Source organism: Thalassophryne amazonica, chromosome 18 (assembly GCF_902500255.1).
Source record: "Thalassophryne amazonica chromosome 18, fThaAma1.1, whole genome shotgun sequence".
NCBI lineage: Eukaryota > Metazoa > Chordata > Actinopteri > Batrachoidiformes > Batrachoididae > Thalassophryne > Thalassophryne amazonica.
Genome location: NC_047120.1, coordinates 70,885,072 through 71,029,250, shown reverse-complemented (window position 1 = coordinate 71,029,250; position 144,179 = coordinate 70,885,072). Strand labels below are relative to the sequence as shown.

Genomic DNA, 144,179 nt, shown 5'->3' with positions numbered 1-144,179 from the left:
GTTGGGAAAGTGTAGGAACACGGACCCACAACAGGGGGCGCAAATGAACGGACAATGGAGGAAGTCAAATAACAACACTTTACTGTTGTGAATAAGCACAACAAACACAACAGATTACAACAATAGACAAAGAAGTCAATTCACAAAATGTGTCACGTGGTACTGGTACTGCTGGCGAGGAACAAAAACAGTTAAATGTGGGTGCACCCAGCAACCCGTATGGCGGAGACGATGTCTGTTGGAATCCCATGCAGCCGGACGACGTGGTGGACTGGAGGTCCGCTGTCTCCTGGGCAGTCGGGAGGTTCGGGAGGGCCACGAAGTGGGCCGCCTTGGAGAATCGGTCCACTATCGTGAGGATGGTGGTGTTGCCCTGGGACGGCGGGAGGCCCGTGACAAAATCCAGGCCGATGTGGGACCAGGGGCGATGAGGCACAGGCAGCGGCTGGAGCAGTCCCGATGCCCTGCGGTGGTCAGCCTTGCCCCTGGCGCAGGTGGTGCAGGCCTGGATATAATCCCGGACGTCGGCCTCCAGGGACGCCCACCAGAAGCGCTGCCGGACAACTGCCACGGTCCTACGCACCCCTGGATGACAGGAGAACTTGGAGCCGTGACAGAAGTCCAGGACTGCAACCCTGGCCTCTGGTGGGACGTAAAGTTTGTTCTTCGGCCCAGTTCCGGGATCCGGGCTCCGTGCCAGGGCCTCCCGGACGGTTTTCTCTACGTCCCAGGTGAAGGTGGCCACGATAGCGGACTCCAGGATGATAGGTTCCGGTGGATCCGACAACTCCGTTTTGACTTCGTCTTCATGCACCCGGGACAAGGCATCCGATCTCTGGTTTTTGGTCCCGGGGCGGTAGGTGATCCAGAAGTCAAAACGGCAGAAGAACAGTGACCAGCGGGCTTGCCTGGGGTTCAGCCGCTTGGCGGTCCTGATATACTCCAGGTTCCGGTGGTCAGTGAAAACCGTGAATGGCACGGACGTTCCCTCCAACAGATGTCTCCACTCTTCAAGAGCCTCTTTCACCGCAAGGAGTTCTCGATTGCCGACGTCATAGTTCCGTTCAGAGAAAAGATGAGTATATCGTCCAGATATACGAAGACGAATCGGTGCAGGAAGTCCCGCAAGACGTCGTTAACCAAGCCTTGGAACGTCACGGGGGCGTTGGTGAGGCCGAACGGCATGACCAGGTACTCAAAGTGACCTAATGGGGTGTTAAATGCCGTCTTCCATTCGTCTCCCTTCCGGATCCGAACCAGGTGATACGCATTTATAAGATCCAGCTTAGTAAAGATTTTGGCTCCATGCAGGGGGGTGAACACGGAATCTAGCAATGGTAACGGGTATCGGTTGTGAACCGTAATCTCATTCAGCCCCCTGTAATCAATACATGGACGAAGTCCGCCATCTTTCTTGCCCACAAAAAAGAAACCTGCCCCCATCGGGGAGGTGGAGTTCCGGATCAGCCCGGCAGCTAATGAGTCCCGGATGTAGGTCTCCATTGATTCGCGCTCAGGTCGTGAGAGGTTGTACAGCCTGCTGGACGGGAACTCAGCGCCTGGAACCAAATCAATGGCACAATCGTACGGACGGTGCGGGGGAAGGGTGAGTGCCAGATCCTTACTGAAGACGTCAGCAAGATCGTGGTACTCAACCGGCACTGCTGTCAGATTGGGAGGGACTTTGACCTCCTCCTTAGCCTGTGAACCGGGAGGAACCGAGGATCCTAAACACCCCCGATGGCGGGTTTCGCTCCACTGAACCACCACCCCAGACGGCCAATCAATCCGGGGATTGTGCTTCAACATCCATGGGATGCCCAAAATCACGCGGGAGGTAGAAGGAGTTACAAAAAACTCAATCTCCTCCCGGTGGTTTCCAGACACCACCAGAGTTACTGGTTGTCTTGTGTGTGAGTAAAGGGAGGAGGGTGCCATCTAGTGCCCGCACCTGCAACGGCGAAGGAAGCACCACCAGAGGGAGCCCTACCTCCCTTGCCCATCTGCTGTCTAGCAGATTCCCTTCTGACCCCGTGTCCACCAGTGCTCGGGCTTGAAGGGTTAAATCCCCGCTCAGGATTGTGACTGGGAGTCGTGTGGCAATTTGTGTGTGTCTCACTTGAATGTTTTGACCCCCCCTTAGCCCAGTCTCTAAGGGCGAGTGTTGTCGTTTTGGCCGTTTGGGGCAGTTTCTCTGTGTGTGCTCAGTTGAGCTGCAGAGAAAACACTCTCCACGGATCAGCCTCCCCATTTTGGCCCTGTGCGTTTCCCTAACAACGTCAGCAGGGGGAGCTGTTGCCCCACAAAGCGCTGCGGCTGTGGAGCGTGGGGAGGGCGGCCCCTTTTCGAACCCGGAAGGGAGAGGGGCGGCGCGTATCCGGTCACGTCCTTCGCCTCGCTCCCGACGGCGTTCCTCTAACCGATTGTCTAACCGTATAACGAGATCGATAAGCCCATCTAAATCCTGCGGTTCCTCCTTAGCTACCAGCTGCTCCTTCAGGACCAACGACAGTCCGTTTACGAAGGCGGCGCGGAGCGCAACGTTATTCCAGCCGGACCTCGCAGCCGCGATGCGGAAGTCGACTGCATAAGCGGCTGCGCTCTCGCGTCCCTGTCTCATTGACAGCAGCACAGTTGAAGCGGTCTCTCCTCTGTTAGGGTGATCAAACACTGTTCTGAACTCCCCCACAAACCCAGTGTATGCTGATAACAACCGTGAGTTCTGTTCCCAGAGCGCCGTAGCCCAGGCGCGTGCTTTACCCCGAAGCAGAGCAATCACATAAGCTATTTTACTAGCATCTGACGCGTACATGACGGGACGTTGTGCGAAGACGAGCGAACACTGCATAAGAAAATCCGCGCACGTCTCCACACAACCTCCGTACGGCTCAGGAGGGCTTATGTATGCTTCAGGGGATGGTGGGAGGGGTTGTTGAACCACCACTGGAACGTTTATATCCTGCACAGGGTCGGCAGGAGGAGGAGCTGCAGCAGCGCCCTGAGCGCTCACCGCCATCTGTGCGGAGAGAGCCTCCACCCTGCGGTTCAGGAGGATGTTTTGCTCAGTCATTTGATCCAACCGAGCCGTAAAGGCGGTGAGAATGTGCTGCAGCTCACCAATCACGTCTCCTGCAGACGCCTGCGCTCCCTGTTCTCCCATTGGTCGTTCAACAGCCGGGTGACGCCCCTTGGAGTCCATGACGCTGGCCGAGATATCCTGTTGGGAAAGTGTAGGAACACGGACCCACAACAGGGGGCGCAAATGAACAGACAATGGAGGAAGTCAAATAACAACACTTTACTGTTGTGAATAAGCACAACAAACACAACAGATTACAACAATAGACAAAGAAGTCAATTCACAAAATGTGTCACGTGGGCAGGCTCGAACATAAGAGACGTCTGTCCAAAGCAGAACCGGAACCACACGATTTCCTCCGCCACCGAACCCCGGGAATACTGGAGCCGCCAAGTCCCGAACTCCCAGGTGGCCACTGCCTCCGCGTGTCGGATCTGGTACTGCTGGCGAGGAACAAAAACAGTTAAATGTGGGTGCGTTTACACCCAGCAACCCGTATGGCGGGAAAACCACCTCCACCTCTCGTCGGAAGAATGTCTGCTATTTAACGCACAAAAGTAACAAAGTGTTAATGTCAAAAAGACAACACAGTCGGCTGAGCACTTTACCTCCTAGGTAGAGCGATATCTCGGCAAAGAGGTGGAGATGTCGTCTTGCTGATATACCACTGCTGATAAGATGATTGGTGACAGCTGTCGTAGGCGATAAGTGACAGCTGTCACCCCGGCTGCTCCTGTGAGGCGGCAGCGTCCTCTGGTGCCTGGAGCCCGCACTCCAGACAGGGCGCCCTCTGGTGGTGGTGGGCCAGCAGTACCTCCTCTTCAGCGGCCCACACAACACCTTACTCTGGATGGCATTACCCTGACCTCTAGTAATACTGTGAGAAATCTTGGAGTCATTTTTGATCAGGATATGTCATTCAATGCGCATATTAAACAAATATGTAGGACTGCTTTTTTGCATTTACGCAATATCTCTAAAATCAGAAAGGTCTTGTCTCAGAGTGATGCTGAAAAACTAATTCATGCATTTATTTCCTCTAGGCTGGACTATTGTAATTCATTATTATCAGGTTGTCCTAAAGGTTCCCTGAAAAGCCTTCAGTTCATACAAAATGCTGCAGCTAGAGTACTGACGGGGACTAGAAGGAGAGAGCATATCTCACCCATATTGGCCTCTCTTCATTGGCTTCCTGTTAATTCTAGAATAGAATTTAAAATTCTACTTCTTACTTATAAGGTTTTGAATAATCAGGTCCCATCTTATCTTAGGGACCTCATAGTACCATATCACCCCAATAGAGCGCTTCATTCTCAGACTGCAGGCTTACTTGTAGTTCCTAGGGTTTGTAAGAGTAGAATGGGAGGCAGAGCCTTCAGCTTTCAGGCTCCTCTCCTGTGGAACCAGCTCCCAATTCAGATCAGGGAGACAGACACCCTCTCTACTTTTAAGATTAGGCTTAAAACTTTCCTTTTTGCTAAAGCTTATAGTTAGGGCTGGATCAGGTGACCCTGAACCATCCCTTAGTTATGCTGCTATAGACTTAGACTGCTGGGGGGTTCCCATGATGCACTGTTTCTTTCTCTTTTTGCTCTGTATGCACCACTCTGCATTTAATCATTAGTGATTGATCTCTGCTCCCCTCCACAGCATGTCTTTTTCCTGCTTCTCTCCCTCAGCCCCAACCAGTCCCAGCAGAAGACTGCCCCTCCCTGAGCCTGGTTCTGCTGGAGGTTTCTTCCTGTTAAAAGGGAGTTTTTCCTTCCCACTGTAGCCAAGTGCTTGCTCACAGGGGGTCGTTTTGACCGTTGGGGTTTTACATCATTATTGTATGGCTTTTGCCTTACAATATAAAGCACCTTGGGGCAACTGTTTGTTGTGATTTGGCGCTATATAAATAAAATTGATTTGATTTGATTTGCATGGATTTCTTCCCACATCCAAAGACATGCAGGTTAGGTGGACTGGAATTTTTAAATTGTCCATAGGTGTGCGAGTTGGTGTGAATGTGTTTGTTTGTCTGTTTGTGGCCCTGTAACAGACTGGCATCCTGTCCTGGGTGTACCCCACCTCACGCTCTATGACTGCTAGGAAAGGCTCCAGCCCCCCCGCAACCCTTAACTGGACTAAGCGGTTGAAGATGTGTGTGTGTGTGTGTACACATGTATGTATGTGTATATATATATATATATATATATATATACAGCTATGTATGTATGAATACTTGTATGAATATATGTATGATTGAATGTTTGTATGTATGAATCCATGCACGTATGTATGTATCAATACATGTATCAATGCACGTATGTATGTATGAATGCTTGTATGTATACGTGAATGTACATATGAATACATGTATGTATGAATGCATGTTTGTATGTATGTATGAATAAATGTATCTATTAATACATGCATGTATGTACAGTAGTGTTCAGAATAATAGTAGTGCTATGTGACCAAAAAGATTAATCCAGGTTTTGAGTATATTTCTTCTTGTTACATGGGAAACAAGGTACCAGTAGATTCAGTAGATTCTCACAAATCCAACAAGACCAAGCATTCATGATATGCACACTCTTAAGGCTATGAAATTGGGCTCTTAGTAAAAAAAGTAGAAAAGGGGGTGTTCACAATAATAGTAGTGTGGCATTCAGTCAGTGAGTTTGTCAATTTTGTGGAACAAACAGGTGTGAATCAGGTGTCCCCTATTTAAGGATGAAGCCAGCACCTGTTGAACATGCTTTTCTCTTTGAAAGCCTGAGGAAAATGGGACGTTCAAGACATTGTTCAGAAGAACAGCGTAGTTTGATTAAAAAGTTGATTGGAGAGGGGAAAACTTATACACAGGTGCAAAAAATTATAGGCTGTTCATCTACAATGATCTCCAATGCTTTAAAATGGACAAAAAAAAACAGAGACGCGTGGAAGAAAACGGAAAACAACCATCAAAATGGATAGAAGAATAACCAGAATGGCAAAGGCTCACCCACTGATCAGCTCCAGGATGATCAAAGACAGTCTGGAGTTACCTGTAAGTGCTGTGACAGTTAGAAGACGCCTGTGTGAAGCTAATTTATTTGAAAGAATCCCCCGCAAAGTCCCTCTGTTAAATAAAAGACGTGCAGAAGAGGTTACAATTTGCCAAAGAACACGTCAACTGGCCTAAAGAGAAATGGAGGAATAGTTTGTGGACTGATGAGAGTAAAATTGTTGTTTTTTGGTCCAAGGGCCACAGACAGTTTGTGAGACGACCCCAAACTCTGAATTCAAGCCACAGTTCACAGTGAAGACAGTGAAGCATGGTGGTGCAAGCATCATGATATGGGCATGTTTCTCCTACTATGGTGTTGGGCCTATATATCACATACCAGGTATCATGGATCAGTTTGGATATGTCAAAATACTTGAAGAGGTCATGTTGCCTTATGCTGAAGAGGACATGCCCTTGAAATGGGTGTTTCAACAAGACAATGACCCCAAGCACACGAGTAAACCAGCAAAATCTTGGTTCCAAACCAACAAAATTAATGCCTCACAGATGTGAAGAAATCATGAAAAACTGTGGTTATACAACTAAATACTAGTTTAGTGATTCACAGGATTGCTAAAAAAGCAGTTTGAACATAATAGTTTTGAGTTTGTAGCATCAACAGCAGATGCTACTGTTATTGTGAACACCCCCTTTTCTACTTTTTTTTTTTTTTACTAATAGCCCAATTTCAAAGCCTTAAGAGTGTGCATATCATGAATGCTTGGTCTTGTTGGATTTGTGAGAATCGACTGAATCTACTGGTACCTTGTTTCCCATGTAACAATAAGAAATATACTCAAAACCTGGATTAATCTTTTTAGTCACATAGCACTACTATTATTCTGAACACTACTGTATGTATGTAGCACTGCATGTATGTATGGATACATGTATTTATGAACATAAATACATGTAAGAATGCATGTATGTATGTTTGAATACATGTATCTGTGTATGTATGTATGTATATGTGCATGGATGTATGAATACATGTATGAATGTATGTATGCATTTACTTATGTACAGTGGGGAAAATAAGTATTTGATCCCCTGTCAGTTTTCCAGGTTTTCCCACCTACAAAGAATGTAGAGGTCTATAATTTTTATCATAGGTACACTTCAACTGTGAGAGACAGAATCTAAAAACAAAATCAAGATGTATGATTTTTAAATAATTAATTTGCAGTTTATTGTTTGAAATAAGTATTTGACCCCCTAGAAAAACAGACCTTAACATTTGGTACAGCAATATTTGTCTGCCATTACAGAGGTCAAATGTTTCCTGTAGTTTTTCACACACTGCAGCAGGGACTTTGGTCCATTCCTCCATACAGATCTTCTCTAGATCTTTCAGGTTTAGAGTTTCAGCTCCCTCCAAAGATTTTCTATTGAGTTCAGGTCTGGAGACTGGCCAGGCCACTCCAGGACCTTGAAATGCTTCTTACGGAGCCCCTCCTTAGTTGTCCTGGCTGTGTGTTTGGGGTCGTTATCATGCTGGAAGACCCAGCCATGACCCATCTTTAATGCTCTTACTGAGGGAAGGAGGTTGTTTGCCAAAATCTCGCAATACATGACCCCATCCATTAATTTAATTTCTATTCAATTTATTTGCTTTATCCGTCCCCCTCCATCCTTTATTTCATCCATCCTCCCTTCAATACTGTGCAGTCGTCCTGTCCCCTTTGCAGAAGAGCACCCCCAGAGTATGATGTTTCCACCCCCATGCTTCACGGTTGGGATGGTTTTCTTGGGGTTGTTCTCATCCTCTAAACATGGTAAGTGGAGTTGATTCCAAAAAGCTCTATTCTGGTCTCATCTGACCACATGACCTTCTCCCATGCCTCCTCTGGATCATCCAGATGGTCACTGGTGAACTTCAAATGGGCCTGGACATGTGCTGGCTTGAGCAGGGGGACCTTGCTGCCCTGCAGGATTTTAAACCATGACAGCATCATGTGTTACTAATGTAATCTTTGACTGTGGTCCCAGCTCTCTTCAGGTCATTGACCAGGTCCTCCTGTGTAGTTCTGAGCTTTCTCAGAATCATCCTTACCACACAAAGATCTTGCATGGAATCCCAGACCGAGGGAGATTGACAGTCATCTTGTGTTTCTTCCACTTTCTAATAAATAATCATAACAGTTGTTGTCTTCTACCAAGCTGTTTGCCTGTTGTCTTGTAGTCCATCCCAGCTTTGTGCAGGTCTACAGTTTTGTCCCTGGTGTCCTTAGACAGCTCTTTGGTCTTGGCTATGCTGGACAGGTTGGAGTGTGATTGATTGAGCGTGTGAACAGGTGTCTTTTATACAGGTAACAAGTTCAAACAGGTGCAATTAATACAGGTAAAGAGTGCAGAATAAGAGGGCTTCTTAAAGAAAAATTAACAGGTCTGTGTGAGCCAGAATTCTTGCTGATTGGCAGGTTACCAAACACTTATTTCATGCAATAAAATGCAAATTAATTATTTAAAAATCATACAATGTGATGTTCTGGATTTTTTTTTAGATTCTGTCTTTCACAGTTGAAGTGTACCTACGATAAAAAGTTACAGACCTCTACATTCTTTGTAGGTGGGAAAACCTGCAAAACTGACGGGGTCAAATACTTATTTTCCCCACTGTATATATGAATACATGTATGTATGTAAGTATCCATGTATCAATTCATGCATGCATCCATGCAAGTATTCAAACAAAAATATATGTGTACATATACATGAATTCATGTATGTATATATGTGTCTATGTATGAATGTATGTTTGAAAACAGTATGCGTGAATGCATGTATGTATGTATTTATGAATACATGAATGTATGTATGTATGAATATATGTATGTATGAATGTATAAATACATGCATGAATGTACAGGTGCTGGTCATATAATTAGATTATCATGAAAAGTTGATTTATTTCAGTAATTCCATTCAAAAGGTGAAACTCGTATAATGTATTCATTTATTGCACACAGACTGATATATTTCAAATGTTTATTTCTTTTAATTTTGATGATCAGAACTGACAACTAATGAAAATTCCAAATTCAGTATCTCAGAAAATGAGAATATTGTGAAAAGGTTGAATATTGAAGACATCTGGTGTCAGACTCTAATCAGCCTTTAACTGGTCTCTCAGTCTAGTTCTGTGGGCTACACAGTCATGGGGCAGACTGCTGACTTGACGTCTTGTCTGGACTAAAGACAAAAAGGACTCTGGACTGCTGCTGAGTGCTCCAAAGTTATGTTCTTTGATCAAAGTACATTTTGCATTTCCTTTGGAAATCAAGGTCCCAGAGTCTGGAGGAAGAGAGAAGAGGCACAGAATCCACGCTGCTTGAGGTCCAGTGTAAAGTTTCCACACTCAGTGATGGTTTGGGTGCCGTGTCATCTGCTGGTGTTGGTCCACTGTGTTTTCTGAGGTTCAAGGTCAACGCAGCCGTCTACCAGGACGTTGTAGAGCACTTCATGCTTCCTGCTGCTTACTAACTTTATGGAGATGCAGATTTAATTTTCCAACAGGACGTGGCACCTGCACACAGTGCCAAAGCTACCAGTACCTGGTTTAAGGACCATGGTGTACCTGTTCTTAACTGGCCCAAATTTATGCACCTGCCCAATTTTGTTTAAATAATTATTGCACACTTTCTGTAAATACTAGAACCTTCAATTCACTTTTCAAATATCAGTGTTTGTCTGCTATATGATATATTTAACTGAAATTTCTGATCCAGATAATGAGTTATAAAGGAAAATCATGAAAATTATCAGGGGGCCCAAACTTTTGCATACAACTGTAGGTATTCACACAGTTACAGGCCCATCATCTGTTCTCAACATGCTGACATCTGTTTGCAAGCTGTCAAATTCAATTGGACCAATGTAGGAAGTGCGGACCCATTCCAGGGAATAACATGGAGTTGTTTTCATATTTGCAGTAAGCAGCCTTCACATGAGCTGGAACTGCCCAAATATAAATCAGAGGATCCAGATCTCTCAATGCACAAGGGTGCTTGTGGAATCAAAGAGGAGTAACAGTGAGACATTATCCCACTGACTAAGGTGCGATTTGTATTTTCAGTAAAATTACCAGGATTGCGCATTTTAGTTAACTGTACAGATTTTGTCCAATTAAAACAATGTTCCACCAAAGTTCTGTTATTAATAGTACTTATAAGAAACACGGTTAATACATCTACCAAAGGGGCTGGCCAAGGTGTGGCAATCGGGCTTGTAGATGTGGAATGTGGTAATATGGAACATACATAACAATTGTCATTTCCATGTTTTTCTGTAATTCTGTAATCGCTCGAGACCAGAGATGATTATGTTCATCATGATGATCTATTTGCTATCTGCCTTGCCTGCTCACCCTATGAGTGGTCAGGAGTAGCCATAACTAGAAGAGAAGGACAAATAGCAACGGGATTAATAATCTTACAAACACTAAAGCATTCATTTTAGCTTTGCCTTTAAAGGGAAACAGAAACGCCCATGAATTATTTATAGCATGAATAAACAAAAACTGTGTTCTTTTGAAAGTTCAAGAAACACTAAAGACCATAAACATCTACAGTAAACCTTGTTTTAGTTGTGGTCTGAGGGGCTTTGACATCGACTGGCTGCTGCCATTTTTGCAGGTCAGGCGGGTGACGTCACTGGTTGGGGGAAGATGATGAATAACACTTTATTTTTACCAAGGAATGCACAAACACATTCTCAAAAAGCGTTTCTGTTCCCCTTTAAATATCCTGAGTAGCGACTGTAATGTGTGGACAGATCCACAGGTTTCTCCACTGATGTTGACATGAGTCACCCATCAGAGCGCCACCTTTGTCGTCAGGTTTATCACTGCCTTCTCTGTCGTGCTACTCCAGGAATATTTGCTTTTTTCCAATGAGACAAGTGCATCCAACTACTTCATTTTCACAGCTGTAGGTGTTGTCAGCAGCACCTTCCCACCTCGGTGACGACCAGCTTTTCCTCTTGACGCTTTTTATTAGGATCCAGTCACCAACTTTCACTGAATCCTGGTCCTCCTGTTGGGGAAGAGAAGCATCTGGCATTCGGTTAGCATTCATTACTTATTTTGTTTTAAACATTTTAATCATATAATCCACTATATCTAATTGTCTCTCAGCTTCTGGTGACAGGATGTTAAATTGAGGTATCATACATCTCCTGCCATGTAGGAGTTCCAAAGGGGTCAACCCTGTTGTAGTATTAGGAGTTATGTGCACATGCAGACAGATTAAGTCCAGACAGTAAATCCAGTTCTTGCTTGTTTCTTCCATAGCTTTTCACAGTTTATTCTTAACAACCCTGTTATGTCTCTCAGCGGGTCCAGCACTTTGTAGGTGATAGGAACAGCGGTATTTAAGATCTATTTGTAACCTTGACCCTATGCTTTATACAACATCGTTTACAAAATGGGTTCCATTGTCACCATTTATATTTGTTGCAGAATGCCAAATGTGGTTATGATTTCCCAGCAACGGATTTTAGACACTATTAGTGCATCTGGATGAGTAGCAGGGAATAATTTGATCCACCTAAGGGGAGGTGATGGTCTAGTGGTTAAGGTGTTGGGCTTGAGTCCACAAGATCATGGGTTCAAATCCCCACCTGACTGGAAAATCACTAAGGACCCTTGGGCAAGGCCTTTAATCCCCTATTGCTCCCAGTGTGTAGTGAGCGCCTTGTATGGCAGCACCCTGACATTGGGGTGAATGTGAGGCATAATTGTAAAGTGCTTTGAGCGTCTGATGCAGATGGAAAAGCGCTATATAAACGCAGTTCATTTACTTAGTGAATGGGTCTATAATCACTAGGCAATATTTTTCCCTTCACATGGATTTACTTCTATAAAGTCCATATGTATTGCCTCAAACGGGCTGTTGGTTGGGGAAATGCAGCCTCTTTTCGGGTGGATGTTTCCTTGTGTGCTGTGTTTTGCACAGACTCGGCAAGCCAAGCACATTTTTGTGGAATAATTAGTAAATCCATAAGTGGTGAAGATATGTGAGACCATCCCTCCTGCAGAGGCGTTGCATGGCCCATGGCTCAAAATAGCAACATTTTTTGGTTGTACTGGCTTGTTGTCCAGTCAGACGTAAATATGTAGAGGTAATCATCCGATGAATCTTGGAATGTCCACAGGTACAGTCTGAGGAGCCTTCCCTTTGAAGTTGATCATCACCTCCTTTGTCTTGCTGGCGTTGATGCACAGGTGGTTCTGTTCACACCAGACCACAAAGTTGGTGATGACCTTCCTGTACTCCAGATCGTTCCCCTCAGACACACGTCCAATGAATCATCGAAAAACCTCTGGAGATGACAACTGTCCCTGTTATAGCTGAAGTCCGATGTGTACAGTGTGAAGGGGAAGGGAGAGAGTACTGTACCCTGTGGTGCCCCTGTGCTGCAGACTACCACATCAGACACACAATCACAAAGCCTCATATACTGTGGTCTGTTGGTGAGGTAGTTGATGGTCCGTGCTGCCAGGTGACTGTCTACTCCAGCTCCTTCCAACATCCCCCTGAGAAGTGACAGCTGAGTTGTGTTGAAGGCACTGGAGACGTCAAAGAACATGACTCTGGCAATGCTCTCCAGATGCGACAGTGATCTGTGCCGCAGGTATATGACAGCATCTTCCACACCGATGCCAGGTCAGTACGCAAACTGCAGGGGGTCCATCTCACTGTTCAACAGGTGTCTGAGGTGGGTGAGAATAAAGGTCCCCTGACACTTGCATGACTTTGATCCGCACATTTGCACACACTCTGTCGTACACGAGAGTAAACTCATCTCAAACTCGTAAACTGTGTGCAGCTTCGTGCAAGTGTGCAAAGAAAATTTTGAAATGTTCAAAATCTCCGTCATGCACTAATGATGCGAACTTCATGTGAACATTATGCAAACAAGTCAAAAACACTTTGTGTGAGTGTGAGTGAATGATTTTGTCAGCGCACAGCAACACAGCTCATCTGAACAATATCACAAACATACTTTTACAGCTGCACACAAGAAGGAATGAACATTGAACTGTTTTACCAAACTATTACAATATAAACATGACAGATAATTACCTTTTCAGAAGGTTCCAAATGCGTTTTCCACCTCATTAAGCGCGCGTGTGAGAAAAGCAGCAGCTAGAGCGCTCCTCTGTGATTCCGGAAGCGATCAGATCAAAGTCATGCAAGTGTCAAGGCACCTTAATCATCTCCAAGGTCTTCATCATGTGAGAGGTTAAAGACACTGGTCTGAAGTGATTGGCCTCACTAAGGTGCACAGTCTTAGGAAGTGGAACCACACATGATGTTTTCCACAGGAGTGGAACTTTCTCCAGTCTGAGGCCCACGATGTAAATGTGTGTAAGAACTCCACAGAATTGATCTACACTGTCCGCAGTATTCTGCAGTTGATGCAATCAGGGCCAAGTGCATTCCTCGCCTTGAGCCTCCTAAGCCCCTTTCACACCGCGCCTGCTTCAAGTTGCATATGCTGCATATCTAATAATGCAGGAATATCTGCATCAGTTGTGCACAGCAGGGAGAGAGACGCTTGAGGAGGTGAGAGCACCGAGGAGCTGCAGCCAGGCTGTAATGAGCAGGTGTGTGCTCTGATTTCTCTTCTAGTTTCTTCCTGTGACCACAGAGCTGCAGCTGGCGATCTCGCATGTGATCCATCCGTGAGTGGACGTGGAGATGTCCTTGTGAGGACACTGGATGTGGACATGTCCTTTACCTGGCAATCGGTCTGTGAGCAGGAGTTGATCGTCTTTATTTAAGACGATTGTGAGAGAACTCATGAGGAGGTGAGAGCACCAAGGAGCTGCAGCCAGGCTGTGTGAGTTACAGTTCGACAACGATGGAGCACAGCAGGAATCATAAATTGTCATCGGGTAGCATTATATTGTGTGAGTGTGGCATCCAGTCACTTTAAGTACTGTTATGTTGTGTCAACTTGCGTGAAAACTACTTCCTTTTTCCATCCAGTGCTTTAGGCTGAAAATCTGTGAAAATTCAACATGTTTAAAATTAAACGGTTAATTTTTTGCATCCGTTTCTCGTCGCCCTTTGTGTCCCTCACGGTATTGTGGCATTATGCTGCATCAACTTGGCATTGTCATGACGCTGCATGATGCACTCGAAGCAGGCACAGTGTGAAAGGGACTTAAGGGGGGAGTGGTAGCGCAGCTTAGTCAGGTCCGGGGTGTGGTGGATGGAGAAAGGGAGAAGTGGCACTGCCAAATCTGTTCAAAAACAGATTCAGATGGTCTCCTCAGTCCAGTTCCTTACATACCTTTCGGTGGGAGGTTTTTACACAGTGGACAGATCAACCAGGTTATGATCCCAACGACCCAGCAGGGGAGGGGTGATGAGCTGTATGCACGATACATTTGTAGTATATTCATGATCGCATAATGATAAAAGAAAAAGACATATACATTTTCTTACAGTATGCATGCATGTACAGTAGTGTTCAGAATAACAGTAGTGCTATGTGACTAAAGAGATTAATCCAGGTTTTGAGTATATTTCTTATTGTTACATGGGAAACAAGGTACCAGTAGATTCTCACAAATCCAACAAGACAAAGCATTCATGATATGCACACTCTTAAGGCTATGAAACTGGGCTATTAGTAAAAAAAAAGTAGAAAAGGGGGTGTTCACAATAATAGTAGTGTGACATTCAGTCAGTGAGTTTGTCAATTTTGTGGAACAAACAGGTGTGAATCAGGTGTCCCCTATTTAAGGATGAAGCCAGCACCTGTTGAACATGCTTTTCTCTTTGAAAGCCTGAGGAAAATGGGACGTTCAAGACATTGTTCAGAAGAACAGCGTAGTTTGATTAAAAAGTTGGAGAGGGGAAAACTTATATGCAGGTGCAAAAAATTATAGGCTGTTCATCTACAATGATCTCCAATGCTTTAAAATGGACAAAAAAAAAAAAAAAAAAAAAACACGCGTGGAAGAAAATGGAAAACAACCATCAAAATGGACAGAAGAATAACCAGAATGGCAAGGGCTCACCCATTGATCAGCTCCAGGATGATCAAAGACAGTCTGGAGTTACCTGTAAGTGCTGTGACAGTTAGAAGACGCCTGTGTGAAGCTAATTTATTTGCAAGAATCCCCCGCAAAGTCCCTCTGTTAAATAAAAGACGTGCAGAAGAGGTTACAATTTGCCAAAGAACACATCAACTGGCCTAAAGAGAAATGAAGGAATATTTTGTGGACTGATGAGAGTAAAATTGTTCTTTTTGGGTCCAAGGGCCACAGACAGTTTGTGAGACGACCCCAAACTCTGAATTCAAGCCACAGTTCACAGTGAAGACAGTGAAGCATGGTGGTGCAAGCATCATGATATGGGCATGTTTCTCCTACTATGGTGTTGGGCCTATATATCACATACCAGGTATCATGGATCAGTTTGGATATGTCAAAATACTTGAAGAGGTCATGTTGTCTTATGCTGAAGAGGACATGCCCTTGAAATGGGTGTTTCAACAAGACAATGACCCCAAGCACACTAGTAAACCAGCAAAATCTTGGTTCCAAACCAACAAAAGTAATGCCTCGCAGATGTGAAGAAATCATGAAAAACTGTGGTTATACAACTAAATACTAGTTTAGTGATTCACAGGATTGTTAAAAAAGCAGTTTGAACATAACAGTTTTGAGTTTGTAGCGTCAACAGCAGATGCTACTATTATTGTGAACACCCACTTGTCTACTTTTTTTATTAATAGCCCAATTTTATAGCCTTAAGAGTGTGCATATCATGAATGCTTGGTCTTGTTGGATTCGTGAGAATCTACTGAATCTACTGGTACCTTGTTTCCAATGTAACAATAAGAAATATACTAAAAAAAAAGTAAGTCCCTTCGGCTGCTCCCTTGTTTGCACTTGGGGTCGCCACAGCAAATCCAAGGTGGATCTGCTTGTTGAATTGGCACAAGTTTTACGCCAGATGCCCTTCCTGACGCAACTCCACATTACATGGAGAAATGTGGCAGGGGTGGGATTTGAACCCCGAACCTTCTGAACTGAAACCAAGCGCATTAACCACTTGGCCACCACCCCTGCAAGAAATATACTCAAAACCTGGATTAATCTTTTTAGTCACATAGCACTACTATTATTCTGAACACTACTGTATGTATGTAGCACTGCATGTATGTATGGATACATGTATTTATGAACATAAATACATGTAAGAATACATGCATGTATGTTTGAATACATGTATCTGTGTATGGATGTATGTATATGTGTATGGATGTTGTCGTGTGTTACCTGTGCTGCTCCACAGCCTGTTCAGTGGATTTTTATTTTATTTTTTAGCACTGTTGTCGTGCGTTACCTGTGCTGCTCCACAGCCTGTTCAGTGGATTTTTATTTTATTTTTAGCACTGTTGTCGTGTGTTACCTGTGCTGCTCCACAGCCTGTTCAGTGGATTTTTATTTTTTTTTTTTTAGCACTGTTGTCGTGCGTTACCTGTGCTGCTCCACAGCCTGTTCAGTGGATTTTTATTTTATTTTTTAGCACTGTTGTCGTGTGTTACCTGTGCTGCTCCACAGCCTGTTCAGTGGATTTTTATTTTTTTTTAGCACTGTTGTCGTGCGTTACCTGTGCTGCTCCACAGCCTGTTCAGTGGATTTTTATTTTATTTTTAGCACTGTTGTCGTGTGTTACCTGTGCTGCTCCACAGCCTGTTCAGTGGATTTTTATTTTTTTTTTTTAGCACTGTTGTCGTGCGTTACCTGTGCTGCTCCACAGCCTGTTCAGTGGATTTTTATTTTATTTTAGCGCTGTTGTCGTGCGTTGCCTGTGCTGCTCCACAGCCTGTCCAGTGGATTTTTATTTTATTTTTAGCACTGTTGTCGTGCGTTACCTGTGCTGCTCCACAGCCTGTTCAGTGGATTTTTATTTTATTTTTTAGCACTGTTGTCGTGCGTTACCTGTGCTGTTCCACAGCCTGTCCAGTGGATTTTTATTTTATTTTTTACCACTGTTGTCGTGTGTTACCTGTGCTGCTCCACAGCCTGTCCAGTGGATTTTTATTTTATTTTTTACCACTGTTGTCGTGTGTTACCTGCGCTGCTCCACAGCCTGTTCAGTGGATTTTTGTTTTGTTTTTTGGCACTGTTGTTGTGCGTTACCTGTGCTGCTCCACAGCCTGTCCAGTGGATTTTTATTTTATTTTTTGGCACTGTTGTCGTGCGTTACCTGTGCTGCTCCACAGCCTGTCCAGTGGATTTTGATTTTTATTTTATTTTTTTTAGCACTGTTGTCGTGCGTTACCTGTGCTGCTCCACAGCCTGTCCAGTGGATTTTTATTTTATTTTTTACCACTGTTGTCGTGCGTTACCTGTGCTGCTCCACAGCCTGTCCAGTGGATTTTGATTTTTATTTTATTTTTTTTTTTGGCGCTGTTGTCGTGCGTTACCTGTGCTGCTCCACAGCCTGTCCAGTGGATTTTTATTTTGTTTTAGCACTGTTGTCGTGCGTTGCCTGTGCTGCTCCACAGCCTGTCCAGTGGATTTTGATTTTTATTTTATTTTTTTATTTAGCGCTGTTGTCGTGCGTTACCTGTGCTGCTCCACAGCCTGTCTAGTGGATTTTGATTTTTATTTTATTTTTTTTATTTAGCGCTGTTGTCGTGCGTTACCTGTGCTGCTCCACAGCCTGTCTAGTGGATTTTGATTTTTATTTTATTTTATTTTTTAGCACTGTTGTCGTGTGTTACCTGTGCTGCTCCACAGCCTGTTCAGTGGATTTTTATTTTATTTTTAGCACTGTTGTCGTGTGTTACCTGTGCTGCTCCACAGCCTGTTCAGTGGATTTTTATTTTTTTTTTTAGCACTGTTGTCGTGCGTTACCTGTGCTGCTCCACAGCCTGTTCAGTGGATTTTTATTTTATTTTAGCGCTGTTGTCATGCGTTGCCTGTGCTGCTCCACAGCCTGTCCAGTGGATTTTTATTTTATTTTTAGCACTGTTGTCGTGCGTTACCTGTGCTGCTCCACAGCCTGTTCAGTGGATTTTTATTTTATTTTTAGCACTGTTGTCGTGCGTTACCTGTGCTGCTCCACAGCCTGTTCAGTGGATTTTATTTTATTTTTTAGCACTGTTGTCGTGCGTTACCTGTGCTGTTCCACAGCCTGTCCAGTGGATTTTTATTTTATTTTTTACCACTGTTGTCGTGTGTTACCTGTGCTGCTCCACAGCCTGTTCAGTGGATTTTTATTTTATTTTTTAGCACTGTTGTCGTGCGTTACCTGTGCTGCTCCACAGCCTGTTCAGTGGATTTTTATTTTATTTTTTAGCACTGTTGTCGTGTGTTACCTGTGCTGCTCCACAGCCTGTTCAGTGGATTTTTATTTTTTTTTTTTTAGCACTGTTGTCGTGCGTTACCTGTGCTGCTCCACAGCCTGTTCAGTGGATTTTTATTTTATTTTAGCGCTGTTGTCGTGCGTTGCCTGTGCTGCTCCACAGCCTGTCCAGTGGATTTTTATTTTATTTTTAGCACTGTTGTCGTGCGTTACCTGTGCTGCTCCACAGCCTGTTCAGTGGATTTTTATTTTATTTTTTAGCACTGTTGTCGTGCGTTACCTGTGCTGTTCCACAGCCTGTCCAGTGGATTTTTATTTTATTTTTACCACTGTTGTCGTGTGTTACCTGTGCTGCTCCACAGCCTGTCCAGTGGATTTTTATTTTATTTTTTACCACTGTTGTCGTGTGTTACCTGCGCTGCTCCACAGCCTGTTCAGTGGATTTTTGTTTTGTTTTTTGGCACTGTTGTTGTGCGTTACCTGTGCTGCTCCACAGCCTGTCCAGTGGATTTTTATTTTATTTTTTGGCACTGTTGTCGTGCGTTACCTGTGCTGCTCCACAGCCTGTCCAGTGGATTTTGATTTTTATTTTATTTTTTGGCACTGTTGTCGTGTGTTACCTGTGCTGCTCCACAGCCTGTCCAGTGGATTTTTATTTTATTTTTTACCACTGTTGTCGTGCGTTACCTGTGCTGCTCCACAGCCTGTCCAGTGGATTTTGATTTTATTTTATTTTTTTTTTTTGGCGCTGTTGTCGTGCGTTACCTGTGCTGCTCCACAGCCTGTCCAGTGGATTTTTATTTTGTTTTAGCACTGTTGTCGTGCGTTGCCTGTGCTGCTCCACAGCCTGTCCAGTGGATTTTGATTTTTATTTTATTTTTTTTATTTAGCGCTGTTGTCGTGCGTTACCTGTGCTGCTCCACAGCCTGTCTAGTGGATTTTGATTTTTATTTTATTTTTTTTATTTAGCGCTGTTGTCGTGCGTTACCTGTGCTGCTCCACAGCCTGTCTAGTGGATTTTGATTTTGATTTTATTTTTTTTATTTACCACTGTTGTCGTGCGTTACCTGTGCTGCTCCACAGCCTGTCCAGTGGATTTTGATTTTTATTTTATTTTTTTTATTTAGCGCTGTTGTCGTGCGTTACCTGTGCTGCTCCACAGCCTGTCCAGTGGATTTTTATTTTGTTTTAGCACTGTTGTCGTGCGTTGCCTGTGCTGCTCCACAGCCTGTCCAGTGGATTTTGATTTTTATTTTATTTTTTTTATTTAGCGCTGTTGTCGTGCGTTACCTGTGCTGCTCCACAGTCTGTCTAGTGGATTTTGATTTTGATTTTATTTTTTTTATTTAGCGCTGTTGTCGTGCGTTACCTGTGCTGCTCCACAGCCTGTCTAGTGGATTTTGATTTTGATTTTATTTTTTTTATTTACCACTGTTGTCGTGCGTTACCTGTGCTGCTCCACAGCCTGTCCAGTGGATTTTGATTTTGATTTTATTTTTTTTATTTAGCGCTGTTGTCGTGCGTTACCTGTGCTGCTCCACAGCCTGTCTAGTGGATTTTGATTTTGATTTTATTTTTTTTATTTACCACTGTTGTCGTGCGTTACCTGTGCTGCTCCACAGCCTGTCCAGTGGATTTTGATTTTTATTTTATTTTTTTTATTTAGCGCTGTTGTCGTGCGTTGCCTGTGCTGCTCCACAGCCTGTCCAGTGGATTTTTATTTTTATTTTATTTTATTTTTTAGCACTGTTGTTGTGCGTTACCTGTGCTGCTCCACAGCCTGTCTAGTGGATTTTTATTTTGTTTTAGCACTGTTGTCGTGCGTTACCTGTGCTGCTCCACAGCCTGTCCAGTGGATTTTTATTTTTATTTTATTTTTTAGCGCTGTTGTCGTGCGTTACCTGTGCTGCTCCACAGCCTGTCCAGTGGATTTTTATTTTGTTTTAGCACTGTTGTCGTGCGTTGCCTGTGCTGCTCCACAGCCTGTCCAGTGGATTTTTATTTTTATTTTATTTTTTAGCACTGTTGTCGTGCGTTACCTGTGCTGCTCCACAGCCTGTCTAGTGGATTTTTATTTTGTTTTAGCACTGTTGTCGTGCGTTGCCTGTGCTGCTCCACAGCCTGTCTAGTGGATTTTTATTTTGTTTTAGCACTGTTGTCGTGCGTTGCCTGTGCTGCTCCACAGCCTGTCCAGTGGATTTTATTTTTATTTTATTTTATTTTTTAGCACTGTTGTTGTGCGTTGCCTGTGCTGCTCCACAGCCTGTCTAGTGGATTTTTATTTTGTTTTAGCACTGTTGTCGTGCGTTGCCTGTGCTGCTCCACAGCCTGTCTAGTGGATTTTTATTTTATTTTAGCACTGTTGTCGTGCGTTGCCTGTGCTGCTCCACAGCCTGTCTAGTGTCGGATTCCCTGTTTGGGAATCCGCTAGCTTAGCGTAGCTACTAGCTCTTAGCCGTTTTAGCATGGCGGCTTCTCCTGTCTCTCCCGTACTTTTCTGCTCTGGGTGTGAAATGTTTAGTTATTCCTCGGCCTCTTTTAGCAGTAACGGTACTTGTAATAAGTGCAGCTTATTCGTAGCTTTGGAGGCCAGGCTGGGCGAATTGGAGGCTCGGCTCCGCACCGTGGAAAATTCTACAGCTAGCCAGGCCCCTGTAGTCGGTGCGGACCAAGGTAGCTTAGCCGCCGTTAGTTCCCCCCTGGCAGATCCCGGGCAGTCGGGAAGGCAGGCTGACTGGGTGACTGTGAGGAGGAAGCGTAGCCCTAAACAGAAGCCCCGTGTACACCGTCAACCCGTTCACATCTCTAACCGTTTTTCCCCACTCGACGATACACTCGCCGAGGATCAAACTCTGGTTATTGGCGACTCTGTTTTGAGAAATGTGAAGTTAGCGACACCAGCAACCATTGTCAATTGTCTTCCGGGGGCCAGAGCAGGCGACATCGAAGGACATTTGAAATTGCTGGCTAAGGCTAAGCGTAAATTTGGTAAGATTGTAATTCACGTCGGCAGTAATGACACTCGGTTACGCCAATCGGAGGTCACTAAAATTAACATTGAATCGGTGTGTAACTTTGCAAAAACAATGTCGGACTCTGTTGTTTTCTCTGGGCCCCTCCCCAATCAGACCGGGAGTGACATGTTTAGCCGCATGTTCTCCTTGAATTGCTGTCTGTCTGAGTGGTGTCCAAAAAATGAGGTGGGCTTCATTGATAATTGGCAAAGCTTCTGGGGAAAACCTGGTCTTGTTAGGAGAGACGGCATCCATCCCACTTTAGAGGGAGCAGCTCTCATTTCTAGAAATCTGGCCAATTTTTTGGGATCCTCCAAACTGTGACTGTCTAGCGTTGGGACCAGGAGGCAGAGCTGTGGTCTTATACACCTCTCTGCAGCTTCTCTCCCCCTGCCATCCCCCTATTACCCCATCCCCGTAGAGACGGTGCCTGCTCCCAGACCACCAATAACTAGCAAAAATCTATTTAAGCATAAAAATTCAAAAAGAAAAAATAATATAGCACCTTCAATTGCACCACAGACTAAAACAGTTAAATGTGGTCTATTAAACATTAGGTCTCTTTCTTCTAAGTCCCTGTTGGTAAATGATATAATAATTGATCAACGTATTGATTTATTCTGCCTAACAGAAACTTGGTTACAGCAGGATGAATATGTTAGTTTAAATGAGTCAACACCCCCGAGTCACACTAACTGTCAGAATGCTCGTAGCACGGGCCGGGGCGGAGGATTAGCAGCAATCTTCCATTCCAGCTTATTAATTAATCAAAAACCTAGACAGAGCTTTAATTCATTTGAAAGCTTGTCTCTTAGTCTTGTCCATCCAAATTGGAAGTCCCAAAAACCAGTTTTATTTGTTATTATCTATCGTCCACCTGGTCGTTACTGTGAGTTTCTCTGTGAATTTTCAGACCTTTTGTCTGACTTAGTGCTTAGCTCAGATAAGATAATTATAGTGGGCGATTTTAACATCCACACAGATGCTGAGAATGACAGCCTCAACACTGCATTTAATCTATTATTAGACTCTATCGGCTTTGCTCAAAAAGTAAATGAGTCCACCCACCACTTTAATCATATTTTAGATCTTGTTCTGACTTATGGTATGGAAATAGAAGACTTAACAGTATTCCCTGAAAACTCCCTTATGTCTGATCATTTTTAATAACATTTACATTTACCCTGATGGACTACCCTGCAGTGGGGAATAAGTTTCATTACACTAGAAGTCTTTCAGAAAGCGCTGTAACTAGGTTTAAGGATATGATTCCTTCTTTATGTTCTCTAATGTCATATACCAACACAGAGCAGAGTAGCTACCTAAACTCTGTAAGGGAGTTAGAGTATCTTGTCAATAGTTTTACATCCTCATTGAAGACAACTTTGGATGCTGTAGCTCCTCTGAAAAAGAGAGCTTTAAATCAGAAGTGTCTGACTCCGTGGTATAACTCACAAACTCGTAGCTTAAAGCAGATAACCCGTAAGTTGGAGAGGAAATGGCGTCTCACTAATTTAGAAGATCTTCACTTAGCCTGGAAAAAGAGTTTGTTGCTCTATAAGAAAGCCCTTCGTGAAGCTAGGACATCTTTCTACTCATCACTAATTGAAGAAAATAAGAACAACCCCAGGTTTCTTTTCAGCACTGTAGCCAGGCTGACAAAGAGTCAGAGCTCTATTGAGCTGAGTATTCCATTAACTTTAACTAGTAATGACTTCATGACTTTCTTTGCTAACAAAATTTTGACTATTAGAGAAAAAATTACTCATAACCATCCCAAAGATGTATCGTTATCTTTGGCTGCTTTCAGTGATGCCGGTATTTGGTTAGACTCTTTCTCTCCGATTGTTCTGTCTGAGTTATTTTCATTAGTTACTTCATCCAAACCATCAACATGCTTATTAGACCCCATTCCTGCCAGGCTGCTCAAGGAAGTCCTACCATTATTTAATGCTTCAATCTTAAATATGATCAATCTATCTTTGTTAGTTGGTTATGTACCACAGGCCTTTAAGGTGGCAGTAATTAAACCATTACTTAAAAAGCCATCACTTGACCCAGCTATCTTAGCTAATTATAGGCCAATCTCCAACCTTCCTTTTCTCTCAAAGATTCTTGAGAGGGTAGTTGTAAAACAGCTAACTGATCACCTGCAGAGGAATGGTCTATTTGAAGAGTTTCAGTCAGGTTTTAGAATTCATCATAGTACAGAAACAGCATTAGTGAAGGTTACAAATGATCTTCTTATGGCTTCGGACAGTGGACTTATCTCTGTGCTTGTTCTGTTGGACCTCAGTGCTGCTTTTGATACTGTTGACCATAAAATTTTATTACAGAGATTAGAGCATGTCATAGGTATTAAAGGCATTGCGCTGCGGTGGTTTGAATCATATTTGTCTAATAGATTACAGTTTGTTCATGTAAATGGGGAATCTTCTTCACAGACTAAAGTTAATTATGGAGTTCCACAAGGTTCTGTGCTAGGACCAATTTTATTCACTTTATACATGCTTCCCTTGGGCAGTATTATTAGACGGTATTGCTTAAATTTTCATTGTTACGCAGATGATACCCAGCTTTATCTATCCATGAAGCCAGAGGATACGCACCAATTAGCTAAACTGCAGGATTGTCTTACAGACATAAAGACATGGATGACCTCTAATTTCCTGCTTTTAAACTCAGATAAAACTGAAGTTATTGTACTTGGCCCCACAAATCTTAGAAGCATGGTGTCTAACCAGATCGTTACTCTGGATGGCATTTCCCTGATCTCTAGTAATACTGTGAGAAATCTTGGAGTTATTTTTGATCAGGATATGTCATTCAAAGCGCATATTAAACAAATATGTAGGACTGCCTTTTTGCATTTACGCAATATCTCTAAAATCAGAAAGGTCTTGTCTCAGAGTGATGCTGAAAAACTAATTCATGCATTTATTTCCTCTAGGCTGGACTATTGTAATTCATTATTATCAGGTTGTCCTAAAAGTTCCCTAAAAAGCCTTCAGTTGGTTCAGAATGCTGCAGCTAGAGTACTGACGGGGACTAGCAGGAGAGAGCATATCTCACCCGTGTTGGCCTCCCTTCATTGGCTTCCTGTTAATGCTAGAATAGAATTTAAAATTCTTCTTCTTACTTATAAGGTTTTGAATAATCAGGTCCCATCTTATCTTAGGGACCTCGTAGTACCATATTACCCCATTAGAGCGCTTCGCTCTCAGACTGCGGGCTTACTTGTAGTTCCTAGGGTTTGTAAGAGTAGAATGGGAGGCAGAGCCTTCAGCTTTCAGGCTCCTCTCCTGTGGAACCAGCTCCCAATTCAGATCAGGGAGACAGATACCCTCTCTACTTTTAAGATTAGGCTTAAAACTTTCCTTTTCGCTAAGGCTTATAGTTAGGGCTGGATCGGGTGACCCTGGACCATCCCTTGGTTATGTTGCTTTAGACGTAGACTGTGTTTCATAATTATTGTATGGCCTTGCCTTGCAATGTGGAGCGCCTTGGGGCAACTGTTTGTTGTGATTTGGCGCTATACAAGAAAAAAGTTGATTGATTGATTGATGTATGAATACATGTACGAATGTATGTATGCATTTACTTATGTACAGTGGGGAAAATAAGTGTTTGACCCCCTGTCAGTTTTGCAGGTTTTCCCACCGACAAAGAACGGAGAGGTCTGTAATTTTTATCGTAGGTTCATTTCAACTGTGAGAGACAGAATCTATAAACAAAAAACAAAATCAAGTTGTATGATTTTTAAATAATTAATTTGCAGTTTATTGTTTGAAATAAGTATTTGACCCCCTAGAAAAACAGACCTTAACATTTGGTACAGCAATATTTGTCTGCCATTACAGAGGTCAAACGTTTCCTGTAGTTTTTCACCAGGTTTTCACACACTGCAGCAGGGATTTTGGTCCACTCCTCCATACAGATCTTCTCTAGATCTTTCAGGTTTGGAGTTTCAGCTCCCTCCAAAGATTTTCTATTGAGTTCAGGTCTGGAGACTGGCCAGGCCACTCCAGGACCTTGAAATGCTTCTTACGGAGCCCATCCTTAGTTGTCCTGGCTGTGTGTTTGGAGTCATTGTCATGCTGGAAGACCCAGCCATGACCCATCTTCAATGCTCATACTGAGGGAAGGAGGTTGTTTGCCAAAATCTCACAATACATGACCCCATCCATCCTCCCTTCAATACGGTGCAGTCGTCCTGTCCCCTTTGCAGAACAGCACCCCCAGAGTATGATGTTTCCACCCCCATGCTTCATGGTTGGGATGGTTTTCTTGGGGTTGTTCTCATCCTCTAAACATGGTAAGTGGAGCTCTATTCTGGTCTCATCTGACCACATGACCTTCTCCCATGCCTCATCTGGATCATCCAGATGGTCAATGGTGAACTTCAAATGGGCCTGGACATGTGCTATTCTGAACACTACTGTATGTATGTACAATCCCAAATTCAACATATATACATACATACATACATATGTAAATACATGCATACATGTTCCTGTATGCAAACATGTTCCTAAACATAAACATTAAACATGTTTCATTTTTTTGCATCCATTTCACGTCTCCCTTTGTGTCCCTCAGCATATTGTGGCGTTAGGCTGCAAAAATTGGCGGCGTCATAACACCGCATGATGCACGTCTATGTTGGCCTGGTGTGAAAGGAGCTTTAGGTTGAAAGCACACATGCGCGAATGAATACACACACACACACACACACACACACACACACACACACACACACACACACACACACACACACACACACACACACACACACACACACACACACACACACCACACACACACACACACACACACACACACACACACACACACACACACACACACACACACACAGCATTAGGGGTCTCCAGTTGGTTCAAAATGCTGCAGCCAGACTTTTGACATGAAGCAGAAAGTTTGACCACATTACACCCATTTTGGCATCTCTTCACTGGCTTCCTGTCCCAGTGAGATCAGATTTTAAGGTTCTGCTACTAGTCTATAAAATTGTTCATGGACTGGTACCTCCCTACCTAGGTGACCTAATTAAACCTTACGTTCCGGCCCGGGCTTTGCGTTCTCAGGGTGCAGGACTACTTTGTGTCTCTAGGGTGAATAAGAAGTCTGTGGGTCACAGAGTTTTCTCTTATTATTCCCCTGTTCTATGGAATGATCTCCCTGTTATGATTCTGACCCGAAAACCAGGCTTGGATGCCAAAGCAGGGAGACTGAATGAAAAAACAATAGGATTTAATGAACCAGGAAGGTGTCACAGCACAAATGTTGCATAAATAGTTAAGTGGAGGTAGGCATCCACCATCTCCATCAGTACAGGGGCCCCACAGGGCTGTGTGCTCAGCCCAGCACTCTATACTCTTCTCACACATGACTGCTCAGCTTCTTTTCCATCGAACCTCATTGTTAAGTATGCTGATGCCACCACAGTGGTAGGACTTATTAACAATAACAATGAGGCAGCATACAGAGATGAGGTGCAACAACTGACATCATGGTGTGACAATCATAACCTGGTTTTGAACATTAAGAAAACTAAAGAAATAATTGTGGATTTTCGCAAAAAAGGTCAACGCACTCACTCTCCACTCTCCATCGGCGGTGAAACTGTGGAAAGGGTCTCCAAATTCAAATTCCTAGGTGTGACGGTGACAGAGGATCTGTCCTGGGACAGTAACACAGCTGCAGTTGTAGGAAAGGCCCAACAACGCCTCTTCTTTCTGAGGAAACTAAAATGTGCCAAAATTCCTCAGCAGCTAATGACTAACTTCTACAACTGTGCTATCAGCAGTGTGCTAACCTACGGATTCTTAGTGTGGTTCTCCAGCTGCACTAAGGCTGACCAGCAGGCTCTCCAGCGAGTGGTGAGGACAGCGGGGAAGATCATCGGGACTACCCTCCCGGAGATCAGGACACTCTACACCAGCCGCTGCCTTAGACGAGTGTACAACACCCTTCGGGACAGTTACCATCCTGCACATGACCTATTCCACCTGTTACCTTCAGGGAGAAGATACAGGTCCACACGTGCTAGAACCTCTAGAATGGCCCGCAGTCTGTATTCCCAGGCCGTGAGGCTGCTAAACCTGCAGTCTCTCCCTCTCCTTCCTTCTCTGTCATCGCCCGCCATCACTACACGTCACATCCCACCATTACAATAACTGTGAATTGGTCTTTGCATTGCTGCAGCAGCCACTCGACACTCCCCAACATCCCTGTTTACTGGGACCCCCCTGTTACATATACGCACTTTACTCTGTTCTACTGTGCATTAAGATGCTGAACTGTCTCTCTGTGCCTTACTTGATAATGAAGGTTTACAAACATATTCATACCCACGAATAAGTTATTATGTCATGAATAAGCTACTATGCTGTTGTTTGAGGCTCCATCGAAATTTCGTGTCATTTATAACTGTTGTTATTATGGCAATGACAATAAAGTATTGAATTGAGAGTGGAAATCTGGCCTGCGTTGTGGTGGACTCAGGTGGTCGCAGCCCACGTAGCACTGGAGTACAGGTGGCAGTCCAAGATGGGGAGCTGAGTGGTCCGTGGTCCAGGTGGCCCCCTGGGGAGCTGATGGAGGATGAGGTCACTGTGGAGGAAGAGAAGGCAATGAGAGGGCTGCTACATTCACTCAAACCAGAACTACAGATGACTAGAGATGTGTGGAATGCAGAAAACAGCGAATCAAGGAACACTGCAGCAGAACGCAGACAGACAGGCTCAATACAGAAATTGAGAGGCCAGGTACCAGGTTGTGAGCACTGAGTCTCTGGCGCCGATGAGCTGAAGAACCAGGGCTTATATGGAGGCATGTAGATTGCAAGCAGGTGTGCTCATCAGCTCCACAAGGGATGCCACCTGGGAAAAGGGGGGGCAGGAACCAGGACGACACACAACACTCTCTGCATCAATAAAACAGTCAGATTCTGTGGAGACTTTCAAGTCCAGACTTAAGATGCACTTATTTTCCCTTTCGTATGGCTAGCATACTGGTACAGTATGTTACTATGCTTTTTACTCTTTTAATTCATTTTAATAGTAAACGGAGCGTACCGCGGCCTCAACTTTATCTAAATTCTGGGTCTTTTAGTGAAGTTTAGGGCTAGTGGCCGGTGATCACCTTAGTATTTATTCTGTTTTTCTTGTTGTTTAATGCTGACAAATTATACTGTATTTCTTGTCTTTCTGATGCCTGATTTTTTTTTTCTCTCTCTGTTTAAGGTGCAGCTCCATCCACAGATGGTGTGGTATTTGTGCTGGAGACCCTCCTGTCCTGTGCATCAGCAGCATTTCCTGTATATTCGTTTTGTGAATTGTTCTGTAATTTATGTCTGTCCTACAGGAGTTCCCCTTTAAATAACAGTTTGTTTGACACAGTAGTACATAATTACTCCCCCCCCCCCCCCCCCCCCCCAAGCCCCTTCCCGAGGATCTGTTTTCCTCAAACTAAATTCCACTCCAAATTCCAAGTTAAATCCTCCATTAGTTAGTTCACTGTCTCGGCCTCTTCACTTGCTAAAAAAAAAAAAAAGAGTCCAATGGAAGAGCTAAAGTTGCCCCACATAAAGAAAAGTTACACAGTGGTTCAAGAATTTCTTTGAATAGGACACTTTCCTCACGGGTCTGTCCAGCAGTGCGACTCTGACTGTGGAGGTTTGTGTCCTAGTTTCAACCGACATCACTTCCTGTTGGCACCAGACGAGACATAATTGTGGTGGCAGATTCTGCTTTGAAACGATCCAGACTGAAAATCAAATGCAGCTTCAGGATGAGCCGTGGTTACTTTGATGGCCTACAGACAACTATGTAAAACCTGATCATTAGCTATATTCAAGTTTGCTGGACTGTGGTTATGACTGGATAAATAGTGAGCAGATGTTTGGAAGAATGACCACAAAATATGGACAAACGTGCAACGTGTTGGTATATAATGTTGCCTACTCATCCAGATTCTTCTTAAGTATGTTTAAGAGTTCTATCAGACGTCTGTTTATATGCCGGGACTCTAAGTGTCGTTATTGTTCCAGCAAGTGAGCTAAGCCTAACCTACGCTATGACACCCATCCATGTTGGAAACTTGCTTATCCAACTTAAGGGTCACAGGGATCTGGAGTCTACCCCAGCGGTCTTTGGCTGAGAAGCGCGGCGCACCTTAGACAGGCCGCCAACCTATTGCAGGGCCGATGCATACCATGAATGAATGATATGAATGATCAGGTGTACAGAAAGCTTCAGAGACTCAGTCCCCCTGGTGGTTACATTTAGAACTGAAGTACACCCAACATCAACCTTGTCTGAAGTCCTAGTGAGGTGACCTGGTGTACAGCATTTCACATGGACACACAACCTGTGCAACACAAACTCTTTCAGATATCGCCAACACAGTTTCAGAGACTCTGCCCCCCGGTGGCCACAGCTATTACTAACATGAGCTCAACATTGAACTTGTCCAAGGTATTCATTAAGTGACCTTGTACCCAAGGTTTTGCCTGGATACATGAAGTCTTTAAGCTACACACAGATGGTCAGAGCCCTGTGACCAGTGGTGGGCACAGCTAACCAAAAGGTTAGCTTTGATAACTGTTAATCCACTAACTGAAAAGTTATCTTTTGTAAAGCTAAACCAATAATTTGGCGAAAGTTACAGATAAAAGCTGAACCAATAACTTTCAGTATTGACTTCAGTACACTGGCAGGCAGCTACTGACACAACAAGTCAGCACTTCTGTCTCAGATTGGCCTTCTCTTAGCAAAACTGACCTGGTGACCAGAGAGAAAGGAAAGGAAGAGGGAAGGGAAAAAATAATTTATTTTTAACACCATACAGACCTACCAGCGTATTACTGGAGTCATGCACAGGCATACAGTTTTGACTTATGGTCAAAATTTTAAACAAACTAATTCCGGACAAGTTATTGAAACTAACGTCACGTCTGTCGTTTTACAAAGTTTCCTGACATCAGTGGTTGGCTGGTCAGTATAACACACAACAAGTTACTGAAATGTTACTTGTGGTGAGTTTTACAAATAAATGTGTAAATATGTCAAATTTTTTCATTTGTAAAAAAAAAAGGCAATTTCAAAACTGAAAATTCTGTTTGTGATTCAGCACTTTTAGCGAATATGTGGCTGCTCACACTGCCATGACCACTGCCATCTACTGGATCTACACAGACATCCGGTAGATGGCAGTGTAGATCTTCCCATAATGCACTGCAGCATGTGTGTCTAAACGCTAAAACCTTCCAAATTAGTGCATTACTTTAAAACCAAAACATATAGCTGATATTTTCACTTTGTAAAATAACAGATGTGACATTAATTTCAATAACTTGTCCGGAATTAGTTTGTTTAAATTTTTAACCATAAGTCAAAACTGTATGCCTGTGCATGACTCCAGTAATATGACAGCAGATCTGTATGGTGTTAAAAATAATTATTTTGTTTCTCTCTGGTACTCAGCTCTTCTCTGCCTGCAAAGGGTTGGACTCTGCCATTCATGGCTGTCTGTCTGCTACAAATCATGTAACAGGTAAGCAGTAAAATCTTTGATTTTAGACTTGACAAATGTTTTTAATTGTTAAGCTTTATTTACTATGCCCACAAAAATATGTTAGCGGTCTAAAAGTTATTGGAACTAAATTCATCAGAAGCTAATTGGTCTGCTGATGGTTTTCAAAGTTATCAGAAAAGTTAATCTGCTAACACAAATGTTAGCATGGACAGACAGTGGTTAGCAGAACTGTGCCCACCACTGCCTGTGACAGACTGATGTCCTGTCCAGGGTAAAACCCGCCTCACGCCCTATGACTGCTGGGATAGGCTCCACCCCCCGTGGCCCTTAACTGGAGTAAGCGAGTATAAAAAATGGATGGATGGATGGATGGATGGATGGATGGACAGTCCAACGCACACAGAGTCCAGCAGACCCCCCGCCTGCTCTGACTTTGACAACACACACAGACTCTGGGACAAACAGCGTATCCGGTCCTGACTCGGGTCTAAAAGCTGCTGCAATCCAGTTCTGGATAAATTGTGAGTTTATGAGTTCGGCTTCACAAACATTTTGCAGCTCGATGGTGAAGCAAAAAAATTCACAGAAAACACTTTGAACTTTTAATCACATTCTGTGCAAACGCTCGGCCGTGTTGATTCCTGCAGGCGAAGTCTGACATCACAGCCAACGTATTTTTGATACTTTGGAGGGGAAAAAAGAAGAAGAAAGCCATGAAGATCAGTGTGTCTTTCTGACTGCAGCTGCATCCACTTCCATCTGCTGGAGTGTGAGTTAAATATCAGGAAATATTTATCAGGCATAAAACAAATGGTGTTTTTCTTCTCCACAGTAACTTTGTTACTTGGCGGTTTTGTGATTGCAGCACGAAGCCACACGGCGACAGACTCGGACTCAGCGGCTGCAGCTAAAAATAAAGGAGCACAAAAAGCTTCTCCAAACATCTTTGATTAGATCATTAGCGTGATGTGGCGGTAATTGCTCGCTGCACACTGAGAGAAGTCTGTTCATCAGAGGTACCAAAGAAGATAATAAAAGAATCTTCACAAAAACACCAACCTCAGACATTTTGACTACTTTCTAACATGAAACATGAAAGTTTGTGTGGTTGAACATTTTTTAAGGATAACATCAGCTGATATGAGCCTTCACAAACACATCAGTATTTGTGTCACTTTTGTAGATATGAAAACTTTTATTTTACACAATAAACAAAAGAAATACTTTGGCTGTTAAAATAGTGTCATTACATAGTTTGTCCAACAGAGGGCACTCAAATAGACAAGAAGTCTAGTTTATGGAAATGGTGACCACCAATCCAAGAGACGGCAGCGTGACGGCAGACAACATAAATGTAATATGTTTGGCATCTTTTTCTCTATATTTGCTAAAGGTTAGTGAGAAAAATCACTTTTAGGTAGATATGGTGGCCAAGTGGCTAGTGCATTTGTCAGAGTAGATGGTTCTTGTTTCAAATCTGGTTCTGCCTGTTCTCCATGTAATGTGGAATTGTGAGTGAAAAAGGGAGAAGATGCAGGAACTTACTTATGGATCGTAAAAAAAAAAAAAAAAAAAAAAATCCTCAGTGGTATCGTATCAGTCTCCAAAAAATCCAGATCAGTCTGGTTGTTGTCAAGACCTGAGGTCAGGATCAAACATGAGTGATAAGGATCAAAGATAAACAATCAGTACTGAAGGACAGGCCCAAAGACAAATGATCAGGGTCAAAGGTATTCAATTAGAGCAGACATTCAGCATCAAAGATAAGTAGTCTGGAACTAAGGTCAGGATCAAAGATAAGTGATCAAAATCAAAGGTCAGCAATTACGAACAAAGGTCAGGGTCAAAGATAAGTGATCAGCAATCTGGATCAAAGATGAGTAATCATCAGGATGAAAGGTTGGATTAAAATGATTGATGAGGACCAAAGTACGACAATAACAATCTAAGGTCTCAAAGGTGAGTGATCAGAATCAAATATCAGCAATCACAATCTAATGTTAGAAGAGTGATCATCAGGATGAAAAGTCAACAACAACCTAATTTTAGGATCAAAATGAGTCATGAGGATTAAAGCTCAGTAATCAGGATCCAATGTCAGGATCAAAGGTGAGTGATGAAGAACAAAGATCAGCAACCATGATTTAATTCAATCAGAGAAGTGATGTAAAGGATTAACCCTCTCACAATGCAAAGAGAAAGAGAGAACTAGATTTGCAAGAAAATATTAAGTTTCTGGAAAAAACCTTGGGAACATCTTCTGCCTGATCATCAACCACAGACTCCTACACGTCCTGACTGAAAACACGCTGTGAACAAATCCCAAATTACTGTCCAACAGACCAGATTTTCACCCTCAGCACCCTGACTGACAAGCAAATAAATAAAAACAACAGCTGGAGCAAAACAAAGGGTTGGAGCAAAAACATATGACATCATAAAGTCAATGTACACAAAGAACAAGTGGCAACAAACACAGACGTCTTTCCCCAAAGCAGGGGTCATACAGGGATGCAGTTTAAGCCCAACCCTCTCCAACATCTACATCAATGAACTGTCCAAATCATTAGAACAGTCAGCAGCAACGGGTGTTACTGGAGCGATTCCCGGTTATGGTTGTGAGGTCTGGACCTGCTCACCAACCAAGATTTTACAAAATGGGACAAACACCAAACTGGGACTCTGCATGCAGAAATCAGTAAATCCATCCTCATCCATGTTCAACAGAAAACACAGAACAACACACACGGAGCAGAATTAGGATGAAACCCACTAATTATTAAGCTCAAAAGAGAGCTATTAAATTTTATGAGCACCTTAAAAATAGTGACCCCAGTCTGCTGGATAACAAAGTCCTGATCCACAGAGAGACGCCCCCTCAGCCCGCTGGTTCTGGGATTCTCTACACAAACACAAACCCTGTTAGAGTAAACCACATTGTAAGAAAACAAAAAGAAAACTATGTGACACAATGGAGAAAAAAAAAATCAACCAAAAACCAGAGTAAACTGGAATGCTGTTTGTCCCTAAACAGACAGAACTCAGTGGCAGAATACCTGAGCACTCTGACCAACCCAAAGCTCAGGAAGTCCTTGACCACGTACGGACTCGGTGAGCACAGCCTGGCCGTGGAGAAAGGCCGCCACAGACAGACCTGGCTCCCCAGAGAAGACAGACTGACAGACCCACTGCTCACAACAGCAGGTGGAGAGCGAGCTGCACTTCCTGACCACCTGCCCGCTGCACCAAAGAGACACGAACAGAGACACAGATCACAAACACCCAAACAGACTCTGAGAGCAACATCGACAAACTTCACTATCTGCTGTCTGAAGGACAACAAACACAGCAGCAACAAAGGTTTGAGACACGAAAAGAAGGAACAACAGACACAAACCACCGTAAACCCAAAACAGGACATTAAACTGCTGCGTTACTTTATCTACGTAGAATATAACACAGTTTATAGGATAGTAGATTTTTACACTGAAAACACAGCTTTTTACTATTATTTCAATCTCACATTTATTTACTGTCTTTCTCTCTCTCTCTCTCTCTCTCTCTCCCCCCCCCCCCTCTCTCTCTCTCTCTATCTCTCCCCTCTCTCTCTCTCTCTGTGCCTCACCAGCTGCACGCTCCCGTCTCTCTCTCTCTCTCTCTCTCTCTCTTCCTTTCTCTTCTCTTTTTTTTCTTTTCTTCCTCTCCCCCCCCTCTCGCTCTCCCTCTCTCTCTCCCCTCTCTCTCTCTCTCTCTGTGCCTCACCAGCTGCACGCTCCCGTCTCTCTCTCTCTCTCTCCCCTCTCTCTTCTGTCTCTCTTTCTCTGCCTCTCTCTCTCTCTCCTCTTCTCCACTCTCTGTGCTCACCAGCTGCCGCTCCTCGTCTCTCTCTCTCTCTCTCTCCCCCCCCCTCTCTCTCTCCTCCCTCTCTCTCTCCTCTGTCCCCTCTCTCTCTCTCTCTCTCTCTCTCTCTCTCTCTCTCTCTCTCTCCCCTCTCTCTGTCTCCCCTCTCTCTCTCTCTCTCTCTCTCTGTGCCTCACCAGCTGCACGCTCCCGTCTCTCTCTCTCTCTCTCTCTCTCTCTCCCCTCTCTCTCTCTCTCTCTCTCTCTCTCTCTCTCTGTGCCTCACCAGCTGCACGCTCCCGTCTCTCTCTCTCTCTCTCTCTCTCTCTCTCTCTCTCTCTCTCTCTCTCTCTCTCTCTCTCTCTCTCTGTGCCTCACCAGCTGCACGCTCCCGTCTCTCTCTCTCTCTCTCTCTCTCTGTGCCTCACCAGCTGCACGCTCCTGTCTCTCTCACCTCTCACACACACACTTGAGGTGGAACTGCAGCAGCAGCAGGAAGATGTGATTGTGTTTTCTTGTCACCTTTTCATTGCTGATCTTTTGTCCTCCTTCATCCTCCTGTAGACCTGTGGTTGATGTCACGGCTGCCATCTGGCGTTTGGGCTCCACATGGCTGCTCTGAGCACAAAGGGAACTGTGAAGGGAACTTTTTAATCTGCCCGGTATTTAACGGAGAAACACCACCAGTGGCTTTTTTTTTTTTTTGTCTTTTTCTGTGGATGACTCATTTATTCTCTCGGGACTTGCACCTTTTTTGTATCTTGCACTTCACAGACGCTCCACAGAATCTGATAGGAGTGTGAAATATTTGCAGTAAGTGTCAAGTTTGAGAGTGACAGCATGGCTGATGGAACTGCATCTGAGTTTTGAACCAGAGGTAAGACCTCTGCTGGCGCGCACAGAGAGACGTCAGCCTTCTTATCAGCGTGCACAGAGATCTACGAGCTGCCACTAAAATCTTATTAACTGCTGGACGAGCAAAAAGCTCAGAATACTGACACTGGAATTGGAATTAGAGCAGCTAAAGGTTCCATTAATTACTATGTTGCTGTTTTTGGTTTGTTTAATCCGGGGTCCTAAATCAAACATTCATATGACATCAGAGTCATCTGCTTTACCTCCATCAGGATCTGGTCTCACATTTAAAATCTGGATTAAGACATCACGTTTAGTCTTTCTGACCTTTGATGATTCCTCAAAGAATTTTGCACTGCAGAAATGCACAGTCAGATTTAAGGCCAAAACTTTAGAAATATCTTCTAGTAATTGCTTGCATCTGTGCATCTGTTTGTCATGTGGAGGTTTCCAGACTAACTCTCAGTGGTCACTGAGCTGATCTGCTGGAAACTTGGCATGTGGGTTCAGCTGGGGGCTTACCTCATTATTGTCACAATTAGTCCGCAACCTTGAAAGTTACTGGGGACAGAAAAATACACACCTTTTCCTTATGGAACCCATCTCAGGACCCAGAAGGGCTTTCTTTCACCACAACGTTAAATCTAGGTTTGCATCGTTCTAATAAAATCCTCCTCTGTACCACTTCATCAGGAAGCTGGATAACTGCTGATACAAACTGCAAAACTTGCACTGTGCACAACGATGTTTAACTCTGATGGAGTGAATATACGCACGCAACGTTTAACTCTGATGGAGTGAATATACGCACGCTACGTTTAACTCTGATGGAGTGAATATACTCACATGACGTTTAACTCTGATGGAGTGAATATACGCACGCGACGTTTAACTCTGATGGAGTGAATATACGCACGCTACGTTTAACTCTGATGGAGTGAATATACTCACGCGACGTTTAACTCTGATGGAGTGAATATACGCACGCGACGTTTAACTCTGATGGAGTGAATATACTCACGCGACGTTTAACTCTGATGGAGTGAATATACGCACGCTACGTTTAACTCTGATGGAGTGAATATACTCACGCGACGTTTAACTCTGATGGAGTGAATATACGCACGCGACGTTTAACTCTGATGGAGTGAATATACGCACGCTACGTTTAACTCTGATGGAGTGAATATACTCACGCGACGTTTAACTCTGATGGAGTGAATATACTCACGCGACGTTTAACTCTGATGGAGTGAATATACGCACGCGACGTTTAACTCTGATGGAGTGAATATACGCACGCGACGTTTAACTCTGATGGAGTGAATATACTCACGCGACGTTTAACTCTGATGGAGTGAATATACGCACGCGATGTTTAACTCTGATGGAGTGAATATACGCACGCGATGTTTAACTCTGATGGAGTGAATATACGCACGCGACGTTTAACTCTGATGGAGTGAATATACGCACGCGACGTTTAACTCTGATGGAGTGAATATACGCACGCGACGTTTAACTCTGATGGAGTGAATGCAGCAAAATGATTAAACTTTCATGGTACCGTGAAAGGAACTTCAAAATGATTCAAATGATAAAACTTGAATCATTTTGATGCAACCTGACGTTAGTCGAATGTACGACGTAAACCATAAATAGCAGTTAGCAGCTAATTTCTGGAAAATAAAACACACCACTAAATTTTCTTAGATGTTCTTTCACTATTAAATGTTCGAGAACCAAAGCTGGAGATCATTTAATATTTCTCCTCTCATCCTTCCAGAGATGACCACGGTGTCCACGGAGCTGGTAGGAGGAGTCCTGACTGAAAGGCCCAATGCCACCGACCCGCCTGTGATCTCGCCCGATGACACAGCCGCCACATTTACCATCGGCACCATCCTGTCCATCATGTGCCTCATCGGAGTCTCAGGGAACATCTACACTCTGGTGGTCATGTGCCATTCCATGAAAACCGCCGCCTCAATGTACATCTACATCATCAGCCTGGCTCTGGCAGACCTGCTGTATCTCCTCACCATCCCCTTCGTCGTCTGCACACACTTCCTGAAGGGATGGTACTTTGGCGATGCAGGGTGTCGGATTCTCATCAGCATGGACTTCCTGACCATGCATGCTAGCATCTTCACACTGACAGTCATGAGCACGGAGCGATATTTTGCTGTGCTCAAGCCGCTCGACACCGTCAAGCGGTCTAAAAGTTACCGGAAGGCCATCGCCCTGCTGGTGTGGGCCGCTTCTCTCATCCTGACGCTGCCGATGATCGTCAGCATCCAGCTAATGCTCGTGGGCAAAAAGTCCATGTGCCATTCCACATTGTCGCCGCTCTCCTACAAGGTTTACATCAGCTTCCTGTTTTGCACAAGCATCGTGGCTCCAGGCCTGATCATTGGCTATCTCTACATCCAGCTCGCACGCACTTACTGGGTTTCACAGACGAAGACCTTCAAGCAGTCCAACAAACTTCCCAATCAAAAGGTTGGTACAACATTTTAACATGGGCTTCCATAGCAATTCATTCCCTTTTTGGAGCCAGTTTCAAGCAGCTACTCAAGTTACTGCTGGAGTTTTTTTTTTTTTTTTCTTCCATTTCTGGGTAGGCTTCATTTTTGAAGGACAGAGGTCAGGGCTTGGTGTACATGACAAATGTCTACATAATGTCACACCTTGGGACTGATGCCCCGATACACTGCTAGTTATTTATTCATTCATTCATTCATTCATTCATCTTCTACCGCTTAGTCCAATTAAGGGTCGCGGGGGGCTGGAGCCTATCCCAGCAGTCCTAGAGTGCGAGGCGGGGTACACCCAGGACAGGACGCCAGTCTGTCGCAGGGCCACAAACAGACAAACAAACACACCCACACACACCTACTGACAATTTAAAGATTCCACTCCACCTAACCTGCATGTCTTTGGATGTGGGAGGAAACCGGAGCACCCGGAGGAAACCCACACAAACACAGGGAGAACATGCAAACTCCACACAGAAAGGCCATGGGAATTGAACCCACGACCTTCTTGCTGTGAGGCAACAGTGGTAACCACTAATCCACCGTGCTGCCCCTTAGTAATTTATATTTCACAAAATCCAAATCAACTTGGATCCCAAATGGCATCAATAATTTATACATGAAAGCCATTAAAACTGCACAAACAAACTCCTTATTTCTTTTGTCTTTTCAATATATTTTCATTTGAAAGTGTTGCATTTTGCCACATGTAGTTATACAGTATAGCACCACCATCTGAGATTTTAATGTTTTTAGGGAGGGGCAGATTTGTGTTTACATTCTCATAACAATAGATTCATTTGTGTGCTGAACACGTGAAGCAAGAGTCACTTTTACCCTTTGAAACGGGGACAGCAGCCTTGAAGATGACGTTACTGGACGAGGTCTCTTGGCACTGCGGCGTTCACACCTGCACGTAGGGGCCGGCAGGCACCCGCAGCACTGGCAAAGGATTTACTGCATAAAGAATATAACGGTACGGTGCAAAGTGCATCATAGTTTCACTGAAACATTGTGTCAGAGCGATGTGTCAATTCAAGATGCTGAATTTGTTATATGGCTGAAATGCTGCAGATTCCCTTTTCTCTAATCCATCATGTCTGTGTGTTTGTGGAGCGTCTCACAGACCTGCACACGTGGGTACATCTGCCATTGGTACCTGACAATGCACAGCCTGATACTGCTTCATAAATTGACGTTTTGTGGATGAGAGTGGGTTATTTTTGGTGTCCAAAGTACCACAGACTGTTATGTCTAATGATGGCAGCACTGTGTTAAGAGCAGCATCATTAAAAAAATAAATAAATAAAAAATAGAATATAAGTGGTCCAACACATTAAAGAAACAATTGCACACAACAAAAATGTTGAACCTCGGATAATATTTGCTGCAGAACACTGCAACATCATTTGGCAAAGCTGATACTTGGTGAAATTAGACATATTCTTGAAGGGATAAATCTATCACTGTTTCCCCAAACCACTCTTGGACCTAATGTATGGATTTTGTGCTCAGGTTGCAGCTGCTGGTGCAGAGCTGCATGCTGCATTACGCTGTGTGCAGCAAACACATATGAATGTATTGTTATGGGCACACAGCACCTGATGCAGTGGTCACAGACGGTGCACAAACTGAATGTTGTAGAATGTCCTCTGCACTTCAAAGATCCTCTGTCACAGCTGGTTGTGTTTAAACAAGAGTTTGAAAAAGTTGCCGTAATGGTTATGAAAGACTTTAATTCTAACCACATCAACTGTGGCTGACTTTCCAGTATTAGCAAGAAGACAGAGAACAGGTTATTTGTTGTTTCTATGCTTAATAATGGTTTAAAAAAGAGAGAAAGACCCTTAAAGGTTCCAAAGTGTCATGTTAAAGACCTACAATTTTCAATGAACATTTTCTCCTCTGGATTAGCTGCTAACAAGTGCTCAGTGTAGCACATGTGCACACCACAGCATGCTCTGTTACTTGCAGAAGCTCAAGCAAAGCTGCCCAGACCTCCCAATCCACACAAACCTCCCCCAGCTCCTCCCGGGGGAATCCCGAGGTGTTCCCAAGCCAGCCGAGAGACGTAGTCCCTCCAGCGTGTCCTGGGTCTTCCCCGAGACCTCCTCCAGATGGGACGTGCCCGGAACACCTGTCCAGCGAGGCGTCCAGGGGGCATCTGGAAAAGATGCCCGAGTCACCTCAGCTGGCTCCTATTTTTATTTATTTCTTTTGTTTAGTGCGTATTTGTGATAAAACTCAACATAAAGAGTTATAATTATTACTAATAACAAACACGATTTTTTTGGTATTGAAGAGTTTATGCTGCAGGACCTCTCAAACTAGTAAAAAAAAAAAACAGTGACAGAAAATACGATACTCTACAGTCCACCCTTAAATAAGACCATCTTTAATTGGAACAGGGTCAACTCAATTCTTTGACGACTATAACTCATTGAAATGATTGAACTTTGATCTATGTGTTCGTTGAAATAAGGTTTCTTCATTGTTACTAACTAAACGTGTGTGTGTGTGTGTGTGTGTGGTCTACCTGCTCCGAAGGTGCTGTACCTGATCTTCACCATTGTACTTCTTTTCTGGGCTTGCTTCCTGCCCTTCTGGATCTGGCAGCTGCTGGGTCAGTTCCATCCCTTGCTGTTGCTGTCCAACAAAGCCAAGCGCAACATTAACTACCTGACGACGTGCCTGACGTACTCCAACAGCTGCATCAACCCCTTCCTCTACACGCTCCTCACCAAGAACTACAAGGAGTACCTGAGGAAGCACAAGCGGTCCTGGTCAGCTGGAAACTACTTCAAGAGGAGGGGGCGCTCATCCCACAGGTCGCTGTCAGCCAGCAGTCAGCACTGCACGGAGAGTTTCATGCTCACGGCCTCTCTGCGCGCACAGAACAGCAGTTTGTGAGGTAGGACCACATTTACCTTCAGCTTACCGACATGAGCAAATGTTCACAAAAGGGAAAAACCAACACAAGAATTTGAAAGATGTTCCTTTAAGTACTGAAGAGCAATCAATAATCACTATAATAAACACATGTTGTGAAACGCAAGATTCAGTAAAAAAGCTTTTGTAAACATTAGAAATGCATCATTTTTGGGACACAGAGCTTAATCTCCCAGTATTAATCTGTAAAAATTTAAATTTTGAGAGTTTTATGGTTCTTGAGTTGAGATTTTAATTTAATTTTAATTAGCTTATAATGCGCCAAATCACAGCAAATAGCGATATACATAAAACAAGTCAACATAAAATTGAATATACAGAAGTTTGATGTAGTGTAGCAGATAAGTGAATATTTACTGAGGGATCCTTCAAATCGTGATGCAAGCACCAAATTTGGCACACATACTCCTTAGACATTACTCTTTTAAAAATGCCGGGTACCCACGTGAACTTTCAATAGGCGGCCAAGAAGGGGTCAATTGAAGTATTACACAGGGGTCAAAATGTAAAAATGCTCCAATCATATTGAAAGTATTCCATATTATTTGTCTGATCATAAAGATTCCAAAAATGTATAGTTTGGACTATCTGTGAATGAATGGTCTGGAGTTATGAGGTAAAAACAGCAAGAACAGTGACAAAGGTCAGTTTCAATTTGTACAGGGGTCAAAAGTTAAAGTTGCTCCAATTTTGGTAAAAAGTGATGCAAATTATTAGTTTGGTGAATACGGTTTTAAAAAGGAATAGTTTGCATCGTGTATCATGCTTAGTTATCATGTTACAGGGTAGCATATTGTTTAACCTTTACTTTGCAAACCAAGCATGCAACACAGTCAAAACTATTCCATTTATTAATCCTATTAGCTCAACCAGTAAATTGCACCACTTTTTACCAAAATTGGAGCAACTTTAACTTTTGACCCCTGTACAAACTGAAATTGACCTTTCTCAGTGTTCTTGCTGTTTTTACCCCATAACTCCAGGACATTCATTCACAGATAGTCCAAACTATACCTTTTTGGAATCTTTATGATCAGACAAATAATATGGAATGCCTTTCAATATGATTGGAGCATTTTTAAATTTTGACCCCTGTGTAATACTTCAATTCAATTCCCCTCATTACCCCATCCCCGTAGAGACGGTGCCTGCTCCCAGACCACCAACAACCAGTAAAAATCTATTTAAGCATAAAAATTCAAAAAGAAAAAATAATATAGCACCTTCAACTGCACCACAGACTAAAACAGTTAAATGTGGTCTATTAAACATTAGGTCTCTCTCTTCTAAGTCCCTGTTAGTAAATGATATAATAATTGATCAACATATTGATTTATTCTGCCTTACAGAAACCTGGTTACAGCAGGATGAATATGTTAGTTTAAATGAGTCAACACCCCTGAGTCACACTAACTGTCAGAATGCTCGTAGCACGGGCCGAGGCGGAGGATTAGCAGCAATCTTCCATTCCAGCTTATTAATTAATCAAAAACCCAGACAGAGCTTTAATTCATTTGAAAGCTTGACTCTTAGTCTTGTCCATCCAAATTGGAAGTCCCAAAAACCAGTTTTATTTGTTGTTATCTATCGTCCACCTGGTCGTTACTGTGAGTTTCTCTGTGAATTTTCAGACCTTTTGTCTGACTTAGTGCTTAGCTCAGATAAGATAATTATAGTGGGCGATTTTAACATCCACACAGATGCTGAGAATGACAGCCTCAACACTGCATTTAATCTATTATTAGACTCAATTGGCTTTGCTCAAAAAGTAAATGAGTCCACCCACCACTTTAATCATATCTTAGATCTTGTTCTGACGTATGGTATGGAAATAGAAGACTTAACAGTATTCCCTGAAAACCCCCTTCTGTCTGATCATTTCTTAATAACATTTACATTTACTCTGATGGACTACCCAGCAGTGGGGAATAAGTTTCATTACAGTAGAAGTCTTTCAGAAAGCACTGTAACTAGGTTTAAGGATATGATTCCTTCTTTATGTTCTCTAATGCCATATACCAACACAGGGCAGAGTAGCTACCTAAACTCTGTGAGTGAGATAGATTATCTCATCAATAGTTTTATATCCTCATTGAGGACAACTTTGGATGCTGTAGCTCCTCTGAAAAAGAGAGCCTTAAATCAGAAGTGCCTGACTCCGTGGTATAACTCACAAACTCGCAGCTTAAAGCAGATAACCCGTAAGTTGGAGAGGAAATGGCGTCTCACTAATTTAGAAGATCTTCACTTAGCCTGGAAAAAGAGTCTGTTGCTCTATAAAAAAGCCCTCCGTAAAGCTAGGACATCTTACTACTCATCACTAATTGAAGAAAATAAGAACAACCCCAGGTTTCTTTTCAGCACTGTAGCCAGGCTGACAAAGAGTCAGAGCTCTATTGAGCCGAGTATTCCTTTAACTTTAACTAGTAATGACTTCATGACGTTCTTTGCTAATAAAATTTTAACTATTAGAGAAAAAATTACTCATAACCATCCCAAAGACATATTGTTCTCTTTGGCTGCTTTCAGTGATGCCGGTATTTGGTTAGACTCTTTCTCTCCGATTGTTCTGTCTGAGTTATTTTCATTAGTTACTTTCTCCAAACCATCAACATGTCTATTAGACCCCATTCCTACCAGGCTGCCCAAGGAAGCCCTACCATTAATTAATGCTTCGATCTTAAATATGATCAATCTGTCTTTATTAGTTGGCTATGTACCACAGGCTTTTAAGGTGGCAGTAATTAAACCATTACTTAAAAAGCCATCACTTGACCCAGCTATCTTAGCTAATTATAGGCCAATCTCCAACCTTCCTTTTCTCTCAAAAATTCTTGAAAGGGTAGTTGTAAAACAGCTAACTGATCATCTGCAGAGGAATGGTCTATTTGAAGAGTTTCAGTCAGGGTTGAGAATTCATCATAGTACAGAAACAGCATTAGTGAAGGTTACAAATGATCTTCTTATGGCCTCAGACAGTGGACTCATCTCTGTGCTTGTTCTGTTAAACCTCAGTGCTGCTTTTGATACTGTTGACCATAAAATTTTATTACAGAGATTAGAGCATGCCATAGGTATTAAAGGCACTGCACTGCGGTGGTTTGAATCATATTTATCTAATAGATTAGAATTTGTTCATGTAAATGGGGAATCTTCTTCACAGACTAAGGTTAATTATGGAGTTCCACAAGGTTCTGTGCTAGGACCAATTTTATTCACTTTATACATGCTTCCCTTAGGCAGTATTATTAGACAGCATTGCTTAAATTTTCATTGTTACGCAGATGATACCCAGCTTTATCTATCCATGAAGCCAGAGGACACACACTAATTAGCTAAACTGCAGGATTGTCTTACAGACATAAAGACATGGATGACCTCTAATTTCCTGCTTTTAAACTCAGATAAAACTGAAGTTATTGTACTTGGCCCCACAAATCTTAGAAACATGGTGTCTAACCAGATCCTTACTCTGGATGGCATTACCCTGACCTCTAGTAATACTGTGAGAAATCTTGGAGTCATTTTGGATCAGGATATGTCATTCAATGCGCATATTAAACAAATATGTAGGACTACTTTTTTGCATTTACGCAATATCTCTAAAATTAGAAAGGTCTTGTCTCAGAGTGATGCTGAAAAAGTAATTGATGCATTTATTTCCTCTAGGCTGGACTATTGTAATTCATTATTATCAGGTTGTCCTAAAAGTTCACTAAAAAGCCTTCAGTTAATTCAAAATGCTGCAGCTAGAGTACTGACGGGGACTAGAAGGAGAGAGTATATCTCACCCATATTGGCCTCTCTTCATTGGCTTCCTGTTAATTCTAGAATAGAATTTAAAATTCTTCTTCTTACTTATAAGGTTTTGATTAATCAGGTCCCATCTTATCTTAGGGACCTCATAGTACCATATCACCCCAATAGAGCGCTTTGCTCTCAGCCTGCAGGCTTACTTGTAGTTCCTAGGGTTTGTAAGAGTAGAATGGGAGGCAGAGCCTTCAGCTTTCAGGCTCCTCTCCTGTGGAACCAGCTCCCAATTCAGTTCAGGGAGACGGACACCCTCTCTACTTTTAAGATTAGGCTTAAAACATTCCTTTTTGCTAAAGCTTATAGTTAGGGCTGGATCAGGTGACCCTGAACCATCCCTTAGTTATGCTGCTATAGACGTAGACTGCTGGGAGGTTCCCATGATGCACTGTTTCTTTCTCTTTTTGCTCTGTATGCACCACTCTGCATTTAATCATTAGTGATTGATCTCTGCTCCCCTCCACAGCATGTCTTTTTCCTGATTCTCTCACTCAGCCCCAACCAGTCCCAGCAGAAGACTGCCCCTCTCTGAGCCTGGTTCTGCTGGAGGTTTCTTCCTGTTAAAAGGGAGTTTTTCCTTCCCACTGTCGCCAAGTGCTCATGACCATAGGTGAGAGCAGGAATGTAGAATGACCAGTAGACTGAGAGCTTCGTCTTTTGGCTCAGCTCCCCTTTTATCACAACAGTACAGTAGAGCGAATGCAACACTGCTCCTGCTGCACCGATTCTCCAGCCAATCTCATGCTTCATCATCCCCTCACTCATGAACAAGACCCCGAGGTACCTGAACTCCTTCACTTGGGGCAAGACCTCATTCCCTACCCACAGTAGACAATCCATCAGTTTCCTGCTGAGAACCATGGGCTCAGATTTAGAGGTGCTGATCCTCATCCCAACTGCTTCACACTCGGCTGTGAACTGATCCAGTGAGTGTTGGAGGTCACAGGCAGATGAAGCAAACAGGACCACATCATCTGCAAAAAGCAGTGATGAGACCATGAGCCCTGTTGAGGCAGTTATCCAAGGTCCATATTGAGTGAACCTTGATGGAGCTGTTTTATTGATCCTTTATTGCATTCCTTTGGGATTTGGTTGGGTTTGAAAGCGAAACGTGAACGTGGGTCTCGCAAAATGTAACCCTAACCATAAGTGTGAATTTAATCACCATGTGGTGTATGGGCTTGACTGAGGAGCCAACGGTGTGAAGCGACCATCTGTGGGATTATGACTTATCACTTTCATTGCACCACGGGGCTTCATGCTGCGTAAATTGTGTGCGGCTGCGTGTCAGTGCGCAACGAAAATTTTTAAATGTTCAAAACTTCTGGCACGTATTAATTTCGTGAACTAGTTGTTAACATTGCGCAACCTATTTGAAAACACTGTGTGGCATTGTCATTGCGCGCAGCGCATCTGAACTTGAGACTGAGATTATGACCAAGTGATACATCTATAATAAACATAACTTTACAGTTACATTATCTAACTCATGAGAAGGTTTTATTAATCCATATAATCCAAACAATATATTATAAATAATTACCTATGAGACAAGATTCCAAATGTGTTCTCCACCACACAACGCACACAAGACAACCTGTAAATGCAGATAATTTCTCTTTGATTCTGGGAATTGATGAGAGATGGTTTCATCAGCCATGTTCTGAGATCAAATGCATCACCAGGTACAAAATGATTATTTTATATAATGTGGTGTCAAGCAGGACAAAGTGGGAAGGATCAGCACGACGAATTGCGCGGCAGTGCAGGAACCAAATTCGTGCACGTGTCAAGGTGGTGAACAATCCAACGTTTGGTGAATTCTGCTTAATGACGACAGGAACAGTCGACATCGAAGGATCCAAAGTGACGTCATTGTGAACGTTTGGCTGCCACAAGCCGGTTCTCCCTGTGGTAACTTTTCTGACACCTCCTGCTTCAAACCCAAAATTCAGAAGGATGGTCAGGCCCCGCTTTCACGGTCTGTATTCATACTGAAAATCAAGATCAAGCGAGCTGTTGCCCTTCTGCTCCATGGGAGGTTCCTGTCCCCCTCGAGTTTGCCTGAAGGGACACCATTTGACATGTGGACCGCCCCAGACAGACTCCCCACCCGCCACTGTCCCCAGAGCAGGTCACACCCAGTGGGGTCGGCGCTTGACAACAAGAGCGAGAGCCCACTCAGACAGACACTTTCAGTTCAGTTTCAGTTTATTGCCATTTGCAGTAGAAAAACCACATTGGAATTAAAAGAATTGCGAGCAGATGTCAGTGCACATCAAACACACAAACACAAACCATTCATTCAACATGTACAGCATGATTAAAACCCCCAAGCCACATAAAAATCTCAAAAGAAGGTATTCAAAGTCAATAAATAGTAGTTTAAAATATCAAAAACTTAAGTGCCCGTGCAAAGTGCTTTACTGTAGTGCATTGTTTTAAATTTTCACAGCCTGTGGGAAAAAAAACTCCTGCTATGGCGGGATGTTGTGCTTTTAATGGCACAATACCTTCTGCCAGAGGGAAGCAGGTCAAAAAAGTCACTGGTCGGATGATGAGATGGGTCATTAATGATCTATAATGCCAGAGAAAGAAGTCTTTCTTTATAAATGTCCTCCAGATCAGGCAGCTCCACACCTGCAGTCCTGCTGGCCGAGCGGACAACTTTGTGCAGTGCTCGTTTTTCTTTGTTTGTGGCGTTACCAAACCACACTGTGATGGCTCCTGTGAGGACACTCTCAATAGCACAGCGATAAAAGGGTGATTCTTAGACTACGGGCACTTATTATGTCCTTTGATCATATTGTATGAAAAACAGAAAAAAGGGGAAATTTCACACTTTTATAGTTATCTTTACAATGAAAGTGTGTTAAGAAATTTGTTCTAGTAGTCTATGATGACTTTTTCACCTTTTTTCAGCATCATTAGATGCAAATATTGCCGTTTTGTGCTTGTCCCACACCCAGACTTTTGATCTTCAATGATAAAAATGAATGGTAAAGAAACGTTTTTTCTAATGTTTTAAAATATCTCTGAATAAAATATCAGTAAAATAATCAAAACATAATTGGGGTATTCAATGTCATACAACTGTAGTTTCTATGGAGATAAACAGTGACATCAGAGCACATGTATATAGCGCCAAATCACAACAAACAGTTGACCCAAGGCGCTTTATATTGTAAGGCAATGGTGTGGTGGAAATTACATTTACAAGGCCAATAGTGCCCGTAGTTAAAGAATCACCCAAAAGTTTGTCAGAATTTGTTTGTTTGGGGTGAAAGCCTTCAACTTGCGTAAAAAGAACAAACGCTGATGGGATTTTTTAGCAATAGCAATAGTGTTTGAGTTCCAGCTTAAATTATTTGAAAGAGTCACACCCAAAAATTTGCAGTTTTCTACCCTTTGCACCTCAACATTATTGATACGGATAAGCTTATGAGAGCTGTGTCCAAAATCAACAACAAGCTCACACGTTTTTGAGGTATTCAATTTCAAGTTGTTTTGTTCGCTCCACAGAACTATTTTTTACACCTCTGATCTATAGTGCGAGTCATCATTGGCATGAATGAGACCGATTATAGTTGTGTCATCTGCATACTTAATAATCAGATTGTTGGGATTAGAAGCAACACAGTCATAGGTGTACAAGGTATACAGCAATGGGCTTAGTATGCATCCTTGTGGAGAGCCAGTGTTTACAATAAGTTCATCAGAGACAGAGTCATTAACCTTAACCCTTTGAGGCCTGCCAGACAAAAGGTTCAAAATCCATTTGCACATGGCATCACAAAGGCCAAGATTTCTCAGTTTTACAATGAGTCTTGCTGGAACCAAGGAACTGAAGGCTGAGCTATAGTCCAGAAAGAACATTCTTGCATGAGACTGCCTTTTGTCCAAATGCTTATATACAGAGTTCAGGGCAAAGGCAATGGCGTCCTCCACACTGCTGTTTTGTCTATAAGCAAACTGAAGTGGGTCAACGGCCACCGGAATCTGGTCTTTAATATAGTTCAACACCAAGCACTCAAAACACTTCATTAAAACTGAAGTTAGGGCCACTGGTCGGTAGTCATTAAGACAAGACACTGGTGACTTCTTTGGCACTGGGATAATGGTTGACCTTTTGAAGGCAAGGCAAGACAGGGCTCGTTTGTGGAGGTAGGGTCTGTGATCAAGATTTCCTAAAGTAATTAATCCGTAAACTGAAATCTGTAAACTACTTAAATGGAAAGAAAATATATATCATGAACGATATTCACGTTTTGCAACTTCCATTTTGCGAGACGTGCATTCATGTTTTGTGGGATATTTTATTCACGGTTTGCAGCAAAAGTATTAGTGGTCTGCAGATATTCACGGTTTGCAGAAATTTTCATTAATGGTTTGTAGCAGAGTCACGTTTTGGGTTTTGGAGGTCGACACAGCAATGATAGAAATCATGCTGCTAGAGCGCCAAAGACAGAGAAGAGGTGCCCAGAGGATGAAAACAAGAGTCCACAGACAAAAGTGGACATAAAACGTCTGCTAGCACTTTGGGGGGGCTTCAGTGTTGGCAAAGCTGGAAGGAACCTACAAGAATGAAGCAGTTTGTGAGGAAATACGGCATGGAGAGAAGTGGGCTTCATCAGCCGTGTTACAGAAAGGTAAAGAATTTAAAGACTAAATGCAAGGATATTGATGGCTGTCTGTCTGCATGGTTGCCATCCAGGACACAAGGACGCTCCACAGTGTGATGATGAAGCGACGTACTGCACCAGGAGACGCTCCCAGACTGGACGTGACCCGACTAACAAAAAGCCAGACAAAGTGTATCAGCAGCCCACTTTAAGATGTCCACACCATAACCACGGCAACACGGACAGACACGTACCGGGGTGTCTCCACAAACAAATCCAATCTGATAATGTGCAACTAGCAGTGTTGACAAACCGTCTCCAAAGATCTGATCTGAGAAGAAAAACTGCATTTCTCCTGCAGTCGAACACAGATAAAGTAACTCCAAAAGTATCAAAGGACTCTTCAGAGAGACCTCCAGATGTCCTAACGCGCTGATTAACGTCCTGGACTCACTAACAGCAGCATGTCTGCTTGTTCTGTCTAATTCCATGCTAAGACATTCCGTAGGTAACCTGGAATGTCCTGTTATTGAATCAGACATTTTTTTTCTCCTTTTTTTTCTTGTTTGCTTCTGAATTTCAAACAGACAAAATGTGATTTAAGAACTCAAAGTCTGAGCTTTAGAACGAAAAAATCCACTTCATCCTGTTTGACAGATCACACGTCCTTCAGGTCTTTTTTTTCTCCTGGTTCACGTCAGACTCCTGTCTGCCAAAAACAACAAGTAAAACCACTTTATTTTATTTTTAAATGACACATTGACTGACGCTGTAAATGGAAAGTCTCACTCTGATGCATCTAAATATTGAGTTTTTAAAATCTTCCTTAACGAGCATTTCATGTTTCTGATGAGGTTTTTTTCCAAATATGTGCCGTTTTATTTGGCGTTACTGCTGTGACCCCCTGGCCCCCTGGGGACAAATGAAGCCACTGATCCTGAATGCAGCATTACAACTGCCATCAATTTTCCAACTTTCCAGTCACGACACCAGCCTGACAGCAGCTGGACACTCGCTCCACTTTCCCGCTCCGAGTTTCCAGGTCTGGCCTCCTGGAATCACCTCAAACCACCTTCCCGTTTGGTCTGGTGCTGACATTTGCTGCCTCCTGTTTTTCATCTGTGCATCCGGGTTGACTGGTACCAATAAATATTCATGAAACAAGAACATAACTCAACATTTGAAGATTCTTAGTGATCCATCTTCACTCTGTGCAGACACACGCAGAGATTATTTTATCGATGTCTACTTACAGCAAACTTTCTTATTTCATCCTCCTGGTAGAGATTTATGAACATTGGGTTTATAAATTATATAAGAATGAATGAATTATTAACAGTCCACTTCACTCCTCGTATTCAATAAGATTTAGCATTTAGGAGGAAATTGGATTTTCCGACGTGACTTTAACTCACAGTTATGTGAAGTGTTTCATTGTCATATCTACAGGCTCGTGAAAGCTGTGATCAACTTCTTACAATGTCGTTTTCTGTGGCCTGAGCTTTTCATCATTATTCATTTTACATTATGAATTTTTGTCAGTTTCCGCCTCATTGTTTAGCTGTTAGAAAATGTATTTTTAAACGGAATTGAATTTTAAGGACTTAATGGTGTGTACTGCTGGTCGTCTGTCTGCATTTTCTTATTTCTGGACTTGAACATCAGAATCTAAATGGATTCCAGCGAATCTACTCGGGGAAAGAACCCTCAGCTCCTTTCTGTGATTTTTTGTTTTCCATCTTGGGAGGGGGATTGTCGGGAGTTTGTGATCCTCTGCCACCATGACAGCAACACCAAGATCCAAACTCTAGTCAGAACCCCACTGATACATTTATGGCAAAACACCTGAAATCCAACATGATATATAAACAAGTTAACGGAAAGTTTATTCTGTTCACCGCTCACGCTGCTGTGACGTCAGATTGGCAACCTCAATCTTCAAGGATCTGCCCAAGTTTCTGACTTGGAATTGGGACTTGAATGGCTGTTGTATTGCACTTTTTGGAGTTGGAGCTTGCCCCCAACCCCCCCCCCCCCCCAAGTTCTGAGTATAATCCAACCCACCGGTCGAACATTTCCATTTCTTTATTGTTGACTCTTGTGAGACTTGGACTCTAACCAGTGACCTGAGGGCATCTTTGCTACAAAGTCTCTTCAGAGGATCTTTGGGTCCTGCTGGAATGACTTTGTGTCAAATGAGCAGTTACTCAGGGAGACTAGGATGAGGAGGAGGATCACCTGCATTGTGACGGGGTGTAAGCTAAATCATTTTGGTCATGTGGCCTGTTTCTCTGGTCATGATCCAGGACCCAGGTGCCTGAGTGTTGAGGACTCCAGTAACTGGAGAAGGCCAAAGGGATGCCCACAGTTCACCTTGTAGCAGCAGACAGATGCTTATTTTACAGATGTGGGGAAGGACCAGTTATCTGCCTGGGTGGTTGCCATCCAGGACCCAAGGCAGTTCTGTGGTGTTGTGGATGTGTGTAAGCGCAGCACCGGCGTGTGCTTCCAAACTGGACTATGACACCTACACGAGAGGGCTGAGTCCAGAGCAGACACACAGACAGGCGTCCAGTATGTCCAGAGAGTCCTGCACTGGATCCTATTTGCGGACAAAGACACCTGTAGTGAACTCTGAAGTGATGCTGAAGTCTGTGTGATTCCATGCAGTGGTGTGACAGGACAGGTCTGGTCTGACAGCACGTGCCAGTGGTGCGCCTCACCACAACCACCTTGGTTTCTGGGTGGCAAACACCCAGACAGACAAACAGTCCATCCCCACCTCTTGGAAATAATCATCTGTGTGCTGCAGACAGGTGAAACATGGACATGCCCATGGTTGACTCCAGTCACATGGGTCTTCAACACTGAGACTCTGAATGATGTCTCAGTGTTGTGATGTCATGTCGTGTGTCATACATCACACTGACAAAGTGAGGAACCCTGGGATAATTTTTGATCCTGTGTTGTCCTTTGACCTCCACATTAGAAATATTACTAGGACTGCTTTCTTCCACCTGTGAAATATAGTGAAGATTCGTCCCATCCTGTCTATGGCTGATGCTGAGACCCTGATTCATACGTTTGTCTCTTCTAGATTGGACTACTGCAATGTTCTATTTTCTGGTTTACTGCACTCCAGCATTAGGGCTCTCCAATTGGTTCAAAATGCTGCAGCCAGACTTTTGACAAGAAGTAAAACATTTGACCACATTACACCCATTTTAGCGTCTCTTCACTGGCTTCCTGTCCCAGTGAGATCAGATGTTAAGGTTCTGCTACTAGTCTATAAAATTGTTCATGGATTGGCACCTCCATACCTAGCTGACCTAATTAAACCTTACGTACCGGCCCAGGCTTTGCATTCTCAGGGTGTAGGACTACTTTGTGTCCCTAAGGTGAATAAGAAGTCTGCGGGTCAGAGAGCTTTCTCTTATCGTGCCCCTGTTCTGTGGAATGATCTCCCTGCATCAATAAAAGTCAGATTGTGTAGAGATTTTCAAGTCCAGACTTATGACACACTAACCTTTCGTATGGCTAGCATAATGGCATCCTATGTTACTATGCTTTTTACTCTTTTAAATTCATTTTGTTAGTAAACGGAGCATGCCACGGCCTCAACTTTATCTAAATTCTGTTTTTTTTTATTGAAGCTTAGGGCTAGTGGCCAGTGATCACCTTAGTATTTCTTCTGTTTTTTTTTTTTGTTGTTGTTGTTGTTTAATGCTGACAAATTACACTGTATTTGTCTTTCTGATGCCTGATTTTGTTTTTTTTTTCTCCGTTTGAGGTGCGGCTCCATCCAGAGATGGGTGTGGTGTCTGTTTCTGAAACCCTCCTCTCCTGTGCACCGGCAACATTTCCTGTATATTCGTTTTGTTAATTTTGTCTGTATCGTGGCCCGAGTCTGGTCTGCTTGAGGTTTCTTCCTCAAATCATCATTTTTTCTTACCACTGTTACCTGTGTTCTTGCTGTAGGGGTTGGTGAGGTTAGACCTTACTGTGTGAAGCACCTTGAGGCAACTTTGTTGTGATTTGGTCCTATATAAATGAAAATAAATTGAAATTGAATGGGTCAGGCACAGAGAACTGGGCTACATGGTCAAACCGTCGTAGTAATGACCCTAGAGAGTATTGGGATTGGGTCAAAGTCATTCCAGTGGTACCCAAAGATCCCCAAACAGACCTGGCACCACAGACCAGTCGTCACATAGGTCACTTGTTTGACTGCCAGACTTGGATCTTTGTTCTCCTGCAAAGATAAACATCACTTTTATCCAGTGACTCCTGGAGCTCGTTCCTGGTGTCTCTCGATCACAAAGGCCAAGGACTAACAGTCTGGAATGTCACCACTAAAACACATGAAAGTTTCATTTGATCTCATGCAAACATCATAAAATAGCATCATCTCTTCGGCCCTACTGGTTGTGGTAACATGTTGGAAGGTGTGTTTTCTGATACCACCTTTACATCTTCTCTTTAGCACGACTGAGACAGAGAGACAATATTTTTCATGACCTTCACTTTGACAAATCTGCTCCAAAACGTAGTCATCTGGACATCTTCACAGCAAGAATATTCCTGTTCCTGCCAAGTTTGGTAAAAATCTGCTCACCTGGTTTCCAATTATTTTGTACACAAACACATGTGACCTCTGTCACTCGGGTTCGGCTCTGGCCACCAGCAGATTCACAGGCTCCAAATCTAAAAGCCAGATAAGAAGAAGGGCTCCGTTTCACTGCAGACAAAAAAAAACAACAAAGCACACGATAGTCAGTCAGACAGAGTGCTACTGTTGTGGCTACGGCTACACACTACGTATACAGAGAGTAATGAGATGATTGCAGGCAGCTGGGTTTGTGGTTGACAGTGTGATTGACAGGAGCAGGAAATGAGGGAGAGGACTTACAGCGGATGAGTGAAGTGTTTATTTCCACAGTAAAGTCCTGTGGACCTGATGGGGCTCGATACCTGATTAGTGGTGCTGGAGGCTGCAGCCTTTTGAGCTCGAGTGCACAAATTCTTCAGAAGGTGAGATTTTGGATTCATGTTATATTCGCTGAGCTCCTGCTGGCTGAGAAAGTGCACGATGACAAGGTCAGCTTGGTCCAACAGCAACAACCATGTGCACGGTCGTTGCACAGTGTGATGTAGAAACAATGTAACGGCAATTGGGTGTCATCAGCATAGCAGTGACAGGCAATTCCAAAATGCCACAGTATATTCCCAAGGGGTGCTACATAAAGTGGAAAACCAGGATCCCTGCAGAACCCCAAACTACTTCATGTCCCTAAGATCAGAGGAAGTGCCATTGCACAACACAGTAAGAACGACTGGTCAGGTATGACGTCAACCATGCAAGTGCAGTTCCAGTAATCCCAAAATGATTCTCCGGCCTATCGAGTAAAATATGATGATCCACGGTATCAAACGCAGCACTGAGATCCAACAGCACCAAGACTGTAGTGGTGTCCGAATCCACTGCAAGCAGAAGATCATTCACCACTTTAGTGAGAGCCGTCTCTTTGGAATCATATTTTCTAAAAGCAGACTGCAGTGGCTCAAAGAGATTATTTTCAGTAAGATAGTCCACAAGCTGTCACGAAACCACTTTTCCAGGATTTTAGAACAAAATGATAAATTTGATATCAGCCTATAGTATTTCAATGCACTAGAGTCAAGATTAGATTTCTTAAGTAATGATTTAATCACAGCACGACTTGAAACATTTAGGAACAGATCTGGAAGTTAGTGAGAGATTAATAATTTCCAGCACAGTCGGCCCAAGAGTGGGCCACAGGTCCTTAAACAGTTTTGTTGGTATAGGATCAAATAAACAGGTTGTGCTTTTTGTAGACATCACAAGCTTCGTCAGTGCACCTAGCGAGATACCATCAAAATCTGTAAATCTGTGTAACACCTCAGTGGGAGCATCCACCTCCATAGCAGTATGTGGTGGTTGGACCAAGGTTCTTCTCGAAATAGTCCAAGAAGTCCTGTTCTGAAAAGGGAGAGTGAATAACAGGTGGTTGTCCATAAATGAGAAATGCTACAGTTTCAAACAAAAACTTTGAGTTATGCTTATTTTTATTGATCAAATCAGAGTAATAGGTCCACTTTGTAGCCAGTAGTGCATGATTATAGTCTAAAATAGCATCACACCACGCAAGGTGGAACACCTCTAATTTGGAACTACGCCATTTCTGTTCCAAACCTCTAGCCTTGTGCTTAAGGTCACGCAAGTAACCACTGAACCAAGGTGACTGTGCCTTGGGAAGGCGTGGCCTTAAAAGAGGAGGTGCAATCTTATCCAGTGTAGCCTTGAGCACTGAATTCAAGCCATCTGCAAGACTGTCCACTGACTGAAAATTCTCCAAACCTGAAGCCAAAATTTCAGGCAGTCTAGCTTCGAGTTCAGTCATAGTTGAGGGTTTAATCGCCACAGTAGTAGACAAGGCTTTCACTCCACTAAACGCGACAACATAAATGTAAACCGAATAAATGAGTGGTCAGAGACCACTGAGGTAAGAGGCAAGATGTCCATGTTCGTGACATCAAAGCCACGTATGAGAACCAAGTCCAGGGTATTTCCACTAATGTACATTGAATCCTAATGCATCCACATGTTCCATAAATGATTTGCAGAGGGGATCAGAAGGCTTATTTATATGAACGTTAAAGTCACCAATAATCAAAATGTTGTCCGCACTAGCTGACAGGCTAGAGATGAATGCAACAAATTCATCCAAGAACTCAGAATATGGGCTGGGAGGCCTATATAGTGGGGCCAAAAAGTATTTAGTCAGTCCCTGATTGTGCATGTTCTCCTACTTAGAAAGATGAGAGAATCTGTAATTTTCATCATAGGTACACTTCAACTATGAGAGACAAAATGAGAAAAAAAAAAATCCAGGAAATCACATTGTAGGATTTTTAAATAATTGTAAATTATGGTGGAAAATAAGTATTTGGTCAACAACAAAAGTTCATCTCAATGTTTTGTAACATAATCTTTGTTGGCAATGACAGAGGTCAAACATTTCCTGTAAGTCTTCACACACTGTAGCTGGTATTTTGGTCCATTCCTCCATGCAGATCTCCTCTAGAGCAGTGATGTTTTGGGGCTGTCGCTGGGCAACATGGACTTTCAACTCCCTCAACAAATTTTCTATGGGGCTGAGGTCTGGAGACTGGCTCAGCCACTCCAGGGCCTTGAAATGCTTTTTACGGAGCCACTCCTTTGTTGCCCGAGCGGTGTGTTTGGGATCATTGTCATGCTGGAAGACCCAGCCACGTTGCATCTTCAATGCTCTCACTGATGGAAGGAGGTTTTGGCTTAAAATCTCACGATACATGGCCACGTTCATTTTTCCCTTAACACGGATCAGTCGTCCTGTCGCCTTTGCAGAAAAACAGCCCCAAAGCATGATGTCCCCCCCCCCATGCTTCACAGTAGATATGGTGTTCTTGGAATGCAACTCAGCATTCTTCTTCCTCCAAACATGACGAGTTGAGTTTTTACCAAAATGTTCTATTTTGGTTTCATCTGAACACATGATATTCTCTCAGTCCTCTTCTGGATCATCCATATGCTCTCTGGCAAACTTCAGACGTGCCTGGACACGTACTGGCTTAAGCAGGGGGACACGCGTAGTGTGTAGCCTTTGTTACTTTGGTCCCAGCTCTCTGCAGGTCATTAATCAGGTCCCTCCGTGTAGTTCTGGGATTTTTGTTCACCGTTCTCATGATCATTTTGACCTCACGGGATGAGATCTTGTGCGGAGCCCCAGATCGAGGGAGATTATCAATGGTCTTGTATGTCTTCCATTTTCTTACAATTGCTCCCACAGTTGATTTATTCACACCAACCTGCTTGACTGTTGTAGATTCACTCTTCCCAGCCTGGTGCAGGTCTACAATGTTCTTCCTGGTGTCCTTCGACAGCTCTTTGGTCTTGGCCATGGTTGAGTTTGGAGTCTGACTGTTTGAGGCTGTGGACAGGTGTCTTTTATACAGATAAGTTCAAACAGGTGCCATTAATACAGGTAACAGGTGGAGGACAGAAGAGCTTCTTAAAGAAGAAGTTACAGGTCTGTGAGAGCCAGAAATCTTGCTTGTTTGTGGGTGACCAAATACTTATTTTCCACCATAATTTACAAATAAATTCTTTAAAAACCCTACATTGTGATTTCCTGGATTTTTTTTTCCTCATTTTGTCTCTCATAGTTGAAGTGTATATAATCAGGGACTGACTAAATACTTTTTGGCCCTACTGTATACAGTGACAAAATAACATGACTGATTTCCATACTTCTGACCCTGACAATATGTAGCATCATGGGCAGAGCAGAGAATCAGATGCTCAAACGAATTATATTTGTGACGCCCAACAGTCAATAAGCTAAACCTAGATTTATAAATGAAAGCAACACCTCTGCTTTGCTACGCAGCACGAGACATGTGACTAAATGTATAAGCCGGTGGGCAGGCCTCATTCAAAGGAAGAACAGCTGTGGGATTCAGCCAGGTTTCACATAACCCAGTCATGTCCAAGTGATGATCTATAATTAGATCATTAATCAACAGGGATTTCGAGGACAGTGATCTGATGTTCATGAGACCTAAACTGAAGACTTCCGTGGGGTTGACAGACTGACATCTTTGAACAGGCCTGGGTGGGCCCTATCTTTACAATCAAGAGCGCATGATCTAAAGCACACAGCGTAAGTACATTTGAGGTTAACTCTATTTTTCTCCTTACAAGGCCAACTGGGTTGCCTAAGCACTCCTCTGGCAACTTATCAGTTCTGTGCGCAACATGTCAACGCAGGAACGCTTTCATCACTTCCTATGCAAAGTTTAGACGTTAACATTCTCGTACAGATCAAAGGATGACTGATCAAACAATAGGCCTCTTTCACAAACCAAACCAAATAATCTCCGTTCCTACTCTCACCTATGGTCATGACCAAAAGATCGCAGGTACAAGCGGCCAAAATGGGCTTCCTCAGGAGGGTGGCTGGTGTCTCCCTTAGAGATAAAGCGAGAAGCTCGGTCATCTGTGGGGAGCTCGGAGTAGAGCCGCTGCTCCGATCTGGTGTGACATATACCAAAAATAAATAAATAAATCACACATCCTTTATGCATATAATAACAATACTAATTATTTATATATCAGACATTCCCAGGAATCAAAACATCAAAACATCATACAAAATCAACTCTAATAATAAAAGAATAAATGCCAAAAATAAAGAGTACACAATAGCAGCAGGAAAAAAAATCCCAGTTAAAGAGCTGATAATACAGAAAAAAGGTGCAACTTATACTTTGGTGTAACTTATAAGGGACCTTGCCCTTAGTGATTTTCCAGCCAGACAGGAGTTTGAACCAAGGATCCTGTGGTCTCAAACCCAATGCTTAACCACTACTAGACCATCACTTCCCTTAAAGGGGGACTTTCAGAGCCAGCAGAACCAGAACCAAGACCGTCCCTCGTGGCCGGCTTTGCCTCCTTTTGGGAGCAGTCCAGATTAACAGACCTGCAAAGCTGAAAGCACTTAAGGAGGCGCTGGCTGCTGTGAGGATCTGGAATTCCTCCAGCGCAAAAAAAATGAGGAAAAACATATAAGAGAAGGAAGCTGGAGCTGCTGGCAACATTTTGTGGTTGCGAGCTCTCTTCATAAGTTCTGTGTGGATGAGTTAAATGTGAGAAAAAGAACACAACGTATTGATTTTTCTTTTTTAGCAGATTCCAAAGTCATCAGAGGACAAACACCGAGTTTTCATTTCCTGAGTCGTCTTTCATCTGCAGTCAAACATCAATCTCAAAGGACTTTACAGGCAATTTTACTGGTTAGTAAAGTACCAGTACAAGCAGATTAATGCACAGGCTTGACTCGGCTGAAGACTAATTTTAATTAATAAAACCAACCATTGTGAAGAGAACACTGCCCCATTGCATCATGGGATCTGGTGTACTTCAGACAATTATGGTATTTTTATATTGATTAAAGCAAAAAAGAAAAGAAAAAATCATGTCTAACGTTTTAAGTAAATAACGTGGTCTTAATTCATGCATAATTCAAATCAAATCAAATCAAATCAATTTTATTTATATAGCGCCAAATCACAACAAACAGTTGCCCCAAGGTGCTTTATATTGTAAGGCAAGGCCATACAATAATTACAGAAAAACCCCAACGGTCAAAACGACCCCCTGTGAGCAAGCACTTGGCGACAGTGGGAAGGAAAAGCTCCCTTTTAACAGGAAGAAACCTCCAGCAGAACCAGGCTCAGGGAGGGGCAGTCTTCTGCTGGGACTGGTTGGGGCTGAGGGAGAGAACCAGGATAAAGACATGCTGTGGAGGGGAGCAGAGATCGATCACTAATGATTAAATGCAGAGTGGTGCATACAGAGCAAAAAGAGAAAGAAACAGTGCATCATGGGAACCCCCCAGCAGTCTACGTCTATAGCAGGGTCACCTGATCCAGCCCTAACTATAAGCTTTAGCAAAAAGGAAAGTTTTAAGCCTAATCTTAAAAGTAGAGAGGGTATCTGTCTCCCTGATCTGAATTGGGAGCTGGTTCCACAGGAGAGGAGCCTGAAAGCTGAAGGCTCTGCCTCCCATTCTACTCTTACAAACCCTAGGAACTACAAGTAAGCCTGCAGTCTGAGAGCGAAGCACTCTATTGGGGTGATATGGTACTATGAGATCCCTAAGATAAGATGGGACCTGATTATTCAAAACCTTATAAGTAAGAAGAAGAATTTTAAATTCTATTCTAGAATTAACAGGAAGCCAATGAAGAGAAGCCAATATGGGTGAGATATGCTCTCTCCTTCTAGTCCCCGTCAGTACTCTAGCTGCAGCATTTTGAATTAACTGAAGGCTTTTCAGGGAACTTTTAGGACAACCTGATAATAATGAATTACAATAGTCCAGCCTAGAGGAAATAAATGCATGAATTAGTTTTTCAGCATCACTCTGAGACAAGACCTTTCTGATTTTAGAGATATTGCGTAAATGCAAAAAAGCAGTCCTACATATTTGTTTAATATGCGCTTTGAATGACATATCCTGATCAAAAATGACTCCAAGATTTCTCACAGTATTACTAGAGGTCAGGGTAATGCCATCCAGAGTAAGGATCTGGTTAGACACCATGTTTCTAAGATTTGTGGGGCCAAGTACAATAACTTCAGTTTTATCTGAATTTAAAAGCAGGAAATTATAGGTCATCCATGTCTTTATGTCTGTAAGACAATCCTGCAGTTTAGCTAATTGGTGTGTGTCCTCTGGCTTCATGGATAGATAAAGCTGGGTATCATCTGCGTAACAATGAAAATTTAAGCAATGCTTTCTAATAATACTGCCTAAGGGAAGCATGTATAAAGTGAATAAAATTGGTCCTAGCACAGAACCTTGTGGAACCTTAGTCTGTGAAGAAGATTCCCCATTTACATGAACAAATTGTAATCTATTAGATAAATATGATTCAAACCACCGCAGTGCAGTGCCTTTAATACCTATGGCATGCTCTAATCTCTGTAATAAAATTTTATGGTCAACAGTATCAAAGCAGCACTGAGGTCTAATAGAACAAGCACAGAGATGAGTCCACTGTCTGAGGCCATAAGAAGATCATAAGAAGATCATTTGTAACCTTCACTAATGCTGTTTCTGTACTATGATGAATTCTAAAACCTGACTGAAACTCTTCAAATAGACCATTCCTCTGCAGATGATCAGTTAGCTGTTTTACAACTACCCTTTCAAGAATTTTTGAGAGAAAAGGAAGGTTGGATATTGGCCTATAATTAGCTAAGATAGCTGGGTCAAGTGATGGCTTTTTAAGTAATGGTTTAATTACTGCCACCTTAAAAGCCTGTGGTACATAGCCAACTAACAAAGATAGATTGATCATATTTAAGATCGAAGCATTAAATAATGGTAGGGCTTCCTTGAGCAGCCTGGTAGGAATGGGGTCTAATAGACATGTTGATGGTTTGGATGAAGTAACTAATGAAAATAACTCAGACAGAACAATCTGAGAGAAAGAGTCTAACCAAATTCAGTCAGATCACAAGTCACATCATGTCCTGTAATTAGATGATGGCAGCTAGTTCAGACAAATTAAGTCCTACTTTCTCTCCACAGTCTGTAGCGTGAAGTGGATGAGAGTCTAAACGAGAGTCTAAGATCAGTACCCAGTGAGACAACGCAGATTGAGGACCTGATTTATTAAAGGCTTGCATGTGTAAACCTGCACAAAACCCATAACACTCTCAAAAAATAAGAAAAAAGTAATAAAATATCCTGCATGCTGATTAACAACGTGCACTGAGGATTGAGTCTTTCAAATGCACAAAATATTGTCCATTTAGCAAGTTTTCCTTCATGAATTTAGAAATTCATTCATTCATTCAATGGGTAGTTTGGGGTTTGCCCACCCAAGTGCGCAAAATTGTTGGAGGAACCTTTATTAAGGTCAAAAGGAAATTTAAGGGGTGCTGACAGCATCGCTATTTTGCATGTTCGAAATCTTACAATTAATCTATTGTGAATGGCAGACTGCTGTCAAGATGCTGCTGCAATCATACACTGAATAAAAAACAACATTAATTTGTTTGCTCTCTGTGGGCACCGTTGTCCGAGTGCTCTCTGTGCGCACCGTTGTCCGAGTGCTCTCTGTGCGCACAGCTGTCCGAGTGCTCTCTGTGCGCACCGTTGTCCGAGTGCTCTCTGTGCACACAGCTGTCCGAGTGCTCTCTGTGCACACCGTTGTCCGAGTGCTCTCTGTGCGCACAGCTGTCCGAGTGCTCTCTGTGCACACCGTTGTCCGAGTGCTCTCTGTGCACACAGCTGTCCGAGTGCTCTCTGTGCACACCGTTGTCCGAGTGCTCTCTGTGCACACAGCTGTCCGAGTGCTCTCTGTGCGTACCGTTGTCCGAGTGCTCTCTGTGCATACCGTTGTCCGAGTGCTCTCTGTGCATACCGTTGTCCGAGTGCTCTCTGTGCGCACAGCTGTCCGAGTGCTCTCTGTGCGCACCGTTGTCCGAGTGCTCTCTGTGCGCACCGTTGTCCGAGTGCTCTCTGTGAGCACAGTTGTCCGAGTGCTCTCTGTGCGCACCGTTGTCCGAGTGCTCTCTGTGGGCACTGTTGTCCGAGTGCTCTCTGTGAGCACTGTTGTCCGAGTGCTCTCTGTGGGCACTGTTGTCCGAGTGCTCTCTGTGAGCACTGTTGTCCGAGTGCTCTCTGTGGGCACTGTTGTCCGAGTGCTCTCTGTGGGCACTGTTGTCCGAGTGCTCTCTGTGGGCACTGTTGTTCGAGTGCTCTCTGTGGGCACTGTTGTCCGAGTGCTCTCTGTGGGCACTGTTGTTCGAGTGCTCTCTGTGAGCACAGCTGTTCGAGTGCTCTCTGTGGGCACTGTTGTCCGAGTGCTCTCTGTGGGCACTGTTGTTCGAGTGCTCTCTGTGAGCACAGCTGTTTGAGTGCTCTCTGTGGGCACTGTTGTCCGAGTGCTCTCTGTGGGCACTGTTGTTCGAGTGCTCTCTGTGAGCACAGCTGTTTGAGTGCTCTCTGTGGGCACTGTTGTCCGAGTGCTCTCTGTGAGCACAGCTGTTTGAGTGCTCTCTGTGGGCACTGTTGTCCGAGTGCTCTCTGTGGGCACTGTTGTTCGAGTGCTCTCTGTGAGCACAGCTGTTTGAGTGCTCTCTGTGGGCACTGTTGTTCGAGTGCTCTCTGTGAGCACAGCTGTTTGAGTGCTCTCTGTGGGCACTGTTGTCTGAGTGCTCTCTGTGGGCACTGTTGTCTGAGTGCTCTCTGTGGGCACTGTTGTCTGAGTGCTCTCTGTGCGCACTGTTTGTGCATAAGAAGGTGCAAGTGGCTGATTAAATTTCAGTTTGTAGTTACCTGCACAAAATTTTCATTTACATGCATGTGGCTCTCCACATCACGTTACCACCTGCTATCAGCTGTGTAATTAGTTTTAGTAAATTGTAAAACTGTCTTCAGCCCAACATGCAAACATTTGGATTGTCACACAATTCAGCGCTCATGATCTGGGATCTTAGTCAGTCAGTCCCCAAGTATCTTGACAAAGGACACACATGTAGTATGAACGGGAACTGAACTCAGGTCCACATATTAGCAGCCCATCTGCTATGGCGCAGCTCGCTGATATGACGTGCCTACGTGCACGTGTTCCATGCTGTGCCTGATTCAGGATATCTGAGTGCGGGTTTGTTTTCAGGTCCTCTGCACTTTGTGGATCTACAGTCTGAAAACACGATCATATTCACACCTGGCAACGCCAAGAGACATAAAAAGAAATAAAGGTCTGGCACGTGCATTCTGTTCCATGGTTTTATATCGGATGCCAAATTTTGCATCTGGTTGCTGTAAAAGTGGAGGGGTTTTTTTTCCACTAAAAGGTATAAAATGAAATGTGTGTCTTGTTTAGTGAATTTTGGTGCAGAAGGGTTCGTATCAGTGGTAATGTGGAGAATCTTGGTAGACAGTAACACAGTTTGTTGTAGAGAAAGAACACTGCAGTGGTTTTCTTTGTGTACTGACGCCGGTGCTGCTGCACTGGTGTCAAAGTCAAGTGCGGCATTATTACACATTAAGGGATGTGGTGCTGCCGGCGGCTCCAGGCTGTGGCAGCGGGACTGATGATGCTGACCTTGGAGACTGAGCTGTTTTAAGACAGCACAGAGAGGAAAACCAACAAAATCAGAGAGAACATTAATATCAGCCAACAGATGAATAACTGCTGAAATATTTGCATATGGCAACAACAGAACAGGTTCCAGTAAAGGAGTGAAGCAGAAAAGAAAGAATGTGAACACATCAGCAAGCTTGTGGGCTTGTTTATCGGTTAGCGAGTGTGTGTGTGTGTGTGCGCATGTGCGTGCACGTGCACAGCGGGCAGCTATAGCATGTAGAAGAGCAGGAAGATCGCCTGTGTGAAAATCAAAAGTGCAGTTTGTCATTGTCCATGTGCTAATGTTCAGGAGATTCAGGTAATTAAAACACTGGTTAGAATTTTGGTTTGAATATAGTGAGATAAAGTATATTCAGGTCATTTCACAGTAATTGACTAATTTGTGTCCTGCCTGAAAAGATAAGGGTTTTTTTTCTTCAGGTCCGTAATCAGTATAAATGTGACATGATGTAAAAGGCTTCTTAAGAATTAAACCAAATAAAAAACCCTCTTCGAGATGAATCCGTTTAATATAATGAACTGAAATCTAGTTAAATTTTGCCGGCAGTACAGCTGGTGCAAGAAGTGGCACGTACACTAGGTGGCAAGTGTGCTTTGGCTGAAGACAGCTGAAGTTTACCGGGCCGGACCTGGAACTTAAAGTGCTGCACAGTGATCTACACACAAAAACAGACGTGACACAAAAAGACAAACAAAAAAAAACAGAGATCACACAAGAACAGAGGTCACACAGCTCTCACGCTGAGTTAAAAGCCTATGAATAAAAATAAGTTTTAAGACGAGATTTAAAAGTAGGTAGGGTGGGGACAACCTTATTTTTAGTGGTAGCTCGTTCCACAATTCAGGGGCCGCCACAGAAAAGGCTCGATCTCCTCGTGTTTTTAAATACTCTTAGGGATGAGGGGGAGGAGCTGATCAGCTGACCTAAGAGATCGTGAGGGAGTGTAAACATTTAAGAGATCTGAAATAGATTGTGGAGCTGATCCCATTAGTGCTTTAAAAACAAATAGTAAAATTTTAAAATGTATTCTAAAATGGACTGGAAGCCAGTGAAGAGAAGCGAGGATCAGGGTGATGTGTTCATGTTCTCTAATGTGTGGTAAAACGTGAGCAGTGGCGTTTTGGACCAACTGTAAGCGTGCCAGGGAAGCCTGGTTAACACCGAAATAAAGTGCATTGCAGTTGTCCAAACTTGTGCAAATAAAAGCATGAATCACTTGTTCAAAATCACTAAAAGATAGAATAGATTTAATCTTGGATAAAAACCTCAGATGATAAAAAAAAATGGTTTTTACAACAGAGTTAATCTGCTGGTCCATTAGTGCCAAAAAGCACTCGCACTCCATAGTAAAGGGGAAGTTTCATTTCCCAGCCTCAAAATGTTACTGTATTGTTGGTTCTCTTTCTAAGAAAATATACTCAACAAAAATATAAACGCAACACTTTTGGTTTTGCTCCCATTTTGTATGAGATGAACTCAAAGATCTAAAACTTTTTCCACATACACAATATCACCATTTCCCTCAAATATTGTTCACAAACCAGTCGATATCTGTGATAGTGAGCACTTCTCCTTTGCTGAGATAATCCATCCCACCTCACAGGTGTGCCATACCAAGATGCTGATTCGACACCATGATTAGTGCACAGGTGTGCCTTAGACTGCCCACAATAAAAGGCCACTCTGAAAGGTGCAGTTTTGTTTTATTGGGGGGGATACCAGTCAGTATCTGGTGTGACCACCATTTGCCTCATGCAGTGCAACACATCTCCTTCGCATCATCCGTGAAGAGAACACCTCTCCAACGTGCCAAACGCCAGCGAATGTGAGCATTTGCCCACTCAAATCAGTTACGACGACGAACTGGAGTCAGGTCGAGACCCCGATGAGGACGATGAGCATGCAGATGAGCTTCCCTGAGACGGTTTCTGACAGTTTGTGCAGAAATTCTTTGGTTATGCAAACCGATTGTTTCAGCAGCTGTCCGAGTGGCTGGTCTCAGACGATCTTGGAGGTGAACATGCTGGATGTGGAGGTCCTGGGCTGGTGTGGTTACACGTGGTCTGCGGTTGTGAGGCTGGTTGGATGTACTGCCAAATTCTCTGAAACGCCTTTGGAGATGGCTTATGGTAGAGACATGAACATTCAATACACGAGCAACAGCTCTGGCTGACATTCCTGCTGTCAGCATGCCTATTGCACACTCCCTCAAATCTTGCGACATCTGTGGCATTGTGCTGTGTGATAAAACTGCACCTTTCAGAGTGGCCTTTTATTGTGGGCAGTCTAAGGCACACCTGTGCCCTAATCATGGTGTCTAATCAGCATCTTGATATGGCACACCTGTGAGGTGGGATGGATTATCTCAGCAAAGGAGAAGTGCTCACTGTCACAGATTTAGACTGGTTTGTGAACAATATTTGAGGGAAATGGTGATATTGTGTATGTGGAAAAAGTTTTAGATCTTTGAGTTCATCTCATACAAAATGGGAGCAAAACCAAAAGTGTTGCATTTATATTTTTGTTGAGTATAAATAAATAAAGTCCCCTGCCCTTGTCACTTAAAAATCAATACCACCAAACTCACAGTGATGTGAGGCACATGGCTGGAGCAGCACTGCTTCTGATTGGACATATAAGGAGTAACTGTCATGATTCTCCCCTGGCACTCTCTAACCGCGAGCACCTGCTTCCACTCACAATTTGCAGCCACTTGGCTAATCAGGGTTCAGCCTTTTAAGGAAGTTCTTTGGTGAAAGAGGCTGCTGGTGTGTTACTTTCTAATTTTATTTTTCCTGGTTCTGATCAAAGCCTGTTTTATCTTTGACTTGTCTGCTGCCTGTGCATTTGACCTTGAAAGTGTTATTCTGACCCTGAGACCATATACGCCCCAAATGGATTTGTCTGCTGATTTTTACTGACTGCACAGTAACGACTCCGGCGTGCACTCTGTTGACCACGCCCCACTCTGTTCTGTTATATCACGTAAACCCAAGTGCAGTGATTTCATATTAGTCTGCACATTAGTGAAGAGGATCATTTTGCAGCTCAACCTAATTCTCTGTGTGACTGTTTGTCCTCTGTGCTCAGGATTACAAAACTCGCCCACTCTGTTGTCGTGGTCCGGTCCTCCTCAACAGGTCATCTCTGTTGAGGAGGACCTCAATAATTACAAAATAATTATTTTATATACGCAGCGTCCAGCGCAGAGCGCAGAGCAGCTGGTAGAACAAAGAACAGCATCCAGCTGTGAACACAGCGGGTGGGATCATCACGACACAGGACGCAAAGGCATGCTGGTGTTAATAGGCCTTTAGACAGAAACCGCTTTGGGCTTCATGTCTTCTATATCAACAGTTATTAGCAGTATTTACCAGTAATTAATGCATTGTATAGAGTTGAAATGGGGGACATTAGCCTACTTTGTTTTAAACATGATAAAAATCTTTGCACCAGTTTGACCTTTTTTATATCCGGGTTTACCGAGAGATCTTTGAAACTGGGTCATCTCTCACAACTAGATCTTGGAAAATGATCAAAAGCATCACAACGATTAGGATCTGAACATAAAACGTGCAGATGTTTATGAACAGTGTGACAGACTTTGACGTGTTTATAAGTGGAGAATGAAAAATGTGAAGCTACAATGTGTAGGATTTTACTGTCACTTACTGTACTTAGGACTTTAATGTAAAGATTGTATGTGGACTACTGTATCAATATGGTGTCCTGCACCAGAGGGGCTGCTGCCATGCAGATATGAAGGGCTCATTCTTATGAAAACACTTTTTTAAGGGAATTATGCACCTATAGAAGAGATGGTTATGAATACATGAGTCTATTCCTGCTCATAAACACCCCTAAATCTTACACACTGTTGCTTTAAATGCTGGAGGGTGATAACTGCGATAATGTAACAATGTATGCAAATGTATTTTTTATGTGTTTTTTTTTTCTCCACTGTAGTTTAGTGTGATCTTAACTGTTTCAGAGTTTAAGGTGAAACTGGTTCAAAGACCACATTTTCATTCTACACAAAAGTAAATTAGATAAACAAGTTCACCAAAGTAACTACAATAGATACGCTGAGAGACAAATTATCATTGAAAATTAAATTTAACCCAAATTTGAACCCACAGTTAGGCCTGTGTGTGTGTGTGTGTGTGTGTGTGTGTGTGCGGTAGCCCCTCACTGTTACAGTGCGGTGAACATTCTGCAGGATGGCGTCCGCAGATGTCGGCACAGCTCACACATTTCTTCAGCAGGCCGTCGTAGTAATGAGCAGACGTGACCTTGCAGCGCGCAGACACTAAGACACACACACACACACACACACACACACACACACACACACACACACACACACACACACACACACACACACACACACACACACACACACACACACACACACACACACACACACACACACACAGGGGGACAGGAAACTGTTCTGTTATTTCAGAATTAAAGGGAGACTTTTCTTTCCATTTTCAGAAATGTTGGTGTGTGTGTTTGTTTTTTTTTTTTAAAGATTTGAAAGAGACATCAAAAAGTATGTGAGTGGATGTAAGTACCATCTTTGATCCCCCCCCCAAAAAATGTTCCATGGGATCGAAGCCTGAGTGATGAGGTGTTGGGATACAGGCCGACAACATCCACAGCACAGAGTCAATCATTTTATCAACTTCACAGATGTTACCCTGAGCAAAAAAAAAAAACTAAAAAAAAAAACTAAATAAATCAGTGGTGTGTCTCGGGTATGAGGACAGTGTGAAGTGCTTTAATATGACCATCAACAAATTGCAGTAGGTACAGTAGATACATTTTCAGCATCTGCTGGAAGAAAAAAATCTCAAAAGAAGTGCATATTTAAATAATCCTGTATTCAATCTTTCATTTGAACTGTCAGTGACGATGTTGAAATCAATCAATCAATCAATTTTATTTATATAGCGCCAAATCACAACAAACAGTTGCCCCAAGGCGCTTTATATTGTAAGGCAAAGCCATACAATAATTATGTAAAACCCCAACGGTCAAAACGACCCCCTGTGAGCAAGCACTTGGCTACAGTGGGAAGGAAAAACTCCCTTTTAACAGGAAGAAACCTCCAGCAGAACCAGGCTCAGGGAGGGGCAGTCTTCTGCTGGGACTGGTTGGGGCTGAGGGAGAGAACCAGGAAAAAGACATGCTGTGGAGGGGAGCAGAGATCGATCACTAATGATTAAATGCAGAGTGGTGCATACAGAGCAAAAAGAGAAAGAAACACAGTGCATCATGGGAACCCCCCAGCAGTCTAAGTCTATAGCAGCATAACTAAGGGATGGTTCAGGGTCACCTGATCCAGCCCTAACTATAAGCTTTAGCAAAAAGGAAAGTTTTAAGCCTAATCTTAAAATAACAGAATATGACGTGGAAGTTGGACCTGGAATGATTTTCCTTTTAATTGTAAACCAAATTATACATTAACTCAGAACAATTAAACTACATGAAATTCATGAAGACTGAAAAGACTGAAAAGACTGTTAAAGCATTTCAAAAACCACAGCTAAAGATTGGAAAATATTTGGAAAATCAGGGTAAACTATCAATAACATACCTTACAGTAAAACAGTCATATTGTTGTGTAAAATCCACAATGTCTTTTTTCCCATGAAAAAAGTCTACATTAATAAAAACTCATTTACATTCTTGTGTAAATTAATGTAAATCCATTCAAAGCCACAATGTCTGTTCTCCAATGAAAGAAAGTCTTGATTTATAATTAAAAAAAAGTCTGTTTGAACAACACAAAGGTTATTTTCCAGAGAGAGAAAAATTCTTACCGTGTTTTCCTGAAAGGGCACAGTTCACAATTCCATGGATTCTTGTCCTTATCAGACTTTTTCAAACCGTCTTTCTCGCCATCTTCGCTCCATCCGACGTTGATCTGTGACACAGACAGGCTGCAAAATTCTTCTTTTAAAAACATGAGAGCTCTAAAAGTTTGCGATGTCCACATGCTACATTTAGCTTAAGCGTCGCACAGGAGCCACACAGCGTCGCCACACAGCGTCGCCACACAGCGTCGCCACACAGCGTCGCCACACAGCGTCGCCACACAGCGTCGCCACACAGCGTCGCCACACAGCGTCGCCACACAGCGTCGCCACACAGCGTCGCCACACAGCGTCGCCACACAGCGTCGCCACACAGCGTCGCCACACAGCGTCGCCACAGCAACCAACCAGTCCCACTTTACGACAACTGTCACAACAGCTACGCTTTGAGTGCCATTTTTCCTCCGTGAAGTTCCGCGGATCCAAGGACACAGATTTGTATCTGTAACACACAGATCAGTGTCCGTGGACTTATAAAACTTGCACGATGTCATGAAAAAAGGAAACGTTTTGCGATAAGCATTTTAAAAACTCAGTGACGATCACAATTATAGAGTACAACACTAACAGCCCCCCCATGATGAAATCCGTGGAATTCCTCAGATCTGTGGAGTTTTCACAGCCCTGCGTTGGCGTCCCAAGGTCACCTGTAAAATTTGTGTTTATTACAACCTTAATTCCAATGAAGTTGGGACGTTGTGTAAAATGTAAATAAAAACAGAATACAATGATTTTCAAATCCTCTTCAACCTATATTCAATTGAATACACCACAAAGACAAGATATTTAATGTTCAAACTGATAAACTTTATTATTTTTGTGCAAATATTTGCTCATTTTGAAATGGATGCCTGCAACACGTTTCCAAAAAAGTTGGGACAGTGGTATGTTTACCACTGTGTTACATCACCTTTCCTTCTAACAACACTCAATAAGCGTTTGGGAACTGAGGACACTAATTGTTGAAGCTTTGTAGGTGGAATTCTTTCCCATTCTTGCTTGATGTTTTGACCGTTGGGGTTTTTACGTAATTATTGTATGGCTTTGCCTTACAATATAAAGCGCCTTGGGGCAACTGTTGTTGTGATTTGGCGCTATATAAATAAAACTGATTTGATTTGATGTACGACTTCAGTTGTTCAACAGTCCGGGGTCTCCGTTGTCGTATTTTGCGCTACATAATGTGCCACACATTTTCAATGGGCGACAGGTCTGGACTGCAGGCAGGCCAGTCTAGTACCCGCAGTCTTTTACTACGAAGCCACGCTGTTGTAACACGTGCAGTCTTTCATTGGATTCAGGTGTGTTGGAACAGGGAGACAACTAAGAGTGTCAGGAAGGTAGATCTCAAGGACCAAACTTAGTTTTAACTTGCACTTGTAGATGTAGTGACGAACTGTGTTAACTGACATTGGTTTTCTGAAGTGTTCCTGAGCCCACACGGTAAGATCCTTTACACAATGATGTGTGTTTTTAATACAGTGCCGCCCGAGGGATCAAAGGTCATGGGCATTCAATGTCGGTTTTCAGCCTTGCCGCTTACGTGTAGAAAGTTCTCCAGATTCTCTGAATCTTCTGATTATATTATGGACTGTTAGATGATGGAATCCCTAAATTCCTTGCAATTGAATGTTGAGAAACATTGTTCTTAAACTGTTGGACTATTTTTTTCACACAGTTGTTCACAAAGTGGTGATCTCATAGGGACCTCATAGTACCATATCACCCCAATAGAGCACTTCGCTGTCAGACTGCAGGCTTACTTATTATTACTGATTGATCTCTGCTCCCCTCCACAGCATGTCTTTTTCCTGGTTCTCTCCCTCAGCCCCAACCAGTCCCAGCAGAAGACTGCCCCTCCCTGAGCCTGGTTCTGCTGGAGGTTTCTTCCTGTTAAAAGGGAGCTTTTCCTTCCCACTGTCGCCAAGTGCTTGCTCACAGGGGGTCGTTTTGACCGTTGGGGTTTTTACGTAATTATTGTATGGCCTTGCCTTACAATATAAAGCGCCTTGGGGCAACTGTTTGTTGTGATTTGGCGCTATATAAATAAAATTGATTGATTGATTGATTGATCCTCATCCATCTTTCCTTGTGAACGATCCTTTTGGGGATGCTCCTTTTATACCCAATCATGACACTCACCTGTTTCCACTTAGGTGTTCTTTGAGCATTCATCAACTTTACCAGTCTTTTGTTGCACCGTCCCAACTTTTTTGAAATGTGTTGCAGGCATCCATTTTAAAATGAGCAAATATTTGCACAAAAACAATAAAGTTTACCAGTTTGAACATTAAATATCTTGTCTTTGTGGTGTATTCAGTTGAATATAGGTTGAAGAGGATTTGCAAATCATTGTATTCTGTTTTTATTTACACAACGTCCCAACTTCATTGGAATTGGGGTTGTACATCAAAGTGTGGCTGAGATATGACCTCATTTCCAACTGGGCAGCTTCACCAACAGTTTCAGTTGGCTGCGACAGATGGATGCTTTGAAATATCAAAGAGCCGTGTGTGTACAAATGTGTGGTTTGGGCTGATGATCATTTCTGCTAATACTTATGAGTGGACAATCTGTGACCTGTAAATTGTTTGAATTTTCTATAAAATCCAATATGTTGATTAATGTCATGGGGACAATGAACTTGGCTTGATCCAAGGAATGCAGGAGTGCCTGATTTTCTTTTGAAATTGGGCATAAGGTTCAAAGATTGTAGTGTTGTTGGGGAGGTGTCGTAACATGGACCCGCAACAGGGGGCGCAAATGAACGGACAATGGATAAGACAAAGAGTAACAATTTAATGTTGTGAAACGCACAACTGAATACAGACAAAGATAATGCCAATTGAACACACGGTGATGTGCGGGCAGGCTCGAAGATAGGAGACCTCTGGCGATCGGAGAGCCGGGACCCACACAGCTTCCACCACCAACGGCCTGAAGAACACCGGAGCCGCCAAGTCCTGAGTCCCCAGGTGGTCACCGTCTTCTGTTGCAGACCCTGGTACTGCTGGCAGAAGATGAAAAACAGTTAATGGTGAGTGTGTATCCACACACCCAGTAATCCTTTTTCTACAGATCTTCAAGGAGGGAAAACCTCCACCTCCAGACACAATTTCACCCGTGCAGCTCCTGTTAGTCTCTTTCCTGGATGGAGTAAGAGGCGAAGAACGTTGCACTCCCACTATCCGCCAATCCAGCTTCAGACTCAATCCACAGGAATACGGTTGCACACAGAACAATGTTAGATACAACGATAATTCAGCAGAGAAGGTTACCTTCACAGTAGTTGATTTCTCGGCGAGGAGGTGGAGTAATGATCCGGCTTTTATAGAGATGCAGGTGATTGGTGACAGCTGGTGTAAATGAGTGACAGCTGTCACTCTCTGTCTCGGCGCCCTCTCATGCTTGAAGCCCGCACTCCAAGCAGGGCGCCGACTGGTGGTGGTGGGCCAGCAGTACCTCCTCTTCAGCGGCCCACACAACAAGTGTGAACACGCTTCTATTCGCTTACATTAATTCCACAAGAGCTTCGTCTTCTGACTGCAAAAGCTTTTAAACTGTGTATTGCTGTGATTGAAAAAGTCTCAAGTAAAATCCAAAATGTGCTCACAGAGGAATAAAAGTATGTTTTGGTTTGAATGATTTGCTGTTTTGTTGAAGGCAGGGGCCTTGATCCAGAGCCTTCTGATAACAGACTTTGAGGCTGATCATGAAGAAAAACTGGAAAAGTTTGCACTTTGTAATAACGGGGTCCAGATAGTTAGATGGAACCTGACAGAACCTGCATTGTTTGCTGCTTTGAAAAGTTTGAACCACCACATTAAAAAAGTTGAACTTTTCAAGTTATTCCAGATTGAGGAAACTCAAAGCTGATTATCAGCAGCCTAAACCCAAATCACCTCTATCTCCACTTAAGCCCCATAAAAAATATCAGTTTATCATCCTTGACATCAGAAAAAAGTGATGAGGGAGGGTAGATACTTTTTTCTTAGAAACGGAGAACAAACAACACAGCAAAATTTTGATGTTGAGAAATGAAACGTCCCCTAATAAGACACAAAAGCTATAATACAGTCTCACTTGGAACTATGACAAAACCAGCCTCACAGCTCTGCAACAGTATTTGATTAAAATCCACAAAAACAGGGATATCATCCAAGTACTCCTCTAGGAGGAGGGCCGGACCAAGTGGCTGGTGTTCTGTCGAGATGAGCTGCCTGTCGAATTGATATCCCGTAGCTCAAATAGACAGTTACGTGTGCCAAGTTGAGCTGAGTTCCCCGTCATCTAACGACAATATTCTGCTTTAAAGACAGCGTGCACATGCAAGGCTTTACTTTTTTTAATTGAAAAGACACATTACTGTATTTTTATGAATGACAAAACTTACATGGGTTTTCTTTGGTAGTGGAGCTCATCTCTCCGGGTGACCGTGTCCCCTCGACATGAGCTCCACCGCACAACTGTACATGTGCACCTCACCCGTCGAGTTGAGCTCACCCACTGAAGAAAAATAGAAAACCCATGTAAGTTTTGTCTTTACATAAAAATACAGTAATGTGTCTTTTCAACTTTACAAAAGTAAAGACTCGCATGTACACACGCTGTCTTTAAAGCCGATTATTGTTGTTAGATGATGCGGAGCTCATCGCAACAGGGAAATGCACATGTGCGGTGGAGAGCCTCACAACGGGTAGATCATCTCATCGAGACACCGGACGTACCGAGAAGAAGAAGAAGCAGATGAGGAAAGGTGCTTTAGTTTTGTCCTTTTTTCCTGAGAGCAACCTCGTGGTTTCTCTGTGTTCAGTTTTTCCCGTGCTGAGAGCAGTGTGCAGGTCTTTCCGTTTAGTTGAAGTTAAGACGCAGCACCTATATCACTCTGCTGTTGATGTCGACTGTTACTGTGATTGCAGTTGCAGAATTATTGATACCCCCATCAGTCTGACAGAATGCCTATAACAAGACTGAGTGGAAATTGTGTAGCTTCGGCTTGAAGAAGAATGAAATTCTGCAGAATTGTTCAATAAGAAGAATGGATTGATGTCGGGTGGTAAAGGAATAAGTTTCTGCAATTTGTGAGGCATATGCATCGTACCAGAGGATTCACCTGAATCAAGTCCACTCTGCTGTAAACTCCGCCTGCCATCGGTCAACTACAGTTACAATCCGATAACATCATCATCAGATTCTGGACTGCAAAGTCCAGAAAGATTTCTAAATGAACAGGATGAATAATGTAGCACGTCCTCCCCATGTCGTCCTTATTTTTTTAAACTCAGCCTCATTCATCTCTTTACTTTTTACCTTTTTCTTTTAAATTTTCACCATCTGATGACGGAATGACTTGTGTTTGACTGTCAGGATTTTGTGTCATCTCCTGTGACTTGGACCTTCTACAACACAGAAAATCAATCAGCCGCTGTCCAATAAGACACACTGAACAGATACAGACATCTGCGGTTCTAGTAGGAACCGACCTATATTCCTATATTGGTTCCTATGTTCTTAGGAACCAGAACCTGATGAAAATGAGAAAAGAAGACAGTCCAATATTCAGAGAGTGAAGAAGAATAGCACCACCTGAAGGAGCCTCTATCTGGCATCATTTGTGGTTCGTCATTTTCTTATTGCTCAGCCTGCGCTTTAAAATGCATTTTTGCACATTTATAATAAATTCTGTTGCCCAACACCAACTAATCATGCCTCCAATTATGCCCACCAAGGAAAAAAAATCTGGACCCACCACTGGACACAGAGGAACTTCACTGGCAGTGCTGTGGAAAAGTTAGGGTCCATTTGAGCTTTTATACGTTTTAATTTTCTGATGAAATCAATCTTCACAAAAGGAATTCTGTCTTCTTTTTATCAAAATTTCAAAGGTTACATACTTTAAATTTGCAGTGAAAACAAATCTCTACAGCATGAAGCGAATGAAATAAAAAATAAATGCCACAACAATCTAGGCATGAGTCTCCCATGTGCCTTCTGGCAAACTCTCCGACCTCAGCCACAGAAGCCTGTAACTCTTTCAGCGTTATCATGGATAGCTTCTTGGCTTCCCGCATTGGTCTTTTTGCTCAGAACTGCTAAATTCGGACAGATTTACCACAGAGTTTGTATTTCCTAATGATCGATGGAAATGAATTTCATTGTGTTACACTAATGAAGACTGACAATTTTATTTACTTGGGTGATTCTTAGACTACGGGCACTTTTATGTCCCTTGATCATATTTTATGAAAAAAGAAAAAAGGGGAAATTTCACACTTTTATAGTTATCTTTACAATGAAAGTGTTTGAAGAAATTTGTCCTAGTAGTCTATGATGACTTTTTCACCTTTTTTCAGCATCATTATATGCAAATATTGCCGTTTTGTGCTTGTCCCACACCCAGACTTATGATCTTCAATGATAAAATGAATAGTAAACAAACGTTTTTTCTAATGTTTTAAAATATCTCTGAATAAAATATCAGTAAAATAATCAAAACATAACTGGGGTATTCAATGTCATACAACTGTTGTGATTTTTTTAAACAAAACGTAGTTATCCCACACTATTGCCGTAATTTCCACCACAACAATATGTCCCTTTAAAAAGTTTGTATGAAAGATTGTGTGGGTAGTTTCTATGGAGATAAACAGTAACATCAGAGCACATGTATATAGCGCCAAATCACAACAAACAGTTGCCCCAAGGCACTTTATATTGTAAGGCAATGGTGTGGTGGAAATTACATTTACAAGGCCAATAGTGCCCGTAGTTAAAGAATCACCCACTTATGATATCTTGCAACGATTTGGTTTCACTGAGTTTCTTCTTCTTCTTCTTTGTCTTTCGGCTGTTCCCGTTAGGGGTCGCCACAGCAGATCAATCCTTTCCATCTCACCCTGTCCTCTGTATCTTCCTCTGTCACACCAACCACCTGCATGTCCTCTCTCAGCACATCCATGAACCTCCTCTTTGGTCTCCCTCTTCTCCTCCTGCCTGGTGGCTCCATCCTCAGCATCCTTCTCCCTATATACCCTGGGTCCCTCCTCTGCACATATCCAAACCATCTCAATCTCGCCTCTCTGACTTTGTCTCCAAACTGTCCCACCTGAGCTGTCCCTCTGATATGTTCATTCCTAATCTTGTCCATTCTTGTCACTCCCAAAGAGAATCTCATCATCTTCAGCTCTGCCTCCTGTCTTTTTGTTAGTGCCACTGTCTCTAAACCATACAACATAGCTGGTCTCACTACTGTCTTGTAAACTTTCTTCTTCACTCTTGCTGATATTCTTCGGTCACAAATCACTCCTGCCACCTTTCTCCACCCACTCCACCCTGCCTGCACTCTCTTCTTCACCTCTCTACCACACTCTCCATTACTTTGAACAGTTGACCCCAAATATTTAAACTCATCTACTTTCACCACTTCTACTCCTTGTAACTGCACTATTCCACTGGGCTCCCTCTCATTCACACACATGTACTCAGTCTTGCTTCTACTGACTTTCATTCCCCTTCTCTCCAAAGCATATCTCCACTTGTCCAGACTAGACTCAACTTGCTCTCTACTCTCACTACAGATCACAATGTCATCTGCAAACATCATAGTCCATGGGGACTCCTGTCTGATCTCATCTGTCAACCTGTCCATCACCACTGCAAACAAGAAAGGACTCAGAGCTGATCCTTGGTGTAATCCCACCTCCACCTTGAATGAGTCTGTCATTCTGACTTCGCATCTCACCGCTGTCACACTATTCTTGTACATGTCCTGCACTACCCTAACATACTTCTCTGCCACTCCAGACTTCCTCATACAATGCCACAACTCTTCTCTTGGCACCCTATCATAAGCTTTTTCTAAGTCCACAAACACACAATGTAACTCTTTCCGTCCTTCTCTGTACTTTTCCAACAGTATTCTCAGAGCAAACGTTGCATCTGTAGTGCTCTTTCTCGGCATGAAACCATATTGCTGCTCACAGATCTTCACCTGTTTTCTAAGCCTAGTTTCTACTACTCTTTCCCATAACTTCATGCTGTGGCTGATCAGCTTTATGCCTCTGTAGTTACCGCACCTCTGCACATCACCCTTGTTCTTGAAAATAGGAACCAGCACACTTCGTCTCCACTCCTCAGGCATCCTCTTCACTTTCCAAGATTTTATTAAACAATCTGGTTAGGAACTCTACTGCCATCTCTCCTAGACATTTCCATGCCTCCATTGGAATGTCATCTGGACCAACTGCCTTTCCACTCTTTATCCTCTTCATAGCAGCCCTCACTTCTTCCTTGCTAATCTCTTTTACTTCCTGATTTACTCTCGCCACATCATCCAGCCTTTTCTCTCGCTCATTTTCTTTATTCATCAACTCTTCAAAATATTCCCTCCACCTTCTCAGCACACACTCCTCACTTGTCAGCACATTACCATGTGCATCTTTTACTACCCTAACCTGCTGCACATCCTTTCCAGCTCTGTCCCTTTGGCCAATCGGTACAAGTCCTTTTCTCCTTCCTTATTTTTCAACTTATTGTACAGCTCGCAATATGCCTTTTCCTTTGCTTTTGCCACTTCTCTTCTCGCCTTACGCCGCATCTCCTTGTACTCCTGTCTACTTTCTTCATCTCTCTGACTATCCCAAAACTTTTTCGCCAACCTCTTTCTCCTTATGCTTTCCTGGACCTCTTCATTCCACCACCAAGTCTCCTTGTCTTCCTTCCACTGTCCAGATGTCATACCCAGTACTGCCCTAGCTGTCTCCCTCACCACATCTGCAGTACTTTTCCAGTTGTCCAAAATTGCTTCCCTTCCAACTAGTGCTTCTCTCACCTGCTCGCTAAATTTCACACAATAGTCTTCCTCCTTCAGCTTCCACCATCTGATCCTTTGTTGAGCTCTCACTCTCTTCTTCTTCTTTACCTCTAAAGTCATCCTACAAACAACCATCCTATGCTGTCTAGTGACACTCTCTCCTGCTACCACCTTACAGTCTGTGATTTCTTTTAGCTTGCATCTCCTATAAAGAATGTAGTCCACCTGTGTGCACCTTCCTCCACTCTTATATGTTACCCTGTGCTGCTCCCTTTTCTTAAAGCAGGTATTCACCACAGCCATTTCCATCCTTTTTGCAAAATCAACTACCATCTGTCCTTCCCCATTCCTATCCTTGATACCATATCTACCCATTACTTCCTCATCACCTCTGTTCCCTTCACCAACATGCCCATTGAAGTCTGCTCCTATCACCACTCTTTCATGCTTGGGTTCACTCTCCACCACCTCATCTAATACACTCCAGAAATCTTCTTTCTCCTTCATAGTAGAGAAGCTTGAATCTTCGACTGGACTGGGTTGCTTGATGCGAGGACGTTTCGCTTCAAATCGCAGAAGCTTCCTCAGCTAAAATTCTTGCTGTGGTGGTCTGACTTCTGTCTTGACTCTTGTAGAGAAGAATAATCAAGAAGTCACAAAAGCTGGAGTTTTAAACCTAACCAGACCCCTCCTACCGAGAGGCAGACTGCTATAGGCTGGTGACTAAACAATAGCTCTAATTAGCACCTATTGTGCTCTAGTTAACAACCTCCTAATGACAGGGCAGCTGTCCCTCTCCTGATGGCTCCCTTGACGACTCTGCTGATGACATGAACATTGTTTTGTTTGCATCTCAGGTTAAATCTTAAGTGGTTTCTAAAGTTAGCTATCTTTTTAGCAGTCTTTTCCAGCTTACGTACCAGTGCCAGGGCCTCATGCCCACAGTTGGTCGCAATGTTTCTGTGTAGGCTCTCAGTTGTCCAGGTGGTTTCCATAGTAGAGAAGCTTGAATCTTCGACTGGACCGGGTTGCTTGACGCGAGGACATTTCGCTTCAAATCGCAGAAGCTTCCTCAGCTAAAATTCTTGCTCTGGTGGTCTGACTTCTGTCTTGACTCTTGTAGAGAAGAATAATCAAGAAGTCACAAAAGCTGGAGTTTTAAACCTAACCAGACCCCTCCTACCGAGAGGCAGACTGCTATAGGCTGGTGACTAAACAATAACTCTAATTAGCACCTATTGTGCTCTAGTTAACACCCTCCTAATGACAGGGCAGCTGTCCCTCTCCTGATGGCTCCCTTGACGTCTCTGCTGATGACGTGAACATTGTTTTGTTTGCATCTCAGGTTAAATCTTAAGTGGTTTCTAAAGTTAGCTATCTTTTTAGCAGTCTTTTCCAGCTTACCTACCAGTGCCAGGGCCTCATGCCCACAGTTGGTCGCAATGTTTCTGTGTAGGCTCTCAGTTGTCCAGGTGGTTTCCATAGTAGAGAAGCTTGAATCTTCGACTGGACTGGGTTGCTTGACGCAAGGACGTTTCGCTTCAAATCGCAGAAGCTTCCTCAGCTAAAATTCTTGCTCTGGTGGTCTGACTTCTGTCTTGACTCTTGTAGAGAAGAATAATCAAGAAGTCACAAAAGCTGGAGTTTTAAACCTAACCAGACCCCTCCTACCAAGAGGCAGACTGCTATAGGCTGGTGACTAAACAATAGCTCTAATTAGCACCTATTGTGCTCTAGTTAACACCCTCCTAATGGTACAACAACTTGTACCCACCGCCGATGCTCCTGCTCTTACTTCCCTTCCACTTGGTCTCTTGCACACACAATATGTCTACCTTTCTCCTCTCCATCATATCAGCCAGCTCTCTCCCTTTACCAGTCATACTACCAACATTCAAAGTCCCCACTGTCATTTCCACCCTTCTAGTTTTCTTCTTCTCCCGCTGTTCGTGGCAACGTTTTCCTCCTCTTCTTCATTGTCTTCGGCCAGCAGTAGCCCAATTTCCACCGGCACCCTGTTGGGCAACAGCACCGGTGGCAGACGTTGTTAACCCGGGCCGCGACCGATCCGGTATGGGAATTCAATTCTGAGTCTGCATAGTTGAGTTGGCTTATTTTACGCTGGATGCCCTTCCTGACACAACCCTCCTCATTTATCCGGGCTTGGGACCGGCACTCAGAATAGGGCATAATTTTAGAAATTGTAATGTGAGATGCCTGATTTTTTTTTATTATTATTATTTTATTTTTATTCGATTCCATAAAAAAAGTGTAAAAGCACAGAGGCACAAATGTTTTTGCAGCACTGTAAAGCGTTACAGCAACTACTGAGGCACTTCAGAAAAGCACCCAGGAGGTCACTCTGAGGCAAAATGTATTCATGCTTTTTCTTGGAGCAGCACTGTGTGCCACAGTTCTGCATAAATTAATCTCTGGCAATAAATCACCGTTATACAAGGCAGATGTGATCAATAAGATGTGTGCAGACAGAAGAGCTATTTAAAATAATGTCCAGTTCTTCATCTCGTACATTTGATGCCATTCTGAGTTTAGATCATCCCTCTATACAGGGAATTGATAATGTGCCTCCATCAGTGCTGGAATTTTGCCTTGAGAATAACTTTACTGCAGTAATACATTCCCATTTCTTTTAATAAAGAAGATTCATTAAAGGGGTGATGCTAAAGTTGATGCTAAACTTGTTCAAAGTACACTTTAGTTGTGTAAATGGGGGTTGGGGGGGGGGGGTGGATTTCATGTTAATTATCATCAAAGCCCCAAAATCCTATATCTCTCCATATATGAATGACTCCATTAGAAAAACTATGAGCCTGAAAAAGCTTGTTACACTCCTGTGTGACGTATGTCACAGATGCAAATATCTCACATATAATGCCTGTTTGCTCTGAGAGACGAGTCCACATGAACTACAGCAGGCTGACTGTCCAGACATTAGAGGCACAACAATTATTAACTGGCTATTAAATTAATCAACAACTGCTTTGATAATTGATTCATTGTTTTCAGGCCTTTTTTTTTCATTTTATGATCTTAATCAGTCGATTATATTATTGATTAATCAATGATCATTAGTTGCAGCCCTACCAGACATTACATTGCACCTACTCCCACTCCCCTTTATAACAGCAGCTCCTTGCTATTTAAAGCATCACACACACACACACACACACACACACACACACACACACACACACACACACACACACACACACACACACACGGTTGTTTCATAAAAACCTAAATAATTAATTTTTTTTAGACCTGTTGATCTCTGTTAGCTTTTTGAAAAGGTGCACATTATGAGTCCCTTTACAGATCTGAATCTTTCTGTTCTTTCAGGTCTGCAGAAATCATTATTTGATTATCTGTTACAGGTTCCGTGCTGAAGGACTGACAGGTTTCATCATCGTGTGACTGTGTCTGTGTGTGTGCATGCATATGTGTAATGTAAAGAGAATAACATAAGGATATAAGGAAAAAAGAGATTTCCACCAAGCTGTAATGCTCTGAACCGATTGGTAAAGGTCAAGGTGAAGCGTAACATAACCAAAAAAACAAAAACAAAACAAAACACAGACACGGACACATTTTATCATGATATCTCATAGCAAGATGACCTAAAGTTCAGCAATTCATAAAAATTAAAGGACATGTCACACATTACTGAAGTATTCATGATTGTAAGTGATCAGGGATTTTGATATGGAGTTCCGGGTTGGATCCAAGGAGTTCCGGGTTATCCGAGTGTGAGCAGCGTGAGAAGAGGCAAAAGAAACTTTGAAAACTTATTTATATAATTTTTTTCTTCGGAATCGGACTAAACGGACAATGGCTATGGATAAAAATACAACGTAAAAAAAAGGATATTGGACCTCGGACTTATGTAAAACAGTAACTTTCAGCGCAGTTTGGCACCGGGGCTAGCGGTTAGCCACGCTGCTACCAGGTGAGGTACCGAGCAGGGTAAACAGCCGAAGACGAAATCACTACAAAATGGGACAAACAAAAAGCTCAGTGGTGGAGGAGTCGGAGGAGGTTAAAAAGGCGCTTGAGTTAGTGTCACTGGACGTAGCTGACATAAAGAATAAGCAGGACAAGATACTCAAGCTAGTGGAGGAAGTCACGCGACTACGAGCCTTATTAGAGGACAAGGACAAGAGGATCAAGGCTCTCGAGAAGAGAGTTGAGGACTTGCAGCAGTACTCAAGGATTAACGATGTGGTTGTGACTGGTTTAAAGATTAAACCCCGCTCATATGCCCACGCAGTGACCGCGGGCAGTGATCTCGAACCTGGCGAGATGGAGGAGAGCTCTGCGGAACAACAGGTCGCCGCGTTCCTGGCGTCCAGGGACATTGATTTGGACGTAAATTGTCTTGAAGCTTGTCACCCTCTCCCTACGAAGAAAGGCGCTCCTCCTGTGCTTATCATGAAGTTTCTCAACAGAAAGGATAAGGTCACATTGTTGAGGCAAGGAAGAAAATTGAAAGGTACAAATGTTTATTTGAATGATCACTTGACAAAAACAAATGCAGACGTTGCTAAAAAAGCCAGATACTTAAGGAAAACAAACAAAATTCAGAAAACATGGGTCAGGAATTGTAAAGTCTTCATTAAACTGAATGGGTCTCCTGAAGTAGCTAAGGTGCTGGTTATTAAGGACATAAAAGAGCTGGAAAAATATGAAATATGAGTCAATAATGTATGGAGAAAAAAAAAAAAAACTAGTTCTACTTCACAAACCATTGAATCAAAACCCAAAATCTCTACTTCAGGAGATGAAATAATACAACAGAGGATAATAAACCAGGAATTATTGGAATTAAAAGCAACTGAGTACACCGAACATAAGATAATGGATTTGGAAAACGAAATAGACCCTGATAATGTTTTTTTCGACTGATACCGTTCATTGCAACTACTATACGGAACAGGATTACAATAATACAGTTAAAACAGAAGGTAAATTATCAATTATCCACTTTAACAGCAGAAGTATGTACACAAACTTTAACAGTATCAAAGAATTTCTTCAGCAGTTTACAAAACCCTTTAGTATAATAACAATTTCAGAAACATGGTTCAATGTGCAAAAAGGAATACAATTTGAGTTGGATGGTTATGATCTAAACTACATCAACAGAGTGAATAAAGGAGGTGGAGGTGTTGCTATATATGTGCGGAAAAATATTCAATTTAAGGTAATAGAAAGTATGACGTTAACAATAAAAGATGTGTTAGAATGTATATCAATAGAAATTTATAATGGAAACAAGAAAAACATTATTATAAGTTGTTTATTTAGGGCGCCAGGCTCAAATATGGCTACATTTACAAACTGGGTGGATAGAATGTTTTCATCAATAAATAACAAAAAAATATTTATATGTGGAGATTATAACATTGATTTAATAAACCCCAATAGACACACATCAACTGACGAATTTATAAACACAATGAACAGCATGAGCTTATACCCAGTTATCACCAGGCCAAGCAGAATTACACTGAATAGTGCAACTCTAATAGATAACATCTTCACAAACAATATAGAAACTAAAAATATAAGTGGTTTATTGATATGTGACATAACTGACCATCTTCCTGTGTTCACTGTGTATGAATCCAATTGTAATTTTCAGGTAAAACCCCAATACTCTGCATTTAAACGAGTAAGAACCCAAAAAGCAATAGATCACCTCAATAATGACTTAACAAAACAGGACTGGCACACTGTGTACAGGGAGAACGATGTGGATTGTGCCTTCAATAATTTCTAGACATTTTCAATTCATTATATGAGATAAACTGTCCAATACGCCAAGTCAACAAAACAGTACTGTCCATGGTTAACAAAAGGTCTACAAAATGCTTGTAAAAGAAGAATACATTATACAGACAATTTGTTAGACTAAGGACAAAAGAATCTGAACATAGATATAAATTATATAAAAACAAACTAACTAATATAATCAGAGCCAGCAAGAAATTATATTATACCAATCTATTAAATAATAATAAAAATGACACCAAGAGAATCTGGGAAATGCTTAACATTATAATCAAAAATAAGGTAAGAGGTAATTCTTATCCAAATTATTTTATTGATAAGAACAAGGACATCTATAATATGTATAACATAGTTAATGGTTTTAATAACTTCTTTGTTAATATTGGACCTGACTTGGCATCAAAAATTCCCGATGGTTGTAACAAGGAGCAGGAGTCACTCATAAAAATCAATCCAAACACAATGTTTCTCTCCAGTGTTAGTGAAGCCGAAATAATAGATATTGTTAACAAATGTAAAAATAAAAAATCAACTGACTGTTATGACATAGATATGAAGCTAGTAAAAACAATAATCAAAAGCATATCAAAACCCCTGACTCATATATGTAACTTGTCATTTCAAACTGGGACATTCCCAATCAAAATGAAGATGGCAAAAGTTATTCCACTATACAAAAATGGAAATAAACATATCTTCTCAAACTACAGACCGGTCTCTCTACTTCCACAATTTTCCAAAATTTTTTAAAGCTTTTTAACAACAGGTTAGGATCCTTTATAGAAAAATATAATTAACGAATGTCAATATGGGTTTAGGTCTGGTAGGTCAACTTCACTTGCAATAATTGAAGCAATAGAAGAGATTACAAACACCTTAGATAGTAAAAACTATATAGTTGGAATATTCATTGATTTAAAGAAAGCGTTTGACACAATCACTCAATTCTACTCAATAAATTGGAAAGATATGGTATCAGGGGAGTGGCTTGGAACTGGATTCAAAGCTATTTAACAGAGAGACATCAGTTTGTGCAGATGGGTGCATTTAAATCTGGGTGTTTGGGCATCCCTTGTGGGGTCCCACAGGGATCCATACTGGGTCCACATTTTTTTAATCTTTATATAAATGACATATTTAATGTGTCAGAATTATTAAAATTATTATTATTTGCAGATGATACCAATATATTATATTCCAGTGATAACTATAGCAAACTTATTAATGTGGTAAATAGTGAATTAATTAAGCTGAAAACTTGGTTGAATATTAATAAATTATCCCTAAATATAAAAAAGACTAAAGTCATGTTTTTTGGAAATCATAATGTCAATTCTAATTTACCAATAAATATAGACGGTGTCGAAATAGATAAAGTGTCAGAAGTCAAATTTTTAGGGATAACCATCGATAGTAAATTAAGCTGGAAGTCTCATATCAACCACATACATAAAAAAGTTTCCAAGCATGTCTCTATTATGTACAAAGCAAAATATTTTCTGGATCATAATGCATTATATTTATTGTATTGTTCTTTAATCTCTCCTTACTTAACATATTGTATAGAAATCTGGGGTAACAATTACAAAAGTTTGCTACATCCCCTCTGTATAATCCAAAAGCGGGCAATAAGAATCATCTATAAGGTAGGATATCTTGATCACACAAATAGTCTATTTTTACAATCCAAATTGTTGAAAATGCCAGATTTGGTTAATTTTCACACTGCACAATTATTATATAAAGCCAGTAAAAACTCATTACCCACTTCACCCAGAGAGAAGGAAGCTATAACTTGAGGGGATGTGGTAACTTTAAAGTCAAGGCAGTGAGAACTACCAGGAAAAGTTTCTGTGTGTCCGTGTGTGGCATTAAGCTGTGGAATAGTTTGGCACCTCAGCTCAAGCGATGTCCTAACATCCATCAATTCAAAAAAAGATACAAAGAAATGGTTCTGTTGAAATACATGAATGAGGAGAGAGGTGCGTGATCGTCACGTCTTTTTAATTTATTTCTAGTTAATTTACCTTTGCTTTTTTGCCTTGTCAGCAATAGAAGGGGTCTCGCTAGGACACACAAACTTTCATAAAATACCTGGAATTATCCTGTACATCAATTTAATTATATATATCATAGCCATAATTGTAAACTATATTATAAAAAAAATGATAATAATGATAATAAAATCTTACTATATGTTTGTTAATATAATAGATGTTAACATATTTGCCTAATACCTGTTATTGCCGGTGTCGTAACCATGGTCAAAAGTATTATTTTTATACATCATGATCCTGTAGTTGAAATGCTAGTCAATTAGAAGTATGGTGATGATGGTAATAACTTAGAGAGAGGGGGAAACATGTATATGTATGTATGTATATGTATGCATATATATATGTGTATGCGTGTGTGTATGTATATATATATATATATATATATACATATATATATATATATAATATGTATGTATATGTGGGTGTGTATGTATGTATATATATATATATATATATATACATATATGTATATTTATGTTTACATTTATATAAATATGTACATATGTAAGTTTATTGATACATAAAAAGACTTTTCCTTTTCTTTCCTCCTTGTTTCCCCCTCTTACATCACTTACATCATTATCACCAGATCAGGGTCGGCAAGTGGGGGTCTGTTGCTCAAAGGTCTCCCCCTTCTGCCAGCAGACTCCAAAACCTTGCCTTTTAATGCAGAGCCTAGGACATTCAGCAAAGGGTGGACCTGTGTCAGGGGGCGACCCCTCTCTGGCAGCAGGTTTACAAAATACTTTGCATCGTTTAATGCACGACACACATGACAAATGGGGAAGGAGGGGAAGGGGAAAAAAAAAGAAAATAATAATAATAATAATGATAATGATAAATTAATAAAAAAGTTAAGGTAATTAAATTAGTAAAATAAAATGAATGTAGCATGATTGTATATATGTTTATGTATTATGTGTATACATGTGTGTATAGGTGATGTATGTGTGTATTTTGTGTATGTATGTTCACATGTATGATGTGTGTGTATATATATATATATATATATATATATATATACGAGGTCTGTCCATAAAGTATAGGTCCTTTTTATTTTTTTCAAAAACTATATGGATTTCATTCATATGTTTTTACGTCAGACATGCTTGAACCCTCGTGCGCATGCGTGAGTTTTTTCCACGCCTGTCGGTGACGTCATTCGCCTGTGAGCACTCCTTGTGGGAGGAGTCGTCCAGCCCCTCGTCGGAATTCCTTTGTCTGAGAAGTTGCTGAGAGACTGGCGCTTTGTTTGATCCAAATTTTTTCTAAACCTGTGAGACACTTCGAAGTGGACACGGTTCGAAAAATTAAGCTGGTTTTCAGTGAAAATTTTAACGGCTGAGAGATTTTGAGGTGATTCTGTCACTTTAAGGACTTCCCACGGTGCGAGACGTCGCTCAGCGCTCTCAGCCGCCGTCATCAGCCTGTTTCAAGCTTAAAACCTCCACATTTCAGGCTCTATTGATCCAGGATGTCGTGAGAGAACAGAGAAGTTTCAGAAGAAGTCGGTTTCAGCATTTTATCCGGATATTCCACTGTTAAAGGAGATTTTTTTAATGAAAGACGTGCGGTCAGGATGATTGAGACAGAATTGCCATCGACACACACAAGAATAGTCCTTTTAAATAGTCATTTTCTGAGTAAATGTGGGGAATTTATTGACATATGAAAATGGCTTAAGGAATGACACCAGCAATATCAATAGCAATAAAAAAAATGGTAATAATGATAATAATAGAAAAAAAAATTTTGAATGACAATAATTATTGTCATTATTGCTGTTTATTATGGTGGGAATTGTTTTATTATTATTATTATTATCATTATAGATACTCATCACTAATATATGATATCAATTACATAGTAATAAAAAAGGAATATTGGTCACACTCGGTAGTCGTAATAACGTATGGGTATTTGGGGGTGGGATTAAATAAGTTCGTCTTCATCCCACCCCTTTTCGGGTTAAGTGCGCGGGTATGTATGCATTTATGTTTGTATCTCCTGTTCTTTTCAACCCAATGTGGGTAAATGTAGATGTCAAAGAAATGCTTATTTTATAAAACTCAAAATAAATGATCAATCAGTTAATGTGTATGTATATGTACGTGTATAAGTGTGTGTATATATGTATATGCATATATGTAGTATGTATGTGTATATATGTATACATGTGCGTGTATATATATGTGTATATGTGTAGAGGTATGTATATGTATGTGTAGGTATAAATGTATGTATGTTTATATATATGTAGTGTATATTTATTTATGTGTTAGTGGGTATGTATATAGGTATATATGTGAGTGTGTATATGTGTGTATAAGTGTATATATGTATATAATGTGTGTGTATGTATGTACGTATACAGGTATATATACACGGCCCAAGCAGAGGGTCACCCCCTAGAGCCTGGTCTGCTTGAGGTTTCTTCCTAAGAGGGAGTTTTTCCTCACCACAGTTGCCTAGTGCTTGCTCTGGGGGTCGGCAGGGTTAATATGGAGAGACTTGGGCCAAGTTTGCTGTGATTTGGCACTTTATACATAACATACTTATACATGAATTGAAATATAATTGAATGTTGAAGTGTATGTCTGTGTTGATATGTAGTGTGTTGTGAATTTGTGTATATGTTGTTATGACTGTTATAATTGTTGGACTCATTCTAGCAGGGGTGGGCGTTGATAAGCTTTGCTTCTGCCCACACCCTTTCGGACTCACAGGCTTGTTTATATAACATTCATATTATTGGTATGTTTCTGTTCTTTCGGATTTGTGTGTGTGCCGAATAAATCCATTCATTCGTTCATAAGTCTCTCGATGCACATGTGGTCATAATTAGTGATCTCTGATGTATTTTATTAATAATTATCCCTCTCACTGATCAAGTTAAGAGGTGCATTTCAGGAAAATGACTTACTCTGCTTTTCTTGGCGTGTGACGTACACTTTGGAATAAGCAGAAACAGCCCGATGACTGACAGACAGAGCGAAACAAATGCGGTTATGTCCGATGACACAGGTTCTGAGCTTTTATTTGAAAGTAACGGCTTGGATTTACAGAGGAGATGACACACATGCCCCGAAACTGTGTCGCAGGACAGTGTTCTACTGCCACTGTGAACATGGACGTAGAATGCCTCCGTGATGCTGTTTTTACAGGCTGCCAGTACACGTAGATGTATTTCATACACTAAAAAAATTCAGAACATGCCAGAATTGTGGGAGAACTTGAGGAACTGACAGCAGAGATGCAATTGGACATCGTTCTCTGAATGGTGATCTCACACGATCTGTGCTGGAGGACTTATATTGGACCTGGACATGTTCTCCGGCTGCCGGTTGCAGGTAATCTATGCATGAGTACTTATCATGGACCTGGACATGTTCTCCGGTTGGCAATCATGTGTGTGATCCATGCGTGGGGACTCTGATGGAGTGGACTTTACATATTTAATCTTGGAAATCATTCTACAAATGAGTGAGTGCCCTGTTCAGTTTTTTTCCCTTTTGTATTTTTTTTCTCCATAGTGGAGCTGGTAGGTTTTATTTTTATTTTACTTTGAATAAATCTGTCAGAGTTTGCATCTTGATTTATGTGATGCAGCACACTGTTTTAATGTGCATGTGGACCTCTCCGCTGTTTTTGAGGGTTTCTGATCACACAGATGTAATTCTTAGATTTTTCACAGTTATATCGTTGACAGCACTTATAAGTGTGCACAAAACCAAGCGTCTAGCAGAAACTGTTTTTAACAGGCAGCGTTTATGACTAATGGCCATGTAGGGGCACTAAACCTTCTCATGGCTGCTCCTTTTACCATGACTGCATCAAAATGAACAGTTTTCACTTAAAAACGAGTCATAACAAAACATTACACTTATGGAAACTTTGCAATTAATCTGTGGCACCGTTCTTAATGTTAGCAGCTACATTCCATTCAAGTGCATGCTGGGACGTTTTCCTCAAAGCTATGTAACCACTGTTGGAAATACTTGGAAAAACAAGTACTCACGAATAGCAGTCTCTAGTCTTTAGCTGTTTATTACTAATTCTGTGTACTTTGTAACCATTCACAGAAGTGCACAAAGTAATCCTGGAGTATCATCGGATTGTCATCAACAGCCTAAATCAAAATTGTTATGATTTCAGTTCGACATGTCCTTTAAGTTATTAGGACATCATAAAATTACCCCACGGCCCAGAAAACACATTTCTTTCATAATATAAATGCATATCTCAGACTGCAATGTAAGCACCAGCCCCTCCCCTTACATGGGCAATTTTTTTTAAGGTTTTCCAACCTTCCTAACCTCCAACATAAGAAGCAGCCTTCCGGAAGAGTCGACTGACTCACTGTCCTCGGGTTCTGGTTTTGTGTTCTGTGTCTACGCTGCACACAGAATACAAATAGTGCAGCGCTCTTGTTGTGTCACCTGAAATCAGGGATCAGTGACTCATCGACAGGACTTTAACATCAGCACCGACATCACACACTGTGTTGGTACTGATGTCAAAGTGTGAACAGCTCGAATTTACAGAGAAATCTGCATTCAGGCGTGTGGTGGCACCAAAACTATATACGAGGGTAGGCTGAAAAGTTCTAAGGCTCACTATGATGCAGTTAATGCATTACTCCTTCATGGGGAGACTTAGAACTTTTCAGCCTACCCTCGTATACTGTTGCCTCTTAGCAAGAAGGTCATGGGATCGATTCCCACCTGTGACCATTCAGTGTGGAGTTTACATGTTGTCCCAGTGTTTGTGTGGGTTCCGGCTTCCTCCCACATCCAAAGACATGCAGGTTACACGTGTGCATAAAACTGTTGGTACCCCTATATATATATATATATATATATATATATATATATATATATATATATATATATATATATATATATATATATATATATATGTGTGTGTGTGTGTGTTAATATCACCAGAAATAAATACAAACAAACCAATTTTGGTGTCCCCTTCATGTCCCCCGAACTCGTCTCAAGTTAAAAGGGGACAGAGCTTTTGCAGTCGCTGGTCCCCGACTGTGGAACCATCTGTCTCCTGATATCAGAGATACCCCTTCTATTACTGTTTTTAAATCCAAGCTCAAGACATACCTTTTTACACTAGCATTCCCTACTAATTAACCATTAACTGGTTATGCCATGTCTTGTCATGTCAATGATTGTTGTGTTTGTATCTTGCTGCTGATGTTGTAATCAGTTGTTTTGTTTCTTTGAATATTTCTTGCTTATTTATTTATTTATTTTTAACTATGTACAGCACTTTGGTCAGTGTAAACTGTGTTTAAATGTGCTTTAGAAATAAATTGTACTTACTTACTTACAATTTTGTCTTTAACATCATTTCCATCAATCTTTAACGTCATTTCCACACACTAAAATACAAACAGTATGGTAGTGTGTGGAAAATCTGTCTGGAGGAGGTAGTTCTCAAAAAATGAGTGACTTAAAGATTAATGGAAATGACGTCAAAAACATAATCAGTGCTGTAAAAGTAATGATTTACTGTAAATTTATCAAAGAGTGCCAATAATTGCGTCCAGAATACATTTTATTTCAGGATTTTTTGTTTCACTTCATGAAAGCATTTAGTTTTGTTTTTGTTGCAAAATAAATGTGGACATTTAAAGAAAAAATATTTATTGCTTTGTTTGCAATACTTTTTTGACCTTATATTACAATGTGTAGATAAAATATAAGGGTACCAACAATTTTGTCCATGTGTGTGTTGGACACTTTAAATTGTCCGTAGGTGTGAATGTGCGTGCTTGTGTGTATGTGGCCCTGGGACAGACTGGCATCCTGTCCAGGCTGAACCCTGACCTCACACCCTGTGACTGCTGGGATAGAATCCTAAAATTGGAGTAAGCAGGTTTATAAAATGAAGACGAAAATTCATTTAGGATGATCAGGTCAGAATGCGTGAAAATAAAAATAAAAATAAAAATTTGACATGCAGACAAGCGAACTCTGCAAATCTGATCTGTCCTTCCTTAAGAACATATGCCACCTGTGGCACACAGATAAAACTGCAGTATCACACAAAGCAATCCAAGCATGACTGACAGGAGTAACATGTGTTTGGAGTAATTATGAAGGAGCGCGCCTTTAAGCGATGGGGCGTTAGAATGTGGGAAACGACTCCACACTGCAAGGAAAGAAATGAGTGTCCACAATCGCTGATCAAAGCCCACAGAGAGTCTCCACAGGGTTAGATCCAGAAGATTAATAGCACTGAATATTTTAATGTTCAGCATTCATCAGCAGCCTCAGATCACACGCCTCCCGGTGTTCAGTGTTCCGACACACAAATTGTTGAAACTCATTAACACTCTGGAGGCTGTGGCACTAATTACTGCACCATGTCTACAAATACACATAGGACGTTGGCCAAAGAGAAATAAATGAGAAGTAAATTGACTCAGCTTGTTCTCCAGTCACACTTCTCAAAAGTCACACAATAATGTAGGCAACAAGACAAATACATTTTATATACATACATATGTAAAATTAGGGTGTATTAATTGTGGTAATAAGTATTAATGAAGATTGAATTAAGACAACTAATCATTTATTATGTGTTCATGTTAACTCAGGCATTATTTAAACAATAAAGACCCTTAATAAATTATTGCTAAACACAATTAACTTTTAATTAACTGTTAGTTAATGCTTATTACTGCATTAACTAATGTCAATTAATATAACCTTATTGTGATCTGTTACCAATGTGCTTACTAATGACTACAGATCTATATATTAACTAATTACATTTTTATATTACCATATTTTCCACAGTATAGCTTGCGATTATTTTTTATTTTTAACTGATTTTGAAGGTCCTGCGACTTTCACTTCAGTGAGACTTTCATACCGATAAATCACACATTTGTTATTTTAAGTCCCTTCGGCTGCTCCATTGTTTTCACTCAGGGTCGCGACAGCAGATCTGAGGTGGATCTGCATGTTGATTTGGCACAAGTTTTACACTGGATGCCTTTCACATGCTGCGTGAAGATAACTAGTTGCTTGTGAAGCCTTGTTGCTAATCTCGGGATCCCTGTGGCCGCTGTTGCTTGTTGATTAATGCCCCAAAGAATTGGACAAACAGCCGAGTTCAGTAACAGGGTGGTTATATCAAATCAAATCAATTTTATTTATATAGCGCCAAATTACAACAAACAGTTGCCCCAAATTGCTTTATATTGTAAGGCAAAGCCATACAATAATTACAGAAAAACCCCAACGGTCAAAATGACCCCCTGTGAGCAATCACCTGGCTACAGTGGGAAGGAAAAACTCCCTTTTAACATGAAGAAACGTCCAGCAGAACCAGGCTCAGGGAGGGGCAGTCTTCTGCTGGGACTGGTTGGGGCTGAGGGAGAGAACCAGGAAAAAGACATGCTGTGGAGGGGAGCAGAGATCAATCACTAATGATTAAATGCAGAGTGGTGCATACAGAGCAAAAAGAGAAAGGAAACACTCAGTGCATCATGGGAACCCCCCAGCAGTCTAAGTCTATAGCAGCATAACTAAGGGATGGTTCAGGGTCACCTGATCCAGCCCTAACTATAAGCTTTAGCAAAAAGGAAAGTTTTAAGCCTAATCTTAAAAGTAGAGAGGGTGTCTGTCTCCCTGATCCGAATTGGGAGCTGGTTCCACAGGAGAGGAGCCTGAAAGCTGAAGGCTCTGCCTCCCATTCTACTCTTAAAAACCCTAGGAACTACAAGTAAGCCTGCAGTCTGAAAGCGAAGCGCTCTATTGGGGTGATATGGTACTATGAGGTCCCTAAGATAAGATGGGACCTGATTATTCAAAACCTTATAAGTAAGAAGAAGAATTTTAAATTCTATTCTGGAATTAACAGGGAGCCAGGGAAGAGAGGCCAACACGGGTGAGATATGCTCTCTCCTTCTAGTCCCCGTCAGTACTCTAGCTGCAGCATTTTGAATTAACTGAAGGCTTTTCAGGGAACTTTTAGGACAACCTGATAATAATGAATTACAATAGTCCAGCCTAGAGGAAATAAATGCATGAATTAGTTTTTCAGCATCACTCTGAGACAAGACCTTTCTAATTTTAGAGATATTGCGTAAATGCAAAAAAGCAGTCCTACATATTTGTTTAATATGCGCATTGAATGACATATCCTGATCAAAAATGACTCCAAGATTTCTCACAGTATTACTAGAGGTCAGGGTAATGCCATCCAGAGTAAGGATCTGGTTAGACACCATGTTTCTAAGATTTGTGGGGCCAAGTACAATAACTTCATTTTTATCTGAATTTAAAAGCAGGAAATTAGAGGTCATCCATGTCTTTATGTCTGTAAGACAATCCTGCAGTTTAACTAATTGGTGTGTGTCCTCTGGCTTCATGGATAGATAAAGCTGGGTATCATCTGCATAACAATGAAAATTTGAGCAATGCTGTCTAATAATAGTGCCTAAGGGAAGCATGTATAAAGTGAATAAAATTGGTCCTAGCACAGAACCTTGTGGACCTCCATAATTAAACTTAGTCTGTGAAGAAGATTCCTCATTTACATTAACAAATTGTAATCTATTAGACAAATATGATTCAAACCACCGCAGCGCAGTGCCTTTAATACCTATGAACATGTCAGTATTTTATATGGTGACATGTTCCTGCGTATACCAAGAATTTGCTGAGTCTGCTTTATGAGAGCACAGAGTAAGAGGCTCAGGGACGACAGGAAACAGGATAATATACAGTACCACAGAGAGGGAGAGGCGTAACTGAAAGGACATTTCAAGTACATCCTGCACACCTCAGTTGACTGGGACAGTAGGACCCTTCAGATTTCAGGTCCTGTCCTGATTATCAGCAGTAAATCTCAGACGCTGTGGATTAATGTCCTACAGACTCTCACACACGTGCAAACCATCAATGTACAAGCTTGCAAATTGGTCCGCGCGCAGCATGGTGCATCTCCATTACAAGCACGCAGATGCAAGATTTGACCGAAACGTCTTTGTTGCCTCTCAAAAGATCAACATCCTGGTCATCTTCATCTCACCCAGTAAATAGATTATCCCAAGAAACAAAGCTGTGAATCAGAGCAGCTCAGCCTGATGGGACCATGTGTGACAGGTGGAGCCTATTTCAAGATGACGCACAGCTGGAGAGAGAGAGAGAGAGAGAGAGAGAGAGAGAGAGAGAGAGAGAGAGAGAGAGAGAAGGAGAAGGAGGAAGACTTCAGGGGAGACAGATGTAGAGTTTAACACAATCACATCGACATCATAGGGCAGTTTCACAGCTTCCTGCTGAGACTTGAAGTTAAAGTGGAAACAACATTTATTCCCCCCACATGTAAGGTGGGTGTCGTCGGTGTTCCTGCTCGTCACCAATCAGAGGAGAGTTCTACATTCAGCCCAACACTTGAGTCCTGGATCCATTTTTTCTGCCCAGGTAGACCACTGTCACCATCAATTCATATTACTCAATCAAAAATAAAGCATGAAACCCTTTAAATCACCTCCATACATGCATTCTCTTTGGCTTGGTTCCCAATCTGGGGTCAGGGGGCCCAGGGAGGACAACAGAGGCAGGGACGTCAAATCAAATCAGTTTTATTTATATAGCGCCAAATCACAACAAACAGTTGCCCCAAGGCGCTTTATATTGTAAGGCAAAGCCATACAATAATTACGTAAAAACCCCAACGGTCAAAACGACCCCCTATGAGCAAGCACTTGGCGACAGTGGGAAGGAAAAACTCCCTTTTAACAGGAAGAAACCTCCAGCAGAACCAGGCTCAGGGAGGGGCAGTCTTCTGCTGGGACTGGTTGGGGCTGAGGGAGAGAACCAGGAAAAAGACATGCTGTGGAGGGGAGCAGAGATCGATCACTAATGATTAAATGCAGAGTGGTGCATACAGAGCAAAAAGAGAAGAAACAGTGCATCATGGGAACCCCCCAGCAGTCTAAGTCTATAGCAGCATAACTAAGGGATGGTTCAGGGTCACCTGATCCAGCCCTAACTATAAGCTTTAGCAAAAAGGAAAGTTTTAAGCCTAATCTTAAAAGTAGAGAGGGTGTCTGTCTCCCTGATCTGAATTGGGAGCTGGTTCCACAGGAGAGGAGCCTGAAAGCTGAAGGCTCTGCCTCCCATTCTACTCTTACAAACCCTAGGAACTACAAGTAAGCCTGCAGTCAGATACGTCAGTATCATTCCACGTCAAATCAACGACAAAAAATCTGTCAACATCAATCAATCAACATTTATTTATAAAGCGCTTTACAGCACCAACTGGTGTCCAAAGTGCGTATCATTAAAAAGACAAATTCACAAAAATAAAACACATATAGAATAAAATTTTAAAACAGCACATAAATAACAGAACATGTCACCTCCCCACTAAGTGTTAAAAGCCAGTTTAAATAAATAAGTCTTTGACTTAGATTTAAAAAGTGCTCATCAAGAATAGTACGTAACTCAAGAGGTAGCTCGTTCCAGAGTCTGGGGCCGGCTCCCGCAAAAGCATGATCACCCCAGCATTTATATCTTGACCTTGGAACATGTAAGTAAAGCTGGCCAGACGCCCTTAATGTCCTACTGTAGGTGCACAAAGTTAAAATTTCAGACAAGTAGGGAGGTGCAAGGCCATAATAGCTTTCAAAACAAACATTAAAATTTTAAAATCAATTCTAAAATGAACTGGAAGCCAGTGGAGTGAGTACAGGACGGGCGTAATATGCTCAGGTCTAAAAGTGTTTGTTAAAAGACGAGCAGCAGCATTCTGCACCAACTGGAGACGTGCAAGAGACGACTGATTAATGCCCGAATAAAGTGCATTACAATAATCAAGTCTGGAGCTGATGAAAGCATGAATGGCCGTCTCAAGATCACGTCTACTGAGAAAGTGCTTTATTTTAGCCAAAAGGCGAAGTTGGAAAAAAAACTAGCTTTGACAACAGAGTTTATCTGTTGATCGAAACTCAAACAGCTGTCAAATATCACTCCCAAATTCTTGACAGCTGGTTTTACATAGTTAGCCAAAGCACCAAAATTTAGTGTTACCACATTTGGTTTGCCAGTGCGCACAAACACCATGACCTCAGTTTTACCATCATTCAGGTAAAGGAAGTTTTGGGACAGCCACTGCTTTACATCACGAATACAATTAAATAATGATGACAAAGCATCACTCCCATTAGTCCTCACAGGCAGATAGATTTGCAGATCATCTGCATAACAATGAAAGGACAGGTTGTGCTGGGTTATAACTGACCCCAATGGCAGAATGTACAAAGAAAATAGAATCGGCCCAAGGACAGAACCCTGTGGCACTCCACAGCACAGAGGAGCAGTTGATGAGGAAAGGTCCCCAATCATGACAGAAAAGCTTCTTTCAGCCAAATATGATCTAAACCACTTAAGTGCAGTACCATGAATGCCAATAACATGTTCTAACCGGGAAACAAGTACTGTGTGATCCACAGTATCAAAGGCTGCTGTGAGGTCCAGCAGAACCAGCATCTCTCAGAATGTTGTAAATCATTGTGGGATGACCGGGATTCATGAGTTACAGCCAGAAAAATCATCTTCATCTTCAACCAGAGCGTGCATTTTGCAGCAACAACAGACTACGCTCGCTGTGCCGCCAGCCAGGCGGGGCCAAAGTAGACCAGAAATCTATTTTATACAAATACTGAGCGACATGTTATGGTGACTGCCAATCTGACTAAAAAGACAGCGTGACATCAGCTCGCTGCTCGTTAGAACAAAATAAACCAAAATGGCGGAAAACGCTCTGAAGAACAGCTTATAAATCTAATCCTTTTAGTATTTTTCTCATATATTTTGTAAAAGGTAGCAAGAATTAAACACTTCTAAATCTAAAAATGCTGTTTTTGTAACCAGGTAACACCTCTGAAGTGATTTCCAAGACATCTTAAGGAGAGGTTAGCATGCTAACTAGCGCTGCAGGAACATCACTGTGAAATACATTGGACTGAAACAAATCAAGTGAATTTAAGTTCCATGAAGTAGTCAAGGGTGGACAAAGTGCTTTACAATAATGCCTCACATTCACCCTGATGTCAGGCTGCTGCCATACAAGGTGCTCACTACACACCAGGAGTAACTGGGGGATTAAGGACCTTGCCCAAGGGCCCTTAGTGATTTTCCGGTCAGGCTGGGATTTAAACCGAGGATCCTCTGGGGTCAAGCCCAACGCTTAACCACTAGACCATCACCTCCTCATTTGTAGCTAATGTGTCTGTAGGGTTAGGGTCCTGCATCAAGGGTCTGTAGGTCTTGATGCAGAACAATCACAGACCCAGACAGTCCAATCCCCCCTTTGCTACACTCCTCCAGTGTATTCATGAGGCATTGGGGCTTTGCATTGATGAGCTGTCAGACCGAGGCCGCTCGCTGTCACGCCACCTTCTCTTTCTGCACCTGTTGTAACACTCCGTCAGACAGTGGAGAACTTCAGAAAACCTGAAGGAAGCTGTGCGTCAAATTTATTTCCAGCTCCTCTCGGGCACGGATCGGTTGTTCCTCTGTATAACATTCAGCCACTTCAAAGGAGCCGAGTTCAGTGACACCAGGTATCATTTTTTATTAACGAGGTGCGTAAATGATTCATGTCCATACTTTGATCTCAAAGAAACGCAACGCATACAGAGCCAACTGTGACTTTTCATGTGTTCATTTAAGAACTAAAGGGAAACGACTGTTGATTTGATGACTCAGAAGAAAAAGTGGTAACACTTAACTTAAAGGTATCGTCATAATAGTGACATGACACAGTCATGAACGTGTCATAAACATTATGTCAATGTCAGACATGTTTATGACTGTTGTCATTAAGTGTTGTTGGGTTTTTGTAATGACAAGTACAACTGAAGATCAAAAAGGCCAAAGACAACGTCTGCTTATCTCAGTTTGACTAATATCAAGTTGTCATATTCAAGACAACTCAAAAAATATCAACTTGTCTTTACAAAAACCAAATGACACTTGACATAATGTTTATGACACGTTCATGACTGTGTCATGTAACAGTGATGACAGTGTCATGTCACTGTTATGACCATACTTTTAAGTAAAGTGTTACCGAAAAAGTAATAAATAGAGAAGTAGCAGATTCTTGAAGAGGACTGTGCAGGAAAATTAAGCAAAAGGGGGAAAAACAGAAGTGTTTCCTAAAAACAAGAACTTGCCACTGCAGCCTGGTGATTATTATAATGTGCCACTTTTAGGTAAAGACAAGAAGATCATTAGCAGGAAGACCCCAGTTTGCAACATACTGCAAGAAACATCACGGCTGTAGGACTCACAGTCACCAGCACGACGTGCCGACGCAATTAATTAGAAATGTCAGTACCTCACATGGACATAATGTCAGTAATTCATATCTACTGTGCATCATATATACAAAATATACATCAGCAATAATGCCTGTATGTATTTCAGGCATGCATGAATATAGAACAAATAAGACCAATGAGAAAAACAAAACAGCAATTCTCTAAATGAGCATGAAACAGCAGTTGAGATCATTATTAAGGAACACGCCTGGAGATAGAAAACTTTGTCCAGCTTTTCTGTTGACTGATTTTTACCCAGACATGCACCTTGGACATGGAATTTCTATTTGGTACCAGTCTGGCTGTGCGTCACGATGCATTTTAATTGATTCTGTAATGAAAAAGCACAAAGAGGAAGGCATTCATATATTATAAATCTGCACATATTACCAGTTTTGCTCAGGACCATGTTGGTGTTTTTGCTCATGCCGGTGACTGCAACAAAAGGCTGCAACTGCAGCAGACAGAGCAAATAAGCTCAAGGAAAAATCACTGCCTGTTTGCACCGACGTTAATGCAGCCAGTCATCCGATACTGTTGTTACTTAGGTGCGAAAGAGCAATCCGAGGTTGACACAGTTAAACTGCTGTTGCGTGCATAACTTAAATTAGAGCACCGGGAGCACAGAGCGCAAACCTCCGCCAACACTAGTTTCCAATTCCACAAATTTTTACTTTGGAAAAATGTTAAAGGTCAAAGTCCTGTTAGAAGCGACTTTTCAAAAGATAAATTAGATGTGATCAAATGTCAGGAGGATGTATTTAGTTCATGCACTTGAAGTTTTTTCATGCTGTTGTCAGGATTTTTCCAACTTTTTTTGGTTTCTAAATTATTTTTCAGATTATTTTCACAGAACACTGGCTTTTTGTCACAGTTTCCAACTGATAACTGGAAGACAAACAGGCATAAAATTGGAACCTCCATCCAGTTTTGGTGGTAAAATGAGAGTGACTGAGACTCTTTTGATTGAGATAAAATGCAAAATCTACATTAAATGGGGTTTTCAATGTTACATTTAAATGGCCACAAAGTCTGTAATCCAGATCAGATCCAGATCACACAGACAGACAAACAAACATACAGACAGACAGACAGACACACAAACAAACACACAAACAAACAGACACACAAACAGACAGACAGACAGACAAACAGGCACACAGACAGACAGACAGACAGACAAACAAACAAACAGACAAACGGGCACACAAACAGACAAACGGGCACACAAACAGACAAATGGGCACACAAACAAACATACAGACACACAAACAGACAAACGGGCACACAAACAGACAAATGGGCACACAAACAAACATACAGACACACAAACAAGCAGACAAACGGGCACACAAACAGACAGACACACAAACAGGCAAACAGAGACAGATAGACAGACAGACAGACACACAAACAAACAGGCACACAGACAGACTGACAGACAGGCAAAACAACAGACAGACACACAAACAAACAGGCACACAGACAGACTGACAGACAGGCAAACAAACAGACAGACACACAAACAAACAGGCACACAGACAGACTGACAGACAGGCAAACAAACAGACAGACACACAAACAAACAGACAAACGGACAAACAGGCACACAAACAGACAGACAGACAGGCACACAAACAAACAGACACACAAACAAACAGACACAGGCACACAAACAAACAGACACAAAAAGAAACAGACAAACAGGCACACAAACAGACAGACAGACAGGCACACAAAGAAACAGACAAACAGGCACACAAACAGACAGACAGACAGACAGACAGACAGACACACAAACAAACAGGCACACAAACAGACACAAACAGACAGACAGTCAGACAAACAAACAGACAGACAGACACACAAACAGACAGACACACAAACAAAACAGACAAACAGACAAACAGGCACACAAACAGACAGACAAACAGGCACACAAACAGACAGACAGGCACACAAACAGACAGACAAACAGGCACACAGGCACACAGACAGACTGACAGACAGGCAAACAAACAGACAAACGGACACAAACAGGCACACAAACAGACAGACAGACAGGCACACAAACAAACAGACACACAAACAAACAGACAAACAGGCACACAAACAACAGACACACAAACAACAGACAAACAGGCACACAACAAACAGACACAAAAAGAAACAGACAAACAGGCACACAAACAGACAGACAGACAGGCACACAAAGAAACAGACAAACAGGCACACAGACAGACAGACAGACAGGCACACAAACAAACAGACAGACAGGCACACAAACATACAGACAGACAGACTGTTGTGTGTGGGCCGTTGAAGAGGAGGTACTGCTGGCCCATCACCACCAGAGGGCGCCCTGCCTGGAGTGCGGGCTCCAGGCACCAGAGGGCGCCGCCGCCTGATGAGAGCAGCCAGGATGACAGCTGTCACCCATTACTGGACACAGCTGACTTCACTCAGTACGGAGGTATATCAGCAGGACAGCGTCTCCACCTCAGTGCCGAGATATCACCTTGAGTTTAAGGTAATCACCTCTGCAACAGATACTGTATCTTTGTGACGATACTTTATAAACTTTTCAGGACAGCGGAAGGCCAAGTGTTCGGATAAGTACTCACCTTTCCTGCTTCAGTGTGACAAGAGGTGGAGGCGGCTTTGCCCCTCTCATCTACTGGGTGCGGTCGCATCCCAACCTGTGTGTTTGTGTTCTTTCCCGCCAGCAGTACCGGATCCGACGAGCGGAGGCAGTGGCCACCTGGGAATTCGGGACTTGGCGGTTCCAGTACTTCTGGGTTTCGGTGGCAGAGGAGATCTGGGTGGTTCCGGTTCAACTAGGACGGACGTCTCCTACCTTCGGGCCTGCCCACAAGACACCAGCAGATTTCGGCTTACAAATTGCTAATTGTTGTATCAGTTGTGCTATTTTCACAACAGTAAAACTTGTTCTTACTTTTCCTCCATTGTCCGTTCATTGCGCCCCCTGTTGTGGGTCCGTGTACCTACACTTTCACAACAGGATATCTCGGCCAGCGTCATGGATCCCGAGGGGCGTCAACCGGCTGTTGAACGGCCACTGGAAGACCAAGACGTGGCGGAGGCTTCGGGAGGGGTAATCGGTGAGTTGCAGCGGATCCTCACCGCTTTCACCTCTCGGATCGATTTTATGACCGAGCAACACGTTCTCCTAAACCGCAGGGTGGAGGCTCTCGCCGCACAAGTGGAGGCACGCCCTTCGGGCGCCGCTGCAGCTCTCCCTCCTGAGGACCCTGCGCGCGAAAGTAACGTTCCACTGGTCGTTCAACGGTCCCTCCCTCCGTCCCCAGAAGCATACATAAGCCCTCCAGAACCGTACGGAGGCTGTGTGGAGACGTGCGCGGACTTTCTTATGCAGTGTTCGCTCGTCTTCGCTCAGCGTCCCGTGATGTACGCGACTGATGCTAGCAAAGTAGCTTATGTGATAAACCTGCTTCGCGGGGAGGCACGCGCTTGGGCTACAGCGCTCTGGGAGCAGAACTCTCGGCTCCTTCATACATACGATGGGTTTGTACGGGAGCTCAGAACGGTGTTCGATCATCCCAACAGAGGAGAGTCCGCTTCAACCGCACTACTGTCCATGCGACAGGGACGTCGGAGCGCAGCTGCCTATGCAGTCGCCTTCCACATCGCGGCGGCGAGATCCGGCTGGAATAGCACTGCCTCCGCGCTGCCTTTGTAAACGGACTGTCTCTGGTCCTAAAAGAGCACCTGGTGGCTAAGGACGAACCGCGAGATTGTAGATGGGCTCATTGATCTAGTCATACGACTCGACAACCGGTTTAGAAGAACGCCGTCGGGAACGAGGCGAAGGGCGTGGCCAGGCACGCGTCGTCCCTCTCCCTCCGGGTCCGATCGTGCTCCGCCCCTCCCCACGCTCCTCTGTTCCTGCGCTCCGTGCGCTTACGGCTCCCCCTGCTGACGAAGCTATGGACACGAGCATGGCAACATTTAGGGCACCTGGAGCACAAAGGAGGCGGGCCCACGGAGGCTGTTATGTTTGTGGCTCGAGTGAGCATATGGCAAACGACTGCCCCGAGCGGTTAAACTCCACGCCCGCCCTTAGAGACTGGGCCCGGGTGGGCCCAAAACATTCACGTGGGACACACCACATGCTACACGACTCCCAGTCACAATCCTGTATGAGGATTCAACCCTGAAGGCCCCAGCACTGGTGGACACGGGCTCTGAGGGGAATCTGCTTGACAGCAGATGGGCCAGGGAGATAGGGCTCCCTCTGGTGGCTCTTACCTCGCCTGTGCAGGTTCGAGCACTAGATGGCTCCCTACTCCCACCAATCACGCATAAGACACCTCCAGTAACTCTGGTGGTGTCAGGTAACCACCGGGAGGTGATCGAGTTCTTCGTGACTCAGGCCACCTCCCGTGTGGTTTTAGGGTTTCCATGGATGCTTAAGCACAATCCCCGGATTGATTGGCCGTCCGGGGTAGGTAGTGGTGCAGTGGAGCGAAACCTGCCATCGGGAGTGTCTCGGTTCCTCGGTTCCTCCCGGCTCCCCAAGCTAAGGAGGAGGTCCGAGTCCCGCCCAATCTGAAGGCGGTGCCAGCGGAGTACCATGACCTCGCTGACGTGTTCAGCAAGGATCTGGCTCTCACGCTTCCTCCCCACCGCCCGTACGATTGTGCCATTGATTTGGTCCAGGCAGTGAGTTCCGTCCAGTAGGCTGTACAACCTCTCACGGCCGGACCGAATCAATGGAGACCTACATCCGGGACTCATTAGCCGCCGGGTTGATCCGGAATTCCACCTCACCGATGGGCGCAGGTTTCTTTTTTGTGGGTAAAAAAGATGGCGGACTTCGTCCATGCATTGATTACAGGGGGTTGAACGAGATCACGGTCCGCAACCGATACCCGTTGCCCTTGTTGGATTCAGTGTTCACCCCCTTGCATGGAGCCAAGATTTTCACCAAGCTGGATCTTAGGAATGCGTATCATTTGGTTCAGATTCGGAAGGGAGACGAATGGAAGACGGCATTTAACACCCCTTAGGTCATTTTGAGTACCTGGTCATGCCGTTCGGTCTCACTAATGCTCCCGCGACCTTCCAAGCGTTGGTAAACGATGTCTTGCGGGACTTCCTGCACCGGTTCGTCTTCGTATATCTAGACGATATACTCATCTTTTCCCCGGATCTGAGACTCATGTCCGGCATGTCCGTCAGGTCCTGCAGCGGTTGTTGGAGAACCGTCTGTTTGTGAAGGGCGAGAAGTGTGAGTTCCACCGCACTTCTTTGTCCTTCCTGGGGTTTATCATCTCCTCTAACTCCGTCGCCCCGGATCCGGCCAAGGTTGCGGCGGTGAGAGATTGGCCCCAACCCCACAAGCCGTAGGAAGCTGCAACAGTTCCTCGGCTTTGCTAATTTCTATAGGAGGTTCATTAGGGGCTACAGTCAGGTAGTTAGCCCCCTGACAGCCCTGACCTCTCCAAAAGTTCCCTTCACCTGGTCGGACCGGTGCGAGGCCGCGTTCAAGGAGTTGAAACGGCGCTTCTCGTCTGCACCAGTTCTGGTGCAGCCCGATCCTAGCCGCCAGTTAGTGGTTGAAGTGGATGCCTCGGACTCAGGGATAGGAGCGGTGCTCTCCCAGAGCGGGAAGACCGATAAGGGTCCTTCACCCGTGTGCCTATTTCTCCGCAGGTTGACCCCCGCTGAACGGATTATGACGTCGGCAATCGGGAACTCCTTGCTGTGAAAGAGGCCCTCGAAGAGTGGAGACATCTGTTGTGAGGGAACAGCCGTGCCATCACGGTTTTCACTGACCATCGGAACCTGGAGTACATCAGGACCGCTAAGCGTCTGAACCCCAGGCAAGCCCGCTGGTCACTGTTCTTTGGCCGTTTTGACTTCCGGATTACCTACCGCCCCGGGACCAAGAATCAAAGATCGGACGCATTGTCCCGGGTGCACGAGGATGAAGTCAAAACGGAACCGTCGGATCCCCCCGGATCCCATCATCCCGGAGTCCGCTATCGTGGCCGCCCTCACCTGGGACGTGGAGAAGACCGTCCGGGAGGCCCTGACCCGTGTCCCGGACCCCGGAAACGGACCAAAGGACAAACTATACGTCCCACCAGAGGCTAGGGCTGCAGTCCTGGACTTCTGTCACGGTTCTAAGCTCTCCTGTCACCCAGGGGTGCGAAGGACCGTGACAGTCGTCCGGCAACGCTTCTGGTGGGCATCCCTGGAGGCCGACGTCCGGGACTACATCCAGGCCTGTACCACCTGCGCCAGGGGCAAGGCTGACCACAAGAAGACCTCAGGGCAGCTACAGCCACTGCCCGTGCCTCATCGCCCCTGGTCCCATATCGGCCTGGACTTCGTCACGGGTCTCCCGCCGTCCCAGGGAAACACCGTCGTCTTCACGATAGTGGACCGTTTCTCCAAGGCGGCCCACTTCGTGGCCCTCCCGAAGCTTCCAACGGCCCAGGAGACAGCGGACCTCCTGGTCCACCACGTCGTCCGTCTGCATGGCATCCCATCAGACATCGTCTCCGATCGCGGTCCCCAGTTCACCTCACACGTCTGGAGGAGTTTTTGCCGGGAACTGGGGGCCACGGTCAGCCTCTCGTCTGGGTATCACCCCCAGACCAACGGGCAAGCAGAGGCGGGCGAATCAGGAATTGGAGCAGACACTACGCTGTGTGACAGCCGCGCACCCGACGGCCTGGAGTACCCACCTGGCCTGGATCGAGTACGCTCACAACATCCAAGTGTCATCTGCCACCGGCCTCTCCCCGTTTGAGGTGTGCTTGGGGTATTAGCCCCCCTTGTTTCCGGTGGTCGAGGGAGAGGTCGGTGTGCCCTCGGTCCAGGCCCACCTACGGAGGTGCCGTCGGGTTGTGGCGTGCCGCCCGCTCTGCCTTGTTGAAGGCCCAGATGAGGGCGAAGGACACATGCAGACCGGCGGCGGGCCCCGGCTCCCACGTATCGTCCTGGGCAGGCAGTGTGGTTGTCACCAAGGACATTCCCCTTCAAGTGGACTCCCCCAAGCTCCAAGAACGATACATCGGTCCCTTCAAAGTCCTCAAAGTCATCAATCCCGCCGCAGTGAGGCTTCAGCTTCCGGCCCTCACTGCGGATTCACCCAGTGTTTCACGTCTCCCGGATAAAACCCCAATCACACCTCACCCCTCTGCACCCGGGTCCGGCACCACCTCCTGCCCGGATCATCGATGGGGAACCGGCTTGGACCGTGCGTCGGCTCCTCGATGTCCGTCGAATGGGCCGGGGGTCTTCAGTACCTGGTGGACTGGGAGGGGTACGGCCCCGAAGAACGCTCCTGGGTGAAGAGGAGCTTCATCCTGGACCCGGCCCTCCTGGCCGACTTTTACCGTTGCCATCCGGAGAAGCCCGGTCGTGCGCCAGGAGGCGCCCGTTGAGGGGGGGGTCCTGTTGTGTGTGGGCCGCTGAAGAGGAGGTACTGCTGGCCCATCACCACCAGAGGGCGCCCTGCCTGGAGTGCGGGCTCCAGGCACCAGAGGGCGCCGCGCCTGATGAGAGCAGCCAGGATGACAGCTGTCACCCATTACTGGACACAGCTGACTTCACTCAGTACGGAGGTATATCAGCAGGACAGCGTCTCCACCTCAGTGCCGAGATATCACCTTGAGTTTAAGGTAATCACCTCTGCAACAGATACTGTATCTTTGTGACGATACTTTATAAACTTTTCAGGACAGCGGAAGGCCAAGTGTTCGGATAAGTACTCACCTTTCCTGCTTCAGTGTGACAAGAGGTGGAGGCGGCTTTGCCCCTCTCATCTACTGGGTGCGGTCGCATCCCAACCTATGTGTTTGTGTTCTTTCCCGCCAGCAGTACCGGATCCGACGAGCGGAGGCAGTGGCCACCTGGGAATTCGGGACTTGGCGGGTTCCAGTACTTCTGGGTTTCGGTGGCAGAGGAGATCTGGGTGGTTCCGGTTCAACTAGGACGGACGTCTCCTACCTTCGGGCCTGCCCACAAGACACCAGCAGATTTCGGCTTACAAATTGCTAATTGTTGTATCAGTTGTGCTATTTTCACAACAGTAAAACTTGTTCTTACTTTTCTCCATTGTCCGTTCATTGTGCCCCCTGTTGTGGGTCCGTGTACCTACACTTTCACAACACAGACAGGCACACAAACAAACAGACAGGCACACAAACAGACAGACAGACAGGCACACAAACAGACAGACAGACAGACACACAGACAGACAGACGCACAAAGAAACAGACACACAAACAAACAGACACACAAACAGACAAACAGGCACACAAACAAACAGACACAAAAAGAAACAGACAAACAGGCACACAAACAGACAGACAGACAGGCACACAAACAGACAGACAGACAGGCACACAAACAGACAGACAGACAGACAGACAGGCACACAAACAAACAGACAGACAGGCACACAAACATACAGACAGACAGACAGACAGGCACACAAACAAACAGACAGGCACACAAACAGACAGACAGACAGGCACACAAACAGACAGACACACAAACAAACAGGCACACAAACAGACAGACAGACAGGCACACAAACAAACAGACAGACAGACACACAGACAGACAGACGCACAAAGAAACAGACACACAGACACACAAACAAACAAACACAGACACAAACACACAGACACACAAACAAACAGACAAAACAGGCACACAAACAAACAGACACAAAAAGAAACAGACAAACAGGCACACAAACAGACAGACAGACAGGCACACAAAAGAAACAGACAAACAGGCACACAAACAGACAGACAGACAGGCACACAAACAGACAGACAGACAGGCACACAAACATACAGACAGACAGACAGACAGGCACACAAACAAACAGACAGACAGGCACACAAACATACAGACAGACAGACAGACAGGCACACAAACAAACAGACAGGCACACAAACAGACAGACACACAAACAAACAGGCACACAAACAGACAGACAGACAGGCACACAAACAGACAGACACACAAACAAACAGGCACACAAACAGACAGACAGACAGGCACACAAACAAACAGACAGACAGACACACAGACAGACAGACGCACAAAGAAACAGACAAACAGACAAACAGGCACACAAACAGACAAACAGGCACACAGACAGACAGACAGGCACACAAACAGGCACACAAACAGACAGACAAACAGGCACACAAACAGACAAACAGGCACACAAACAGACAGACAGGCACACAAACAGACAGACAAACAGGCACACAAACAGACAGACACACAAACAGACAGACAGACAGACAGACAGACAGACAAAGACACACAAACAGACAGACACACAAACAGACAGACACACAAACAGACACACAGACAGACAGACAGACACACAAACAGACAGACACACAAACAAGCAGACAAACGGGCACACAAAACAGACAGACAGACAAACAAACAGACAAACAGGCACACAAATAAACAGGCACACAAACAGACAGACAGACAGACAAACAAACAGACAAACAGGCACACAAATAAACAGGCACACAAACAGACAGAGAGACACACAAACAAACAGACAAACAGGCACACAAACAGACAGACAAACAGGCACACACAGACAGACAAACAGGCACAGAGACACAGACAGACAGACAAACAGGCACACAGACAAACAGGCACAGAGACACAGACAGACAGACAAACAAACAGACAGACAAACAGGCACACAAACAGACAAATAAACACACAGACAAACAGGCACACAAACAGACAGACAGACACACAAACAAACAGACAAATGGACAAACAGGCACACAAACAGACAAATAAACACACAGACAAACAGGCACACAAACAGACAGACAGACACACAAACAGACAAATGGACAAACAGGCACACAAACAGACAGACAAACAGGCACACAAACAGACAAACAGGCACACATACAGATAAACAGACAGACACAGACAGACAGACAAACAGACAAACGGACAAACAGGCACACAAACAGACAGACAGACACACAAACAAACAGACAAATGGACAAACAGGCACACAAACAGACAGACAAACAGGCACAGAGACACAGACAGACAGACAAACAAACAGACAGACAAACAGACACACAAACAGACAAACAAACAGACACAAACAGACACACAAACAGACACACAAACAAACAGACACACAGACAGACACACAAACAAACAGACAAACAAAACACACAAACAGACAGACAGACAGACAAACAGACAGACAGACACACAGACAGACAAACAAACAGACAGACAAACAGGCACACAAAAAGACAGACAGATAGCTCGGCTCTGAAAAACGTTTGCTTTAAAAATTCTACATCTTTGGAAGGAATGTCGACACCTTCACAGTGATGTCATCAGGCTCGAGTGAAGGTGCTCTGTTCACAGACCCCCCCCCCCCCCCCACCTCCTTTAGTCAGCAGCCTCTGATAATTAAGGGAAAGAACATTAAAAATGGAAAAAAGTACAAGTTGCCGTTTTGATGTTCTCAGTGGTAAAAGTGAAGATACTGTTAATCTTGACTTCTGAACTAAGCTCAGTGCACCTGCAACATCTTACAGTAACTGACTTTGGTCAAGCGTAATGTGATTGGTGGATATAAAGATATTCACGCTGTATTCTCACACCTTGACACGAGTAGTCAAGGGGAAAGCAATGAAACGAACCCACCGTGAGAGCGTGAAATATCAGAGAGAGCCAGATAACAAATTAACAATCAGCTCAATTTATGATGTCCAAAAGGCAAAGTCACAAAGGGTTCAAAAAATAAAATAAAATAAAATAAAAGAGCCAGACCTGTTCCTGGAGGGGATTGTTGAGGTGATGTGGATTCTAAAAAGCTCTTCATGTTGCCGCTGGCGACTTGGCTTTGATCATGTTCGGTCAGTTTAGCTTGTTGTTATTAAATGTTTTTGGAAGCACTGAGGTTGAAACGAGAGTTTGCATCAAATCATGGAACTCTAATGACTGTAACGCCATGAGCCTGAAGTTAAAACGCTGACAAAGCCATGGCGGTAAGAGGGTCACCCTATCTGCACCTTCAGCAACGTGACAATGAGGCACCGAGTCATTGCAACTGTACGGAATGACAGCGCAATAAAAAATATATATATACATATATTATACAAGCAGCAAGCAAGTCTTTCTATCATGAATACCGACATAAAAAAGTAACATATCCATTTTTATTGTAAATCATATATTTCATTACTCTGTACAAGATGTTAATGTACAATATGATATTGTGTGTTTCTGCAACAGTTAAGACTGAGTTCACATTTTTGGGGGCACTAGATACATACCCAACCCCACATCCTCCCAGGATCTATTCAAGTGTCTCAGGGGTGGGCACCTGCATGTAAACCGTTTGACACTGCACCAATGGAAGTGCCTGTGCACATGTGCACACTTCCATATGTCAGGTGTCTGCAGATGTAGACGCTTGCGTTCAGCAAATCTTGCATAACTGTAACGTTACAGATTTATGTGGAGCTGTTAAGGTGTCCGACTTGCACAGACTTTACCTACGTGGTGAATGATATGCAGAGCGTAGTCTCACAATGATCTTTTTCTTTATTAAACTTGAGCACGGCCGCTCTTCAGGACATGCTGAACTCAACTGCACAGGATGCATGATTACATCACACGCTACATCACATCAATGAGGACTGATTTGCTGAACCATTACATTATTGATAACATTCCGTATCAAAATAAGAGTGTAACAGAATCACGTTTAACACCCCCACTCGCTCTTGTCTCATCACATCACATAGAAAACAAAATAACTCATTAACCTGAAGCAAAACATTCCATTACATTCAATTGCCAAACATGCTTCTGAAAAACCTCTCAACTTCAGCTAGTAGCTGGCTTGGTCAAAACATCAGCAATCTTTGCTCAGTAGGGACAATACTCCAAAATAAACCTTAGATTGTTTACATTTTCCCTTATGAAGTGGTACTTAATGTCAGTAGTGCTTACACCCGCTGTCTGTTCACTGGGTTCTTGGCCAATGCTATGGCACCTTGTTGTCTTCGCCTTTGTCTGTGCATATTGATAATTGTCAATACCACTAAGCAGTTGCTCTAGGTAAATGCCTTCCTGTATGGCTGATGCTAAGGCCATATATTCTGCCTCACAGGTTGATAAAGCCACTCTTGGTTGTTTTCTTGTTTTCCAGGAAATCAAAGAGCTACCCTCATTTAGACTGGCACAATATCCTGACGTACTTCGCCTATCGGCCGAATCTGATGCCCAGTCAGCATCACTGTAGGCTCTTAGGCCTAGTTTTTCTGTGTCATTTCTCCTGAAGCACAGTCCCTTTTCCATTGTACCTTTGAGGTATCTGAACACGTTTAACAGTGTTCCAGTGCTCAACAGTTGGTTCAGCAAAGTGCTGGGAGAGTTTACTGACCACAAAACTAGTGTCTGGTCTAGTGCATGTGGACAAGTAAATTAAACTTCCTACTGCCTCCCTGTACTTTCTTGGCTCTTGCATTTTTTTCTGTATTTTCTGTGTATTCAAGTTTTGGTTCACATGGGGTTTCTCTAGACTTGCAATCCTGCATCCCAAATCTGTCTAGAACCTTTTTCACAAATCTCTCCTGTGACATTTTCATTACACCATCTGTTTGTTCAAAATCAATCCCCAGGAAATGTTTCAGTTTTCCCATGTCTTTCATTTGAAACCTTTCAGTAAGCATCCACTTCACATTTTTCATCACACTTTCATTGTTAGCAGCAATGATGAGATCATCAACCCAAATTATTAGGATTACTTTCTCATTGTTTCTTTCCTGTGTATACACACATGTATCAGCAGAGTTTTGCACAAAATCATTCTCAACCAAGCATGTGTGCAACATTGCATTCCAATTCCTCCCTGATTGTTTTAACCCGTAAATGGATTTCTGTGGCTTGCACACTAGTTTCTCACCCGTGTCTGATTTCTTCTCAAAACTCTCAGGTTGCTCCATATAAATTTCACAATCAATTGGAGTGTGCAAATAAGCTGTCTTAACATCCATCTGGTGTAAGACTAGGTCATCCTGGACTGCTTTTTGCATCACAACCCTCACACTCGTCATGTCAGCTGTGGGTGAGAATGTTTCGACATAATCTGTACCTGGTTTCTGACTGTAGTCTTTTGCTATGAACCTTGCCTTGTATTTGTCAGACCCATCAATTTCTGTTTTCAGCGCATAAACCCATCTACCCCCCACTGTCTGTTTGCCTGGTGGCAACTGGGTCAGGGTGAAGGCTTCGTTCTCCTCGAGAGATTGCATCTCCTCTCTCATAGCAGTTTTCCACTGCCTTGCTTTGGTTGACGCAATGGCGTCCTGGTAAGTATGAGGCACATCGCACACTGCCCTGTAACAAAAGTCCATGCAAGTGTTTAGATTGTCCTCTGTGTCACCTGTCTCATAGTCCTGTAGGTGAGCCGGTCTCCTTTTGGCTCTTGGTGGGTTCTTTCTGTTTACAGTTTCTGTGACTTCACCTGGCTGTGTGCGTTCAGTCTTTTCAGGTGAAGCACCAACACCACCACTTTGAACACTCTGACCTTGTGCATTTTCAGGTTTCTCATCAACCCTCTCATCAGTGTTGTCAGCCATGGTATGCATGTCCCCATAATCTGTTTGTGACTCAGCTGTCTGTGTACCCTTTTCATTTGTCGTTTTAGTTGTGAATTTCACCAACCTATGCTTTTGGACCTTCTCTGTGTCTGGGTAGTACACTAGGTAGGCCGGGCTGTTTTTATCATAGCCTATGAAAACCCCTTGCTCACAACGAGATTCCATTTTGTCCTTCTCTTGCTTGTAAGCAAAACACGCAGATCTGAATTTCTGTCATTTGGACAGGTTGGGTACATTGCCTGTGAACAGCTCGTATGCTGTCTTCTTTGTGCGCCTATTGTAGCACCTATTTCTCACATATGCGGAGGTCTGAACAGCGTAGTTCCACAAGTTATCAGGTAACCCGCTTTCAATCAGTAGGCATCTGCTCATTTCATAGAGTGTTCTCCAACCTCTTTCTGCAGTGCCGTTTTGGTGAAAGTCGTGACATGTAAATTCAGTGCCGTTATCTGAACGGATACACTGGGCTTGCCCATAGGGGGCTACATCTGCCAAGAATTTTTCTGTGGCCTTGACTGTGTCACTCTTGGACCTGAGAAAGTACACGAACATAGTGCCTGAATAATCATCCGTAAAGGACTGCACATATCGGCATATGCTCGGAGTACGCATGGGGCCTGCTAAATCAGTGTGTACTAGCTCTAAGGACTTCTTTGCTTTCCTATCTGGCTCCCTATTTTGTGTCTGTGTGAATTTTCCTTGTGTGCACACCTCACATGACTGACTCAACCCAGATGAACCTCCCTTAATCTCCATGCCCTTCACCACACCTTGTAAATTTTTCACATCCTCATAATTACAATGACCCAATATCTGATGCGAGGTCTGTACATCATGACACACTTTACACTGGTCAGCATCATTCTCAACAGTTGGTAAGTAATACAAGTTACCACTCTCATGTATGTCAAACCTACGACCGTCTTTGTTGAGTATGCGACTGTCCCCTTTCTCGAAGATCACCACCGCACCTCCGTTGGTTGCTCTTGACACTGAGAAGATGTGTGGGTATGAAGGCATGTAGAGTGCATCCTGTAGCTGTGCTCTGCATTGCTTTCCAGCGCTGTCTAGCAGGTGGCTCACCGCAGTTCCTCTCTGTTGCGCCATCCCGCTGCACTTGCTTCCATCCGCTAACTCCACGGAGTGGGTGCTTGGCTGGAACGAGTGGTCGAAGCTCTCGAACTTGTTGATGTCATTCACGATGTGGGAAGTTGCTCCCGCGTCCACCAGAATCCCCTTCATCTTTACTTTGCCCGGTGGTCTCTCTCTCAGGACGTACTTGACCATGAAGAGGGAATCGTGGTCTCCATCTTGCTTCTCTGTGAATTTCCTGGCGCCATCTTGCCCATGCCTTTTCTTGCAGAGTGACTCTGCATGCGTGGCGTTCTTGCAGTAATCGTACCACACTTGCGCCCTGTGCCCCTTTGTTCCACACTTGTAGCACGTAATGTCTGCATCTTCATCTTTTCTGCTACTTTCTGGTTTGCTTTGGCCTTTGCCCTGTCTTGCATGCGTCTTCATCACATTATCTGTACTTGGTTCTGTCATTTTCATTTTCTCCGACTCTTCATAAACTTGCAGCCTTCTCTTGAAGTTGAAGTTGGCAAACGTGACATTTTCTTCGTTCTGTGTCACATGCACTGCTAGCGGCTTAAACGAGTCTGGTAGCCCGCCTAGTACCATGGCCAAGATCAGTCCATCGCTGAGGGTTTCCCCTGCTTCTCTTAATGCTGTAATGATGTTCTCTGCCCTTATCAAATAGTCTGTAACAGTCTCTTTTCCCTCCATTTGTAATTTTGTCAGCGATGTGTACATGTTAATGATTCTCGGTTTGCTTTTCCTGGCGTAATGTTCTCTCAATATCTTTAGTGCTTTTCTGCCATCTTCAGCAGCCTCGTGTCTGATTAGCGAAAAGCTTTTGTCGTCGATTAGCCTTACCAGTTTGGCGTAGCAGTCAGCATTCTTTCACCGATCATCGTCGTTTGGCTGAGCTGGTTCTTCTAATATTGTCCCTTTTAGCTTCAGGATGTGTAGGCAACTTAAAAACCGTGTTTACCACAGGTCGTATTTCTCCTCGGACCCGTCGAACAGCAGCTGTGGTGCTGGAACTCCAGTGGCTCGGCTCGCCATCTTTTCACCGTTTCACCTCTACTTTATCGCATAATACATCATGCTTAACTAACTTACTACTCACGCTCACTCATCTTCAACCCTGGGCCCATAACCTGTTAAGATGTCCGACTTGCACAGACTTTACCTACGTGGTGAATGATATGCAGAGCGTAGTCTCACAATGATCTTTTTCTTTATTAAACTTGAGCACGGCTGCTACATCACATCAATGAGACTGACTGGCTGAACCATATACATATTGATAACATTCCGTATCAAAATAAGAGCGTTACAGAATCACGTTTAACAGGAGCCAAAACAAAGATGAATTAAACTATGTTGAGATTTTCTTTCTCTCTCTGCCAACATTAAAGAGTTTGAAGTGACTTATAAATATGAGAGAGGATCAAAGCTTTACTGCTTTTTTCTCTGTGAGTTTTCCCCTCACAAAAGCAACATTAACAGAAAGCGACGTGGTCTTCACCTCTCAAGGCGCTGTGTAAATACATTCAGGGAAATGGAGACATGATGAGAAGCTTCGCTGATCTTCACTGGCTTTATAGAGACGGCATTAAGTCCAGTGAGTGCACAAACAGAAGTGTACTCTCTAGAAAGTGCACAGAAAGACAGACACGCACAAATACACACCTTCTAGCATATCCAAATATTATGCAACACTGAGTTCTCATCAATGTGAAACAGCAAAGTAAGTCCCAGCGGATTAGAAGAGACTGAACCAGCGTCTGTGATGCTTGGAACCCCAAAGGCTGATTAGTTCCAGCGGGCGCCGCTCTGCTGAATCCTGATTATCTGAGTCAGGTGTGTTTGGCTGCTCAGAAACTGGGAGATGACAGAACCACTTCAGGGAGTGATGGAAAATATGCAGAGCAGCCAAATAAATATGTTTTTATTGGTAGAAACCTTTGGACCCCATCTGTAGTGGATTCAGGGTAAAACTGCCCAAAGCTGCCATGTAACAAAACCCGCTGACGTTACAGTTTGTTCAAAACTATCCCATCAAAGACCCCTTCAAAATTCAACTTCAACACATGGAAACATGTCATGGAAACAAGCTGGGACATGCCTTCTCTGATACTCACTCGACTGGTAAGCACTGAAAGGCATGTCCCAGCTTGTCCTTCTGGCACTCTGAAACAGAGGTGTTCTTTGTCTCGCTTGTCGTCGTGACGCGCGAAGCGTCTGCTCATTTCCATGACAAAAACTCCTGTAACAGTGGAATGTGCCGTTCATTTCCAAACTGGACACTGTGTTTTATCCGGGACGTCATCTGGACTAGCACAGGAATTGTGAAAAGACGTGGACATCAGCACTTTTTCGGCAAATTGAGACAGACATGCGGAGGAATTCCGCGCGTCACGGCGGTGCCGCATGGCGCAAAGCAACGCTGTGATGAAGTGTCACAGAACATGTTCTGGCATGTCCAGGCACATCCACAATTTCTTGGTTAATCACTCGACTGAAAAACCACCGACAGCTGTCTGAACGCCATCTCAAAGCCGTCCTGTGAGACCAAAACGGAGGTGGTTTTGTGTCGGTCCAGGAGTGAATCCATCATGATGCGCAAAGCGTCCGCTCGGCTTTCCACGACAAAATCTCTTGTTAAAAGTGAAATCTGCAGGAAAGACAGATGGTGGCTTCTCCTGTCTCTCCCGCACTTTTCTGCTCTGGGTGTGAAATGTTTAGTTATTCCTCGGCCTCCTTTAGCAGTAATGGTACTTGTAATAAGTGTAGCTTATTCGTAGCTTTGGAGGCCAGGCTGGGCGAATTGGAGACTCGGCTCCGCACCGTGGAAAATTCTACAGCTAGCCAGGCCCCTGTAGTTGGTGCAGACCAAGGTAGCTTAGCCGCCGTTAGTTACCCCCTGGCAGATCCCGAGCAGCCGGGAAAGCAGGCCGACTGGATGACTGTGAGGAGGAAGCGTAGCCCTAAACAGAAAGCCCCGTGTACACCGCCAACCCGTTCACATCTCTAACCGTTTTTCCCCACTCGACGACACACCCGCCGAGGATCAAAACTCTGGTTATTGGCGACTCTGTTTTGAGAAATGTGAAAGTTAGCGACACCAGCAACCATAGTCAATTGTCTTCCGGGGGCCAGAGCAGGCGACCATTGAAGGAAATTTGAAAACTGCTGGCTAAGGCTAAGCGTAAATTTGGTAAGATTGTAATTCACGTCGGCAAGTAATGACACCCGGTTACGCCAATCGGAGGTCACTAAAATTAACATTAAATCGGTGTGTAACTTTGCAAAAAACAATGTCGGACTCTGTAGTTTTCTCTGGGCCCCTCCCAATCGGACCGGGAGTGACATGTTTAGCAGCATGTTCTCCTTGAATTGCTGGCTGTCTGAGTGGTGTCCAAAAAATGAGGTGGGCTTCATAGATAATTGGCAAAGCTTCTGGGGAAAACCTGGTCTTGTTAGGAGAGACGGCATCCATCCCACTTTGGATGGAGCAGCTCTCATTTCTAGAAATCTGGCCAATTTTCTTAAATCCTCCAAACCGTGACTATCCAGGGTTGGGACCAGGAAGCAGAGTTGTAGTCTTACACACCTCTCTGCAGCTTCTCTCCCCCTGCCATCCCCTCATTACCCCATCCCCGTAGAGACGGGTGCCTGCTCCCAGACCACCAATAACAGCAAAAAATCTATTTAAGCATAAAATTCAAAAAGAAAAAATAATATAGCCCCTTCACTGCACCACAGACTAAAACAGTTAAATGTGGTCTATAAACATTAGGTCTCTCTTCTAAGTCCCTGTTGGTAAATGATATAATAATTGATCAACATATTGATTTATTCTGCCTAACAGAACCTGGTTACAGCAGGATGAATATGTTAGTTTAAATGAGTCAACACCCCCGAGTCACACTAACTGTCAGAATGCTCGTAGCACGGGCCGGGGCGGAGGATTAGCAGCAATCTTCCATTCCAGCTTATTAATTAATCAAAACCCAGACAGAGCTTTAATTCATTTGAAAGCTTGTCTCTTAGTCTTGTCCATCCAAATTGGAAGTCCCAAAAACCAGTTTATTTGTTATTATCTATCGTCCACCTGGTCGTTACTTGAGTTTCTCTGTGAATTTTCAGACCTTTTGTCTGACTTAGTGCTTAGCTCAGATAAGATAATTATAGTGGGCGATTTTAACATCCACACAGATGCTGAGAATGACAGCCTCAACACTGCATTTAATCTGTTATTAGACCTCTATTGGCTTGCTCAAAAAGTAAAATGAGTCCACCCACCACTTTAATCATATCTTAGATCTTGTTCTGACTTATGGTATGGAAATAGAAGACTTAACAGTATTCCCTGAAAACTCCCTTCTGTCTGATCATTTCTTAATAACATTTACATTTACTCTGATGGACTACCCAGCAGTGGGGAATAAGTTTCATTACACTAGAAGTCTTTCAGAAAGTGCTGTAACTAGGTTTAAGGATATGATTCCTTCTTTATGTTCTCTAATGCCATATACCAACACAGTGCAGAGTAGCTACCTAAACTCTGTAAGGGAGATAGAGTATCTCGTCAATAGTTTTACATCCTCATTGAAGGACAACTTTGGATGCTGTAGCTCCTCTGAAAAAGAGAGCTTTAAATCAGAAGTGTCTGACTCCGTGGTATAACTCACAAACTCGTAGCTTAAAGCAGATAACCCGTAGTTGGAGAGGAAATGGCGTCTCACTAATTTAGAAGATCTTCACTTAGCCTGGAAAAAGAGTCTGTTGCTCTATAAAAAAAGCCCTCCATAAAGCTAGGACATCTTTCTACTCATCAGTAATTGAAGAAAATAAGAACAACCCCAGGTTTCTTTTCAGCACTGTAGCCAGGCTGACAAAGAGTCAGAGCTCTATTGAGCTGAGTATTCCATTAACTTTAACTAGTAATGACTTTCATGACTTTCTTTGCTAACAAAATTTTAACTATTAGAGAAAAAATTTACTCATAACCATACCAAAGACGTATCGTTATCTTTGGCTGCTTTCAGTGATGCCGGTATTGGTTTAGGAGACTCTTTTCTCTCCGATTGTTCTGTCTGAGTTATTTTCATTAGTTACTTCATCCAAACCATCAACATGTCTATTAGACCCCATTCCTACCAGGCTGCTCAAGGAAGCCCTACCTTATTTAATGCTTCGATCTTAAATATGATCAATCTATCTTTGTAGTTGGCTATGTACCACAGGCTTTTAAGGTGGAAGTAATTAAACCATTACTTAAAAAGCCATCACTTGACCCAGCTATCTTAGCTAATTATAGGCCAATCTCCAACCTTCCTTTTCTCTCAAAAATTCTGAAAGGGTAGTTGTTAAAACAGCTAACTGATCATCTGCAGAGGAATTGGTCTATTTGAAGAGTTTCAGTCAGGTTTTAGAATTCATCATAGTACAGAAACAGCATTAGTGAAGGTTACAAATGATCTTCTTATGGCCTTGGACAGTGGACTCATCTCTGTGCTTGTTCTGTTAGACCTCAGTGCTGCTTTTGATACTGTTGACCATAAAATTTTATTACAGAGATTAGAGCATGCCATAGGTATTAAAGGCACTGCGCTGCGGTGGTTTGAATCATATTTGTCTAATAGATTAGAATTTGTTCATGTAAATGGGGAATCTTCTTCACAGACTAAGGTTAATTATGGAGTTCCACAAGGTTCTGTGCTAGGACCAATTTTATTCACTTTATACATGCTTCCCTTAGGCAGTTATTATTAGACGGTATTGCTTAAATTTTCATTGTTACGCAGATGATACCAGCTTTATCTATCCATGAAGCCAGAGGACACACACCAATTAGCTAAACTGCAGGATTGTCTTACAGACATAAAGACATGGATGACCTCTAATTTTCCTGCCTTTTAAACTCAGATAAAACTGAAGTTATTGTACTTGGCCCCACAAATCTTAGAAACATGGTGTCTAACCAGATCCTTACTTGGATGCAATTACCCTGACCTCTAGTAATACTGTGAGAAATCTTGGAGTCATTTTGATCAGGATATGTCATTCAAAGCGCATATTAAACAAATATGTAGGACTGCTTTTTTGCATTTACGCAATATCTCTAAAATCAGAAAGGTCTTGTCTCAGAGTGATGCTGAAAAACTAATTCATGCATTTATTTCCTCTAGGCTGGACTATTGTAATTCATTATTATCAGGTTGTCCTAAAAGTTCCCTAAAAAGCCTTCAGTTAATTCAAAATGCTGCAGCTAGAGTACTGACAGGGACTAGAAGGAGAGAGCATATCTCACCCATATTGGCCTCTCTTCATTGGCTTCCTGTTAATTCTAGAATAGAATTTAAAATTCTTCTTCTTACTTATAAGGTTTTGAATAATCAGGTCCCATCTTATCTTAGGGACCTCGTAGTACCATATCACCCCAATAGAGCGCTTCGCTCTCAGACTGCAGACTTACTTGTAGTTCCTAGGGTTTGTAAGAGTAGAATGGGAGGCAGAGCCTTCAGCTTTCAGGCTCCTCTCCTGTGGAACCAGCTCCCAATTCAGATCAGGGAGACAGACACCCTCTCTACTTTTAAGATTAGGCTTAAAACTTTCCTTTTTGCTAAAGCTTATAGTTAGGGCTGGATCAGGTGACCCTGAACCATCCCTTAGTTATGCTGCTATAGACTTAGACTGCTGGGGGGTTCCCATGATGCACTGTTTCTTTCTCTTTTGCTCTGTATGCACCACTCTGCATTTAATCATTAGTGATTGATCTCTGCTCCCCTCCACAGCACGTCTTTTTCCTGGTTCTCTCCCTCAGCCCCAACCAGTCCCAGCAGAAGACTGCCCCTCCCTGAGCCTGGTTCTGCTGGAGGTTTCTTCCTGTTAAAAGGGAGTTTTTCCTTCCCACTGTAGCCAAGTGCTTGCTCACAGGGGGGTCGTTTTGACCGTTGGGGTTTTAACATAATTATTGTATGCCTGCCTTACAATATAAAGCGCCTTTGGGGCAACTGTTTGTTGTGATTTGGCGCTCTAATAAAAAAAAAATTGATTGATTGATTGATATAGGAAAAATGGACCCAGAATGCACTGCGTCAGCAACATTGTTTTAGCCAATTAACACAGTTATCAGTAACATTAATACAGTAAACAATTTTCACTTAGTAGAACCTGGATAATGAGATTTTTTTAATGTTTGTTTATTATTACTTTCATATGCACTCTGAGCGAGTCTGTCATCATGGTGGAGCATCAAAACGTCAGGAATATGACACCTGTAGCTGAAAAAATGTGTCACTGTAAGGGGCAGGGAAAAAACATCACCAGGAGACAGTGAGTCTCACAGAGAAAGCTGCACAGGTTTATCTTTATTTGTAGAAGTATGACCACGAAGAGTCGCAGAGAAAACGACGGTGGGTGACGACGACAGACAGCTCTGTTCTCTCAACGGAGAGCTGTGACGTGGACACGGGTCTTGAAATGGTGACCAACTGTTCGCTTGACTGATGTGTATCTTTCCATCTTAATGACTGTCGACAGACAAATGCGACGACAGCTATCAGATGTTTACTGACCGTTATGTGGAACCAGTTTAACTTGGAAAGTATCCAAAGGAGATGATTACTTTGTTTACATATGAAGATGTGTGAAAAAGGAAGCAGCAGATTCGACACAGGAGAAGTAAAATCAGCAGGATGCGGTTGTGTTTCTAATTACTCCTTTGATTGTGTTTTCTGAATACACCTCAGGTTACAAGGGAGGCGGAGCCAGAAATATAGTTGTTGGCAATCTCAAAAAAGTCAGGCAAAAACAAACAGTGCGCCCCCTACGGCTGTATGTAAGTACCTACATATGTAAGAAGGACATCTCAACTTCCTCACATGACCTGGTCAAGGAAAAGTGATGAATAATAACAGCTGCTTAGAAAACACTTTAATTAAGAAAACTAGATATTCGCGTATTCCTGCAGTGAAGGGCTCATTTTGTTCAGTCGTCTAAAGTTAAAACTGTAATTAAACGTTGTTTTCTGGGAGTATTTACTTACACTAATGTCAGATGTTAAGTATTCCTCCAGCAGCATGATGAGCGAATATGAATAAAGGCTTTTGAGAAGTGTAAAATTGTACATGGTCCGCTTGTTATTTGGAGCCTGAGTGTGCTATTGTAACTGTGTCTTTGGATATGGGCTGCAGTGCTGTGAGGTTCAGATAAGAACCAGGCACCACGTTAAGCCCCAGAAGATAAAACAGGTATGTATGTCCTGCCACCACCATCAGCAACTGACTCACACACACCCATCTGGTCTCAGGTTAGCTTCTCTTCTCACTCCGACGTTCAGAGAATATCACACACTGGCACCAACACCCACAATTTAAGCCCTGGATCTCTAGAGATGTTCTAACTACAAGTATCTATGTATTCTGAATTTAACCTGGCTGCCATCCAGACGGGCTGTATTACACACACAATAATACCAGCTCTGATAACTGCAGTAATTACCTGGTAAATATTTTCTCCAATGCTGCTTTGATGATTAATATGCAAATAATAGGCCTCGCAGTCAAAACTACCAAATCCAGAGTAGCTGAGCACCTCAGTTCAGACTCTTACGATATACAGTTGATTCCCCATTGTTAAATAATTTACCTCTTTGCAGCTGCAGGTTAAGCAGCAGGAATCACAGCCATTCGTTCTGGTCAGACACTGTTCTCCTGACTTAGCATTTATGTCAGTAAGATGCAGACCATTCTACCTGCCTAGAGAGCTAGCTGCTGTGGTCATTACGGCAGTCTACATACCACCGGATGCTAATGTAAACATAGCTCTCTCCCTGCTGCTAAACGCCATAAACACACAACAAGAATGCCTATCCAAACGGCGTTCACATCATTGTGGGTGACTTTAATAAGGCAAATCTTAAAACTGTTTTACCACAATTTCACCAACACGTGACATGCCCTACAAGAGGGGAAAACACTCTGGACCATGTTTATACCAACATCAAGAGAGCATACAGAGCCATACCCCTCCCCCACCTGGGCTAGTCAGATCACCTCTCCCTGTTTCTCACCCCTGCTTACACCCCCCCCCCCCCCCCCCCCCACCGACAAACAAGCCTCAAAACGGCTGACCATTAACACCTGGCCTGATGCTGCCCTCACCCATCTGCAGGACTGCTTTGACCAGACACAGTGGGAAGCCTTTTACCATGAAGACTTGGCTACATTCACAGAACACAGTACTGTCCTACATCAAGTACTGCAATGAAATGGTTACTGTGGAAAAGAAACATTCTGGTGTTTCCAAACCAAAAAACCTGGATGGACTAGCCAGGTCCGCACACTCCTCCGGGACCGGGACGCAGCCTTCAGATCGGGAGACAGAGCACTATACAACACCAACCGTGCTGACCTGAGGAGAGGCATTCAAGACCGCCAAAGTGGAGCATAAGAGCAGGATAGAGGACCAACTTAACAACCCCCGACAGGTGTGGCAGGGCATGCAGTCGATCACCAATTACAGAGGCTGTGCTGCGACACCAAGGAACTCAGATCCGGCACTAGCAGAGGAACTGAACAGCTTCTATGCCCGTTTTGAGTCTCAGGCACGGCACTCAACTACCAAAACCCCAACCCCCACTACAACCCATTCCAGACTCCAGTTCCCCCCCACTTACTCTAGGGGCTGAGGACGTGAGACAAGTGGCTCCGGGCTGTGAACCCCAGGAAGGCTTCAGGCCCGGATGGAGTACCAGGGAAGGTGCTCAAGGCATTGCTGACCAGCTAGCACAGGGTCTTCCACTGTCATTTTCAACCTGTCACTAGAACATGCCCTCATCCAGCCTGCTTAAAATCCGCTACTATCATCCCATGTTCCCAAAAATCACCCACAAACCAGCCTCAATGACTTTCCGCCCGGTAGCACTCACCCCAGTCATCACCAAGTGCTTTGAGAAACTGGTTCTAAGACACATCAAAGCTTCTCTCCCCCCTACCCTGGACCAGCATCAGTTCGCATACCGGTCTAACAGATCCACAGAAGATGCAATAACAACTGCCCTTCACTCAGCATTGACTCACCTGGAGAAAACAAGGGAGCTATGTCAGATGCTCTTCATTGACTATAGCTCAGCTTTTAATACCATAATACCGGACATCCTTATCCCCACGTTATCCACCTGGGGATCCCACTGCCCACCTGCTCCTGGATCAAAGACTTCCTGGTCAACCGACCACAGCAGGTGAAGCTTGGTCCTCACTTCTCCTCCTTCCGTACTCTCAGTACCGGCTCCCCCCAGGGCTGTGTGCTGAGCCCACTTCTCTACTCACTCTACACATCTGACTGCACCCCCACCCACTCGGAGAACATCATCGTTAAATTTGCTGATGACACAACAGTGGTGGGGCTGATAACAGGGGGAAACGAAGCGGCCTACAGAGATGAGGTCCAAAAACTGGTCAAGTGGAGTGCAGCCAACAACTTGGCACTAAACATCACAAAGACTAAGGAACTCATCCTGGACTTCCGTCGAAAGAAAACTGCCCCTGCCCCACTGTACATCAATGGCGAATGCATGGAGCGAGTGGAGTCCTTCAAGTTCCTAGGGTTCACATCTCTGCTGACCTCTCCTGGTCAGTCAGCACCGCAGCACTGGTCAAGAAGGCCCCAGCAGCGACTACACTTCTTGAGGGTGCTTAGGAAAGAGCAATTAAGCACACCCCTGCTGGTGACCTTCTATCGCTCCACTATAGAGAGCCTGCTGACCTACGCAGTGTCAGTGTGGCTCTCCAGCTGCACTGAAGCTGACAGGAAGAGACTGCAGAGGGTAGCAAACACTGCCCAAAAAATCATTGGCTGTCCCTCTGCCCCCCATTTCCACCATCTACACCTCCCATTGTCTTAGTAGGGCCAAGAACATTCTCAAGGACAATACACAACCCCAGCTTTCACCTCTTCAACCTGTTGCCCTCTGGCAGGCGCTACAGGTCCATACAGGCCAGGACAAATAGACTCAGAGACAGTTTCTTCCCCAAAACCATCACATGTTGAACAATAATCTGCCACTAAAAACTGACTATATTAGGTACTGAGTCGCACCATATCTATCTCATTGTAGCACAGGGACTACTTTCTGTCCACTGCTTTTCAAAGACATTAGCTACAGGAAACTCCTCTGCAACTTGTACTGTGCGCACCATTTCCTCTGATCTGGTGTCAGACTGTTTGTTATTGTTGTTGTCGTTGATGTTGTTGTTGTTTTTGGTGGTGTTGGTAGCGTTGATGTTGTTTTTGGTGGTGGTGTTGGTAGCATTGATGTTGTTGTTTTTGGTGGTGGTGTTGTTGGTAGCATTGATGTTGTTTTTTGTGATGTTGTTAGTAGCATTGATGTTATTGTTTTTGGTGGTGGTGTTGTTGGTAGTGTTGATGATGTTGTTAGTAGCATTGATGTTGTTGTTTTGGTGGTGGTGTTGTTGGTAGTTGTTGATGTTTTTGTTTTTGGTGGTGGTGTTGTTGGTAGCATTGATGTTGTTTTTTGTGATGTTGTTGGTAGCGTTGATGTTGTTGTTTTTGGTGGTCGTGTTGTTGGTAGCATTGATGTTGTTTTTGGTGATGTAGTTGTTAGTAGCGTTGATGTTGTTGTTTTTGGTGGTGTTGGTAGCGTTGATGTTGTTTTTGGTGATGTTGTTGGTAGCGTTGATGTTGTTGTTTTTGGTGGTGATGATGTTGGTAGCGTTGATGTTGTTTTGGTGGTGGTGGTGTTGGTAGTGTTGATGATGTTGTTGGTAGCATTGATGTTGTTTTTGGTGGTGGTGGTGTTGGTAGTGTTGATGATGTTGGTAGCGTTGATGCTGTTTTTGGTGGTAGTGTTGGTAGTGTTGATGATGTTGGTAGCGTTGATGTTGTTTTTGGTGGTGGTGGTGTTGGTAGTGTTGATGATGTTGGTAGCGTTGATGTTATTTTTGGTGATGGTGTTGGTAGCATTGATGTTTTTGGTGATGTTGGTAGCGTTGATGTTGTTGTTTTTGGTGATGGTGTTGGTAGCATTGATGTTGTTGTTTTTGGTGGTGATGGTGTTGGTAGCGTTGATGTTGTTTTTGGTGGTGGTGTTGTTGATAGTGTTGATGATGTTGTTGGTAGCGTTGATGTTGTTTTTGGTGGTGGTGGTGTTGGTAGTGTTGATGTTGGTAGTGTTGTTGTTGTTTTTGGTAATGGTGTTGTTGGTAGTGTTGATGATGTTGGTAGCGTTGATGTTGTTTTTGGTGGTGGTGGTGTTGGTGGTGTTGATGATGTTGGTAGCGTTGATGTTGTTTTTGGTGGTGGTGGTGTTGGTAGTGTTGATGATGTTGTTGGTAGCGTTGATGTTGTTTTTGGTGGTGGTGGTGTTGGTAGTGATGATGTTGTTGGTAGCGTTGATGTTGTTTTTGGTGGTGGTGGTGTTGGTAGTGTTGATGATGTTGTTGGTAGCGTTGATGTTGTTTTTGGTGGTGGTGGTGTTGGTAGTGTTGATGATGTTGGTAGCGTTGATGTTGTTTTTGGTGGTGGTGGTGTTGGTAGTGTTGATGTTGTTGTTGGTAGCGTTGATGTTGTTTTTGGTGGTGGTGGTGTTGGTAGTGTTGATGATGTTGGTAGCGTTGTTGTTGTTTTTGGTGGTGGTGTTGGTAGCATTGATGATGTTGGTGTTTTGGTGTTGTTGCTGTTGGTAGCGTTGATGTTGTTTTTGGTGATGTTATTGTTGGTAGTGTTGATGTTGTTTTTGGTGGTGGTGTTGTTGGTAGCGTTGATGTTGTTTTTGGTGATGGTTGCTGTTGGTAGCGTTGATGTTGTTTTTGGTGGTGTTGGTAGTGTTGTTGATGTCGTTGGCAGCGTTGTTGTTGTTTTTGGTGATGGTGTTGGTAGCATTGATGATGTTGCTGTTTTTGGTGTTGTTGGTAACATTGATGTTTTTGGTGTTGGTGGTGTTGGTAGCGTTGATGTTGTTTTTGGTGTTGGTAGCATTGATGTTGTTGGTAGTGTTGATGTTGTTGTTTTTGGTGGTGGTGTTGTTGGTAGTGTTGATGATGTTGTTGGTAGCGTTGATGTTGTTTTTGGTGGTAGTGTTGTTAGTGTTGATGATGTTGCTGGTAGCGTTGTTTTTGGTGGTGGTGTTGGTATCATTGATGATGTTGGTGTTTTTGGTTTTGTTGTTGGTGTTAATGTTGTTGTTTTTGGTGATGGTGTTAGTAGCGTTGATGTTGTTTTTGGTGGTGGTGTTGTTGGTAGTGTTGATGTTGTTGTTTTTGGTGGTGTTGGTAGTGTTGATTTTGTTTTTGGTGGTGTTGTTGGTAGCGTTGATGTTGTTGTTTTTGGTGGTGGTGTTGTTGGTAGCGTTGATGAAGGTGCTTTTGGTGGTGGTGGTGTTGTTGGTAGTGTTGATGTTGTTGTTTTTGTTGTTTTTGGTGGTGTTGGTAGTGTTGATGTTGTTTTTGGTGGTGTTGTTGGTTGTGTTGATGTTGTTGTTTTTGGTGGTGGTGTTGTTGGTAGCATTGATGATGGTGCTTTTGGTGGTGGTGGTGTTGTTGGTAGTGTTGATGTTGTTGTTGTTGTTGTTTTTGGTGGTGTTGGTAGTGTTGATTTTGTTTTTGGTGGTGTTGTTGGTCATGTTGATGTTGGTGGTGGTGGTAGTGTTGATGTTGTTTTTGGTGTTGTTGTTGGTTGTTGATGGAGGACATCTTGGAGGGAGTGCCAAGATGGCGGCGTTGTGTCTGGCTGCTCATCTGCTGCACTCCAGTCTGTTTGTTATTTTATTGTTTTTAATGTGCTGTTTTTGAATCGGAGTCACTGCGGGTGTATGATCGCCAAACGCTGCTGGATCTCCAGCTCCCGGTCTGTGGTGCGGTCCGGGTATCGGCGAGTGGACACAAGTTTCTGCCCCCATTTTTATCAGAAGTTCCGTCTTTTCTGTGCCGGGCTCCTGCGCTGCCTTTCAGCCAAAAGTGCATTTGTCGCTACGGGAGACAAAGTGGCCGGCTGGTGAAGCTGAAGCTCTGTTTGACTTGCTGTTTGGTGCCTGGATGAGCTGTGCACAGAATTCTGGTGGGATTTGTCCTGCCCTGGCATCTTGTGGATCCGGTTAAGCCTGCATGGTGCTGCTGGTCAGCTCTGGGGACTGTTGACTCGGCCGTCCAAGTCGTCGCCGGATTGATTTGCGCCAGTGGCGCTCTCAGAACCTGGGCTTGCTTGCCAGGTTCCAACAGTCAGACTGTCATCCCCACTGAGGTCCTTAGTTGGGTCTCATTAACATAAGATCATTTCCCTCGAAATCTTTGTTGATTAATGATCTAATCGTGGTATTATCATTTAGATATGATTGGCTTAAGTGAACCTGGCTGAAACCCACAACTCTCTTTCCTCTGAATGAGGCCTGTCCACCGGTGTACACATTTAGTCACGTGTCTTCTTTTTCTTCGTTTTCTTTATTAGGTGTTAGGGATCAGAAATATACTTCGTTTGAGCATCTGACTCTCTGTTATGCCCATGATGCTAAGAACTGTAGGGTCATAAAACTGGAGCTCAGCTTGTTATTTTGTTACTGTTTATAGGCCCCCTGGCCCATACTCTGATTTCTTAGATGAATTTGGTGCATTCATCTCTAGTTTGTCAACTACTGCAGATAACATCTTGATTATTGGTGACTTTAACATTCATATAAATAAGCCCTCTGATCCCTTCTGCAAATCATTTATGGAAATTGTGGATGCATTAGGATTCCAGCAATGCATTCAGGACCCAACGCACATTAGTGAAAATACCCTGGATTTGGTTCTTGCACGTGGGTTTGCTGTCACAAATATTGACATCTTGCCTCTCACATCTATAGTCTGCTGCTTTGATACTGTTGACCATAAAATTTTATTACAGAGATTAGAGCATGCCATAGGTATTAAAGGCACTGCGCTGGGGTGGTTTGAATCATATTTATCTAATAGATTACAATTTGTTCATGTAAATGGGGAGTCTTCTTCACAGACTAAGGTTAATTATGGAGTTCCACATGGTTCTGTGCTAGGACCAATTTTATTCACTTTATACATGCTTCCCTTAGGCAGTATTATTAGAAAGCTTTGCTTAAATTTTCATTGTTACGCAGATGATACCCAGCTTTATCTATCCATGAAGCCAGAGGACACACACCAATTAGTTAAACTGCAGGATTGTCTTACAGACATAAAGACATGGATGACCTCTAATTTCCTGCTTTTAAACTCAGATATAACTGAAGTTATTGTACTTGGCCCCACAAATCTTAGAAACATGGTGTCTAACCAGATCCTTACTCTGGATGGCATTACCCTGACCTCTACTAATAATGTGAGAAATCTTGGAGTCATTTTTGATCAGGATATGTCATTCAATGCGCATATTAAACAAATATGTAGGACTGCTTTTTTGCATTTTGCGCAATATCTCTAAAATTAGAAAGGTCTTGTCTCAGAGTGATGCTGAAAAACTAATTCATGCATTTATTTCCTCTAGGCTGGACTATTGTAATTCATTATTATCAGGTTGTCCTAAAAGTTCCCTGAAAAGCCTTCAGTTAATTCAAAATGCTGCAGCTAGAGTACTGACAGGGACTAGAAGGAGAGAGCATATCTCACCCATATTGGCCTCTCTTCATTGGCTTCCTGTTAATTCTAGACTAGAATTTAAAATTCTTCTTCTTACTTATAAGGTTTTGAATAATCAGGTCCCATCTTATCTTAGGGACCTCTTAGTACCATATCACCTCAATAGAGCGCTTCACTCTCAGACTGCAGGCTTACTTGTAGTTCCTAGGGTTTGTAAGAGTAGAATGGGAGGCAGAGCCTTCAGCTTTCAGGCTCCTCTCCTGTGGAACCAGCTCCCAATTCAGATCAGGGAGACAGACACCCTCTCTACTTTTAAGATTAGGCTTAAAACTTTCCTTTTTGCTAAAGCTTATAGTTAGGGCTGGATCAGGTGACCCTGAACCATCCCTTAGTTATGCTGCTATAGACGTAGACTGCTGGGGGGGTTCCCATGATGCACTGAGTGTTTCTTTCTCTTTTTGCTCTGTATGCACCACTCTGCATTTAATCATTAGTGATTGATCTCTGCTCCCCTCCACAGCATGTCTTTTTCCTGGTTCTCTCCCTCAGCCCCAACCAGTCCCAGCAGAAGACTGCCCCTCCCTGAGCCTGGTTCTGCTGGAGGTTTCTTCCTGTTAAAAGGGAGTTTTTCCTTCCCACTGTCGCCAAGTGCTTGCTCACAGGGGGTCATTTTGACCGTTGGGGTTTTTCCGTAATTATTGTATGGCCTTGCCTTACAATATAAAGCGCCTTGGGGCAACTGTTTGTTGTGATTTGGCGCTATGTAAATAAAATTGATTTGATTTTTGATTTGATTTAGTCTCAGACCACTCATTTATCAGGTTTACACTTACGCTGCCATATTTAGTGGAAAAACAACCTTGTCTACTACTGCTGTGTCGTATTAAACCCTCAACTATGACTGAACTTGAGGCTAGACTACCTGATATTTTAACTTCAAGTTTGGAGAACGCTAAATCAGTAGACAGCCTTGTGGATAGTTTAAATTCAGCACTTAAAACTACACTTGATAAGATTTTACCTCCTCTTTTAAGGCCACACCCTCCCAAGGCACAAGTCACCTTAGTTCAATGGTTTCTTGCATGACCTCAGGCAGAAGGCTAGAGGTTTGGAATGGAAATGCATAGTTCCAAATTAGAGGTGTTCCGCCTTGTGTGGCAGGATGCTATTTTAGATTATAATCATGCACTACTGGCCACAAAGCGGACCTATTACTCTGATTTGATCAGTAAAAACAAACATAACTCAAAGTTCTTGTTTGACACGGTAGCATTTCTCATTCATGGACAACCACCTGTTAGTCGTTCTGCCTTTTCAGCGCAGGACTTCTTGGATTATTTCGAGAAGAAAATAGACGATATTAGGCTGGGCATATCTCAGCCTAGTGTTGTTGGTGGTAGTGTTTTGGTGGTGTTGATGTTGTCGGTAGTCTTCTTGATGTTGTCTGTAGTGTTGTTGATGGTGTTGATGTTGCTGTTGGTAGTGATGTTGGTGGTAGTGTTTTGGTGGTGTTGATGTTGATGGCTTTAAAAATTGTCCGTTGACTGAAGCACCTACTTAACCACAGGACTGTTGGAGTACCTGGATGCTTAGTCCCATCATCTCTGTCTACCATGTTTGACTATTTCTTTTGTACATTGTTTATTTGATCTTTTGCTTTTGGTAGTATGACCAGAGCAGATGGTCACCCCTTTGAGTTTGGTCTGCTTGACGTTTCGTCCAATAATCAAAAAATGCTTGAGGGAGTTTTCACTTACTGCTGTTGTCAATGTGTTTGCTTTGGGGTGGCTAAGGTTAAACCTGGCCCTTGTAAACTGTTTTTGGAATGACTTATGCTCAGATTTGGGGCTATGTATCACATCTTTCTTTTGTATAATAATAATAATAATAATAATAATAATAACTATTATTATTATTATTAGTAGTAGTAGTAGTAGTAGTAGCAGTAGTAGTAGTAAGGAACGTTTGATTTTTCAGTGTATAAGTCGCAGGACCTCCCAAAACCCAGTAAGTCCAAAGCCCAGTAATTTTTGGATGAGGCCAATGTACACTTGGCTGCTTGGGTAACAATCAGTGTGCAAAATATTAAAGAATGTGGACATGCTTTATTTTATACACTGTATGGAAATTGTGCATTTTCTAATGCGTTTTGCTTTAAATTTGATTTTTATTTATTTTTTTTTTTAACTGCATTTTTCTCCATTTTAAAAAAAATGGCCTCACTGGGTTTGTCATCTGAACCCTTGTGATTCCAGCCCATCCTTCCCCCTCCCCTGAAATGAACAGCTTCTGGTTTCTGTCCACTGTACATATGGATTTAAAAATCAATTCATTAGTCTTCCAATAGTTTTGTGACATAAAGAAGAGCTAAAGGACATATGAACACGCTGACATCTTTAAAATGCAGCTGATGGAGACATCAAATACCCTGGGATTTGAAGCTGTTGCTGCACAGACTCAATGTGCATAAAAATGGGGTTTTATCAGAGAGCAACCAGTCATTTGTGGAGGTGCAGCGCCCAGAGTGAAGGATCAGAAATGGATCAGACCTCCATTAAGCAGATAGTCATCCTCCATAAAATACTCTGATTCTAATCATGCATTTGGCTCAAGTCAGTGCTCAAATGGGAATTAAATGCAGCTTAAAGCCAACAACAATTTTTTTTTATCAGGGCTGCATCAATCAGCTTGTCAATTACTGCAAGCATCCAAGCAGGAGGTCAGGCAAAGAACAAAAAGGGAGCTAAAGCTGCAGAAATATAACAACTGAAGCAGGCGAGTGGAGCTTCTCGTCGAAGCAATGTATGAGCAGAGACGCTGTGACAATCAAATCACCAAACACATGAATTCATTACACGTCCCATTGGTCATGCACAGAATGTGGAGGATATGATGCATATTAAACAGGAAACGTGAAAATCTGCTCGTTGCACGTGACAGAAATCTGCTCGTTGCACGTGACAGATTTTCACAACAGCTACAGAGATCATCTCCACCTCATCATCAGGAGACAGACACGGCATCATACCAACACGGCAAATCAGGAGGCGTTCGTGCTCTGGTCCACTTCTGTGTGTGTGTTAACGTGAAAAAAAGTGCACAGATTTACTACAAAATATTCCAGGAGGCAAAATGTCGCTGTGACTCAGGCGTCTTCTGAGGTCAGCTCAATCCAGGTTCTTCTGCCCTGAAGGTGGAGCTTTTTACTGATATTTTGCCTTCTAACTCTGATGACATTCTAACTAATTTAATGAAAATAAGAGCCTGGGGCCAAATAAGTTAAGTGAATCAGTAATTTATATACAAATTATTAAAGCTACAGTGTGTAGGGTTTAGTGTCATCTAGTGGTGAAGCTGAAGATTAGCACTTAAAGGTGATCATTATAGCAATTTAATTATACATGAAATACAGCATGTTCTTCTGGAAATATAAACTTCTGCCAGGATTTAATTCTGAAAGTGTTTTCTTCATCCTGCAGCTCATACAAACATCCAAAGGGTGCCATCAACAAGAACGTACACATAGAGCACGCCATCTGGTGGCCATACTGCAAAAGCACACAGATGACATGACACCTGTAAATTCTGTAACTTTTTAACCAAGTCCAAGTTTCTGATGTGCTTGGTGTGTTTCACCTCTGATTCTTTAATCCCTGATTTATTCATTAAGATGACGCTCCTATTAAATATGCTGCATCACTGCTTTTGTGTTTTAATTATAGTCATCTCTTATTCTGCCCCCCCCCCCCCCCCAAAAAAAAACCCGTACCCCTCCTATGATCATGTGTGTTGATAATCTGATTCTATTTAGTCTGCATGCTGTTGGCTGTTTGTACTTTTGGTTAGGGTTAGGGTTACATTTACAGCTGCCACAGTAAAAGGCTCTGCTGTGTCTCCCTGACAGATGTGATGGAATTCTGCTGGAAGAGGCACAAAGAAGACGACGAGGAACAAAGAAGAAAACGAGGAACAAAGAAGACGAGGAACTCTGAGCTCTTCTGGAAAACTGGATATGAAGATGACTTTTTTTCCCCTCGACTGAACAGAAGCAGGAACTGAACAAAAAGCTGCTCACTGTTTGACACGTGGAACTCAGCGTCTTACCTAAGTACAGGCTTTTTTTTCTATTCCACCTTCGATCCACCCCCCCCCACATAAACTGTCTGCGTATTTGGTGGAAACTGTGCACACGGTGATAACAAGAGACTAAAAATGCAGGAGGCAGTGCGACAGGCAGGTTTTTCAGTGACGGGATCTTAAAATCGCACGCAGGCCAGAAAACAGGCCCAACTCCCAAAAACAGGCCCAACTCTCGAAAACAGGCCCAACTCTCGAAAACAGGCCCGACTCCAGAAAACAGGCCCGACTCCAGAAAACAGGCCCGACTCCAGAAAACAGGCCCAACTCCAGAAAACAGGCCCAACTCTTGAAAACAGGCCCGACTCTTGAAAACAGGCCCGACTCTTGAAAACAGGCCCGACTCTCGAAAACAGGCCCGACTCCAGAAAACAGGCCCAACTCCAGAAAACAGGCGCAACTCTCGAAAACAGACCCAACTCTCGAAAACAGACCCAACTCTCGAAAACAGGCCCAACTCCAGAAAACAGGCCCAACTCCAGAAAACAGGCCCAACTCTCGAAATCAGGCCCAACTCTCGAAATCAGGCCCAACTCCCGAAAACAGGCCCAACTCCCGAAAACAGGCCCAACTCCAGAAAACAGGCCCAACTCCAGATAACAGTCCCAACTCCAGATAACAGGCCCAACTCCAGAAAACAGACACAACTCTCAAAAAACAGGACCAACTCACGAAAACAGGCCCAACTCCAGAAAACAGGCCCAACTCTTGAAAACAGGCCCAACTCTTGAAAACAGACACAACTCTCGAAAACAGGCCCGACTCCAGAAAACAGGCCCAACTCCAGAAAACAGGCGCAACTCTCGAAAACAGACCCAACTCTCGAAAACAGACCCAACTCTCGAAAACAGACCCAACTCCAGAAAACAGGCCCAACTCCAGAAAACAGGCCCAACTCTCGAAATCAGGCCCAACTCCCGAAAACAGGCCCAACTCCAGAAAACAGGCCCAACTCCAGATAACAGTCCCAACTCTCGAAAACAGGCCCAACTCCAGAAAACAGACACAACTCTCAAAAAACAGGACCAACTCACGAAAACAGGCCCAACTCCAGAAAACAGGCCCAACTCCAGAAAACAGACCCAACTCTCAAAAACAGACCCAACTCCCGAAAACAGGCCCAACTCTCGAAAACAGGCCCAATTCCCGAAAACAGGCCCAATTCCCAAAAACAGGCCCAACTCCCAAAAACAGGCCCAACTCAGACAGACTTTCAGTGCAGAATAAAGAAATAGTGATTAAAATTAGATAAACATTGTGGGTTTGAATAGCACTATTAAAAAGGAAAAAAGTATTGCTGAGTTCAAACAAAAAATTAGTGTAAATATTTTGGGGATATTTGTAATGCATCAGATGGTTTGTTTTTGAAAAAGGAAAAATGTCAAACAGATGCGGTGATATAGTACTAATCCGATCACAGATATTCACAGAGCTGCTTTACAAAATATAATTTATTTCTGCAGTTTCAGAAACAAAAACGTTGGTCCTTTATTTTTGAGTGTATATTTTGGCAAACAACAGAAAGTTTATGTTCTCTTAAAATCAGTGTGAAACCCCAAAATAAATTGGAAATAATCTCTTCTTATGCCTACAAATTAAATTTCACAGTACAAACAATTTCACATTATTTTGTAGAAAACTCAGCAGGGCTGGTGACCAAGCGGTTAAGTGCACTGGCTTCCAGTTCAAAGCTCACTCCTATGCATTTGCGTTATAATGTTGAGTCCTGTCAGGAAGGACATCTGGTGTAAAACTTGTGCCAAATCAACATGCAGATCCACCTTGGACCTGCATGTTTTCAGTCAGTGACCCCGACTGAGAATAAGGGAGCAGCCAAAGGGACTTCCTTTATTTTATATTATCCTTTATTTTTAGACACAATGTGCTGGAACGCACAGTTTTAAAGACCCTGCGATGAATTGTAAAAACACATCTCAGGCATCAAACCCACGTACCTACAGAGAAAAATCATCTCCCCAGCAGCACAGAGTCTTCTACAGGGAGGACTTTAGTCTTTGTCTGTTCCCAAAGTTCAGATATCGTCTGTCAAAGTGTGTACATGTGCAAACTACCACCAAACCAGACATTCCATTTGGCACAAAGCATTGCGCACCACAACACAAACTCAGTAGTGCACAACCAACGCATTCATACTTTTCACACCTGGCAAGCAAATCGTGCAAATCACAAACAGAATTGCGCTCACTTGTGAGCCCATGCACGTTTGTTTAAAATGAGGTGTGGCCAGGTGCAGTGTGGGAGGACGGCCATTGAAAAGCAACAGAAACCGACCAGCAAAAAAATGATCTAATTTAAAGCACAAAGTTGTTATCGTATTTACGTGGTACAATATTAAAATGCAAACTTAGATAAGTGGGTTCACAACATATGTGCATCTGTTTGTACACACAACTGAAAAGAGTTACACTCAACAATTAAACTAAATAAAAATAAACTCTCATAAAAAATTACAAACATTTGTCATACTGTTTCACCTCAGGGAGCTTTGGTGGCTGGTTGCCCCTGCCATGCTGCGATACAGTGGTGCAGATCTGTTAACGCACCAGAAAACATCTGGTATGAGTCCACTGTTTAAATAACCATGCACCAGTGGCTGGCACACTCCAGCCTTTAAATGGGATAAAGGGACAGATAGCATGCCCATGACTAATAAAACAAATAAAACCCCTATATGTCACCAATTGTCAAGATAGGACAGCAGAAGATAAAGATCTTCAGAAATCCAATCCAAACCCAACACATGTAAACCTGAAATAAATCCCATTAAATTAAATCTATAAAAGAAGAAAACTCAAGAGCAGAGCAGGACAGATTAATACAGTTTTGTCCTATTATCTGGTTACTTTTAGTTCTGTCAATTCTGCATCATATATCCTGCATTTATGTGCCAAACAATGAAAACCCCTCCACAAATTTGAAAAAAAATTTGGTTGGATTATGTATTAATCGATAAACAGGACAATGAAGCAGCATCAAGCATTCAAAAAACTTCCATCGTTTATTCTGAATTAAGGCATCAGGAAAGATTTTCATGCCTGATATTGATTCTGACATGTGGAGAAACACACAGTGAATTATCTGTACTCTGGCTACATCTTCTGTTTGAATACAGGAGATTTTGGCCCGGTGTGAACTGGGCCTGAGCTAACCCTAACCATACCCCAAGACCTAACCCTAACCATACCCCAAGACCTACTGCTAACCATACACCAAGACCTACTGCTAACCATACACCAAGACCTACTGCTAAGCATACCCCAAGACCTAACCCTAACCATACCCCAAGTCCCCAACCATACCCCAAGACCTACCACTAACCATACACTAAGCCCTAACCCTAACCATACCCCAAGACCTACCGCTAACCATACACCAAGACCTACTGCTAACCATACACCAAGACCTAACCCTAACCATGCCCCAAGACCCCAACCATACCTCAAGACCTACCACTAACCATACACTAAGCCCTAACCCTAACCATACCCCAAGACCTAACCCTAACCATACCCCAAGACCTAACCCTAACCATGCCCCAAGACCCCAACCATACCCCAAGACCTAACCCTAACCATACCCCAAGACCTACCACTAACCATACCACAAGCCCTAACCATAAACCTGCCCCAACACCTAACTCTACCCCCTAACCTAACCTGAGCCGAGGTTTCCGGAGGGCAGGTTCTCTCATTACCTTCTATTAGTCAAAACAGAACAGTGCAAGTAGATTAACAGCTGTCAGTGCAAGTGGGAAACATAAAGTGAAACGTGTGAATGTTACTGTTATCAAAAAGTTCAATTCCTTTGATATTACAAAAAAAAAAATGTTACCTCATAATTTCTTGTGACTTTGTGATAACGTGATTTGTGGTGCGGAGCTTCACGCATGTCCTCATTTATTCTTAAAGAAGATGCCCGTCATTTATCTGTAGTCAGTGTGAAGTGACAAGAAAAGCATCAAGCATGTGATTTTCCAAATATATGACATAAAAACGCTGCAGTGTCGATGCAAACTAAGAAAAAAAAAAAGCTGTTCTTTCTATCTGGGAGACTCGATTTGAATGTTTTTGAAAACGTACAAAAAAAAAAGAATAATCAAAATGTGAGGAATCAATTCACAAAAACAGCCGAGTCTCCATCCTGGCTGTTTGCTGCTGGTGTATTTGTCTTTTTAAAGTAATTTTCATGTCTATAACACTATGTAATATTCTGCAGTGTCACAACATTGTCAGTAAATAATGAAAACCCACACGTGGGGATTTTTTTCTTTCCTGAAATGTCTTCTCAGATCACTTTGTGTCCTCTGCGTCCAGCTCGATTCTGCATTTTATGGACAAATAGAGGAGCAGCAGGTTTGGAAGAAGGCGAGCATCGTTTGCAGGTTCAGAAACAAATTGTTAAATGTCGATTCCCACACGAGGCTGAGAGCAGCTGATGTGTCCTGTGAAGACGTGCACTTTGATTTCTGTGGGTCTGTATACAGCTGCTTTACCATAGTGAAAATTACAAATGACACCGTTCTGACAAAGGGAGCATGTTCACGTCTGTTTGTTTGTTTGTTTGTTTGTTTGTTCTGTAGAACCTGCACAGTTTTGCACTTTGTACATATTTTCTATGTAAGAAGCAATTTTCCGAACCCTGGATGTCAGACAGAAATGACAGGAAACCTGTTCAGTTCCTGCTACCTGGGGCCTCACCAGTAAAACTGGTTTTGCAGAAAGGTAGAAATGCACATGCACATTCTTTTTGCCAAAGCTGTGCATGCACGGTTCTCCTTCATAAGTCAGCATGTCACTGTATACGTGTGTGTGCACAAGCCTTTATCTATGAATGGATATCAACATGCCCGCAGATGTTTATTTGCAGAAACAACCTGTGTGTCCGGCACACGTAAAGACAGATTTGTTGGAGAACAACATGGAAATGAAAAATAAAAGCACTGGAGAAGAGTAACTACATCAAAAGCGAACTTGAGAAAGTCAAAAAAGAAGTGAAGAAAAGGAAACCTACTATTTTTCCACTTAAATGGGAAAAATAACAGATGATCAACTATTGTGCAAAACATGGCTATAATTATAACATCAAGAGGATAAAATTAAAATGAATTATATCACACACAAACACACACTTGTCATTTGATTGGTGGATTATATGTCACACGGCAGTGATCGTTTGTCCCTCTGTATTATCCGTAGTCCAGTGTTTGTTAGTGATAGATGACACTTTAGGGTTAGGGACTAGGGTTAGAGAGAACAGGAAGTTGGTGTTAGGGATAGGGGTTATGGTGAGGGTTAGGTTTAGGTGGTTAGGGTTAGTAGTTTGGGGTTGGGGTTAGAGTTAGGGTGAAGGGGTTGGGTTAGGGGTTAGCGTTAAGGGGCTAGTGTTAGGGTTGGGTTCGGAGTCAGGGTTTGTTTTTGTTTTGGGTTATAATTAGGAAACTAATCCATAGTCTGTTATATGATTTATGTCTTTGTGTGTGTGTGTGTGTGTGTGTGTGTGTGTGTGTGTGTGTGTGTGTGTGTGTGTGTGTGTGTGTGTGTGTGTGTGTGTGTGTGTGTAAAATTTGGTTCCCTTTACCATTCATTCTTTTTGTAAAAAAAAAAAAAAAAAAAAAAGCATCCATGATACAAGGAAGCTGAATCCAGTATGCCATAAAGTGATTAGAAGCTTCCTGAGTGTTCTCAGGACATCCGTGGTGGTCACAGAAGTGCTGTCAGATGAAGAATCGGACAAGTTTCTATTGTGATTTTTTTCCTGGATTGAGGAAAACATATGGAAGTACTTTCTTACCTGCCTAATTTGAATTAAAATATCAAATGACAAGGCTTTATTTACTGATAGGTGTCATATAAAACAAATAATGAATGTTTTTCATTTGTGCAATGAACAGAATATTTTTCGCCTCGTTGATCACAACATTCCATCCTTCAAATACTCTTGCTGTTGTATTTCATCCAATCAGTTATTAACGTGCAGTTTGATAACGGTACATTGGATATATTGTTATCCTGTAGAACTGTAGGCTTGTGTGCATGAGCAGAAATAATATTTTAACAGTAATTAAAAAAATAAAAGCTCTCTGACACTGGCTGTTTTGTTCTGTCTTAATTTTTGTTTGGTCTTATTTTTCATTTCCATTGAGCAAACACACACATACACACATATTCTGACTGTGTTATAAATACCAACTCACATGTGCCTACACACACTGTTTAGAGTTGAGGCCCTACGTGTCTCCAAAAACTAAATGTATCGCTGCATCTTAGACTTAAAAATTAGTTAGAATTAAAAGAATTTAAAAACAATGATAAAATAATTAGATTTTTCAAATGCAAATCATTATGTCAGGGAATACGTATGATCCCACTGATAAAAAAAAAAAAAATTAATAATGAATTATTGCGCTGAAATTATGTTTGCTTTGTACATGTCTGTATAATCCTGTGTACTTGTACAATTTATTTTTCATTCTCAAATAAACCCATCAGCTGATTTTACCCGTCAGTGTGTTATTAACTCAGTTTTTCTAGAAAAAAAAAGTATCTCATTATTGAAAAGTTATCTTCATTGATTTAAAAAACACAGTTTTTGCATCCAAATAATTCCAGAATAATCATGGAGGGGTCTGAAATTTTCATCTTAGGTGCATGTCCACTGTGAGAGACAATCTAAAAAAGAAAAAATCCGGAAATCACAATGTATAATTTTTTTAATAATTTATTTGTATGTTACTGCTGCAAATAAGTATTTGAACACCTGTGAAAATCAGTGTTAATATTTGGAACAGTAGCCTTTGTTTGCAATTACAGAGGTCAAACATTTCCTGTAGTTTTTGACCAGGTTTGCACACTGCAGCAGGGATTTTGGTCCACTCCTCCATACAGATCTTCTCTAGATCCTTCAGGTTTGGAGTTTCAGCTCCCTCCAAAGATTTTCTATTGAGTTCAGGTCTGGAGACTGGCCAGGTCTCTGCAGGACCTTGAAATGCTTCTTACGGAGCCCCTCCTTAGTTGCCCTGGCTGTGTGTTTGGGGTCATTGTCATGCTGGAAGACCCAGCCATGACCCATCTTCAATGCTCTTACTGAGGGAAGGAGGATGTTTGCCAAATCTCACAATACATGACCCCATCCATCCTCCCTTTTATACTGTGCAGTCGTCCTGTCCCCTTTGCAGAAGAGCACCCCCAGAGTATGATGTTTCCACCCCCATGCTTCATGGTTGGGATGGTTTTCTTGGGGTTGTTCTCATCCTCTAAACATGGTTAAGTGGAGTTGATTCCATAAAGCTCTATTCTGGTCTCATCTGACCACATGACCTTCTCCCATGCCTCCTCTGGATCATCCAGATGGTCACTGGTGAACTTCAAACGGCCTGGACATGTGCTGGCTTGAGCAGGGGGACCTTGCTGCCCTGCAGGATTTTAAACCATGACAGCATCATGTGTTACTAATGTAATCTTTGTGACTGTGGTCCCAGCTCTCTTCAGGTCATTGACCAGGTCCTCCTGTGTAGTTCTGAGCTTTCTCAGAATCATCCTTATCCCACAAAGTAAGATCTTGCATAGAATCCCAGACCGAGGGAGACTGACAGTCATCTTGTGTTTCTTCCACTTTCTAATAAATAATCATAACAGTTGTTGTCTTCTACCAAGCTGCTTGCCTGTTGTCCTGTAGTCCATCCCAGCCTTGTGCAGGTCTACAGTTTTGTCCCTGGTGTCCTTAGACAGCTCTTTGGTCTTGACTATGGTGGACAGGTTGGAGTGTGATTGATTGAGTGTGTGAACAGGTGTCTTTTATACAGGTAACAAGTTCAAACAGGTGCAATTAATACAGGTAGAGTGCAGAAATAGAGGGCTTCTTAAATAAAAATTAACAGGTCTGTGAGAGACAGAATTCTTGCTGGTTGGTAGGTGGTCAAATACTTATTTGCAGCAGTAACATACAAATAAATTATTTAAAAAAAAATCATACATTGTGATTTCCATATTTTTTTAGATTATGTCTCTCACAGTGGACATGCACCTAAGATGAAAATTTCAGATCCCTCCATGATTTATAAGTGGGAGACCTTTTTTGGCGGGGGGGGGGGGGGGGGGGGGATTTTAGTCAGTCAAACGGCAACATGCAGAGACGTGTGCGATATCAGAAGGTTGCCGGCCTCAGTGCAGCAATTTAAAATTTTTTTTTCCCCAGGAAAGAAATATTGGCCGGCATCAATCTTGAATACTGATATTGTTCCAGAAGAACCACATATTTTTTGCTGAACAACAAAACTCATTGTTAAGAACAATTCACATTTTATTTTCAGCCATAAATTATTTCAATATTACTGACGTATCACACAGTCAGTACGATGAAATATGTATCATTTATTTCAGTCCACACAAATCAAAGGAAATATGAGAGGCATCATGAAGGACCTGAAACCTGCCTTCAGTTTCTATCAAGCTGCCAAAACTGTAAAAAAAAAATCACCAGCAAGTTTGTATATTACATGATTTAAATTGATATGAAAGTTTTGTAGTTTCAGAACTGGTAAATGGACTGCATTTAGTATATCGTGCTTTTCCATCTGCATCAGATGCTCAAAGTGCTTTACACATCAATGCCTCACATTCATCCTTAGTGATTTTCCGATCAGGCTGGGATTTGAACCCAGGATCCTCTGGTCTCAAGCCCAACGCTTTAACCACTAGACCATCACCTCCCCTGAATCACAGTTAATTTGCATAAATCGTTGGTTCTCTATGTGCTCATTGATTACAGGTTCACAGTTTGAAATGACAGAACGACCTCTCATGAATATTCACACGTTCGTGTTTTTTATGATGGTAATTTAATCTAAAGTTACTCAAACAAAAGATGTTTGTCTGCGTTTGGCTGATATTTGACTTTGTGTTCTCTCCGTACCTGCAGCAGCACTCACAAACTGATGTGGTTTCTAAAATAAAAGACACGTGGACTCTTTGACCCCTGCTCATCTGTCTGTGCGTCCTTGGTGAGACATGATGATAATCGCTCTAATTAAACGGCTTAAATTCAGCATTATTTCACATTAGAAAGCTACTCTTTCTCTCCTGAGATGCTGCAGAAGGAATTCTATGGAACAGTTTTTCGTTATCATGTATCCTCCCAAGACGAGAAGACTAGAAGTAAAAAACTATATTAATCGAGAAATAAGAAAAATCGTGCTGAGAATGAGAGAATTTGATGTCACTTTAATGAAGTACAAAATTCAAATGTGGACGCTTTTGTGCTTGAGTAAGTGAAAAGTCTTTTTATTGCTTATAATTTTTTGTTCTTCTGCACAGCAGCTTTTCTCCTCAGAAAGAGTTCAAATTTAATAT

General features: G+C 42.9%; 1 protein-coding gene across 1 annotated transcript; it reads left to right on the top strand.

Annotated features, from left to right (window-relative positions):
* The first annotated feature begins 35,585 nt into the window (after positions 1-35,585).
* LOC117531443 (urotensin-2 receptor) lies at positions 35,586-134,782 on the top strand. Its single transcript, XM_034194551.1, has 4 exons — positions 35,586-35,740; positions 37,505-38,220; positions 40,803-41,166; positions 134,584-134,782. Exons 2-3 carry the CDS (start codon positions 37,507-37,509, stop codon positions 41,163-41,165), a joined length of 1,077 nt encoding a protein of 358 aa, XP_034050442.1. The 5' UTR covers positions 35,586-35,740; positions 37,505-37,506; the 3' UTR covers position 41,166; positions 134,584-134,782.
* Positions 134,783-144,179: the final 9,397 nt, after the last annotated feature.

Bases quoted from the DNA above. Each gene is read 5' to 3' on its own strand.
- LOC117531443 (XM_034194551.1), top strand. From the start codon at position 37,507: ATGACCACGGTGTCCACGGAGCTGGTAGGAGGAGTCCTGACTGAAAGG. The intron at 38,221-40,802 runs GTTGGTACAACA...CCTGCTCCGAAG, and splicing joins ACAAACTTCCCAATCAAAAG to GTGCTGTACCTGATCTTCAC.